We start from the raw sequence: 106,709 nt of genomic DNA, 5'->3' as shown, positions 1-106,709 counted from the left end.
ATGGGCAGCCTAAAACCTTCACAGCTGGCAGGTGTAATCATGCTGGCTGTGCTTGGGGGAAGGGGACATGAAAAATTTTCTCATCAGCACGGGCCTGAGCAGAGAAATTGCTCCTGCTGACAGCCTCCAGTGAAAATCTGGCTTTTTTGTAGTGTTGTACTGTTGCTTAATAAAAGGCACAATGAGTTGCAGTGAATATGTATTTCCTGTGATGCTATTTTGGTGTCAAAATTACTCTATCAGCAGCCTGTTTAAAATGGGGTATGATGGAGCGCTGATCTTATTAGCTAATTGTGCTTGCTAGTCTGTGGCTCTGTATTTCACAACCACATTACAATGGTTGGCTGATGGGCTCTGCAGCCAGGATACTTTTAATTCCCCCTGGATTTCATTATTGTGACTGCAAAGGAAGGAACAGAATAGCAGATGAAGCTGTTGCTGTTTAGGCTTATAATGCTGCCTATGTCTTGTACTGAGCTGTGCCCTTAGGCTGAACGAGTTGGCAGGATTCATCTGGAAGAGTGAAAACAAAGATTTTGTATTTGTCTAGGTTTTGTGATACAAAAAAAATTAACCCTTTGACTCAGGAGTAGCTCCTCTTTCTCCTCCAAAGAGTAGACTCCTTCAGTATGAAGTGCTAATCATCTTTAATAGCTTTCACCTGCACGAGCACATCATAGGCATATCTCGACATATGTGGCATACTCAGTACCCCATGTTTGATGGGTTACTACTATCACACCAAGGTGTTCTGTGTCCTGGCCTGCAGCACTGCATCATTTCTTACCAGACCTTCTTTACGTTTTAAATACCAGAACAAGCAGCAAGGACAGTTTCTCCCCCTTGCAAAAAAGTAAGACACTCATGTATCATGGTCTCTCCAAAAGCTTCTCCTGCTGCAAATGCAATGATGCTCAGATGGCAAGGGCTCATTTGTCTTCATATGACTTTTCAAAACACCCCCATGTAAATGCTTAATTCTAGCCAAAGCAACTTTTTTTTTTTTTTTTAATTTCCAGCAGTTGTAATTGGTAAAGGCAAGCACAAATACCCTGCAAAGAAACACTCCACTGTCCCCCACTCCAGTAAACATGGCACAGATAATGCTCTTGGATCCCCTCTGAGCTTTCCAGAGGCCCACCTCTGAGATCTGGCACTTCATTTACTACTAATTGCTCTTTTCATATTTGCTTTTTCCATTGCCTTTTCTCTACTTATGGCTGTTCTAGCCTCATCCCTCCAGAAAGGTTAGCTGGAAAACATCTGCAGGGGCCACAGTGGGGGTGGGTAGAGCTACAAGGTGCAAATACAAAGCTGCTCCACAGCAGCCTGGACAACAAGTAAGGCTTTGCCATTGCTGGGACTTACCCCAATTGATGTCATGCCTCTGGCTTGGCAGGTCATCAGTTCATTTCCTCCTTCCTCCCACTTCCTTCACCGTGTCATGGCTGCAGCCCTTTTGGAGCCCAACCCCAGCTTGTGGCCATGTATATAAACGTTTAGCTTAATTCAAACAAGAGTTTCCCCTCATGGCTCAAAACCTTAATTGCCTTGTTATGTGCTATTCTTAAAGTAAATTCAGATGGTGATTATGGAAAGGTAGGGGGCCCTGGTGCATGAACACAATGAAGTGAACAGAAATTCAGGCTTGTGTCTAGTTCTCCTACACTCTTCATTCAAGCTTTGATTCCTTATTATTTCTTTAAGAAGCTTAACAGCTTTTCAAGCTGTTCATCTTTTGGGAAATTCAGACCTGCAAGTGCTTATGCTGGCTTTTTTGGGGAGCAAATTACATTTTTATAAAGCTGTCAAGCTTCATCTTCATCATAAACAGCATGAACCTCACATGCTCTTGTGGCAGGCTGGTCTCCTGCTGCGATGAAATACAGACCGTTCTGAGGTTTTCTTGTCCTTGTGTTGTCCCATAATGCACAGATACAACACCACAGCTTTCAAAATCAAGCCATCATGCTCCTTGCCTGGAGCAGTAGGGCTACTGTGCCCATAAGAAGGAAGAACTCTGCAGACCTCCTACCCAACCTTTCAGAACAGGCAGCAAACTCATGCTTTGAAATCCCTTTACTTCATTCAGCAATGTTCAACATTAGGTACTAAAGTTAGGTTTGTTGTTGTTACTAGGGGCAGTGCAATTTTAAGAGATTTGAAAGACACTCAGCACACCTTCCAACAAGTGGATTTTTCTTCTGGCAAAAAGCAGGCACAGTGAAGTATCAAGACCCACTAAAGGACTGGAGGGGATTTTCTAATGGAGGATTAAGTTTTCAGATATTTTAACTATCAGAAAAGCAATGAGTCTGAGCAATGAGTCTGTTCATGTCTGTATCTTTTCCCTTGCATAGGATACAAATTCCACCCAATTAATTGCCTCTTGCAGCTGCAGAGGCATTTTTAGATCCCAGTTTCACACACAGCCTTACCTGTTCCTATTTTATTCATCTGTCCTCCTGCTGTATCTGAGTACTGACTGATCTTTAATGTACTCAGCCTTCATTGCATCCCCATCTTTGAGGAAAGGGAGGCACAGAGACACAAAGTGAGATGTCCCAGGTGACAGAGGAGGTGGTCTTTGGTGGATAAGCAGTGTGTTGGCCACAGGCAGGTGTCCAAATATTTGAGCCAAACCTCTCCTATCTCAGCAAAGATGGGGGGACATGGAGAAGTGGCCAGACCACCATGCCTCAATGCCTAGCAAATACTTTTTGTCCAAGGTTTGTATTCAGGACTTAATATTTAAAACTAGAATACAAGAGCTAACAGAAAAGCAATTATAAACAGAAGACATCACTATTTCTGGGATTGTGGCAGACTTTTTTTTTTCCTAGGGTACAGGGTTCAGGTCTGTAATTTCTTCTTCAGAAGACTCCAGTGTGAAATACCTGCTCACTCATTGATCTCCCACTTGATTACTGTCAGGTGAGGCAGTGAGATACAGAAATTCAATAGCTTCTCTCATAGGCTTTATTTCTAGCTTTGACTGCCCTGGTAAGGGTCTCACAAAATCTGCTCTGGTGTTGGATTTTCTTTCACTTTAGTTTTAGCATATTTAAGGTAAACAAGAATAAGCACTAGATGAAGATAATGGCAGTAGTTGTCAGAAAACCAGCCTTTTTAGGTTTTCTGTGTGTGGGAGTGCAAGCTCCATCCATTTCAGACATTCATAATTTAATAGTAATCAGGAATTCTAAATAATCACTACCTGGGCACTAGCTAATCTTCATTAAACTAACATCTAAATACCAGTGACTAAAACTGGGTCAGTGGCCCAGAGTGGAGGGAAGGAGTGATTCCAGACCCAGCAGCACAGCATCTGAGCTCCCTGCCTTGGAGAATAAGTCCATTTGCTGCACACCAAATGCTGCATACAGAGGGTCACATCCTCTACACATGGCAGGAGAGCTCCTTCAGCAGCCAAGGACATGTGCTGTGTTGCTAGCAAGAAGACTAGTCCTTCATCTCCCGGACAGCAGGGCTTTTCAGGGAGTGGGGATCTGAGAAGGCAGCTGCCTGTGCTGTTTTGCAATTGCCAGTGCCAGGGGCTGAGTCCCAAGGGTAAGTGGTCAGAGATACATGCCCACCACATGAAGAATGTCTTGCCATGTGAACTGCTGTGTAGTTGAAGGAAAAATCCTGCTTCTACAGCTCCAGTCCTCTGTCTCCAGATCCCTGCTAACAGCAGGAGAGCAGGGTTTTCTTCCACAATCCACCACAGTACCCTGAAATTTACCTTGCAAGTCCTATGTCCCATTCTGTTCTCGCTGCATATGCTTCTCTCACTAGCCTTCTGCAGCCCACCTTTATGTGCCTGGTTTTTTTTCTCCTAGACGTCATGAAACTCTTGTTTCAGAGCACTGATCTCTGCAGACAGTGCTTCAATCCCTCACTGCTAAAGAATGTAAATAAAGCTAAAGAGCTCCTGTTCTGCAGCTCTGACATAGGCAAAATACAGTGGAAACCAGACAGGGTTTATACAACCTTTATGTTTCATGCCTCCTGCCCCTAACACCTCTGCTGATGAAGGTTATCTCTTTTTCTCCGTGCAGCTAAACCCATCTAGCCATGCAGCTTCACTGTTAATAAACCGTGAAATAGACACTCTGAGCCAAGGGCACGTACCTTCAGTGGAACTGCAGAACACTGACATGCAGCACAACACTCTGGGTCCACAGCATGGACCCTACCTGTGTGCAGAGGTCCTGCTTGATGGGCTGTCGGGTCCTTTTCCTCCTGATGGACTGATGATGACTGGTGAGCACAACAGCATCAATCTCCATTTCAGAAGCAGCAGGAGTTTCCAGATAAAGTAAACTATCTCAGGCAAATACAGTGCTGAAGTGGTTTGCAGTAAAGAAAAATAGAAGCAGAAGACATGGTTCGGCTTTGCTACTAGTGCATTAGAGTATTAGTGTTAAAAAAAACCTGTCAGCAAGAAGCAGAAATATGCTGTGCTATGGGACAGCGAGGAGAGGGGAAGAAATCTTTGTGACTGTATGTGCCTCTGTTATTGAGTCTACTCATTATCTATCTTTAGACATCCAAGCTGTTAGAACAGCTGTGCAGAGTGGGGATATGTATGGGTCCTTGAGGAACAAGGTAATGGTGCCACAAGAGGTGCTGTACTGGGATATGCAGCTTGCATGGCTCATAATGCATAGCAAGATCTCCTTCAGGCCTCCCTACTGTTCACTGCCCAACAGTGGTCCTGGTAAGGTGAAGCATCTTATGAACCAGCATGCCCCAGATAGCCTTATGAGCCCTGAGAGTCCTGCTTCCTGGGTATAAGCAAGGACTCTTCTGCATGTGTGACCACAACCTCCCCTTTCACAGGGAAGAACTTTCCAACTGCTTCTGTATGTGACAGACTTCAGCACACCCTGTAGCCTATCAGAGAGGCTGAGGAATGTGGTGATGGGTGTAACCATTGGCCTAAAGGGGCAGTTTCCAAGACTCTGGAGGGAAGCTGAGAAGCAGAGATGTGAGAGGATCAATGAGAAGAAAGATAGCAAAAATATCCTGCCTTTCCTCTACCAAACGCCATTAACACGCTCATCTCAGAAAACATTACCATCAGAATGCTTTTCTTGGCACCAGGACAGTATGTCCAGTATAACTACAGCTACTCAGCTAAAGAGCAGGCACAGAACAAAGTAAAACTTCAGCAAAAATTTGACTTGCTTCTCAGGAACATGAGATTGTATTGTATTGAGTAAGAGAGCATGGCTTACACACACCACATGGATGATACAGAAATTTCTTTCTTACTTAAAAGGAAAACTTTATTTTGATACATTAAAAAATCTATACATTTCTTAGACTAAAATACAGTTTTGCATCAGTATCCTGGCACAATGTCAGTTTACACAGAAAATCTAAGATTAGATCAGCACTGTTAATTTCTTTTCTCTTCCTGCATTCACAGCTTGCAGTATAAAATAGTTTAAGTTCTCAAGACAACAATGAACAGTGTCACATTTACTTTTCCCATTCTCAAAGGAGGTGGAATTCCACTGGAAAAAGGAGCACTTGTTAGTTGATCTTGATTCAATGTAAATCACTAAGCCAGTCCAGGGGTTTGATTGCCCTGTTAGAAGTATGAGTAAAGGAGGATGAAAAATTCGTTTCCAGATGAAGCTTTGAGGGACTATGACAATGCAAGTACTGTCAAGCCTTTAAAATCTGTTCAGAAGATTTTCTTTTTTCCTTAGTTTCTGTAATCAGCAACACAATTCATTATATAGAAATAATTATTTTCTACAGGGATAGTATTCCACTTTCATTTTGCTCTGAAGAGCTCCAGAGTAAAATTAAAGTGGGACACGGGAGATGTTGCTGTGAAATGTCTGAATTGGAGTGTGAATTTTCTTAACTACTGTGAAGATCCTGTGGAATATTTTTTATCTGCTCTCCATGGCTCCACCTAACTTCTGGCAGCTTTTCTGTCCTACATTAGAAATAAAACCACCTTTCTGTTTTTTCTTCCCTCAGTCCCCTGGGAGACATTATAAGATTGTTGGTGCTGCTGTTTTTTCAAATGAGAGATACTCTCCTGTTTCAGACTGAGCAGCAGGGAGGGACCCAACTAATACTAACATGGAGGACACATGGTATTTGAGTTAAAAAACATGTTTATAGCAGGAACTCCAGTCAGTGCACAACTTCTGCTGGGTTTCAAAACTAGTCAGTTTCCTAATTTCACCATAGCTTTTTGAAATAAACTGCCCCTAATTCCCACTAACCCAAAGAGGAGAGGTGGTACATTTAAGGAATGGTATCCACCTATGCTGCCAGCATGAAACAGGAATGCTGTTAGGTATCTGCTTAGAAGTCACATACTTAGAGAGGCCATAGCTGTCTTTAACATAACTGAAATTAGGCTAGTTCTGTTAAAGTCAGCTGGTACTTTTACTCTGAATTCTTGGAACTTTGATTCTAAAGGGAGTTTCTGTAGAGAAGTACCAAATGCTTATTACACCAATTCTGGTCATCATATTCAAATATGATGACTTGAACTCAGTAAGACAGGGGAGTAGAATCTGATGGGCATTTGCTGGTTTTCTGCTAGTTTCATTTTAACAGATGTCTTTCCAATGAATGCCAGATAATTTAACCCTCAAATGGGTATTTTCAGATCAATTCATGCTACCAGTTCTCTTTAGAAATATTTTCATAATCCTGGTCTCTGAGGAGCTTTGGCTTGATTGTAGCAGATTGCAAGACTCATCACAGCTCCATCCCAGACCAGAAATTTTGCCTTTTATACATAACCCACATCACAGGAGATGAGTTTCATCTTTTCTCTCATCTCTTTAAATATAAAAGAAAAAAATACCTTGAAAACAGTATTTGCTACAGAACACAAGAAATGCAGATTTACTAGTCTCCATAATCTTGTTACATGGTGGAAATAACAGCAGAGACTAAATAGTTGGAAGAGCATTTGAAAATGAAATATTTAAAGTAAACTTTCATCATCCCAACAAAGAAGCTGAGGGTAAGAAATGCTTCAGATAAGCCTGTTGGGTTTTGTGTTGGGAAACACAAGGGTTGTTTTGTCGTCTTTTTGGTTTTTTCACAAAGAGGAAATAGAATTTCTGTGTTGATAATGTGACACAAGCTGTTCAAGAAACAATGGGCTAGTGATAGTTAGATTTAGTAAATGGTATCTGCACAGGCCAAGCCATGATTTTAAAAACGGGAATGCTGTAAGGTATCTACTTATAAATCTTAAAACTGTTTCTTAAAACGACTGTGCCATATTCAATATAGCATGTAATATGCACTCTGAACTAAATGCTCACTAGATAGTGATGAGTATATGTCTGCTACATGCATTTTATTCTGACTCCATAACATACATTCATAGAATACATCATAACCACTCAAGAGCAAACCACTAAAGTGCATGCCCTGAGGGCACATTAAGTATATTGTTTCCAACACTGGCTGCTCAATTGCCAGAACACTGATACAGAAAGGGCTCATTTTTGCTTTATATCCCCATTATGTGCTGAAAGAGTAAGAGCTAACATCCCCTGCTCCCTCCAGGAAAGGGAGCACTGTGGAGCAGGCTAATTGCCTGCTGCAAAAAAAGCCCTTTCAGAAAAGAAGTAACCACCCTGAGAAGATGCTGTACAGAAATGCAGGGAGCAAGTCTTGGATTAATTACTGGGTAGGTGGGTCTGTGTACTGGGTTAGACTGGATGGTCAGCAACCTGCAAGATGCTGTGTTTTAGATCTGCAACAGTGCTGCTAACACAAAGCTTTACCTGCTACTGAGCAGTGCTTGCACAGGGTCAAGGCCTTCTCTATTTTCCACTCTATGACCCCTGCAGTCATTTGGGGTTAGGCAAAAGGATGAGAGGGCACACAGCCAGGACAGCCGACCTGAACAGACTGAAGAAATATTCCACACCATGTAATGTAACACTCAGCAATCAGACTGGGGTGGGTGTAGTTCACAAGCAGCTGCTGCTTGGAGATTGGCTGGGCATTGATCTGCTGGTAAATGATTGCCTTTGTTTTTGTTTTGTTTTGCTTTTTTTTTCCTTATTTGCTTATAACTGCACTTAGATCAGTATTTTTGTCCTTTCACTGCTCTCTCCCATCCTGAGCAAGCAATAGAGTAGCAGTGTATGTGACAGCCATGGTCAACCCACCACAACATTTAACTGCATTTTCCACTGTTAGGTCTCCCTTACAGAAAACACTTTCCAAATGCAAAAAGTCCTTCATTTACTATGCCAATGTAAGGCCACATTTAGAAGCCCATCCTGGTTCTGGCACTGGGAGCTCATGGAAAGCTGAAGATGCAAATCTAAGCTGGCCATTCTATGTGTTAAGTCTAGCTCTGGAGCAGCAGTGAAACTCTAGAAGTGATTGGCTGCACTTCTAACCACAGTGATGGAGTAATACCAGACAAAAAAAGAAAAAAGTTCTACCTCAGAACTTTAGCTTATCACATACTCTCCCTCTCATTCACTATCTTCCTGAATAACTGCCTCGAGAAGGTAAAAGGGAATGTGGTAAGATCAAGGGACAAAGGGGAGCTGACACTCTGCAACTTGCCACTCTTTTACTCAGAGAGCCATACAGAAATGAGACCCAAAAGAACAGCAATAAAAAACATTCTCTAAGGCCAGAAGAAGCAGTAAAGATGACATGGTACTGTTCAACTTCCAAAGAGAAAAAATAATGTGGGAAAAAAATTAACAATTTAAGGATTGGTATGTTTTTTCTATTTGAAACTTAACTGGTCAGAGGCCATGATGCAGAAGCCAAATGCTGGGAAGCAGTAATCTCAATGATTGTTTCTAAACCCAAATTGTCCAGCCTAAATCCCCAGTCTTTTAGCACTACTCAATTCAATGGACTTTCTGAGGAGATGATTTCTCTGTTTTAGCTGTCTCATCTGCTCCTCCTGTATTTTTATTCTCAGTGCAGCATCACTCTCTACTTAGTCTAGACTGCTTCCCACAAAGCAGACCATACACTGGCTTTAATAACCAACAGTCAAAAGAAGTATTTAATCCCTCACAGCTGGCAGACCCCAGCACCCCTACTGCCAAAATTTATGTATGGTATTTACATGCCAAAATGTCCTCCCACTCCACTATCCCCACTAGGAAAGGAAAGCAGTCTAAATTTGTCCTGAAAAGTTATCTTTTCAGAATTCTGACTTCTGCTTATCTCTGTGCACAAGACAGAGCTGGAAGAGTTTGTTGCAAATGAACTTCAACGGGCATTCAAAAGCTTTAAGGGGCCACTGGAAAGCATGTGTGTGGATGGAATGCCTTTTTGTCAAGACTGAAAAGCTCTGCATGCTGGATACACACTCAAGAATGGTGCACATGTTTTTATTAAGAACTTTGTAATGATATAGGTTTCTCACTTAAACATTACAACTACCCTTAGAAAAGTGTTGCCTGTATCTTTCAAACACCATGTAAATAAACAAATTTATTTTTAAGACAGGATAAACTGCTATAAAAATGGTGCACAGTCAAGTCATACAAAAATACAAAATTTGTTACCAATTGCAGTCCTAGTTGCAATTACAGAGTACAGTTCCCACTCAGAACATCCAGTGAGTGGAGAACACAAACTTGTGGAACCAGTCATGGCAGAATTTTCTTATCAAAATGAGCAGAATACAAGGCTTCTTTGATTAAGCACTTCCAATAACCTCCAAACAAGATTAAAACTAGATTCGCTGGAAGCAACTGGGTACTTGGTAAGTCTTTTAGTCTTGAAAACCAGTTTCTATAATTCATGTAAGCTAGTTTTTACATTTGTGTTGCTAAATCCCTCTGATCTGGTGCTGAGTACCACTGCTGTCTTAGACACTGGTACTGCAGGAGTGTCTCCTCTCCACAAAAGTAAGGCTGCTCCAATGCTTCTTCTGGGCAAGTCTGACCTCTAACTTGCACAGAGAGGCCTCATCTGTGCTCCAGTTTGGATCCCTAGGCTGAAGCTCTAATCCAGTCAGCACTTACACAGATGTGTATGTTGCAATATCCATACTTAGAGAGCCCTCCTGATGCCAGTAGTTACAGATAAGGTTCACTTAAATGAGTAAGTGCTTCCAGGATTGGAGAAGTCTCTTTGCCTCCCCAATAGCTATCCTTTCTGAATGTATCTTTATTTTTGTACCATTCAAATAGTTTGGGTTCTGTGATATGAAAAGTGTAAATTGTTTTAACTGGCTTACAGGGAAAAAAAGGAACAAATTTAAGTTATCAAATGACTTCTGGAAGCAAAAGTGAAACATTTTACTATTGCCAAAAAGATAAGAGCACTAGTTAGCTAAATGACACTAAATCATTATTTAAACCTTCAGCAGCAATTTAGAAGTCTGGTATAGTCTGAAAGGAAGCACAGTTAACTGCTTACTTACTAAACCTTGATTACACAAGTTGTGCATGTCTTTACCTAGACATACCTCTCTACTCCATCATAAAGCTTCTGTAGAAAGGCTCTTACTCTTTCAAAAGATTTTCTGGAATGGAGTGATTGAACCATTGAGGCATCATTATTTGTAGACAGCTTGTATTTAGTGCAATAAGTTTAAAAATTCTGCTCTGAAATATTAATTTTACAATAACAAAAATAGTTTTCTTAAAAAAATGTTAACAAAAGGAATATATAGCATAGACAGATCATAAATTCTTAGCAAATACAGTTATGCATTTACCAATTCACTATGCTGAATAATTGAATATTAGCATTCATATCTGGTGAACTTCCAGACTGAAGAGATATTTATGTATATTATGTATATAATAATAATAAAGCAGCATGTTCTCTTTAATAATTTCAGATAACTATCCTGGGAGCTACACTTCCAAAGGAATGTTTCTCTGCCCTTTCTGGCTTTAGCCACTCACTACAGTATGTACAAATATGGATCAAGCAACAGGCAAGGAATGATCCTTTCTACCTCCCAGAGCTCTCTCATTAGATGAAATGAAGCATACAGTACTTTTTTATGTACAGCAGTACAATTCATTTCTCTTCCCATCCTCAGCATCTTTGTATGTAGTCATGAATTAATCATGAGTATGGCTAAGACCAAGCTTTAACAATCTGTTATTTCACTTGCCTGTATGGAGAATCCATACCCTTCAAAGGAACACTGCTGAAGTGTGAAGGAGGCTACTGAACTCAGGGGGAGGATAGAGGGCAATGGGTATGAGGGGTAAAAGTAGGGTAAGCAGGAAGTTAATTGCATATAAAAATTATCTGTCCCCATTTTGTAGGTTCTGTTTAATAGGAGATGCAAGGGCTCCCACACACCTAAATACCTGAGGAGTTGGTTATTGTGATATCTGATACTGGTAAACAGAACTGTGCCCTGCCAGGGCTGTAAAGTAAAATAGCTGCTTACAAACACATTTCAACTGAACAAATTCTTGCTGAAACAACCTATTGAAAAAATAAATTCGAAATTTTTCTTGATGTAAGGTTTTCTGTACATGTCACTGTCCTGAATTTAATGAAAATTTTAAAGAAATTAAACAAGTAAAACACTCAGCAGATTAGCAGTGTCATGGGAAATCTGTCTCTAAACCCAGTCATGATTTCAGATTATCTTTACAATGATACTTCCTCCAGATTTTAAAATATCAAGCAGATAAGAATCAACATTTCCATGACCACAACAAATAACTTAAGAAATGGAACAATGATAAAGCTGCTTGTAAAAGCCACCCGTATGAAAAGAGTACATGTTTCACAAAAATAATTGTTAAAAAAAGTTTTAAATCCCTGTTCCTTTTCTCTGATTTTGGCTGTTTATTTATATATATATATATATATATGTATGTATGTATATATGTATATATATACTGTTTTGGAATGTCAATGGGTTCCAATATGGCTGGCTAGTTTCAAGATGAACTTGCTCCAGAGGCCTAGAAAACAAAGTCATACAGTACAGTCTTAGACAGATGCCAAAGGACAAGGAGAAATTGAGTCAAAGGGGTCACTGGAAGCCATAAAGAAAAAAGCGTGAAAAGGTGGGGTTTTTTGTTGTGCCCTGATACAAGAACAGAACTTCCTAAAGTGTTTTCTCATCTCTGCTACTAATATCTATTTTAAATACAGCTGCACTTAGGGCATTTCACTTGAAGAAATAATTGTCATATCTAAGAAATATCTGCTTTTCAAGGAAACTGAAGCAAAGCAGTAAAGACTCTGTAAAAAAAGAGAAAAACGCAGTGTTGATCTATTTTTCAGACATGCAATTTTGGGACTATGGGCACTACCGTTACATAGTAGACTTATAATGATCCTATTCTAGCTATAATTGAGGCCCTCTACTTTGGGGAAAGGTCTCAGAAATTTAACTGCTGTGTCCCATTGTGATCAGGAAGCAAGATCCTAGTATTTCATAATCAAATCAACTGGAGCTGAATGCCCAAAAATGGAAAACCACGAGGCCCAAACAGTTCCAAACAAAGACAACCACATGAGCAGCAGAATTGGGAGTAATTCAGCAGGAGACTTCCACTCTGAGCCTCAAGTGCTCAGCATCTCCAAGCCGTCCTAGGAGGACTTTCAGCCAGTACCAGGCTAAGAGTCCATAAAAAATTTCCTCTAAGAATAAAACCACCCTTGGTTTGCAATTCTACAAGGGGTGGGGCTGAATAAAGTTTTTTAACATCCAAGATTCAGGCAGTCAAGTACAAAACTGTAAGTAGCAGTCAGTGTCAGCTCTGACAACAGTGTAAGTGGAAAACCACTTAAGGTAAACCAATTCTTTGAAACAGAGTTTAACATAAAATTTTGAACTGAATTTTTTGTGCATATTACTAGAGAGTTTGCACACCCAATTCTCAATTATTTTCATGGCACATTTGCATTTACAGCAATTAGCTCGCTCTGAAAATCCCAACGTTAGTGTCTGCTTGACCAGCTAGAATTACTCCCAGAAGAAAACAGTAAATGAGCATAGAATTAGTTTTTTATATGTATAAACACAGCAGCATTTAGGCATAAGCAAATCTAGAAACTGGTATGCCATAATGAAATAGCAAAACACGCAAAGCTACACATCTATCCAGTCTATAGCAGGAACCCATTCCAGCTTAGTCAAAAAATGCTCATGCAACATGACTTCACATACATTGCTGGAAAAATAAATTCTTCTGTTAGCATACACTTATTTAGATTCCATTTGGTTAAAAAATGATCCCCATGGTACGGAAATGAATAAGACCCCAAACACTCTGAGAAAGTGATAATGGAAAAATATTTTGTTTCACAAAGTCATAATGTACGATGACAAATCATACCTTGCCCAGCCTGGCTCTCTGTTATACGCCCTCTGTTCTCCACCTTCCAAACTTATCCTCCTATCTGTTATCTGTACCATGTATAGTGTTCTTATTCCAGGCTACTCAGACATGCAATGCCTTCCTAACAGGCACACCATAAGTAAAACAGGCTGCAGAAGCATAAATGATGCATTGTTCACTGTCTGTGCATCTGACAGTGTGAGATGGAAAGAGCACACAAGAGACAAGCAACATAAGTAGTTGGCAATAAAACAAACAACTGGGAGAAATGTCATTTGAGCAGGTTGAAAGGAATCACTGTATCCAATTCCTTGGTACTGTGTAAGATAATTTGGTGAGGGCTTTGAATACCTGGTCTTACTTTGCAACAATTGATGCACGCAGTAAGTGTTCTTCATTTCAGGCTTTTGCAGTGAATATAAGATGAGCAAAAATTGTTCATCTCAGGGCTGAGAAGAGCCCATAGAATCTCAGAACCATCTTATTTTTAGACTGTTCAGCATCTGGGGCTGTCTGCATATACCACATGGCATGCACCAGTAATCCTAATGAAATGACATTGCATTTGTTTCATATGAGACAGTTCCTTTCATCTTACTTTTACAGGAGATGGTCTCAGCTGTGACAAAAACTCTGCCATCCAGGTGATAGGCAAGCTCACAAACAGAAAAAGCAGAACATCTTGAGTGATACAGAGAACAAAAACTTCTCCTGAAGAAGTGCAGTCAGTAAAGACAAAGAGGGAGAAGAAGTAAAAGTGAAACTCTTGGAGGATCGCCACCTCCTCATCTGCACCTACCATTGGTTTTAGCTCTCTGCCCTCAGCTCCACCTCCCCGGCCAGCTTCTTTCATAGATTTCTTACTGTTCTCCACAAACTCCTGAAAAACAGTAATGAAAACACAAGTGCTTTCACAGAGCAGACTCCAAACATTAAATCTCAAGACAGAAACTTCAAGATGTAACTACTCAAAATATCTAGCTAATTTGCATCTCCCACTTCTCTTGCTTAGACTGGACCACAAGGTATCAAAAAAGCCTTCCAAATAACCACAAAGGTCTGCCTCACTTAATTCTGGAAGCCAGACAGATGTCTACCTTGTGTGCTCTTACAACTTCCATATTTACCCTGCAATGCTCTCCTTTATGGGGAAAGAAAGTAAAAGGCTGATTTAAAAAAAAAAAAAAAGTCAAAACCAAACAACAAAAATCCACAACAAATACCCCAAACAAATCAGAATCGCATTTATTCTGTGCCGAACGTTAGAACTACATTAAACAAAGGGAGTTAAAGATAATTACTTGCAAGATTTGGCTGATTTCCCTAACTGTCCTTAATTCAACCTCTTACATTTTTCACAAAATCACAATCTCCTTTTCATGCAGATTAGAAAATGTGCTATAAAATGTTAAGCAATATTTTTCTCTTAAAGGCAAGAATTCTGCAGAACATGTCAGTAAACTTTAGCTGCTGAGGTTTTGTGATATTGACTGTTGACTAAAGAAACCCTTAATGCTTTTACAATCTATCAATGCTTTCTTATGAGAGAACTTGCTGCATTTTACTCTTACTCTGTTAAAAAGCAACTTATCAGCAGCTGATTTATTTATTTATTATATATTCTACATTCCATAGAGGTTTACAAAAAATTTAGCACTAAACTCTTGGCATGATTTTCCCACCAAAAAAAAAAATTGCTAAGAATTCATGAGAATCTTCTTCTAGCCTACACAAGGGTACATTTTACAGAGACATGTTCTACACCTGCCACTTAAAAACACTGACAAGAAATTTCCTATGCAACAAAAAAGTGAGAGGTTTGACAAGCAGATTTTTTTATATCTTGTTTCTAGCTATAGTGAACAGAGAATAACATGGACAAAAATAGACAAAATGAATCGGACTTGCAAAAGGCCTTGACAAAGTAGGCTCCAGGATAGGACATAAAGCCTGGTATTTCTAGGTGTGACAGAGCCAATTCTGGTCGATGCCTATATCAAAACTCCACTGTGATCACTATCTATGCATGGGGCAAAATACTCTGATGTTTTTCCTCTCTCATATCCAAAGACAAGTCCTTCTTGGGAAAGTAAAAAAAACCCCAAGCTTTCTTCCTTTGTTTTGTTTCTTTCTGTTCTGCACTGTGTAATTTACAAGACATGATATCCAAGAGTATGAATCTGTGAGATCACTGCTCATCCAATAGCTAGCAAACAGAAGCCAATACCATGGGAAGGAAGCATCATTACTTACTTGATGCTTATCACATGACACTGTTTCTTGATCAAGCCATGAACAAGATGGCAAGGCAAAAAAATAACCAAAAAAAACCCATACTGAACTCAGCTACTGCATTCATTCCATTGTCAAAATACCTATTTTATGGAACCAGATCCTTACACTTTGAGAGTAAGGGAAAACTTACCATGAGAACTTTATCCATGTAGAATTCTCTGCCAGGGCTCCCATCATTGTATTTTGTATCGATGGCAAAACATAAGAAAAGGACATCAACAACCATTTCATAAATGGAAAGGAAGCAGTGAGCAACCAGGAATGCAAAGAGGCAGACAATGATGAGTGGCAGCACCCAGATGGTGTAATCTCGTTGGTAATTCAGCAACATAATGCCAGCCAAACCTGTGCTGCAGACAATCAGGACCTGAAGAAGAAAATGGTAGACAACTCTAATGGCAGAAGCCTTTTGAAATTTTTTGTTTGGTTTGTTTGTGTTAAGGCAGTATGCTTCTTGGTCTGCCAAGGTTAGAACTAGAGGTAACAGACAGTAGGTAACAAGAGCTTTACCTCCTGGATTCCCCATGTCCCTGAGGATAAAAGACATTTAATTCATTTTTCAGCAGGTTCAAGTCAATTGTTACACATTCTTCATCACAAAGAGTATTTTTCAGAGAAAATTACATTTATATTCTGCTGTCATCATTCTAGTGTTATACAATATTCCTGTAAAAAAGAACTTTGTCCTGTCAATTATATAAATCCCACAATCAAATGCCATGCATCAACTAACATGCAGTTGTTTTTTTTATTTGGGATGGAGGCAGAAGTTAGGTATTAGGAGAATGGTATATTTTTCATTTTGCTAGTGGAAACAATTTCCAAGCTTGTTTAATATCTATTCCTTCTCCATTTAGGAGAAAGCAGATCAGAGTTCACATGAGGCACTTTAGGTAACAGTCTCTACGAATTACACTATGTATGAGCCTGTAACAGACATTCCACTGGGTATCAGTCTGGTTTTGACAAAACCAAAAAGACTACATTGGTGGTGCCAAGTAATTTTTTCAATATTTCTGAGTGTATTATTATGAAAAGCAACTAAACAATAGTTGCCTTTCATAAATAGTTGCAATAATCATAAAATAGGTCAGCTTTTACAAAAGCATCACATTGAACTGCTAGAGGAGATGCTGATAGTGTAGCATTATTTGAGCTGATACTGATTTTTATGTGCACTGTTCATTTGAACATGTCTGTCATCTGAACATTTTTCTAATAATCTGAGATGTCTTTTCAGGAGGTGTTTCCTAACTTTTCAGATTCCCCAGAAAAACTTTGTGATGTAATTTCAGGTTCTCCAAAGCACCTATATCTCCCCTATGCATTTATTTCTTCTCACAGCTTACTCACTTAATTACAGGATACAAGGTCCAGCCTGCTGAACTTCTGATTTAACAGTAGAAGAATGCAATAAAGAATACAGATCAGTCCAACCAGTGTCCAGATAAATAATCTGGTATTAATTGTTTCAGTAAATTATGGCACTTCAAAGGATAGAAATAATTCACTGGATTAAAGTGTATCTCCATTAGCTGAAAATCCAAAAGGCTGACTGATCACAGAAATTATTCTGGTCTTCTAATTCTCAGAGTAGAACTAACTTAGTAGCTTAAACTTGCAGTTCCTCATAGCAGGCTTCTGTACTCTTCCAGTCTGATTTTGTCATAAAAGGTGATCACTAATGTGTCAAATTTTCAACATAAACCTAGAAACTCCATACTACACAGAATTTAAAAGAACAACTTCCTTTCCTTACAATTCTTTGTCTGAATTACAAAATCAAAACCTTAGACTTTTTAATCACTTTTCTCTTGACTCCCTAAAAAATGCAAAACGTGTCATAAACTTCAGCTATTCCTCTCTAGTCACTTCTACTAAATTTAAGTGGATCATCTGTTTATGCTCCCTATAGTGGATGGTCCCTTCCTAACATGATGCAGCTAGATGTGATGAAGTGCACACCCAGAAACAGGACTTTTAAGGTATTCTGAATTAGGGTTCAAGCCATTGCTAAAGAGAGATTGCTCCTACATAGATCTGTAACAGCTGTATGCAGCAGACATACCTTTCCTAGAAACAGCATAAAATCCCCAACTGTGTTTATGGCAGCCACTCGCAAAGCGTTTTCCACTAGGATAACAAAGGCATCCTTTGCTGAGGTGCAGAAATTGGTGCTGTTGATAGCTGTGGCGGTATAAGCATTCTGAGAAAAGGAGATTGAAGATTTATTCATAGAATGATCAGGCATTTCAGATGGAGGGTGGAGAAGGTGAAGGGGAAGATACAGCTTTGAGTAAGACACATTCATCATATGATTTTAATGAACAAAAATTCCCTTGAGAGTTGTTGAATCAAGCAATATGAACCAGCTGACAGAAGATTATATGAGGTAAAGAATTACTATTCTTCTCCTCTCTTGCTCATAATTTATGCATTAACAAGTTTGTTCAAAAAAACTCATTAAATAGAATTTGCAATTCCTCTGCAGGAGGAGGTGAACAGTAGCAGAGCTACAGAAATTAAATAGTTCCAAAAAAACCAATCTGGAAATATAAAAGAATCTGAGTGCCATACAAGTCAACCAAGATAATTTCTAAATACTTAACTAGACTGCATTCAAGGTTAGTGAGGACAGTTTTCAAGGATTACATTCGGGCGTTTAAAATGCTTTCTTACAATTTTATTCTCTACATTTCCATCAGTAAAAAAAAATTAACAACAGTGAAAGAGATATTATGTACAAGATATTTATGTATCTGATAATTATTTATGTGATATTTATGGCCCATAAACCCACTTTTACAATGGGTCTTTTACAAGGACCAGCCAGTGTAATGCACTTTGCAACTCTTTTTGTCCTTTGTAGATGATGATAACAATTTGATGTTTTGTATAGTTTTTACATTGTGAGAATCTTAAATATTACACATAGAAAAGCTTAATTCTCTTTTCATAGCAAAAATATTTTGAAACTCAGATGTAGTTTGACTGAGCAGACCTAAGAGGGAATGCCTCCATTAAACCAGTAAATTGTTATAAAGTTGAGAAACCATGTTCACAAAAATGAATATGGGCTATTTTTTAGTTTTTATTTATATTCCAAAGATGTAATGATTTGCAGTGTAATTTCAGTAATGGAGACAAGACTGAAGTTCTGTCATTCAAGTTCAGTTCCAAAGTACAATACACTATGTGTCAGCATCAGATTGCACTCTGGGAATATATATATATATATATATATATACTAATACTGGCCCTTACATAAAACGTAAATATGGAAAATCTTACCTGATTTAAATATGTCAGGCACTTCTCTAGACACCAAAGGCAGCAAATGCAGGCTTTAAGCATACAGCGAGCACAAGCATTTTCCTAGAAAAGCACAGAATGTGGGAAAACATAGATAAAGAGTTTTTTATGGAAACTAATATTCCCTTGTGCTTCAGTAACTGATATTCAGCCTGCTAACTTAAGCAATCTGTATCAGTCCCATGGTCCTGTAAAGTCTAAATATTCAGAGAACAATAGGATGGCTTGGGTTGGAAGATACTCCCAACACCACAGGCAAGGACACCTTCCACTAGACCAAGTTGCTCAAAACCTCATCCAGCATGACCCAGAACACTTCCAGGGATGGGATATCTACAGCTTCTCTGGGTAACCTGTTCCAGTGCCTCACCATCACCCTCACAGTGAAGAATTTCTTGTTACCCCGATCTATTCCAAAACAAGACTTCCACCCTCCCACACTGACTAAATAAACAGGCAAACATACCAGGCCTTGAGTTTTTATAAGAAAATTGAATCTATTTCTCTTACCTTTCCTTTGAGTTGTGTATGAATATACATAAGAATCATTCGTGGTATTTTCACTAGTGTGATAATGAAAGACCCTTTTGCTACTGTTCCTAGGTGGTAACAAACAAGGCGATTAACAGATGCCAGAATAGGAGTAAATGGCAGATTTCTTTTCTCCCTGTTGAAAAGAGGAAAAAAACCCTAAGTATTTAAGAAGTGCTACAAATTCTCAATAAAATAATGTACAAAAGGAATATATTATGCTTATACTAGCTTTCAGGATATATTGCTCACTCCACCCTGACAATCTGTGTAACTACAAATTTGTCTCTAATGCAGGACGAGGATTAGGAATTGGTATGTCATACTGTTGGAGACTGCAATGTTATCATTTATGGCTTAAGCATTCTTATGAAGGACTTTTGCCTATTATAGCAAAACTTTATAACAAAAGCTGCATGGAAGACCACCACACCCTGAATGAGCCTCCTGACTGAGGCTCTGGACTGCGAGTTGATGGAGATCAGAGAAAGTGACTCAATTCTGGGCTGGAAAAAAATAAAAACACTCACAGGAGGATTAAGCCTCACACCTTTGGGGTGGAGACCACAGCCCCAGGACTATCAGCTGCCAGACCTGCACAGGTCCTCACACTAAAGGGTGGGGGTGGGAAGGACAGGTCTTGGGTGTGTGCTGAAAAAGCCACTGGTAAGAGGCAGTGAATGCCAATACTCTGTAGGGCAGACCTGCCCAGGTGCAGTCACCTCTTCACCTGGGAAAGCCACATCTACAGGACATCCATGTGAATGACAGCAGACAGATTGTCATGGCCCAGCAAGTTATCCCCACAAGGGGCCCCTAGATCTTGCACTGGAGCACAGCACTATGATGTACCAGATCCACAATGTTGCAAGGGACAGTGTCAAACGTGCCCTCAAGGTATTCCTACCTGGCCCAAATATATATGAATCCACTGGATTCTATACTTTCTGGGGTGCGGGGAACCCTTGGAAGGATGGTATGGTTCTACCTAACCCCTGTCCTTCTTCCTGTTCCCCTCCCTGCTCTTTTTCTACATATTCCTTTCTTTTCTCTTTCTTTCCCTTTGCCTCTTTTACTATAAAATAAAATATACAAACTTTTTTTGGTTTTGTTGGCACTAACATCTAACCTCCTTTGGCTTTAATCAAGTTTTGGAGTATATTTTGAACCTTTCTATGATCAATCCATTTTATTCACAAAGACTTAGTTTTCTTTGCTCTTCTGTTTAAATTGAATTGTAACACATAAGAGTAGTGTGGTGATGCATCCCCTTTGTCCCTTCCCATCTTGGGCTGCATTACAATCTCAGAAATGCTTGTTAGACCCCTGTCTTGACAAACAGCACCTGGGCTCAGATCCTCAAAATTATCAGAAACACGTCTGCTCCCAGGAACTTGTCCTGTCTATCAGGCTCCTGTTTTTAAAGGAACAGCCTTGTAAATGTATTTTTTGTGCCCATATATCAACCTAGGTAGAACAACCATTTCTGTTATTGAACTTTCAAAGAAAGTAACAGACCTGAATTGTGGACAGGATGGAAAATTACCATGACTAAAGCCAATTCTCTTGCAACCCTGTAAACTCCTGGACCACAGTGGCCTATGACCAGCACCTCCTTCTGAGTGGGCCTCTCTGAGCCACTGAACACTTAAATTTGTGATACTCAGAGGACCAACATCAAATGTTGCTGACAGAGCCTGGGCTGACAACCCACTTCTCAAGCCTCAACCCTTCACCTTTTGAGAAGATGTAGAGCATCTGACCTGAGCACTTCACTAAACTTGAGAGGAATTTTCACGGGTCTATACCTTGTACCTACACATGTGAATGTGCTACAGCAAATGTACTGTGAATGTTACAGGGATAAGTAAATCAGGTCTAAGTAACTGAGTCACTGCTGTGCTCATAGTAAATTCTATACACTCTTTCACTAAATTCATTAAATTACGCTATTGATTAAGTGATGCTAAGTTTAAGCGCTGTTTAACTCTTTAGGCCTACACTGTTGGTGAAGCCTGGGGCTAAGAGTGGCAAGACAGCCTACTCTTAGCCTTGTGATTTGATGAGAGGGTCTCCCTCATTTCTTTTTATCCTTATGTTTTCTCATCCTTAGCTTTTATTATCCCCAGCTTCCACATAATTTTAGGTTTAGTCTTAGATTAACTGATTTTAGTCCTACTTTTCCTTTTTAAAGTGTGCTTTAATCATCTACTAAGTAGTAGAGTGATTCTTGTCAATGAACTCTGTGACACTTTAACTTCTATATTAACCAGTTTTTGCCAATACCTTGGCCAGTGATTTTTCAAGCAACTGGAAACACTCATTGTTTTCAGGTAGTCTTACTAGCAGTTGGCTGCATTACCACTATTAAGAACTGGCGATTCCCTTAAAGTTGCACCAGATGGTATGCAATTCAAAACCTTCCAAAACAGTAGGAAACTGTGCTAATACTTTTTTAGTAAGGCTACTGATAAACTTGCCTTCTCCTCTCTTGTTCTTTTGGAGATCTTTGAATGGACTTTGGAGTGGATATTACTAATTCATCAGGTAAACTCTTTGCTCAGATTTTTTAAATTTCTGATTTAGCTGTTATATCCTCAAGGTACCAAGGGTTGAGCCTTAAAATAAGTTATTTTATGCACTGTAGTTATAATATTTTTAATTTATCAGATAAATACTCATGTTCACAGTTTCATGCCATTATTCTTTTCTACCAAGAAACTCATTTATACATCTCTCTCAAAGGATAGCACTAATTAAAAATTTAAAGAATGGCTCTTCTTCTTTATTGGAAATAAAAGCATGATAATAAGCATATTAAGAAACATGTGATAACATTCAAAAATAAAGGATCTCCCCAGCTTGGAAGAGATTCACTCAGAGAATTTCAGTCAGAAAAGCAAACAGAAGTAGATTCTTCATTCCACGAAACTAATATCTGCATAATCCTCAGATGTTAATGAGTAAAGTAGGTTTACCCTGTATTTTATTCCAATTAGCTTTTACGGGAAGACAAATTTTACTCCTTGTTAGGCACAATCACATAAATTGCTTGAGTCTCATGCCCAGGCAAACCAAACACTTCCTCATTTTCAGGGCAAAGTCTGTAATGCGAAACACTTTGAGGCCTGTTATTGCCTGAGTTGAAAGGAATCCATCTGGGTAAAGTGAATGAGCAGCGAACACGTATAAAACATTTCTCCATGGACAACCTCATCTCATTTGATTTGGAAAGCTGTTCATGTGCAAAATAATGGGTAAGTGCAAATTAATGCCTTTTCTGTTTTTACAAGTCACATTTCAAATTATGGTTGTACCTTAAAATGCAAAAAGAAGATAACAGAAAGAAATGAGTATTTATTAACTTAAAATAAAATTGCTGTCATGGAATTATAGGGTATGGATGAAATAAAAATTATTCACCCTCAGGCCACAGGAAATACATAAACTTACAGATGAAGCATACACATTGCTAAGCAATCTATTTCAGTGCAGAGTTATTCTCCTTCCTCTGTATTTTCCTCATTCCATACTCAATCTAGTTTAATTATTCACAAGATTACAGCCCTGTAACATCTTGTAATAACCTCATAGATTTATTTGATTGGTATAGTGGAGAACTTAATCATTAATAAAATAACAAAACTTCTGACAGCACAATAAATTGATTCCTTGCTTTTGGTATTATTTTAAAGAGCAGGGCAGAAAAGGAGACAAATGTAGTTCAGGTAACGGCCTCAATGAAAAAGACAAAGCAATTAAACATTTGTGATCCGAATCATGCACTTGAAAAATACCTGCATACATTATTCAAAAAACTGATACACAATTTAGTTCACAAGTACAGCAATAAAATATGGAGCTTTAAAATTTTACATTAATTTCTATATGATCTTGTCATGATCTATATATGAACTATTAATCTAATAAGATCTTAAGGAATCCTGTGAAGGAAAGATTAATGAAGATTAGTGAAGCACTGTAAATAATTTTAAGGGCACTGTTTTGCAATTAAAATAATAATCAATTGCTTTCATTATTTTTAACCTTTGCTATAGATCTTATCAGCATTAATTATTTAGCAAAACAGATGACCTTCCGGACTCATCCTACTTTGTAAATAACCACCCATACCATACCCGTAGAATGTGCACAGGTTACAAGGCAAATAATACTTCAAGTCTTATATGTCAAGAATACCATCTATAAATGGCAAAACAGACTTTACATTATTTAAAAAGGGTCAAGGCAATTTAACTGTTCCCCCGCTTTCCCAATGGACACAAATATTCTCCCCAGAAACCTTGCTGCTCATTATTTCTGCTAAGTCAATGTGTAGGCTACTCATGATAGAGCTTCCTAGGTTAACGTTACCTTGTAAAATAGTATGTTACAACAGCCCCTGCTACTGTCATCTGCTGACAGGCTAGGATAAACTCGCTGATCCAGATGAGTCCCACTACGTGGTACCACCACATGTATTTCAAAGGACCTGCCATCCGAAATTCAACAAATCCTTCTTCATTTGGGACAGGACTACCTAGAAATGAATGAGGGTAAAAAGCAAAATGAGGCTTACATGAACTCATAATGAAGGAAGCATATGGTATTAGCAGCTCATAGCCAGTTACAGCAGAAACCTCTCTAGTTTCTACTCATAGTTTTAAATTTACAATTACCACATTTACAATAAGTATAATGGTATCTGAAAAAAATACACTAAAAAAATTCCACAACTAACCACCATCTCATAGCAAAAATTCACATAGATAAACATAATGGAAGTCTACTTCAGTAATTTCAAATCTGAGTTTGCTGCCTTATCAGTATTTTTCCTACAGTAGGAATCAGTATCAGCTCCTTACATCTAGATGTCAACATTAACAATTACTTTTGTTTTCCCTATGGTAAGCTCTTGTAGCTTTAAAGCTAGTAGCAGACATATGAAGCAGCCTTAGAAATTCTAAATATGTCATTTCATATATTCAAAAATGCATCAACTCTTTGTCTAATATGAATATCAATATAATGTACAGAGACTGACAGCATGTCAGAGCTAAGATAAGCTCTATTTCAATGTGTTAATGCACAGTGAGATGTTTCACCTTATACAACATTTACATGAACAGCTGATGAGATTCAGAAAAACACTGCAAGGAAGTGTGTATAAAGTGCTTACCTTGAAAAGCATTGTTTTGACTTAGCACTGACAGCACCTTACCCACATTCTTAGTTATGTTTTTATACTTACATATAAAATGAATGTTTTCTTGTCAATAGGTTAACTATTGAAATAATTCTGATTTTGGTGAACAAGGATTTGGCCTTATTTGCAGAAACAGTTTGTTTAACTGATAATAGTGATGATACTGAGTATATATAAGCTAAAAAGATAAGATAGTTGTTGCAAAATCAAGGCAGTTTGAAGGGTTCTGTCAGTTAACTTTAATATCAGACTACATTCTCCTACAAACTAAGTGCCTGTGCAGTGGTCTGACTCAGAAAATGAAGCACAGGGCTGAGACTTTCAGTGGTGACCATTTTCTGCACATAGCACAGGATGCAATGAAAACAAAAAATTCCATCAGTAATGAGAACAGGAACATATGAATTCTATTGCCTCCAACGTTTGCTAGAACTCATGATATGAAAAATATTTATCTTGTATTACTCTGAAATAGCCTTGTGACTTGAAACACTGCTACTTTTGGGTCAGTAGCAAACAACATGTTTCAAAATTTTAGGACATTTAATAATGAATGACAGTCTCTGTTGCCTACAATGTACTGCAAATAACAGACTGTTTAAAAAGCATCTGCTGTGGTGGTTTTTTTTGCTGAAGTAACTAAGATTTGGACCTACGGGGTTGATTAATTCTAGAAGCTCTTGTCAGACCCTGAATACAAACAAAGATTTCACCTTCTACATACTGAAGAGCAGGCAGGAATTAGCAGTACATTGGCTGCTCTCAGAATACAATGCACAAGCAGCAGAAAAATATCCCTATTGATTCTGGAATAATACTGGACACTTAAGTTACCAACAATTGAAAACTAAAATCACAATATTTACATTGTGGGAGACAGTATTGTGTGCAATGGCCCTTCTCTTACTGTGTACTCATCTGTGTGAGTACAATACTTGGTGACTCCAAGTTTATGATGTCTTAACTTGTGTGTGAAAAATTAGAGGGAATTATTTGAAAAATTGCTACAGCAGTTTTATTATTAGTGTCTCATGGTTTGCAGCAAGCCAACTTGCATCAAATCAAAAAGCCATCCTAACACACAAAGTACCATGCTGGGAATTAAGACTCAAGTGCACAATAACCTGAAGGCAGTGAAGCAGCAGACAGGAATAGAAGCACAACAAGTGGGCCTTTTTCTTTGAGACTCCCACAGGGTTTTTCGTCAACTCTGCTACAAATCATACAACAATGAAATGAAAATTATTTAAAGTAAGTCACTGCTTACCTGTAGTACCAAGAAAAAGCAGGACAGTGATCCAGTATGTCCAGAAGAGGATAAGCACAAAGAATGTCCAAAATGGCTGGAAGACTAACAGTGGCAGGTGAATGAAGACCTTGCCAGCCACGTGGAACAAGGCAATGGTGAGAGCTACTCTTTTGCGCATAATTAACATGATCAAGAACAAGACAACCTGGAGGGAGAAGTTTCCAAATCACATTTTAGAGTACTGAAACAGAATCAAGATACTCTTTCACACAGTTAGGATATTCAAATACACTAAATTAACACATTATCTATAAAATCACAACATCAAAATGTAAAACCTCTATCAGCTTCTTCTGGTAATAAATTATTTTCCAAATTATACTTTTGGTGAATTCCATTCTCATAAGTACGTATTTGGAATCATCATAGCTTTAAGCTGATGAGACAAGACCAGGTTCTATCCTCAATTATGTTTTACAAAGCACTGCAATCAGCCAGTTTTAACCTTTAATTACCTTTAAGAAAGGTAATTTAAAATATATATCTGACCATGGCGTGGTGGTCTTATAGGATGTATGTATATATGTGTATAATATAGGGAGTAAGAATCTAGGAGAGGGAACAGAGAGGAATTTTGGATTAGGATGTGAAGCAACAAGAACAGAAGAGGAAGTCTACAATTCCTGTGAAGTTAGTCAAACATTGTCAGTTTCCAATAGTAAATTCAGTGACTCTGAAATTAACAGCAAGGCCCAAAGAAGACAAATTGGTCAAAATGGTGTTAGTATTTCAATTCATAATGATTTACAAACAACTTCTTTCAGAAGTAGGCTAAGGACTATTAATACACTGAAATGACTAAGTACCTCTGAACTGAGAAGCTAAGAAATATCTCTTTGGATTGGCAGTCCAGTATCATACCTATTCTTAGAAGTCCCTGTGGATATTTTACAGTAGATGAAAGTAGCTGCAGGCTTAGAAAGTCTCTCCTGACTTAAAATCAGATAACAGAGAACAGCTCCTAGAAAGTCTCCCCTGACTCATAATCAGGTGTTAGAGAACAATTCCTAAAAGTTAAAAAAATAGCACAATGAAAGAAAATCACTTCAACAGAAATTGTGGCAGAAATAAACTGTTCCAAAATGTGTGCAATACAATGCTTTCACCTGGACAAAAAAATAGAGATTAACAGGAAGACAAGAGCAGAAAATAATACCATCATTAGCAAAGCATACCGTGAAGACTGTAGCTGCAATGGCATAGATCAAGAGAGCCTGAAGATTGTCTTTGGCTATTTGGGTCTCAAGAGCACCAGCGGACATTCGTTGTTTAGCATAGAGCCACCACAGGACTCCAGTACCACCTATGTTTTAGTGAGAAAAGAAGAAGGATAAATAAATGAATCCTCTGTGTGATATATACCACCTAGTCCCAGAGAAATAAAACAGTTCTTTCCTTTTAAGTCTAGTCTGGTAGTGAATACTCAAAAGCACTGATGCTCAACCCAACAGAACATTGAGAGGAGGGAGAAGTACCTAGTTCTCCTCTGTTGCCTTCTTCTCAAGTGAATATATTCTTTTCACAGTCTCACCATACTATGACCACTTAAGAGACTTGCAGAACCTTGACTCTGTGTTTTAGGGTAAACTGTATTAAAAAACTACTTCATGGAAAGCCCTAACAGTGAACAGCACAGCTCCCACTACACAGGTAATAAAAGAACAAAAGGAAGAATAAATAGTTCTGTGGTAGGCTGTATGTATGAATGTATAGGTGTGTGCAATAATGCAGGGAGTAAGGATTTAGGAGGGAAAATAAAGACAGACCTTTGGATTAGGATGTGAAATAGCAATAAAGCAAGGAGTCTACTGTTCCTGGGAAGACTACAAACAACAAGCATCAGCCTGATGCTGGAAACAGCACCTTAATGATATGTAGCTAAACATGCCTCACACAATGTCTTGGACACCAGAAAAAACATTAGTAAAAGGCACAGGAGGCAAATACAATGTGAGGTACTATCTTCTCACCCCTATTATGTTAATCTTAGCCTTATGGCTAGAAAAACATTCTCCTATTCTAGCTGCTTTTCCAAGGTAGAACTTTTCTTGAACACAGATCTCCAGCCCCTCAGGGAGATAACCTCTCCTCTCTGGTACATTTCTTTTCTCTTTTAATTGTCCTTCTCTGTTCTGCTGGTATTTCTGAATCAAATGCATAAGCTGAGTAGGGAGGTTGGACCAGATGAGCCTCTGTGGTCCCTCCCAACCTCACTCATTCTGTGATTCTGTGATTGCCATGTTTTTGCTGAACATACTTTGTTCAGGTCTAAAATGAAGAATGCTCTTTTGACACCTCCTAAACAAACAGTCAAGACAGAATAAGCAGTATATGTCATAAAAGATGAGGTCTTATTCAATCCATTATTTTAATGGATGTAACTTTCTAGAACATAGTAACAGATGCCAGTAAGATAAGTTATTCAACTGTTCCACTCAACATGGTTGCTCAGCTTCTAAAGAGAATATAAATGAAAACAAAAATCCATATTTTTCCTTTTCCCTGGTCATAGATTGTGAGGCCATTAATTAGAAAACCAAAGTGATCCTGAAAAAATACAGATGGTCTGCTGATTTTTTCCATCCATTGCAGTCTTGAATTGTGAGAATTAAATCACTAGTGCTTCCTAATGTGATTATTCTATTTTTTTTCTTTCTGTGCAGTCATCTGCCCAGACATTTTGGCTTAGCTACTCAGTAATAAGTGTAGAAAACTTTCGTTTTATGAGTTTAAAAGCTAATGTGACAAAATAAGACTATTTTCACACAAGCTACATAATTTTGGAGGAAACAATCTTTGGTCATTTCCAAGATAGCTTGCCTGGTGGCATTTCACATATGATCTAGGTCATGCAGGTGTTCCTGAGTCATACAGAAATACAATAATTTAATTAGAATTGTTGGAGAAGCACCTTTACTTCCTCTCTTCAAGAACAGGTCTTAAAGAGCTACTCAAAGAACTGAAGGGCTGACGAACATGTCAGGGTTGTAAATATATTCAGCTGCATGAGCAAGAGTTGCCTTTTGATTTCTTCATGCACCAGCTGAGGCATGGGAGTACCACCAGACACACCCAGGCTTAGCTGCCTTGCTGACCTGTTTGGAAGGCAGGTAAAGAAATAGGCAACATTTAGGGTTGTGCTACAAGCGCTGTGAGGAATCTCCTGCACTGTCACCTGTGGGCTCTAGTGAGCTAGGCTGACATGATGACTGATGCCAAGCAGGGTGTGCAAATATCCAAGGAGCAATGTACTCTCTGAGAGAGATCTGCAATTACTAAGGTGGCATTTTGGATGTGCATCTGAAAAGGGACTCAAAAAAAAAAGGCTGAAGGGAAATGCATGATCCAAGTGTGTGAGAACTGTAGCTGGGCTGAGGAAATGGAGCACAAGGATTAGAACTGGGCACTCCAAGTGGGAAACAAACAAGACTTACCAAGCGATCCCAGAATGACAAGAATTGTTAAAATCCAGACAAGTACTCTTGAAATGTACCTTATTATAACCATCAAAATCATGGACAACACTGCAAAAGAAGACAAATAAAATAAGCAGACTAATTACTTCAAGTAGATACAGCCTTCCTAATTTTCCCACTGTACTAAGGGAACTGCCTTCCAACAGAATTTTTACAGACAGGTTTCTTTTCTGAGGCTTACAAACTCACTGAATAGATAGTTAAGAAAATCAGGCACCTCTATAACTTCTGCTTTGATAATGTTGATTAAAACAAAGAGAGCATAAATACATTTACACGATACATCAAACACAAGACATAATGCATGCATACAGACAGAGATGTACTTAGACAATGACCAAACAGATAGCAAGGCATGACAGTACTTTGAGTCTGGTAACATGAGCACATCTCCTGAGGACCAGGGCAGAGTCTGTACTCAAATACACATATCAAACCAGTGCAGTTAATATGATACCTGTGTATTCTGAAATGTCATGCCAGTTACAAGTAAAAAACTATACAGCAGCTAAGGCTAAGTGAGTGGTGTGTACAAGTATTTGTATTTTAACATACACATTTTGTGTTCAGCAGTCACATGCAAGCCACTGGAACCTGGCTTTTTCAACCACAGTCTAACCCACTGTTTTAAAACAAATAATTTCTGTTTAACTATGATATTACAAAAACTATTTTTAAAATTAACTATATGTAAATTCTGTACTAACTTCTGACTCTAACTGAACAGCAGAACTGTGAATCAGCCACTAGCTTTCAGATTTCGAACCGTTTTCTACCATTATTACCAAATACTGAATCTGTCAAGATGTAAAAATAAACAGCTTTCAAGCTACAGTTGAAAAAAATACACAATGGTCTTTTGTGTGTATGTAGAGGGGGTTAATGGTATCTAGCATCCTCCTCTTTTTCTTTCCTTTTCCCTTCCTTCTCCCCTACCCTTTTCTTTAACCACAAAAGGAAACTGAAAACAAAAGATCCCTATATCTGATACAGCTTTGCAGTGTTCCTTTCTAAATAATACACTCTCATATGAATAGCTAATATCATGATACTCCCATTTTAGGATTTCAGATTTTATACTTTGTATGAGTAAAACAGACTCACTAGGAAAGCAATTTATGTCAGTGGGCAACATCCCACCTCAAACAAGATGACTTTGTTAAAGCAGCTCTTCAGTGCAGCACAAAGTGTCACTTGATAGGCTAGAGGCACCTCACAGCTATAGAAAAAATTCAGCACCTCTGTATTGTTGGGAATTTCCAGCTCTTCAGAAAAGGCTGAGATTTTCAAAGACCCGAAGCTTTTAATTTTGAAGGAAGGGGAAGAAGGAGGTAACATACAGTGCAACAAATGGGCACCTGATTTTCTAGTTTTCACTCTTCAAGTTCTCATATCTTTGTGCAAGTATGTTAAATGAAACAAATTAAATGCCCTACATCCAATCAGAGTGCGCTTCTTTACATTTCTCAACCTTTTTTTTTTATTTGGAAAGGGTTTATTTGGACTTGAGTTGGTAGAAGATGACTACTACAAATGGGAAAAGGGAATACTATAAAAAATTAAGAAAAGATGGATGTTCTCTTAACTATATAAAAATTAATGTTGGCTAATTAACAGCCATGCATCCTCTATCTCATAGAAACAAGAGAAACAAAACCAGTATATTACTTATGAATAAGTTACCCAGCTCCCAAATAAAATTTTTAAAAAGCATTCTGAATAATTTTCTAAGGGATTGTTGCTATTATACAGGTTTTTTGCTCATAATGTGGTTAGAGTGTGTTAGCAACCTCCTAATGGAGTACACTAAGAAATAGCTAGTAATGAGAAAAACAATTACCTAGTGATAACAAGCAAAGTCCCATTATAATCTCTTTGCTGGTCATAACTCCACTAATCAGCCTGTGTAAGACACTACTGTCACTGACAAAGGTGATCAGGGCCTCTGCAAACTTGGCATAGCAGGAAATGTTCACAGGAGCACAGCGATGGAAGAATGGAATAGGTGCACTGGTGACACAAGAAAAAAAAATCAGAAAAAAAAATTACTCCTACTTAATATAAATGCCACATCAACACACAAATGAAAGGTGAATAGATGCAATCATTCTACCCTTATAACATCATAACCAGAAACCATGTGTTGAATGCACAAGTGCTGCTGAAATGAGGATGATCATAATGAAAAGTGATGCAGTTCTTACAAACAACCCTATGAGGCTGGAATGTACACTCCAATAGGATATTATTACCCTCCCACCCTTAAATGACAAGGCACAGAAAGTATATGTTCCTATTTCCACTTAAATACCTTTCTTTCAAGTGTCAGGTGTGAACCAGAAGCTGAAACAATGCCTTTCACTCATTTTAAAATGGAATACTGGTCCATATTTGCAGCAAAAGAAATTGCAGAATAACAATACTCTTCTTGAGAGTATATATTTTGCACTAAAGGACATCAGCATTCAAAACTGCTGCCAAGCAAAACGAATGCATTTATTCCTAGTCTTTCCCCATACTAAGCTAGTTCTTGTACTGAATATTACAATCACAGTGTTTATATTCATTAACTTTCTTAGAACTATGCAAAACATGCCAGGATGCCTTTGTTGTTTTGAAGTGTTTTGGAAAGGCCCTCACAAAAAACTATTGAGACTATGCACTAAACTTTGCAGAATGCTATGGAAAACCTGCTATCAAGAGAAAGACACAAAAGAGCAACAACTTTCCTTTAAAAGTGGGTGATTTTGTTTCCTAAATGTCTCCCATTTAGTAGCCATCTGCCATGTTCATAAAGTATGTCAGATTTCAAAGTGGCCTATTACATCATTTGATCAATTCCCAATTACATTTCAAACATGAATTACATGTTCCTTCCTGTAATTGGATCCAATGAAAAAAAAGTCTTTTCTCTTGTTTTACCTGCCCAGTCTTCCTTACTTGAAAAATTTTGGTGGACTATACCAGCAATGAATATAATCTTCTGCAGTTTCCCCATTTCAGCAATGACCTATAAATCAACCATTTTCTCTCCTCAAGAACTACTTTTAAAGACATGTCTTTCTAAAATTCTAGCCACCATTTTAAACACGTAGTGAATAAACCAGCTGCCTTAGGCACATATTTCCCATCCATTGTTTTTCTGGGGAAAAAGGATGACATGCTGAAAACAATTAAAGTGTAACTATTCTGTAAGGAAATTGGGAGAAATTATGATCACCTGCCATTTCTAGGTAATTAATTAGTTAATCCTAGGTTTTTGTTTAAACGCACTGATGATCGCAAATTTTATAGGATTACTGTGTTGAGTAGGTAAACGCATTTGAAGATGCTCATATTGATGGTCTGCGTTTGGGTAGGAATGAACACAGCATTTAAGTACAGCAAAGTAATTATGCATTAGTCACAGTTATTAAAAAACAAACCCATAATGATGTCTGCCCTACTTAAAAGGCAGCCCATGTATCCTCTTAGCTTCTTAAAACATAACCTATTTTGGAATATGGCTGCTTATTATATGGCATATTACTGAAAAAGACTGACATTTGAGAGGTTTATTTAATTGTTAACTGCTACAACTTTTCAGAAAACTTAGAGCACTTGTAAGTTGTTGCTACCAGCAAGAAAGCCCAAATTCTGAGGTGGGAGTAGGCAAAATAATGTTATTCCTGCATCCCAGGACAAAAATATTCGCTTTGAACAGGGAACAAATGGGATTAAAGTATTCTTCCAAAATATATCCCAATGAAAGAAAACATGCTTTTTGCATCAGAGTTTATATTAGTCATCTAATATCTCTTAACCTAAAGCAATTTCACTACCTATTTTAAGTTAACTATTTTCATGTGCAGTAATTAATTGTTAAGTTTGTTTTAATTAATAAAAAAAATAGGTTAGTAGTTCCTACAAGCTTTCTTGAGTAAATGGGACTCCTGAGAATCCACTTTTGAGATCTGCTTCTGCTCCAGTGGTTCTGACTGAGTGTGTAGGTGAGGTAAAGTGTCCCAATAAAAAACACAATAATAGATCTATTCTCTATGACCTGCACTATTTTATATGAACTCTTGATTATATCTTGGTATATTACCTACTGACAGGGAAAAATTTCTAAGAATAGCAACATGATGCTTAATCATAAACAAGAACAAATAAAGTTGAAGCCAGTAGATGATGGTCTCAGCAGCTGTACTTTTAAAGCATCATTCAAATGAAGTTAAGAGATCCATCTGATTACTCAAGTACTAGATTGCAAAGAATTTCTTCCTCTTGCTACTACCCCTGTGTATGTACACGGGTAGTACAGCAACCTGTGTGAGTGACGAGGATTCCAATTGGAATAACACTGCTAGCTGGTCTTTATAACCTCTACAGGGCAGTCCCTTGGCACAGCTTGGCACAGCTGATTTATAGATAAATGCTGCAGGGAACTGGACAGGTTTTCCTCCAGGGCCCTCTAAACATGCTGTCATGTCTACAGAGGCTGATGTAGGCGGGGTGTGGTAGAAATACATACTGCTGACTGCACTGCTAGACTGTGCTACTCTGTCAAAGTTGGACATAATACCTTGAGGATGGATGGTAAGAGTCCATTGACAGCCTCAGCTGAAGGCTGTGAAGAAGCCTGGTCATCAAACAGAAAACATCAAGGGACAATCTTCACACCATATGCTACCTCCATCCCATGGAACTAATGAGGATCAGAGGGTTCATAAGCCTTGACAGATTGCACTGATTTCAGCTGGGGTAGGAAGTGGCTGGTATGGAGCTTGTTTAGGATTTGTGTTGAACACAGGGTTAATAATAGAGAGATGTTTTTGTTATTGCTGAGTAGGGCTTGCACAGAGCCAAGGCCTTTTGTTCTTTTTTACTGACATGCTAGCAAGGACATTTTGAGTGTATGGAAGGCTGGGAGGAAACACAGCCAGGACAGGTGACCCAAACTGACCAAAGTGATATTACAAACATCCAAACATGGCATCATGTGCAGGATATAAACAGGGGCAAAGAAGAGGAAGGAGGGCATGTTTGAAGTGATGGTGTTTGTCTTCCCAAATAACTGTTGCATGTGATGGGGCCCTGCTCTCCTGGAATGGCTGAACACCTGCCTGCCCCTGGGAAGCGATTAATTAATTCCTTGTTTTGCTTTGCTTATGTGTGCAGCTTTCCTTCCCTTATTAAACCATCTTTATATCAACCAACAAGCTTTTTACCTTTTACCCTTCCAGTTCTCTCGCCACTCCTGCTCATGGGGAAACAAGCAATTGGCTGTGGGTGTCTGGGTTGCTGGATGGCATTAAACCATGACACACACCAAATGTGACTGTTAGGTAAGTTCTTCCTGAATGCCTCAGTCTACAAGATGTTGGGTTTTCATTTGGTTGTCTCAACAGGATTACAATTCTCCTTCAAATTACACTTACTCAAATAATTTAACTATAAAAACCTGAAAACCAGTTGTTTACAGATACAATGTTGGCCTTTTTTGCCTTAGGGCATTAAGTTCAGACTTTTCAATCTCAAAAATGCTCAAATGAATCATATATTTTAGTGATACTATATCAAAAAGGGAAAATACTACACCTACACAATAGTTTTTTTAAAATAACATAAGGTCGTTTTTATGAGGAATTTACATAACATCATTAGAGCTCTGATACATTATTCTATCCTTCTGTTTTCTTACTAAGCTGTATTTATTGAGACTGAATGATGTTAGAACACACTATGAGAAGTCAATATAATTCTGGCAAAAATTAGAACTAACAAGTCTTTTTACTATGCAAGCTGGCACTGAAGTTTTCATTTGCTTTTGTATTATGGCAGTAACAGCTGGCTAGCTGGAATATAAATCTATATTGGAAAATTTTTTTAAAAAGCTAATATGCCAGCTCCCACTAATTGTCACTATAATATTTAAAAAAAGGTTCAGTGGAGAGGCTACCACATATACAAGAAAGACTTAAAATCAGAGTTTGTAGAACAAGTTTGTTAGAACAAATATTTACAAAAAACATAACAGAAAACTATGCATAAGAAAAGACTCTGCAGTTATCACTCACTACTGAGTATATTTGAGAAGCTAAATTTTGAGAAAACACAACATGGTCCTTGTTGAGTTAGTGCAACTACTGACAGAAGGCTGTGAACAACACTAACACATCACTTCTTTTCTCAGCAATGCTCATCTCCGCAGGTCCAGGCAGCACAGCTACAAGAGTTCATGAAGCCATGAACTTTCCAATCCTATTTCACAAACAGCAGTCTAATGTAACACTTAAAAAAATAAACCTCAACATGATCTGTTAATAAAATACAGCCCTCTTTTTGGTATTGAACTATCCCTATATTAGTTATTTGCAGACTGAAAGAGTAAAAAATGAAGCAATTTGCATCTATCTGACTGGCTGACATAAGGTATAAGAAGTGAATGCTGCAGAGAACTGTGCATCCCTACATATTTTTTACTCCCAAAGATTAAAAATGTTCCATGATTTTCTCAGATCTGCATTGCTGATAGGCAGCGGGCTATAGATAGGGTGAAAGGCAGTAAAACAGCTGATACTTAGAACAGTGTTTGTCATATGAGACAAGAGAATTTGGAGATAACAATTAAATAATTTCAGTAACACATCACAGATAATTTGGGTTTTTCTTTGACTATTATTTTCACTACCTTTTAAAAACTGAATTTTAGAAATATATACAATAATACACTAAAACACCTATCTGGTAAGAGTGAACATGTGTTGGTATTTTCTAAAGTTCATGATCAAAACAAATCTCTGCTCCCTCCACCCCAAATCAGAAAACTTGATCATATTACCTCTCTGGAACAGGATATTTAGGACATAACTTGGCAGCCCTTGGGTCTGTTGTATATTCTGATGGCTGTAGTTCATAGCTACACAGAGTGGATCCTGTTGAAAAGTAAAAGAAAATATGGTACAGAAAACAAATTTTAAAAACCACTAATATTCTTTGCAAACAGCATTAAAACTGATACAGGTGCTAATTCTGCACCTCCTCATGTCATTACCACAAAGCTTTGCTACAGTTCCTCCTGTATTGTGGTAAATCAAGCCCAACACAGCTGTCAGTAAAATACAATGACGCTCTCCATCTAGCTTTGGGTTTTCCAAAGTCCGAGTATTTAAATGGAGAACACTAACTCACAATGTGGTGCAAAAGAGGACACAAAATACTGTGAAGCCCCCCTCCCCCTACTATTCCACCATGCTTTTCTTGATAATTTTAATGCATGAATATTGCATAACATAACATTTATAATAGAAAGAAAATATTCCTGTGTTTGCAGGGGTTTTTTGTGCATGTGTATTCAAAATACAACTTGTCTATAGATTTCAGGGACAGAAACAAAAATAAACTGAACTGAAAAAGTTGGAAAGTTGGCTGAGAAATAACAGCTCTGCATTACATATCCAAAACTTCTTAAAAGCTGAACTCTCTCCATAAACAAATTGGTATGGCACAGTAAAGATCAAGTTGCCTATAACAAAATTCAAACATAAATTAAGTTTTCCTTTGTACCTGACACTTGCTTAATGGAAGTGCCTTACCTAGGAGAGATTTCTTTCAATTTATCTATAATGAAGACACTGAACATCTGACCCAATGCTTCTAGGAAATCAGAAACTTCCAAATCAGATTGGAGCCCTGGTATATCAGCAATTCAGAGGTAAGGAAGCCTCCAATGATATAAGCTGCCTATCAAAAGATTAATTTCCTTCCAAGCTGCTTTCCTAATAGATTGCTTACTTCCAAGTGCAAGGGCTTTTAATACATAGCTTTTAGTGTCCTTTTCCCCTATGCAATACACTAAGGACTTATCTTAATAAAGACTTATCTGAATCTTAATCATCAATATAAATATTCAATTCCTTCCATTATTAAAGTCTCCTCTTCAGGAATAGTTTGTATAATAGAGTCCTGCAAGCTGGATCTGAATAATACACATACACTATTACCCAAAATACACCAAGAATTTTGACAAACAGCTTTATCTTGGCCTGCATTACACTGAACAAAACTATTATTTGTAGAATTTGTAGAATATTATTTGCAGAAGTTTTATCTATCATTGCTACATTTGTACCTCTATGAAGAGACCTCTTCTATTCCCATACTGAAACAGCAGAGAGCCTATTTAGCAGCTTCAGCTGCTCTCTATCTAAGGCAGTCACTATTTAAGTACCACTTCTACAAAGTAGTTTTTTGGAAGCCAGTCCAAACCACCAAATGCACTATTGAAGAGAGATAGATCTCCTACAAAAAGAAGACAGGAGGTGAAACATCTGAAATGCATTTTCAATTATACTTTCAATATGAATCCTTATGCCTCTGCTTGCTTATGTGGAAAACACGGCATGATATAAACATAAACAGATATCACAAAAAACATTCCTTAGATCTTAGTTGTAAATGAAGTATCTAAAATGCATATAAATCTACAGGTTTTTCTTAAAAACAGAAAGAAAATTTACTTTTATTTTGCTCTGAATATAGGTCAAAAGATAAGTTATAAATGTGGTTGACAGCCAGCTGAGCCAGCTGTGCCCAGGCAGCCAAGAAGGCCGATGGCATCCTGGCCTGTATCAGCCATAGTGTGGCCAGCAGGGCCAGGGCAGTGACTGTCCCCTCTGTACTTGGACCTGGTGAGGGCACCCGTCCTATCCTGTGTCCAGGTCTGGATGCCTCCATGCAAGAAAGACACTGAGGTGCTGGAGTGTGTCCAGAGAAGGGCAATTGAGTAGGTGAAGGGTCTGGAGCACAAGTTCTGTGAGGAGTGACTGAGGAAGCTGGGGGTGTTTAGCCTGGAGAAAAAAGAGGCTCAGGGGTGACCTTGTAACTCTCTACAACTCTCTGAAAGGAGGCTGTAGCCAGGTGGGGATTGGCCTCTTTTCCCAAGTAATAAAACACAGGGCAAGAGGAAATGGCATCAAGTTGTGCCAGGCAAAGTTTAGACTGGGTATTAAGAGTAATTTTTTCACCAAAAGGTTTGTCAAGCATTGGAACAGGCTGCCCAGGGAAGCAGTTGAGCCCCCATCCGTGGAGGTACTTAAAAGATGTGGAGAAATGGAGCTTAGGTAAATAGTTTAGTGGTGGACTTGATGACCTTAGGGGTGTTTTCCAGCCTTATGACTCTCTGGTTATGATTCTAAGGCGAGAATAAAGAGCTCTATAGGAAGAAGAAGGATATGTGTTATGCGGACAAGTGTATATAGACTCATGACACAGTGTTTGGGGCCAGCTTGGCCATTCTGCCAAATGACCAATGTGAACTACAGTTTTAAGTGTCTTATGAAAAGGTCCCCAGATCTAAACAAGCCTTAAGGCACAGGGCTGGTCTGTGGATGCCCATGCTCCCTTTGACTTCTAGCAGTTCAGGCATGAGAGAAAAAGGGCAGGATTTACTATGGGGAGGAAAGGCAACTCTTTGTACAAATGTGCATCTGAAGACCTGTTTGGATCACAAGCGTAAATGAAGCAAAATCAAATGCCAGACACCCTGATGTGCATACAGGTCACAAGCCATTCAAGTAGGACCTGTAGGGTAACCCAATACACTCCTGGCGGTAGAGTAAAACGGAAACACCTTGGTAGGTCTCTCTGGAAGCCAACAGTGTTTTCCCTCCTGCCATGCCTGACAACTCAGGCTGCCACTACCATGTCCTGCCTGGGAACTGCTTTTGGGCTACTCTGGATCTTTTCCCTTTAGATGCCTAACTCACAGCACACTTCTTTAGTCACAGTCAAGCAGAAAAATACTTTCATGTAGCTTGTCAAACAAAAGATCTTAACTACCATGCCTTTAAAGAAACTACCAGTCCCACAGCTGAAATAACGCCCATGAGATTATTTGTCCTTTTGTCCCAAATTATTAGAAACTCTAACTATTCCAGTAAATATTTATTTATTTATACTCTGAAAACCTTCTCTAATACTGTGTAAGAGAGCTTTAGAACTCAAATGTGTGCTTGAATTATGTCACTTTACACTTAAAACTGATTTCTTCACAAAAGAGCCTGTGTGCATCACTGAATAGAAATTTACATTTTCTAGGGTGAGAGAGAAGAATGAACAGCCTTGTCAAACCTTCCACTCTATATTAGTTACTCGGGGTTAGCAGAGACCAACATAGCAAATCTTTTTGTTGCTGTTCAAGTTGGTAAGGCCAGAAAAAGTTGAAGGAAACATTTGCGTCATCTTGCTGAGATAATTAGTTTATCAAAGATACCACTTTCATTCCTAAATTAGTATCATTCAAATATTTCAAAACCAGTATGAGCAGTATACAGAGAACAAACTAAAAGATCACTGATATAATACACCCTTTGCTTCCTACAGCAATACACGTATTTCTTCTGGAGAAACCCTTAGGCAAATGACATCAAACTGTCCTACAAGGATTAGATTTCAGATCCCAACATGTTGTAACATTAAGAAAAATACTTCTAAACTATGCAGAGCATCAGTATTTTGGCTACTGGTGAGCACAGAGTAGTGTGCCCGACCTGTGTGCACATTTTGGCCCCACAATCCTGTTATTTGGTGGTTTCACACACAAAGTGATATCATGGAGACATACAAACATTTCTCTTCCATGGTTTCTTTTCAATGAATAGAATTGCTCCAGCCACTAGAATATACTGGAGCCATAACTGGAGCAAAGTACCTCAAAAGACAAACTTCCAACCTAGCTGTAGAATAAAAACTTCTTTTTGAAGCCTCCTTTCTGTTTTGCTGAGGTTTGGATGAGTAAGGAGCTAAACAGCCATTATCTCTAGCACTCAAAGAAAACAGCTATATTTACCCCAATCTTATATATAAAGATGCTGTAGAAAGCCAGGACTTTTACTTCAAAGATTCTTTCTAAATGGGGAGGCAAATTTTTGAAGGTCTTGTGCGCTCAGAAGACACAGTGCACAGAAGATAGAACTCTCTGCTTTCCACAGCAATACAGTAAACAGGAAGGTCCAAAACAACCAAAGGTGGTTAGGTAAAAAAACTTTTAGAGACCAGAGCTCCAGTACAGCTTTCCTTCCTGCATTTGCTTTGCTGTGAACCAACAAACAAACCCCTGCTAGAGCAGCATTACTATTCAAGAGTTTACAGCTTGAGAAATGGCAAGATTTCTAAGTCATCCAAAAAGAAGAGCAGTCTACAGAGGACACCAATGACATTCATATTCCCTGACTTATAGTAGTGGAAAGCATACAAGGGGTTTTGGATTCCATTCTGGGAGTTCAGCAGTGTCTGCCCATCTATCAACACTTATTAACAGCAACTAAAACAAGGACTTCAATATCTAGAAACATGGACTCATATTCAGAGTCAAGGACTTAAGCAGAAAAATGCAAAACTATGCAGAGACAACAGGGATAGCTTCAGTACCAGGAGCAGCACAGTCACCTTAGGAGTTTAGGAGGATGTTCTTTTAAATTACAAAGAACTCCAAGCAGCTCCACATATCCCTCTCACATACATGTAGCAAAGCACAGTTCGAGAGACTACAAACCACTGTTTTGATAGAGTAATTTATATGAACTTCCATTCTGAGTCTGATATCATGCATGTATTGTGCACTTACATGGCATGACACATGTGACATGTTTAATGATTTCTTTGCCTGTGTCTTTCAACTGGTGATGAGCCCAGAAGGCCCCAGTGCCCAGAGCTGGAGGACCATGGCAGGGAGAATGATAAACTTCCAGTTGACCCCAAATTTGTGTGGGATCTGCTGCTCCAGCTGGATCCTCTATCTGGCTTTATGATGGCATTCATCCAAGAATACTCAAAGAGCTGTTTGATGTCATTGCAAGGCCTCTCTCAATTATTTTTGAACAGTCTTGGATATCTGGGGAGCTCCCAGCTGACTGGAAACTGGCTAAGACTGTCTCAATGTTCAAAAAGGGCAAGAAGGATGACCCTGGAAACTACAGGCCTATCAGTCTCACTTCACTGCCTGGTAAAATGATGGAGAAGATTATTCTGGGAGTTCTGAAAAACACCTGAATGATACCACAACCATTGTCAGAGCCAGCACAGCTTCATGAGAGCAAAGTCCTGCATGTCCAACATGACTGCCTTCTAGCACAGGCTGGTTGATCATGGGAAGCCAGATGATGTGATCTTTATGGATTACAGTGAAGTTTTTGATATTGTCTCTCAGTCTCTCAGAGGACCTTTCTGCAGAAAATGTCCAGCCCACAGCTGGATAAACACATCATGTGGTGGGTGAGCAGCTGGCTCAGGGGTCAGGCACAAAGGGCTGCAGTGACATCAGACTGGTGTGACCTGTCACTGGTGGGGTTCCACAGGGCTCCATGCTTAGGTCTTATCTTCATCTCATCCTCTGCTCTTGAACATCTTAATAAACAACTTGGACACAAGACTTAAAGGCCCAAAGTAAGTTTGCTGGTGATACAAAACTGGGAGGAGACATTGACTCCCTTAAAAGCAGAGGCCTTGTAGAGAGGAGTCAAAAAATGACAGGGCTGGGAAATTACCAACTGTATGAAGTTTAAGAAAGAAAAATACTGGATTCTACACCTAGGAGAGGAAAAACCTGGACGTATGGACAGACTGAGGAATAAGACCCTGGAGAACAGTGCTGCAGACAGGGACCTGGAGGTCACTGTCAAGGGCAGTGAGCAGTGCCCTGGCAGCCAGGAGGGTCAGCTCTGTCCTGGGGTGCATCAGGCTCAGCATCACAGCTGGGCAAGAGAGGGGATTGTCCTGCTCTACTCTGCACTGGGGGCAACCTCATCTTAAAGGCTGGGGGCAGTTTTGGATGCCACAGTATAAAAAAGATACTAAGTACTGGAAGAGTGGCCAAAGGAGGGCAACTGAGATGATGAAGAGACATGAGGAGAAGCTGTGTGAGAAGTGGCTGAGGTCACTTGATTGGTTCAGCCTGGAGGAGACTGAGAGGAGACTTTATCACAGTTTTTAACATCCTTGTGAAGGGAAAAGGAGGAGCAGGGACTGATCTCTTCTCTGCAGTGACCAGTGAAAAGACCTGAGGGAATGGCCTGAAATTGTGTCAGGGGAGGTTTAGGTCAGGTTCACCCAGAGGGTGGATGGGAACTGGAACAGGTTCCCCAGGGAAGTGGTCACAGCACCAGGCTGACAGAGTTCAAGTAGTGTTCAGACAACAATGTCATCTACATAGGCATGATTCTTGGGGTATCCTGTTCAGGGCCAGAAGGTGGACTTCATGGTCCCTTGTGGATCTCCTCAACTCAGCACATTCTATAGTGATTGATAACTGACTTATAAAAAGCCATATGATGAAGCAGAGCTTATAGTTCAAAAACTTAGTATTTTATTTCATTGCCTCCTTTACAAGTAACATCCTATTAGTTCATAAAGTTCTCTGACACAGGAATAAAACTCATAGACACAGAAATGTGCAGAAATGATAGCAGCAATGAGATTGTTAAAATAACAACTCACCTCTGGACTTTCAGCCCAGCTCCACTCTTGAGTTCTGGGTGTTTTATGACTAAGTTCACCAATTAAAACTTAGTTAACATTGTGAATACATGACTCACAGATGACTATGCTTGACCAACCAACCCATACAATAAAGGCTAGAGTATGATATTGATACTGATAGAGGTGCAGTTCAGGAAGGACAAAGCTCCCAGACTCTCACAAGGACAAAATTCTTAACACTTTTCTATATTTGTCACCCCAGAACTTGCCTGAAATCCATATGTCAAACTCTATCAACTCTAAATTGTTAATCTGAAACATACTAACCATTCAAAGCTTCATGCAACGAGACAACTTGGTATGCTACAAATAATTGGATATTATCTTAGCATATTATGGACTAGAAACGCAGCATAGAAAAGTAGCAGCTTAAAATACTGTCTCATGTATATAGCTGCTGCAAATTCCAGAGCCAAAAACCACAGAACTGGTAGGATGCCAAATACTACTTCCACAGAAGGTGGTATTTACTATTCTTTGCTGAGTTCTGTCAGTAAGACAACAATGCTGCACGACCCCAGAAAAAGCATGCTTATGGCAAGTAATTATATAATACTCTCTTCATGGACTCCTGCCAAATGGAAAAGGGTTCAGATCAGCATGAAACAAACCACATCATGTTGACCAGACTCTATTCTTTGACTGCTAGGCCTGACAATAGTAATTTTAGCCAATCTACAACTATAGGAAGTAATTCTACTCAGAACACAAGCACTAAGCACAGAAGTTTACGATTGTATAAATTTCCTATTTACCTATTTTAGAACAAAAATATTCCAAGAGCAGACACGTAATGACTAAGAAAATACAAACTCCACTTCTTAGCCAGAGATTTTAATGGGGTCTAAAGTATCAGATGAAGTGGAAGCACCAGAGGATTGCACAAACATACCTAAACATTGCTGCTATGCCTTTTGCAAATTGAGCAGGAATAGAAATAGAAGACCAATAAGGACAGAACTGAACCCTGACAACTAAATCTGATTTCTGGGCCCTAGCAAAATAATGATGCCTTGAGATAAGTAAAAAGGCAAGGACAGACCACTTTGCAGTCAGGACTCATCAGATTTATATGACAGAACTGTTCTCAGAAAAGAAAAGCTTCATTCTCTCCTACCCACTGCTGCCTTCCAGAAGCACAGTAGGTGTTTTCAAGGAAGAAAAGTAAGGTTTATATGTATCTTTAGCTCTAGTTGTTGCAGAGAGACGTATCACCACTTCTTTAAAACGATGAGCATCAAAGGGCAGGAGAAATTACAGATACTTTTATAAATAAATATGGGACTGAAGTGAAAGTAAGCATTCTCCAATGCCTGCAAGAATATTCCAAGAAAGATCCATCACAAAACCTCATTAGTTAGGTCTTCAAAAGTCTCTAGAATTGAAGACCACAAAGAGAGCTACTGTGATAGATCTTAAAACATGCTGTTACAAATAAGAGCATGGAAAAAAGAAAATCTTGCTTCATAATTCATGTATCTATATATATATGTATTTTGAGTTGTAATTAAATAAGACAATACTCTTCACTTTCTCCTATTCTTAACAGTACAGAGTTGAAAAATATTAATTTACCTATTCCTCCACTCGTATTTCTTCCAGTGCTAAATAAAACCAGCTACTCTGGAATCAAATTAAGAATACATCTAGTCAAGTAGCAGCTGTTTCTCCTAGCATATCTTTAGCTCTGCACAACTTAAAACTTAAAGATACTCTTTAGTGCTAACTAAACACCCAAAGAGAGTTTGTATTTTCTATTCTAAGAGAATTATTCTAAGAGTTCATCTTTTTTTGTTTTTGAAATATCCTCATGGCAATTAACCCTAACTTGTGTGCAAAAAATCTGTCTCTTTGATGCTTAGTGATTTCATTTTGATCTCTAGTTTCACATTACTCAGGTTATGAGATGAAGGAACAATAATTTTTCAACCTTCTCAAAGATATTCCTGCTTTTAATGACTTTACTCTTCCTGATAGTTTTCTCTTCTACAGACAGAGGAAATCACTGGTCCTTTTATAATGATAATCCTTGTTTCCCTTGTCAGTATTTATGTGTGTGTATATACATATATATATATATATATGTACAGTAGGTGAATACATGCTGAGAATATACATATTTATGTTTGTGTACAAATTTAAAAAAAATTATAAAAAATATTAAAAAATTATAAAAAATAAATTATATATAAAACACAGCCTTTATGATGCCAACACAGCAGGAGTTTACAAAAAATGCAGTCCCTCTTCACAATTCGTAAACATTACATTTTCAGACAATGCTGCGCCTCCAACTTAATCCTCTTGTGATCCTCAGTAGTTTCACAATCTTTTCCCAAAGTATCAATAACCACTTTAAATTAAAACACCACTTGCATAACAGTAGGTTCCCACCCCTTCATTCTGGGGACATTCCTTTTGATTTGACATTTTATTCCATGCAATTGATAGCAGCGGGTTTTTCCATATAATTCTGAATTTCAGTGGTACAACAGACATGACCACATTCAGTAGTCACAACAAGATTTATAACCTCATTGTTTCTTCCCCTTTCCAAATGGTTTATTAATGTGATCAATAACACAACACAGCATTATTGGAGGACTCCACATGCTGTCACTTTCTCTTGAGGAAACAATTTAATTCTAACTAGAGGATACATTTGCAGTACAACACAAACCTGATGGACAGTTCAGGTAACAAGACAGAGTACCAGTAGATGACTCTGAATCTCAAAACTGCTCAAAATGTACTTTTACTCTAGTCAGTAAAAAAATTACACTCAAAATTAACATACCCAGGTTTCCAAAGACCTGTGGGTGCAGAATTGCTTTAAGCATGAGGTATCTGTAACTAACACTGTAACTAACATCGTACTTCAGGAAAATTACAAGAAAAGGATTAAGTTTTAAGCAGCATACTCTCACTGAAAACTAAGGCAAGGAGAAAAAGAGCAGACAAAAAATGTCAGAAGCTCACAGTGACCCACGTAACAGCTATTTCTAAACCAAGCGCCAACAGGAACACATGAATATGTCATTATCTTCAAACAAAAGAAAAATCCTTTTTGTTTCGCCTGTGGTTCCTTCTCATAGCTCAGAGATATCACCTGCTCAGATTTAGCAGACTGATTTCCTTTATTGATCTATTTCAGGTCAGTCTCTATAGCAAATTTAATGAAGCATTTCTCTGGCTCTGTGCGGACACAGGCCACTAGCCTGGTCTAGCTACAGAATTCTGACAACAGAAATGCCTGCCACAATGCTGCAAAATAAAAATTTCATTTTAGGTTCTTAAATATGCATTTGTTATTTAAACAACAAATAGGAATTGTAGTTCCCACACTGAGTAGGCACTATAGTTATCACTGAATTAAACACAATGGAAATTATAGCCACTTGTCTAGTGTTTCTCTTTAATAATGACACTTCATTATTCATTTGGCACAGTCATACATTAATTATATCTTCAAGGATATTTCAAAATGCTTTAGCAAGTCCTTGAAAACATCAATGCAGTATTTCATGGACATCAAGTTTTGAAGCATCAATTTGGTTTCTGGGAAAGACAGCTTTCAGTCACACTACTCAAAATACATAATTTTTTAAGGGCAAAAACCAACAAGAACATTGAACCACAAGTACTCTGTGCCTGAGCTGTTCTATTGGGTGAGAAAATCCTGGGGAGAGCAACAGCAGTCAGTTCACAACACATAACATTCTCAGTTGTGTCCAACCGTTAGCTCTACAAAATCAAGTACTAGCATGGCTGTTTGAGAACAGCATTGCAACATTTCTCAGGTAACACTGCATCTTCCTGTGCCACTTTCAGGAGTTGCTCCAGAACACTTCTGTATTTTACAGCTTGCATCTCTGTACAAGTCAAGATCTGAGCGGATAAGTGCCCAGCTTTCTTTTTCCCTTTTTCCTCCTCTTGTAAAAGGTCCCAGCTGGTTCCAGTTTTCTGGGTGTGAATTATTGTGAAGACGTTAAAGGTATGTGCTTTCTTGTGTTCTCAAAATCAGCTTGGCTTTGCAAGGGATGGGCTTCTTCTCTTTCTTGATGGGAAGGTACTGCAAATGCAGGACCTGACTGTGAGAGGCCAAGTGAGGTAGGGGTGGGAGTGAAGTTATTGTCCTGAATGGTGCTGTGTTATTCACAAAAATCAGCTCCTTTTCCCAAATTACAGCAGAAGAACAAGGGCATCATTACTGATTCAGAAAGCTAAAAGGCTGCTTTATCATGAAATGGTCTTCTTGCCTCAAGTAAGCATTTTCCCTGCCCTAAATGCTTATTTATAATCTCACTTGCAGAACTGCACAACAAACGTATGAGCTCTGCCATACGTGTTCTGAATCTTTGGGATTGGTAGTTCTGTCCTTTTGTGTTGAGGCAATCAAGTGCATGCCTCACTTTAGTAAAAATACTATAAATGCTAAGCTAGCTGCAAATTCATATGTGCTATTGATAAAATCACTACCCAATACAAAGATGTTTTAATATGCTTTACTGTTACAGGGCTTACAAGGGTTTTTCAGGGTGAGGAGAGAGGCGAGAATGTTGACTTCATGTTCAGAAGGCTTGATTTATTATTTTATGCTACATACTACATTATTATTATGCTAATAGGAATAGAGAGAAACGTTCTCAGCAACTGGCTAAGCTAAGAATAGAAAAGGAATGAATAATAAAGGTCTGTGTCTCAGCAGAAAGCAAGAACAGCACTGCCGTGAGTGGTCAGCAAATCCAAACATCCACGGGAGACCAATCACAGATCCACCTGTTGCATTCCACAGCAGCAGGTAACCATTGTTTACATTTGTTGCTGAGGCCACAGCTTCTCAGAAAGGGGAAAAATCCTAAAGAAAGGATTTTTATGAAAAGATGTCTGTGACACTTTACATGTTACAGCTCTTCATAAAGATGTTTAGATTAAAAAACACACTTATTTGAACTTACCACACCACTGCTTGGTGGGCAACTGAGGCACAATAGGTGATTTCTTTGGGCTGAGGAAGGGTTCTTAAGCCGTAATTCCTTTATGAATTTCAAGATGCATGGACAAGTAAGGTGATTTCAGGGATGGCATTCGAGCCAGGTGAAAACGGCCAACTCTACAAAAGCACATGCCACAACCTACACAATCTGTCACCAGATAATTGCTGTTTTCAGGATGGAGAAAGGGTTAAAGCTTTCAGAAAGGCTCAACAGAGCAAAATTAAGAGCTGATTGCATTCTTTACCTATACATTTAAAACATTACGAGGCGGTTTGGTTTTTTTTTGGAATGTTAGAAGTTGTGAGCCTGAGAAAATTCAGTATCAATTATCACAAAACCAAACAGATTTGTCCTCCTCCTTCAGAACTTGACAGCGGAACTGTATTTTCTAACTATACATCATCACAAACACAGAAATTGAAATTTAGCTCTTTGCAGTCATGTTCAAGGTCCTCAGATTTCATTATTACTATTACTATTTTTACAGTGGAGTTAATGGTCACTTAAAATGGACTGCCAAACCCAATCCTAGCATTAATTAATTGAAATCCACTATCATAGCTACAAAATAGATCTCAGAAAAATTATTCTGCTTACTGAACATTACAGTTTTGGTATTAATTCACTGTTCTTGCTCTGCTAAAAGGCTGAATCACACTTGAACTTTATTACTATATAAATGCAACTGTTAAAATAATCAACAATTAAGCTGTTCATTTGCTGCAAAACATCATTTTTTGTAATTTCCATAGATTGGTGAAAATTTAAGCAGAAATATAACATGAGCATAGCAATATTTCTCTGAATTGTGCAATTTTAGTCATGCACAGACTTCCTCTATAAAAGGAAAACTCATTTTGGTAAAATACCTGTCTTTGACAAGTCATATATATAATGAAAATCGGGAATTGAACTCATTAGTGATTTTGTTCTGCTCCAGCACCAGTTTTCATACTTTTGACCAAGCTCCTGGAAACTGAAAAAATTGCCTGTCATGTTAATTTTTTTAAAATTATCTTTAGGTTTTAAAATCTAAAGCCCTAAGGAAAATAGAATTAGAACAAAGACTCATGAGGACAAGACGCAGCATATCATGATTTGGGAGGAGTGGTCTTTGTTGCACTTTAAAAGATAGTTATACTGAACATATGTCAGGCACAATTAATAAGAGATTTAACTTATAGAAACCATGTTGGTCATAAAGAAAGACATGTCTGAATTCCATTCCTTCAAGAGGTACTTAAACTCCACCACAAATGACCTTCACTACATACTAACAAAGAACTGGCCTGTATTAGTTAAAAAAAACACAGCATGCTCGGAGAAGGAGTAAAGAATGCAAGTGTAGATATATTACTATTTTCACTTGCAATTGACAACGGTGCACTGATCACAGGAGGAAGCTGTTTGTGCAGCTCTGCAAAAGCTGTGATGCCCTACAGTAGTTCCGGTTCCTGATTCAGCTGTCGGAACCCAGGCCTGCAGGTACAGCGCAGTGGGAGACCAAGGGCACTAAGAGCAGCCCCAGGGCCATTTCAACTCACTCTGCTTTCAAACAAGAGTACTCACATATGTAGGGGGATACAGTATGGGTAAATGAAGATGGTATAGAATGTAATCTTATCTCCTAAAGAGCTGCAGCTGAGCCAATTATTAAGGAATAGAAGCAGGCCTGATTTTAACAGGCCACACCTGTAGCCAATCGGCAGAGTGTTATAAAAGAGTGGATTGGTTGGTTGAGGGGAGCTGCAGTCAGTTGCTGCTGTGAGGGCAAGGAAGAGTCAGTGCCTAGAGGAGATGCCTACAAGAAACACCAAGGAGGTATGAAACTCTAGCAATATGGAACCTTTGCAATGTACTGATAATAGAACTCTTGCAACATAAAGACCACACACATAACCTGTGCTATTACAGAAATAAACATTTCCATTTCTTTTATGAAAAATAATCAGTTCCACTGCTTTGAACTAGGTCATCCAGACTGTCTCATTTTTAGTCAAGTACCTTGCACAGAACCATTACTGCATCATTTTAAAAGATAACTTTAGGACTGATCCCACACACTAGGAAAATGTTCCCACTTGAGTAGCTAAAAACTGCTAAAATTTCCTCAAATTAATTTTATATCTTTATTTTGTATGTCCAAAGGTTGATTATTTCTCATACATTTTATTCCACTGACTGCTAAATGGGAACTGAGCCAGTAATGTCAGTATTACTACAACGGAAAAAAAGTACAGCTCTTAAGGAAGACAAGGTATAGTATTTCCTTTGTTAATGCAATTCGTTTCCTTTATACTTCCTTTTTAAAGAAAAGCATAAGAAAATGAAACAAAAAAAAACCCAAAAAAAGAACAGCACAGTAGCATTGAATAAAAGCAGGAATATTTTCACACACACTGCCATACTCTGTGCCACAAGTGCCATTAAACAGCAGCACAGCTCACACTAACGCCCTGTACATGAGAACATTTAAACAGCACTACTGTTAAGCAGCAATGTCAGAATATTTCCTTAGAAGCTGAAAACATATATAGTCAGACATTGCCTCAAATGTTTGTTACATTTTGCACTCCTATTTTAAAAACAAGCTTTCCAAATTGCCCAAGACACTATCATACTAAAAGATACAGTAATGTTTTAGCTTAATGAAAAGAGCACATTATTTCCATTCATATTTCTTAATACATATTTCATTTTTAGCTCAGCTAACGCATGAGTCTTTTTTCAGATCCTGCAAAACATGAACAAAGACAAACCTATTTTTTTCATACCATTAGTTTCTGCAAACTTCTGTATATCAGCCAGAGTTTTCAATTCTTTCCTTGGGCAAGCTGATACACACAAGGCAATAGACTTAATCTTCTGATGTACTAGATCAATGTTGCATGGATCCAAGAAGAATACATACCTATGGAAGGAAAAAAGATAAATTACTTCTATTTTAATTAACAATTACACTGAACAAAATTTCAAACTATGGGATTCAGTCAAGATTGAGTGATTCAGTCCACCCAGAAATATAGGAAATTTGATATTATTGTAACTGTGTGGATCAAAAGAATTTATGTACTCAACATATGCACAACAAATGTATTGGTATTTATGTACCTCTGGATCACACAAAAAGGATGTTTAACTCCACCTGATTCAAGTCCATTCAAATGGTGCTACTCACAAAAACAGTAGTAGTCCTACCATGCCTCTTCACAGATATGAGTCCAAACATTCATAACCCTTTACTCCAACCTTAAACTTGACTTAGAGAATTCAAAATTTTTTCCAAAAAGACCCAACAAACCAAATAAAGTCACTCTTATTCTGCAAAAAGAAAAGGTCCATGGCTATATTAATGAATACACATAATACCAGTAATTAAGAACAGCTTTTTAGTATAGATTGATTTTTCCATGTCATGACTGAATTAATTACTTTGGTATTTACTTAGAAATAAACTGTCTTCAGATATTTTAAGTAGAATTATCTAACGCTTAAGTGCAGTATTTTAAAGATATTTTACTTGCTAACTTTTCACAATGAATGTAATTTAAAAATCCAATGCATGAAGTACATATTATAGATTCTTAACTAACATCTCCTGGCTATGTATATGCTTTATGACAAACATTAACCCTATAGAATTTCCAGTGATGATATAGTAGAGATGCTTTTCTCTTTGAAAGTTGAACAATTCTTAAATCCCTACAATTCTGGTGATGGACTATGCATTGAAATATTCTCTTCATATTACCTAATATCATATGAAAACACCTGAAATCTGCCACATAAAATGCCATTTCTATTTTTGTAGTCCTCATGATGGGAATTCATTCTGCAGCCAGTAAAAATCCCTTTTGCTCCTAGAAAGCATTTAGGTCCTCCCTGAACACCTTCAGTCTATATGCTAATTGCTGTCTACTGTTCTATTACTCAGTGTCAGTGTACAAGAATGATTACTACGTAGTACAATCTTCCTTAGAAGTCCATCAAAACTCATGTCGTCTAAATCAACTGTAACATAGTAATAGATTACTTGCATTCTTAAAACATGAAAGTAATTTTTTGTTAATATCTTGACAAAAGTCAAGAAGTCTGAGCAACAAGTGTAAAAATGAAAATTCTATCATGCAAACACAGTAAAAGTAACTGCATGCAAGAAATAAGCCACAGTTTTCCCTTAACTTCAAGGAAAATACTCTTGAGTTGATACCAGGACATGAAACAGCTGTTTTAATTGAAGTTCCTCCAGTTGTTATCCCATACAATAAGGGTATTCAGCAGGAGAGTGTCTACTTCTTTGAGGGTATTTGGTCAAAGGAGCTACAAAGCAGAACCTACAGAGTTAAACTTGATTGATATTGCAAGGGAGGCTAGGATGGGAACAAATCTGGTCAGTCTCACTAAGTGGTAAGGACATGTGGATTATGAAAATTTGATGATGATTTGGTGATTTTTCAGATAGTCTTATCTGGCTAAGGACTTTGCCAAATTGAGAAAAGGAAAAGGAGACAATCAGACAGAAAACTTATCCACTTAATGTTAGTAATAACAATAATCAGAAAAAAACCCTGACAATGACAGCAATTGATGGGCTATCAAGAAACTGCAGACAGGGACTTTGCGATTGATAGGGATACAAACTCCTAAGTACAGAATGTAGGAAGGGTCAGTGGGACCCTGCTAGCAGCAAAGGGAACATGCAACAGGACAAGGCAGCAGACACAGGGGTGTAAAAGGGAACAGTTACATGCAAGTTGATGTTGGTCAGTATGTTATCTAACCTCAGCACCTGATCACTGCAGTCTATCTTGCCCTATTACCAAAGCTTTTAACTCTCTCTCTGCATAATTCCAGTCTCTATACAATGTGCATGGATGCTGCAAGTGCTGCAGAGATTAAGCGACAGCTACTGTGGGGACTGACATGGGTGTGAGGGATTTGGTGCCAGCAGCAGGAATCAAACCAGGTGTTTGGGTGCCACAGCAATGTGGTTTTAGCTACCGAAGTGAGTGGGGTCTCGGTGCCAGTCGCAGGGAGGGGTCTTGGCAAGGAGCTGCTGGGGTGAGAACAATGTGTGCCTACAAAAAAAGCAGCTACAGAGGTCACAGACTCAGCATAGGTGGTCACTGCCCTTGTGGTGCTGGCTATTGATGGGGCTGAGCATCTGTACCTTCTCCAGAACGATTTATTCAAATTATAGAAACATAGAAAATCCTGAGTTGGAAGGGACCCTGAAGGATCACTGAGTCTAGCTCCGAGAAGGGAGCTCTAGGTGAGAAGTGCTGGGTGGGCAGAGGGTCTGTGGTGATATTTGGGGGAAACTGTCGGTCTGGGGTGCTTGTGGAATGAGTGCATGAATGTTAGGTACTTAGCACCAAACTGGATCAGCTGCTGAGAAGGGGGAACCCATAACGTGGATAAGGCGCTCTGCTAGTACTTGGAGAATCTGCAATGTATCTGAGCTTGTGAACCTGGGAAGTGCCATGTGGGTGCCTAGTGACCTTCTGCACTAGTGACATTCTGCCACTGTCAGCCTTCCTTCTTTCATCACTAGGAGGAGGAGGGGACATGACAGGCTCTGCTTATGAGCACCACTGTTGAAGGCAGCACCTTGTCACTGCCAGTTTGTGTAACCAGCTATGTCAATGTCCCATATGTTACTTTCCATCCACATCCCTCAGCCTCCGATCTCAGCAGAGACCCTGGGCTCTGGGAGCTGTAGAACTGGACTCCAATTCCTAGACAAGAGGGTCCTCTGAATTTCCCCACGGAAACCAAATCAGGCATGTCACTATTAGCAAGACAGAACTCATCCCACTTCCACCATTATTTCAATTCAAGGGTCAAGCTATCATTTTAATCGCCAGAATATTTTGTAAAATAAATGCTACCATTCTAACTCAAACTTGGAAGTTTAGAAATACAATGCAATTACAGCATCCTATACAGTTTTGACAGAAATGTGGGCACAGCCTTAAACAGCACATGAAATTCAAACACTACATTGTATGGTGCACAGAAAAGAGCCGCACAGAAAACTCCAGGCTATCAAATCTGTGGTCTCGAAAAACACAAGTAAGATAAGTAAGATTAGTTTTGCTTCAGCACAGCTAAAACAAGAACCAAAATTTGAGGAACCAGCATTACAGAAGAAAAGTTAATTTTTTTTTGTTTATAAAGCTTATATGTAGAAGATAAGTGATTTTACTTCAGAAAATGTCATACTGTGAAACCACAGGACAGGTTTTGTTTCCCTCTAGAAGAATGTCATTACATGCTTTGTGCTGCAATTTCAGTTATTTACAATCAGCAATAGACTAGTTTTCTAATAAGGAAATAACACATCAGCAATACAAAGGCAGACGTAAACAAAGTAATCATATTGTTAGAGATGCTTCAATACTGCAATGAAAATAAGTTTGCTATTTGAAAATCAATATAGTAGACTTACAACAAAGGTACATTTATGCATCTTTATGAAGTACCAGCCCTGTAGAGAAGGACTTGGAAGTAGCAGTGCATGAAAAATTGGACATGACCTGGCAATGTACACCTGGAACCCAGAAAGCCAGCTGTATCCAGGGCTTCATAAAAAGAAGCATGACTGGCAAGGCAAGTTTTACTCTGCCCTCAGGGGGGCCCCCAGCTGCACCCAGCTCTGGATTGCCCAGAAGAAAGGACAGGAAAGACATGAACAGTACAGAGGAGACCCATGAAAATGATGAGAGGGCTGGAGCATACGAAGGTGTGCTAAGAGAGTTGGGGCTGTTCATCTGGAAAAAGATATGACTGTGGAGACAACTTTTGGCAGCTTTCCAGTACTTATAGGGGGCTTCTGTAAAAGACAAATTGACTTTTCACACAAGCAAGTAGTGAAAGGACAAGGGGGAGTGGCTTTAAAGTAAAACAAGGTAGAATTAGAATGATAGAATAATTTTTGTTGAAGAAGACCCTTCACATCCTCTACTCTAAACACTAAATGCAGACCAAGTCCACCACTAAATGACGCCCCTAAGCGCTAAATCTACACATCTTCTAAATACCTCAGGAATGGTGACTTAACCATGTACTCGGGCTTGATAACCTTTCTAGCAAAAAAAATTTTTCATAATGTCCAATCTAAACCTCTCCTTGCGCAGTGTGAGACCATTTCCTCTCATCCTGTCACTTGTTACCTAGGGGGGGAGATTGATTCCTCCATCCTTTCAGGTAACTGTAGAGCAACAAGGTGAAACTGAGAGCTAGTAATCTGAGCATTAGTAACATTTAGACAAAGCTAGCGTCTTAAATATTACCTAAAAATTAACAACTAGAGTGTACAGCCTGGAGCATGTTATAGGAGCTGTAATGAACATACTGCAACATGGAATACAGAACCAAGCAAAATCCCCCAGAAAAACAGTGTAAGAGGTTATGAAGATGACTACATGGAAACCACTTAGTAACACAACAGCAAACCAACGAAAAGCAAGACCACTCCAGGCCCTAAGAGCGCTCCTATTAATAATTCCCCAGGTATTTCTTTGTTCGGGCTCTCTTTTTTCAAGGCACATAGACTGAGCTACCAGATATCATAATTGATCTGTGTCATCTAATGGAGATAAGAGTCGAGTGTCAAAAATTTCTCAGCAGTAGGGCATACACAGTTTCAGTCAATCAAATTCTCTGTGTACATGCTGCAAACCATCCTGAAAACCTGCGTTTTCCCATTACCTTGGAGAATTACCTAAAGTTCAGGCATTTCCTGGGATCAAATGCATGTGCTCAGGCAGAATGCCACCCTAGCTATTCTTCATAGCATCATACGCACATCTCCTAGTACTTGAGTAGACAGCACAAACTGAATTCTGTCTAAATAACAACACACTGGTGATCAAAAACCAGACTGAACTAGCATTTCAGAGACTTGCATTTGGCTGCTGTGATTATCATTTATTTGCAAATAAAAGGTCATTTTTTTAACCCTTTATAATGACCAGAACTTGTAAAACAAGGAGCTTACTTGAAGCAAATAGGTTTAATTAGAATTCACTGCCAGTTCTGGAATATTGTCTTATGTCTGACTGTAGAAGACAGACTACTAAAGTGTATTGTGGTTACTTTATAAAAATAAAAGGATGCCTGATCCACTCTTTGTTCACAAGACCAGGCTATAAAATCCTCCTTCCCAATACTTCATCTCACTGGTTTCAGCATATCTGATGTACACAGACCAAATCACATCCCTGTGAGAACTGTGCTCTTTACCCTTACCACCCAGATTTCCATATCCACACAGACCACATCAATTTCATTTCCATGACAGTGCCTATGGGTTGCTGTCATATATAAGGAAGAAAATGTTACTTTTACAGATGATTTAGCTTTTCAGCCCTTGGACTAGGAAATGGAAATGGAATTACCCTGCAAGCAAAATGAAATGAGAGTAAATTCACGTTTCCAGAGCCCCATTTGTGGAGCTTAAAGTCTTTTCTTTCTCTACACAAACTGAAATGTATAGGCAGGAAGAAGAGTTTATTTTTACCGTCTGTCTGCAAAGTGCTCCTATAAAAATAACATTAAATACTCCCATGAACTCCACCTCAGACACTGTAGGAACTCCATCTGCTAGAGACAGATGCAAAGCAGATAGCTTTTCTAATTTGCTTGGCAATTTTTCAGAATAAACCATAAGGTGTGAGAGAAGGAAGGATCACTCACTTATATAAGAACCAATCACTTCCAAAACTGGATACCTTGGACTATACCAGGCACTTCATGTGAACAGTTAAAGAGTAATCTGCCTTAGAGGGTTTTCTCTTAACCAGATAGAGAGCACTATAACTTATATGTGTGTGTCTATTAATTTGTTTAGTTCATGCCTCAAGCCACAACATCCTTGTTAGAAAAGCATAATTCTTTTGAACCTCATTAAGATGTCTTGACAAACAACAGGCTCTGTCAATTAGCTGTGTTTAAAACAGTCTCTCTTTTTATCTTCTGTCTTTTGAGCTTGCATTTACAAGAGGAATTTACTTAGTGGTAGATGTTTCCCCACATGATGGTCTGACCTATGTCACATGTAGAAGACCATCACAATATTAATTATTACATTTCAATAAGGTGTCTGAAATTCTCTACCTTCACATGAACTCAGATACCATTTCCTTCTAAGGGTAAACTTAAAATTATTCTTTTAAATTTGGATTTTTTCTCAGAACACTAGAATCACAATTTTATACTGTATACACATGAGTTTGGAAAAGGCTAAAATGTTTCTGTAAAAAACAGGAAAATTTCGCTGCATAAACTTTAAGTCTTTCAACCTTCTTGAAAGATCAGATTAGAGTAAGAAATTATTTTTCTGACAAAAGATATCAGTAAAAAGTTCCAGACATTTTATTTGTCTCAAATCTTTCTGATAACCACCTATTATCTATCTACATTAAATCTTAAATGAGATACTTAGAAATCTTTAGAATAGTAACTCAAAATAAGATCATCTCAGGAAAGTATGCTTCCCAAATAACTTAGGAAAGTTATCAAAATTCTGTTAGTCTGAAAGTATGTAGTAAAAGGCTATCATATTCAAAAATCAGTAACTTTTTAGCTCCTTGAAGTAACTGGTGATGAAAAAAACACTTTTTTCTTTGTAAGTGAATATCACTGTACTAAGCTAAACAGTTTGCATCCTTAAGTTTCCTAAGCTGTATAGAAGGACTCAGAGCTTATCTAACAACACAGACCTCAACAGACATTCACAGGTATTCAACCTGTCAGTGAAGAATTCTTGCCACTGCTCCAGTACTACTACTGTAGTGTGATGTCTTCCTGGACAACGGATAGGAAGTACCTGAACTCTGAGTATGAGTTTTAACAGGACAGTGCTTAATCAAAGCTGTGCACACCTCTCAAGTTTTGTGCATTTTCTCCACAAGTCACATATATACATTCTGCCTACAGTTCAAATTTTAAAGTCTTATTCTAATGTGCCAGATTATCTCATCTCCCCTTACACGTCATGGCAGAAATCAAGCATACAACATCAAAAGTAAACATTGATATCAAAGCCTGCTCCCAAATCTGAGACTACTTGTCATACTTAAAACCCTAACAAACAAGACTTTTCATCAGCCTAGTACAATATCCTACATGAAATGGATACTGAGAAAAAGTAATTTCTCAATGGCTTAGCTGTGTTAATATTGCATATCTGCCAACATAGTCTAATGTTGCTAGTTGTTAAAAAGATTGCTGTCCTCTAAATGAGAAAAGTGTCAAAGGACAAGTAGAAATGAGTTAACATATCCCTTTTCCCACCTTATTTAAAATCACTTTCAAAGAAAGAAACAATTTTGCATTCTCTAAACCAGGCAAGGCAAAACCTACCACATACTTACTTCTTGTGTGTGAGGTCCAGACCACTGTTGACTATTCCCTCCACCTTGACATTTTTCTGTCCACAAATATTTCCATAACTGTCATATCCTGAAAGCAGTCTTGCAGCTGCTCCTGTAGCTATTGAAAAGCCACAGATAAAACCCTGGAAGAATACAAAAACCCCACAGTTAGCAATACTCTGTTTGAAAGATGGGAAAAGTCAGTTTTATTCATTTATTTCTAAGCAGAGGTTGTCTAAAAATTCTTTCAGACTGGAAAGGGAAAGACAACGACTATCAGAGAGAACTTTTGTGCAATAATAAAACTGAATGCAAGTTAAAAGGGGATTCAGACATCTAATACAGGATATTATACAAGCAGAGTTAAGACTCCTGTATGTTGTTTATTTGAAAGTCATACTGTCAGCAAGGGGCATGAAGCAGAAGGGAGAAGTCAGCAAGTGCACAAGGGCCGGCAGTGAAGAAGAGCTACAAGCAGAAATGGAGTTGTGACAGATTGCTAAGCATCTTGGACAATTCCACACAATACAGATTTTCTTGCTTTCAGATTTTTTTTCTTTCCTTTAAATTAAATACTTTCAAAGATGAGCCAGAATGATGAGGCCTATCTAACACAAGTTTCTTTTAGGAAAATCCTCTTAAAGCAAGTGAGCAGGTCAAGGCCACGATGGTTCCAGACGCTGGTTTTAAATGCAGGAAAGAAACAGATGCAAAGCAAGATGGTTCAGACCACCCAAGTAGTGTGGAAAATATCCTATGTAGGCAAGTCTTGCTGTGAATTTTCAGAGATATTTCACAAGCAAAACCAAGATTAAGGCAATGATTGTGCAAACAAGAGACTAGCCCAAAAGCCTCATTAGCAAACCACTGATAGGCAGAAATGAACCATCAGCTGACTCCACTACCACCAAGGAACTGATTTTATATGTGAGACAGGCTAAGATTTGAGAAGTGGATAAACAGCTGAGATAAGAGCACAGGGCAACAGATGGCAGTGGCAGGATCAGATGTAGTGATGACAACAGGTAATGACGTTGGCATGCAACAGTGAAAATGTGGGTGGTTCACCCTGCAAGTGAAGTCTCCTAGAATGGTAACTATGTGACCCAGTCGGATGATTGCTCTGTATACTACATTACTTAGAAAGGAAAATTTGGGACACTCGTGCACAGAAAACTAATGTATAGTTGGAGGAACAGTTCATGCTCAGTTTCCTGAATAATCAGGGAACATGAACAAAACCAGAAAAAAAAAACCAAATGCAAAAAGAGAGCTACACGTTTCAGGAAGCACTGTGCTTTTTGCAATTTTAAGATATTCACATTACAGTGACAACACAATTGATATGATTTTAAATAATCATTATAATTTTTACATTTGAAGCCCAACCATTGAAAAACACCCTGAGGAAAGTAGAAGAATTTTTTCAGTGGAATTATTCCTAACACCAGAGACCAAGGAAGAGCAGAGAAGAAAGCTGAGAGTACATTAAGTCCCAAACCCCCCTAAGGACACCTGTTTGGAACACAGTAGTACAAGACAGCAATGGATATTCTTTATTTAAGAAGAGTAGCAAACATAGGTCCATGAAACAAAACAAGATGGAAAGAAGTGTACTTCTACATTAATCTTTAAGTTTTGGAGGTTTAGTCTTTTAATAAAAAGTGTAGAGTTTCGTGAGGCTGACTTGAAAAAGTAGATGGCTTCATCACAGAGTACAGAACTGTTAAAACTTTGAAAGAAAGATCTTATCATTGGTTTTTAACAATAGCTGCTTCTACTAAGTATACAATAAAAATAAATAAATTAACAAATAAATAAAATCTCAGCTCACTCTTTGACAGTCAGAATTTCTGTTTCTCACAAAAAAGTTCACTGTGATTCACAGAATTTCTTACCAGACACCTAGCTATCATTTCTGGGACATGCATAAGGAACATGAGTCAAGTGATAATTCATTTTGCTGAAAAATTACTTACCACTGAGACTGCAGTTTCAGGGGAAAAGAAGCTGGAGCAAGAATTGGCACCAACAATAAATTATGGATCCCTACCAATGGCCTTTGATACGTACATACTACCCATTTTTGTTCTACAGTTGATGATTCCCATGCAAACATATCCTGATCTTTGCCAGTGATTCAGTTACTGACAGGTTTTAAAATTCCTTTCTTATGAACACAAACTCTTTAGCTATATAACATTTACAAAATCCTCTGAGTTTTACTCACCATTCCTATGCAGAAGAGGATGAATAAGAGCAGCCATGGTACATCTGTGCAGCTGTGGTCTTCCAAAGGCTTCCACTCTCGCTTGGAACTCTTGTGTGAGAAAAGAGAGACAAAGTTAACAAAATTTCGTCCGCTCATAAAAGAAAAAGGCAGAAAATTATTCTACAGGTAATTTACCTACAATAGGAGCCATCTTTAAATGCCAAGATAGTTGAAGAAGCTTGAAAGAAGAAATTGAAAGACTTGAAGAGTAACGCTCATGTAAGATTCCAAAAGAAGCGCCTCCACAGGAGCTAGATCACCAAATAGTTATTTACCCAGAAAATAGTTAATTTCTCCAGAAATTTACAAATATTTATCCACAAAACAGGTTATTTTCATCTATCTTTTTATTAACAGAAAACAGAAATCAATGGCATGAAATGGAAAATATCTCCTATTGCAGTCTTCCACAGCTACCTTTCAGTAATCTGATTTCCAGCAAGGATTAAACTTTTCAAATACTATTGGCAGGTCGAACAAGAACTATGCATGTAGAAAGGAGGCAATAAATTGCTGTTTAAGGAACAGTTTTCTACCTGCCATAAGGCAGCTGAGCTTAACACTTCAGTGAAGAAATCCTTCACCTGTATTGCTATGGTGCCAGAAAGGAAAGTTGTAAAATTAAAGGTTGGAATAGTCAATATGGAAGTAGTTGTAAGCAATTCAGATAGTTTGCTGCTCATGAGGTAAAAATTCTCAAGTATATATACATTGCTAAGATAATTAAGAGTCTTATAAACAGTCATTTAGGCAAAAAGGTTTCAGGAAAAGAATAAGCACTAGCTGGAATACAAAACTAACCAGCAAATCTTAATTTGTCATAACAAAAATACTGATTATAGCAACTTTTAAAAATACAGAGTTACACAGACAAGCTTTCTCAACAGGCTCCCAAACACTGAATATTCAGATATATTGACTGAGACCCAAGAACTGCAGACACTGTTTTAACCCTTGAGGCAGAAAAGGAGATTGATATGAGACTACATACACAACTGTCCTCTGTAGAGACAGAGCAAAGGGCATTAACTGTTGAAACTATGAATTTACTTTTTTCTCTGAAGACTCTGAAGCCTGGAGGCCTGTGAGCTGACTTCGGAGAATGCAACAGCAATTCCCTGGAGAGATGCACCTTAGGCTCTGGGTACTCTTCACAGCTCAGGGTGAGGAAAGAAGTTTCCCCATGGTGCTCTGCAGCACTATGTTAATTTGTCCCAGTTCTGTCCTCCCCATTGGCCCATTGGCTTTCCCTATCCCTTTCACCCTTTTATGTTTATGTTCTAGCTAGTTCTCCCTTCCCTGACTTCCCTTTGGTTTATGCCTCTGCCTATCCACCCTGGCATTTCCTATTGGTCCCTTCCCTGGTGTACAACTCCTGAGCACTCAGATCCCTGATGCTCTCCTCTGCCCCCTCTTTCCCTGTGTTTATATCCTGGACCCTCCTTTGTTCTGTGTCTTTGGCCCCTGGATGCCTTCAGCATGGCCTGAAATAAAGCACGTTGGAACGCCATGCCTGGACCCTCCCGTGTCCCCACTGTTGAGTTGCTCTGTGTGTGTGTCTGTGTGTCTGTCTGTGCTGGTGCTCCTGTGTCTCCTACCCGCTGTCACAAGACACTCTTGGGGAAGGTTTCATCCACCACCACCAAGGACCGCAACATGGAACAATCTTCGAGATTTTGCCAACAAGGTAGCAAATGTCAGTACTGAAGTAAAACAGAACGGCTGAATGAAATGTCAACAATTTTTACCTCCACTATGTATTTTGCATATTTTTAATTTAAAAAAAGAAAAGCAATAGCATGTAACTTACATGATATTAGCAAGGTGACTTTTTTGCTATTCATGACTTTGCCTTTTTTGAATTCACAAGCACAAAGCACCCTTTTCATATACCACCATTAGAAACCCAAAAACTGGGTAAACAAATTAAATCCTGCATGCATCACACTTCAAAAAAAATGGAGTTTTATAAGTAGTCCAACTTTACATTAGAGAATTCCAAGCTAATTTTGAGATCTTTTATTAAGGAAGTTACACTTACAGATGTGATGAATATAGTTTTACAGATGTGATAAATACTATTTTAATTCGAACTGCAAATTCACTGTTGGTCCTGATCAGTAAAACTTCTTTAGATTTTACTTAATAACAAGACACTAGACATGCTAAAAGGTCACATTGTGCACTCTACAAACCACATTCAGCAAAACTAAATCTTCTTATCCTGGCAGTTCACACTAACTAACACAGTCTTGGAATTTAACATTTACAACAAGACTGTGACATTTATATGTTGCTATAATTAGCATAATCATACTTGCATAAAATATGCAAGGCTTCATGCTTCCTGTTTGTAATTCACTCCATGAACTCTAGATTCTTTAGAAATTTATTTACAAACAGCAGAGGTAAATTTCAGCTACAGCTGCTGTCTTAAGAGCAAATTGCCGTTGGCAAAAAAGGGAGCAGCAAAATGCACTGCAGAGTGTGCTTTGATTGTTTTGTTGGTTTGGGTTTTTTTTATCCTCTCTCTACCATCTGCATACAAAATCTTTTAATAGGATTTTTAAAAGCCTCTAGAATAGCTCTGCAAGGATTTCAGTTGTCTGACTAGTCACAGTTACCCTAAGTAATCCATTTTACTTACTAAGTAGACTGAAATGTATATGTCAAAAAGAAACTTGAAATGTTGTAACATACAACATAGTCAGAAAGTTATACAGATAAATGAATTCTCTGCCTATGGTTCTTACTGTGCTGAAAAAAAACCCAAAAACAACTTAAAGAAAGCATTAACAAAACAAAATTTTAAAAAACCCAAAAAACAAACAAAAAAAATCACCCAAAAAAAGCCTACCAAAAAAAAATTAAAAACCAGAAGATATTCTAAACAAAAAGTATCCCAGGAGGAAACTCAACAGGTACTAGATACTCACTAGCTTAAAATTTAACTACCTAGCCTGGTAACAAGGTATGAAATTTTATATGTTTAAAACAACACCTCTCTTCTGTAGCCTGTGCAATCTTTCTTGTCCTCAAATCTCACTAAAATCCAAGCTAGCGGCCATTATCTGTGTACTGTTTTCCTCCCAGTTGCTTCTTTGTATTCTGGATTCCCAGTGAATCCTGTTCCATAGCTTCATAGTCCTTTATCCTTGTCTTTGATGTTAGTGTCTATGTCTCTCTAGTGACTGCTCCCTGTCTACTCTACACCCTTAGGCATTTACTCAGACTGATTTTCATGCTTTGGCAACATAAATTGTTAATCTATGGTCAATATAAGGTCTAACAAATGTTGTTTATTCTGCAATCTGTAAACTATGCTTTGTATCCATTGTGACTGAAACGCCATAACATTTTAGTAGACATGCTTTGCCTGAAATCCTAAATCAGCACTTATACTCTTAGCTTTTCTTCCATATTAGGAGCCTGCAATAATTGCTTATGCAAGAAAGCTAGAGAAAGAAAAATTGGAAATTCCTTGATTCATTTCAAGTTTTCCCTTAAAACAGAGCTTTCATAATTTACACTATGCTCTCTAAGGATATTCTCGTCATTAACAAAGCATGTAGGGTCACGAAAGCAGAGAATCTGGAGCGCTATCAGTCAGAAGTGGAAGGATGGCAAATCAGTCTTTCTGTCCAACACAAACTTCCAGGCTGGGAACATTTCCTGCTCACAACAGCTTTTCTGAGCTGATTTTATGAATTACTTACTCAAGAACACAAATAATTGTGTTCAGCAGTTTACATCTGTCCATTATGCACAAGACTTAGCAAACTCAAAACCAAATCAAAACCCTCAGGTGCCGCAATCTTACAATTGTGTTTTAGTACTACATACCTTTAAAACTGGATGTCTACAATTCAGACTTCTCTTGCAGAAGAGGAAGTGGGAAGAATGTCAGGACATTAACTACTGTTTTTTTCTAGCTGAATTCAGAGCTACACATTCTCAGGACTAAAAATACTTGCATGCAAATACAAAATTAAAAAGAGGTTATTTTCCAATCACTCCAAAACAAAACCAGAAATCCCTCTTCCAGATTTCTTTCTTGCTGCCACTTACAAAATATACCTTTCCAGCACCAAAGAGTAGGCCTCCTCCACACACCGCAATATACTTCTGTACAGGAATTGCCAGAACCAGCATAGTCAAAACCACTTTCACTGTTAACTGAAATAGCAGTACTGGATGCTGTCATACAAGCACTCATATGCCATAACCAGAGTAAAACCCATATAAGAGCATAAAAAGATGAAAAAACACTGCCTTTTAACAGGAGACTACAGATGCAGGGAGCTACAGAGAATTTATTTTGAACACAACATGTGTCCTGCAATGTAAAATTTGGGAGTGATGAGACGAAAGTGAGAGACCTATTAGGGAACATCTGCAGCACTACATATAGAGATAATCAAGCTGTGGGTAAGTAGCAAAGATGTGAATAAGATAAAGATGGAATCTGCTATCAACTGATGATGCTGCAACATCATGATGGTACAGGAAGCAGAAAGAAAAAGTCTTGTGGTGGTCAGATGACATGTTTCAAGAAGAAGAAAATTCAGGTGCTAGTAAGGGAGGTGGGCTGAATTAAGGACAACCTAGTGAATAACTGGAATGAGTTACAACCACTGGATGAAAAGGAGTTGCAGGTCAGACCCTAGGCTCCACTTTAGCTAGTGAGTGTAAGTTAGCAGCTGGAGAGTATAGGGGTATTCCAACTTGTATATGAACACAAAGGTTGTAAGAATAAAGTCACAACTTCATTTAATAGTTCCACTGATGTTGAGATAATTTGTTACAAAACCCTATCCCAGGAACCATATTAATCTACATCTCCTTTAAATTCTCTGTTGTTTCATCACCTTGATGTAACATCCTGACTCAGAATACATACAACAGTAATTCAATACAGAAGAGTAAATAGACATAACTGCTCCTTGTTTATTTAAATTAGAGTTCAGAAATTGTGTAGCTAACTGTCTTCATAGAAGACAAACAGCCACAGTGTGCAAACAGCATTAATAAATGGCGTTTAGAGGCAGAAAAGGATTCTCATCAAGAGATTCTCAATGGGCACATTTTGTGGAAACTGCCAAAGTCCTGCAACATGCACCTTTTCTAGAAGGCAGACTGGTTCTGATGAGGTACCAGTGATTCAACTGATCATATAATTAGAATTTGGTTTGTTCTGGTAGCATTTTGAGTATAGAATATATACATTTTTACACCTATGATGCAAGTTCAACTCTTCAAAACTGGATGGTCCGTTTGCAATACTGCTGCATACCACCAAATGACATTTAAGGGCATGGCTCCTTGGGAAATGGACAATCCAGATTAAAAAGGTGATGACCAAGAAGTCATCCAGTTCAGAAGCTGTCCTGCAAGCCAGGTTTAACCCTGCACCTTCAAATGCTTTTGAAACATACCCACACAGAAGAAAAAGAGCTCTTGAAACATTTATCAGTGTTTCCTAACAGCCATTTTACATCTTTACAAGCTAAAGAACAGCACTAATCACATGTTGACCTTTACTGTGAAGCATTCCGCCTACAAATAAGATGAGCCATAATTTACTAGTTTACCAAACTGTTTCCAATGCAAGAGGTCTAAGATATATGGCATTTTTCTGTCCAAGACATGGCAGACTTTTCCACACTATGCAACTTTTAAAAGAATTAGCAGCAGCTGCATATTATCCTAATGAAACTTCTTCCACTTCTGAACAGACCTCAATCCTAGAGCGTGAAGAGAAAGAAACCACGAGTCCTGACCCCAAGCACACACTGAAATCCACACAAAGTACACTTCCGAAAAAAATAAAAATTAAACTAGTATAAAACTTTCATGTGGTGAGTCTACTATTTAAGTGTGCAGAACAAAGTCTTGAAGAATGAAGCCTATTTTCAGTTCATGACATTACCAACCATGTTATATTTTTACAGAAAACCCTTAGCTTACTCCATCAGGAAGTCTAAGAACACTTACACAGCTGACTCAGTTAAAATGTCCACCATTCCCTACAGACTTCCTGTAGCTGACCTATAAGGTGTTCAGACAAAGCACTAAACAGCACCTTACAGCACTCTGTCATGAGTTCAGACAATCTCTCAGGTTCACAATAAAACTTGTTTATTGTACAGCATATTATTGGTATATCTCCACTACTACTAGAACAGGAATACACACCAGCAAGTGCAAACTTTTATACTACTAAACTATACCAGGTCCCTGGAAGAATGAACTACATTGTATCAATTAGAGTACCTGCATAAACACACTAAAATAATTATTAGTAGACTTGGCCCGGATCTACCTCTGGGGAAGAGGTCTACCATACCAACCTCAAAGAGCTTGCTAATGGTTGCATTCTCATGGGAGGCAGAATCTTGAGTTGCCAGACACTTCGACAACAGAAGCAATGTCTCCTGCTTAAAGGACAAAAGAGCTTGTCACTGTAACACTACTGCAGCATGTCCCAGTCATCTCTAGAAAGAAGCCAAAACACCCTGGGGTAATTCCAAAAGGGACTCCATAATAGGACATGCAACTCACAGTGAAGTCCAAAGTTCCATTTTGGTGGAATTTTTGCTTCAATCTCACTACAAACTGTTGCAGTGTGTGGTTTTGATTGTAATGCAGCTCGAGCGGTCAGTTTTAGAATCCTTCCTATTTAGTACTGTTATAGCATATTTTATTACGAATGGATTGTTCCTTTTCCCCATGTGTTGTTGGTTTTTAACATAAGGTAAACAAAATTGAGAGCACATAAGGTATCACAGTATTACTAATGGTGTAATATAAGGATGTTTACCCTGAAAACTCATACATAGGGACTTCAATCTTTAGTGTAGCATATGTTGTGTTGTAGATCATCTTCCATTCATCTTTAGTCAATTCATACTAAACATGGCTTCAAAATTCCTTGATTACATACCTCCACCTCAATCAACAACTTAAATATTTATCTTGAAACATAACACAGCTGATTAAACAAAGCTGACATGATCAGCACACCTGCTGCAGTTTTGAAGTTTAGAGATCAGGCCATCTGCAGACAAAAGCCTTGTTTTTAAGCCTCAAAAGTATTTAGCTGTGGTTTCTTCATTATACATTAAGTATACATTTTGAATAAGCAATAAATAAGGATATTTTACAAATATCGCAGTAATATTTTTCAGGGGCTTAAAATATCCATTTCAATGCAGTTTTGGTACTTCCACAGTTCTTAATCATTAATAAAAAAATCAGTCTTGCAAACAAAATCAAACCAGTAACAATAATAAAAACCTAAAGCAACAAAACCAAAACAAACCACAAAACCACCCCAAAAAACCCTACAACCCCACCCTCCCAAAACCAAAAAACCAAAACATTTCTTCACTTCTGAAGACATTTTGCACATACCAAGTTACTGCACTACATTTGAATTTTCTACCTGGTTATCAACCTGTTCCACAGAATTTCAAAATTTTTTACTTCTACAGACTACAAATAGTAAATTACAAAATATTTTCTAACTTATGACTAGTAAAACATGCAATTAAAAACATACTTTACTTTCAAATGTTAGCTTTATCGCAGGACATCGAGATGCATCCAAAAAATCCACCAGGAATCCCAGGGCAGAACTCTCCAGTTACTGGTCTCCCCATGAGATGTGGAGGACATTCCATGAAAAACACTGCCCCTGTTCTTTGCACTGTCTTCATACAAATCACTGCTCATTAGGAGCTCATGGTCTGCATGACACTGCGGTGAGAACTAACAGTGTTGCCACTTACAGGGACATTCATAGCAGTTTTATACACATTCCCTCGAAATGCATCCAAAATATATTCAAATGTATTTGCCAAGTGAAATTCAAAGCTGCTTAAACACAAACTCCTGAATTACAGGTTCAAAATTCTGGCATAACAAGAAAGAAAAACACTCAGGATTACATAATAAGAGGGCAGCGCTTGAGGACACTTAAAGTATATTAGATTAACAGGAACTAATACTAAGAAAGCTCTATCTGATTTATGTAAGAAAAAGTGGGAGGAGAAGGGAAAAGGAAATAATATGTCATGCCCTTAGCTTATTGCATAAGCATACTTCCTTATAACTAGGCAATAATTTCCCAGTTTTCCACTGCAAACTATGGGAAGTCTGACAAAGCATTTGCAGGACAGTTACCATGACCTTGAACAAAGTACTTAAATGGTTTTCCTGTTTTGTTTCTGTAGATCTGCATACAACATTCAGAGGTCTCTTCCTCAGTCAAATAATATATCTGGAGAACAGCAAGAGTGGTTTCAATTTAAAACAAAATCAAACCAAAAAGGCCAGTGATCATTTCTGCTGTAGACAGCTGCTTTAACTACATTAATTAAGAGCAGGCACAATATATATTATCAGATACAAGTCAACATGTTCTGCTAATCATGCTCTCCACCACAGTCTAGCAACACTACTGATAAGAACAGCAGCTGCTAGAAACCAGCATATAAAAATGCAGTATGGCATCAGCTTTCCAATATACCAGCAATCATCTTCTATTCTTATAATGCATTGTATACTGGGTGTTGAAATATTAAAGCAGAGAAAACTAAACTTTTGGATTGTAAAGCTGAACTTCAAAATGAAGTGGATGCTTCTCTCTTCTTAAATATACATACAGATGCTCTTGACATACAATTATACACTTCTATTGCACATTAGAAAATTGCTTACCTAGAAGATTTAAAAGAGCAGAACAAAAAAACCCAAAACAAACAAACAAGAAACCAAAAAACATAGGAAAAAAAAAAGAAGGGACCTAGCAAAAGCAGGCCAATGAATACAATGACATTTATTTACTGCATAAGTCTGGGAAATGTCAAAGTGGTAGAATGATCTAAAAGAACCTTATTAGAACCTTAACCATCAACACAAACTCTTTCTCTAAAAATTATAACCAAGCTCTCAGTACAGTTTCATAAAACAAAGGTAAAAATTAGTAATCAGTTTAGTCAACAGGTAGAAGTTGCCTGACAACACTGCATAACCATTTTTAGAAGATAAGCGTAGAATTTACACAATTTTCTAAAGGCTGCTTCAGAGGGGGAAAGATACAAAATATCAAAGACACAGTTTCTGTTAAACTGGTTTCTAAGTTCTACTTTTCACAGAAGAAATCACAGAGCTAAGTTCATAAGCACAAAAATTCTAGTCAGCCGAAATACGGAAAAGACACGCAGTTACTGCCAAAGCTTGCCTTCAGAGTAAGGACAGTGTGGGGAAGTGACATAGTGGGGGGCATCAGAGAGAATGCAAAATTAACGTCAGGACCAGCATGCCATGGCAGGCTACTCCACCAAACTTACTGAAAAGACCCCAAAAACAATGAGTCAATACAGAATTAAGAGATTAGAGTGATGTCTGGACTTGAGGAACAGAGTACCGAGCCTGCAGAGATGCTGAAAACCTTTGTTGCCCTTCACCCTAAGCAAGAAGACTTCAGCTAAGGCCAAGACCCTGGCTGGAGCACTCAAAAGTTGCGCAAGACGCGGTTATGCCCCCTGCTCTCATAAGGACGGGACCCCCGGCTCTGCCCCTAGTTGGCAAAGCTGCGCATTCCTCCTCCGAGTCACCCTGGGAGAGACAAAGTAAAGGAAACAACAATTGAAGGGTACTCCTCAGTAGGAAAAACTCAATGAATTTTATAGAGTACTCACAAGTATCTATGTAGGTGAAATATTTCTGTGTTAAGATCAAAAGGAATTACTTGCACAGGTTGTGCAGTTGCTTGTGACAGCATTTATTAAAGGACATCTCATGCTTCACAGGAAAGCAACAGAGCTTACAGATGAGAAATAAAGAAGAAATTCCATGAGACGCCTTATCATTAGCATGTTCTTGGATCCTGCTTGTACACTTCATCCCTCTTACCATATCTGCTTACCAGATACTAGAACAGAAGACTCATTTACTGTCAATATATTGAAAGGGAAATCAAGCTTTCTATCTCCTGGAAGAAGTCGTAATTCATTCTGCTTCCCTTCATCAACACAATTATTTGTCTGGTCTTCTTCCATGACAACACCCATGGCCCAGAATGAAACAGGCATGTTTTGATGCCCCTCAAACTCATTTGACTGTGAGAACCTCTGACCACTAAAGATATGTAGCTGATGTACAATTAGTAATCTCTATTGGCCATAATAGTCGAAAGAGGTATTCCATCAGAACTGCTTAATTTTGCAAAAAATTAGGAACTCCAGATTTATTAAATGTTGTTTTGATAGCAAATGCTCAAGGGAAAGTTAAGGGATAATCTGTCTTCATCTCCTCTTATAACAGGAAGTTCTTAGTCTTTCAAAAACCAAGGTCACCACTAAAACCACCAATGTGCTTTGTTTTTCCCAGTCACGCCTCCAGTTTCCAGCAATATTTCAAGCTTCTCTCACACATATAGTAGATAAAGTCACTAACGTAAAAAGCTGTAAGTTTATTTTAAACACACACAGTATTTTCTAATAGTAACACAAATACTAAGACTCCAATAAATTGCCTTGTTTCCTATAACATGTTGCCAAAACAAACACCTTATAACTACTATCAGCTACTACCTCATAGAACAGCAGGAAGGGAGAAGAGATTTTGTCTTACAACTTTTCCATGAGATGGCAGTTTAAGGTCTGTCTCTCCCCACACCTCATTCCCTTTCACCATCTATGAATTTCTGTCCTCTCAGATAAAGAAAGGCAAACTTTACAGAACTGTGCAATAAATTACATAAGTGGAGCAATTTGAGTTATACTGTAAAATAAGTTTTCTTGCTTAAAAAGAAACAAAAAAAACCCCTGTGTGGATTAGTTCAGATTTACAGCACAGCCTAACAGTTGTGGCAACAGAAGAGTGATGAACTCCAACAGTTGCTTCCTTAAAATCCAGTTTTAAAATGGATTGATGCTGTGACATAAAAGAAAATATCATTGCAAAAGGAGAAGAATGAAAAGCCAGGGAAGAGAATACCAGCACTCAACTCCATTTTTCTTCCTCAGTAAAACTAAAGATTTGAAAGAAATGCGATTATTTTAACAACTCAGAACTTCTGCGCTATTTGCTAAAAAGATCCTACATTTAGGCAGAGAAGATAATTTCCAAAACAGCACAAACATACAAAAAAAACCCCCACAAACTCAAACTAGAGTTACCTCCATCAAAAGTTAAGAAGAAACTAAAGCTTTGTTGCACAGCAGATCCATGACAAAAGAGATGCATCCAGACAGAAGCACCCTTCTTGTGAAAACACCCACCTCATGATGGCCATAAAGATATGGCCAAAAGAGGGCTGAAACAACACGAAGGTACTGACAAGTAACAGCAATACCAGACAGGAGACAGAAATCCCACCTCAGTATTCATCCCTTCCTTTACAGGTTTTAATCTTATATAGGATAGTACACTTTGACTAAACAATTCAAAGAAATCTTAGGAAGATCTGTTCATGATAACTGACAACAGGTAAACAAGAGTGCTTTAAGACAACTAAGACGTCGCCAACACTGCACAAGCTTTCCTCTATAAGCTCAAGGTTCAAGATGGTGGTAGTAAAGAGACAGCAAGCTCAAATAAATGACAGCTTAGTGATCCTAAATAAGTACAGGATTGCACAAGCCCCTAAAGAAAAAAAGATGACAACATCCTGGTAACACCAAGGAGAAACAACCGGTAACGCTGAAAAGGAACAAGAAGTAAACAAGAATTCTAGTTGGGAAGATAAAGAAATAGCGGAGATCATAGAAGATGCTACACCAGGGGAAGTGAAAGAACTTTGTGCAACAACGGAATACCAAAGTGAAAATAAGAAAGAAATTGACAAGAAGTACTCCAGTTCTAATTGCCTCAGCAGGCAAAACAGCAGTGGGGCAACAGAAAGATTAGCTCAACTGGAAGAAAGTCTGGTATGGTTGCATCAAGTTTAATTTAACATGACTCAACAGATACAGCTGATAAATTTGGTAAAATAAGAAGAAAAAGTGGAGAAAGGCTGGAGGGATAACCAGAGACAGAAGTAGTGGCAAATAAACAATAATCAGAGAGTAGAAGGCAGTGCTATCCCTGTAGGGATCGCTCACTTAGGAGCTGGATTCAATGATACTTGTGGGTTCCTTCCAACTCAGAAAATTCTGTGGCACTGCAGACATCCAGGGAGAATAAGACATCATGTGCTAGAGGATTACATATGCTATTGAAAGCAACAGAGACCAAGCAGGTTGAGAAAGATGTGGAATCCTTGCACCTTGGGTACAAGAAGCCTGTAGAGATATAAACTGAAGACAATTTCAGCATAATACAGAATCTGGACTGGAATTGATTTAATATGAAGGGGAAAGAGTGTGTGACAACAAACATACATTGCTGTGTTCAGGAATTTGGAAAAGAAGGGAGATAGACTGGAGTGCTGTTATGTTTAAGGATGGAGAATAGCAACTCAGAATAAAATTAGGAAGGGAAGAAGATGGCAGCAGGATGTAAAAACCTGAAATTTGAAATTAAAACAGAAAAACTGAATGAATGGGGCTTTGGGTAGTTAAAAAGGCAGAAAAAGCAGAAAACAAACATGAGACTACATCTCTGTAAGTAGCAATCAATAGTGCTGAATAAAGGTAAACATGTCAATTCTAATTGGTTTTTCTCTGGAAACCTTTAGATTCTGCTGGGGAAGAGGCATAGAAAAAGACCTAAGATAGAGAGCTGGCAAAGCAAAGGAACTGGGAAACATATATAGGGGGGAAAATGGCTAATTGATTATGAAATAAAAGCTATGAATAAAACAACAAAGAAATCTATCCAGTTCAACACTCAGTCACAGGTAAATGAATTATCAGAAATGAGAGGAGAAGGTGGTAGTCTTGAGAAAGGGACTTGGAGATGCAGTAATCAGATAAGATGGTAGGCAGAATCAAAACAGAAGTGATCATTTCTGTCAGAAACAGAAACAGAGATTGGCAGATGAAAATCAAAAAGGCTAGAGTGCTGAAAAATAAACTTAATGAGAAATCTACTTGAAAAACAAAGTCATAAGGAATGAAGGCGTTCATGATAAGAGGAGAGATTATGTCAAAGACCAATATGAAACCACAAAGGGAGAAGCAAAAAGTAGGTGAGGAAATGTGAAGGAATGTCTGATGGAGCACCGCCCAGGAAAAATGTAAGAGGAGGAAATGCAAAGACCATGGTAGATGAGGAGCACAGCTTTTTTTTTCATGATAAAAGGGATGACAGGACAGACATTAGGACCTAATGTAGTGCTGTATGATATACAGCAAGGTTTCTGTAATCCATATACCAGACAAAACTGCTGATAAAATATTCAGCAGCTAGTCTTTAATTTGGATTTCCTGAGGAGACACACCTTTGCTTACAGTTAGGAAATTAAATAAACTGTCATTCTTTATACTTCCCTCATATGTATATGGGGTACAATGCTCAATTGTTGTACTGTATCTTGCCATACATAAGGAAGGCAAATGAAAAGTTTACTCTGAACATCATACAACCTAGCAGCAGAACACAGCAGAAATTTAATTAAAACCTAAAATCAGTCAGCTGAAACCCATAAACACGCTAGATATGCAGACCAATTCACCTCTAACATTACCCACAAATACGGCTGCATTTTCCTTTAAGAAAAGAACGGTGAACTGCAATTCAAATTCATACAGAAGAGCTAGAAAGGGCCTAGAAAACACTCCAAAAAAAGCCACTTGCATAGAAATCACAGAAAATAAGGTTGGAAAAGACTTGAAAACATTACATCAAAACATCAACTTCACTCTCAGTGCTCCAAGTCTGTATCAGCTTTCCTTATGCCACTCCTGACGGATGTTTACCTAACATGCTTTGGTTTTTTTTTAGCAAACCTCAAGCAATACAGACTTCATAATATCCTCTGGCAGTCTACTGCAGTGACTGAACAATTTCAAAATCTGCCCCTAACATTTAGCATATATGTTAGTCTCTTAATTCAAACCATTTGTTCATGCACCATAAGGCTGATTGCCTTCCTCTTTGCAGCATATTTGCTATACAGAAAGGATGTTTCCTATTGCAACTGGACAGCTCTCCGCAGTGTTCTGCATTGGAAGGACAGAGCTCTTATATAAAAATAAAAGTATGCCTGAACGGATAAGCTACAAAAACTCATCTCTGTGATGAGTCATCTGGGACAGCAGAAACGGACTTTCTCACATAAGCAGTCTGCTGGAAGCACGATTCAGCCACTGCAAGTGATACAGCCAAAGGAAACTAACATTTACAAGCGAGCAAAGCACAGCCAAGGCATCAGTCGTGATCGTTTGTACTACAGCCTTCAGAAAAGAGCCACGCAAAAAAACAGCATAGCTTTGGCTGTGTTGTTCAAAGGCAAAGTTAAAATGGGAAGCAGAGCCGCAAACTGGAGCATTGGGTGGAGCTCCCGATTGTGCCTTGCCTGGCAGCACCACTCTGGGGGGAAAAAAGGAGTCAGTACGGGCAAAACAGAGAGAAGGGGGAGGGGGAAGAAAGAAAAACCGACCTCGGAAACAAGAGATGTGCACGGGACCAATCAAACACAAGGAAATGGATGTAGGGAGGCACCTGAAGCCTTGGCCATAGAGTGAGGAAGGAGGCTGGGATTAGGACTGCCTCCCTTTCCACAGGCAGTGGACTTGAGGGCTGCCCTGGGCCTGATGACTTTTCTCCCACGGAATAGCTTCTCTCTGTGGGGTGAGGTAGTACGGACCTCAAAGAACATGCTGCAGGGAAGGGCAGGGCATGCAGGGCTATCTAGGGAGAGGTACTGAGGTCGGGGGGAGCTGGGGTGGGGATCACAGCAAAGTGGTGCAAGGCACTACAAGGATGGCAGGTGAGAACTGGGAGGTCTGCAGCTGCAGCCATGGCAGGGAAGTGGAGCAGGGAATGCCACAGATTGCCAGGCCAAAGAAAGGCTGGGGAAGAAGGGGCAAGGTGAAAATTACCCACAGGAGAAGGAGCACACAGAACAGTACGCAGAGGATGGAAGTGCGTAGCATGGTAAGGAGCAAGGCTATGGTGGGGGGTGAACAGCCATGAGCGGGAAAAGCACAGCTACAGAGGGAGCAAAAAGGTGAACAGTTCATGTGCATCAAGGCTTTGGGCGAGTGGATGTATGGGGGAGGTACCCAGCCACGAAACAGCAAGGCTACGAGAGGCGAAAGCAAGGTGGTCGCAGTCACGGGAGGGCAGAGCTGTTGGTGGAGGAGCGTGAAGTGGGGAGGGAAAGCAATGGGTTCCCAGCCACGACAGTGTGGTTACAGACTGGGACGCAGGAGAGTGCGCAGCCACGGGAGAACGGCGCTACAGGTGTAGCGAGGGGGATGCACTGCCACAGGAAAGCGGGGCTCTGTGGTGGGAGGCAGCTAAGGGGTGCTTGGCATGAGGCAAGCGGGGCTGAGAGGGGCACAAGGGGATGCACGGCCGCCAGAGAGCGCGGCTGCGGAGGGGACAAGCGGCTGCGCAGCCACAGGACAGCGACGTGGGCAGACCCGGAGCCAGGAGGAGGCACAGCCGCGGGGCGGGCAGCGCGGCCAGGGGCAGGTGTGCCAGGGTCCCGCAGCGGAGGGCGGTGGGGTCGGAGAAGGGAGGGGGACACGGGCCACTCACCTGCGCGGCAGAGCTGCAGCAGCCCATGGCGTCCGCTGGTCTCTGCCCCGTGGGTGCCTGCTAGGCATCCACTCTCCGCGACTCCCCCGCCCCGGGCAGCGGCGCGGCGCGGCGCGGGGGGGACGGAGGGCGGCACGGAGGAAGCGGCGGGGACCGCGGGGCCCGGTCAGACGAGCGCGGCTACACCACAAACGCCGCCGCGGCGCCCCCTCATCCTCCTCCCCCCAGCAGACGCGCGGGGAAGGCGGGGCCTGATGGGGGCGGGGTCTAATGGGGACGGGGCCAGAGCACTGCGGCGCGGGGGGTCCCTGCCCGGCCGGCGGCCCCGCCCCCGCCCCGCCGCCGCTTCCGGTGTGGTGATGGCGGCGCGGTGCCGCTGCTGGGGAGCGGGCCGAGCTCAGGGCTCCTCTGTCGCTCACCGCGCGCCGCGGTGGGGACAGCTGCGTGTGGAAACCAAGCTCTGATCAGTGGGGCTGCCCAAGACTCTGAGAGCCCGCCCGCTGAGAGGAAAAAAAGACCTGATCGTATGGGCTGGTAGTACATACGCATTTGCAGGCAAGAATCTGTGGTAGAATTAAGCACCATTTCTGCACTTCTTTTAACGCCTCGAAGGATAGTGATTCTCCAGTGCCCTTCTCTGGACACATTCCAGCACCTCAGTGTCAGTGTCCTAGTGTCCTGCAGGGCCTGGAGCTGGACACAGAACGTGAGGTGTAGCCTCACCAGTGCCAAGTACGAGGATCCTGCTGGCCACACCATTGCTGATACAGGCCAGGATGCCATTGGCCTTCACGTCCACCTGGGTATGCTGCTGTATCATGTTCAGGCCCTGTTCATGTTCAACATTTCTTGGCCCTCTTCCACCATGCAGCTTTCAGCCACTTTTACCCCAGCCAGTGGCACTTCCTGGGATTATTGTAATCCAAGGGCAGGACCTGGCACTTTGTCGAAGCTCTTACCATTGGCCTTGGACCACCAATCCAGCATGTCCAGATCCTTCTGCAGAACCAGCCTACCCTCAGCGTGTCAGTATTCCCACACAGTTTGGTATCATCTGCAGAGTGACTAAAGGGGCACTTGATCCCCTCGCCCATGTATATTGATATATAATATATTACATAGGCCCCAGTACTAAGCCCAGGGAGGCCAGTGACCTGCTGCCAACTGAATGTGGCATCATTCACCACCACTCTTTGGGCTCAGCCTTCCAGACAATTTTTTATCCAGCAAACAACACACACATCCAAGCCATGAGCAGCCGGGTTCCCTAGGAGAATACTATGGGAGAGAGAGTCAAAGGCTTTGCTCTGGTCCAGATAGACAACACCCACAGCCTTTCCCTTGTGCACTAAGGAGATCACTTTGTCAATGAAGAAGGAGATCATATTGATCAATGAGGATCTGACTTTCCTAACCCCGTGCTGGCTGGGCCTGATTGTCCTGCACATTCTGTGATCAAGAATGTCCAGAACTCATGGTCTGTTCCACAATCTTCCTGGGCACTGAGGTCATGCTGACATGACCTGTAGTTTCCCAGATCCTCCATCCTGTCCTTGTAGTTGAGTGTCACATTGGCTAACCTCAGTCCCTTTTAAGGTATGTTTACTGGTCCAGCAGTTGTGTTTGAGCACAACCTAAACATAGGAAGCAATACTCTGCATAAAGTTTGGGGTTTTTTGCTGAATTCTCAGTAGCAGAATTATCTACTATTCTATCAATATAGTAGAATATCCATGATTAGAAATAGTGTTGCAATGACTTAAATATAAAATGATCCTTTTACAGGCAGAATGAGGCAAAAGAGACCTTGTGACTAGAAAAGGAGTTTTGTTAGGCTTCCAAGAAAACTGAGAAACTGACATGTGGGTGAGTTTTGAATCACACTGGGGTTTTTTTAGCTCTTGTCAGTTTAATGGCAAGTAGAATCATGGAATCATTTTCGTTGGAAAAGACCTCTAAGATCATTGAGTCCAACCACAACCTGGCACTGCCAAGTCCACTGCTAAACCGTGTCCCTTAATGCCACATCTTCATATCCTTTAAATACCTCCAAGGTTGGTGACTCATCAGTAACATCACAATTTTCTGATTTTGTAGTATCTGGTTAAAATAGTGTCTTACCTTTTTGCATGTATATTGCTATTATTTTCATTGTTCCACCTCATTCTATCCAGATATTTATCCAGTGTTCAAAGATGTGGCTATGAAAGAAATGTTTTGCAGGAACACTCTCTAGCAGGAATGATTATTTTGTGACTGACACAGTAATTGATAACAAAAATTTGTAGCCAATTCTTGTGTAATTTTGGAGCCATCAGAATCTCTGTTCCTCCATTTTGATTTTTATAAAATTGACTTTTGTCTCAGTGTTTCTCTTTTCTGTTTGTTTGGGTGTCAGAAGAATTATGTCTATGCCGTAGATGTTATTTAGTCAGTCTCTTAAACAGGCGAAATTAATTTTTTTTAAATAGTCTACTCATTTAGGACGTTTGCTTCAATAGTTTCATTTAGGACCTCAAAACATTGTCATAGAAATTAAATTCTGCCTCCTACTTTTTTGCATGCAGACTAAATATATTCAGCATGATTATCAGAAGAGAGTGATGCATTAAAAACACATGACATTAAAAATGTCTGCCCCCCAAATTTGTGGACTCTTAAAACCCTATATTCTAGCCAATAATGAAGAGCTTTGTGCAGCTGCAGAGAGGCAATAATAACTTAATAGTGATTAAAAAATTAAAAAAATGCGTTGACAAGGGGAGCCTTTATGAAAAAGCTTGTAAACATACCAGCTGTAGCGTAGGTAACTGGGATTTAGTGCAGATATATGACAACTGTAGAAATTATTTGAACAGATATGAGTGTTAGAAATAATCTCAGAATCTCTGCCTCTGGACTAAAGAGATTAATTATGTTTTTGGTAGGGATGCAGTAATAGCAGCAGCAATAGTTGCCTGACTATCACTAGTTTTACTGTACTTTGTCTGGTCAGTCACACAAAGGAGAGGAAAAGTTAAAAGATTCTGGTTTATTCATAATTATATGAGCTTTTATATTTATTTGGATTAGCATTTCATGAAGGAACTGAACTGAGGCTTGCTGAATCTTAGTTCAGTAATACAAAAGTTGAACTTCAAGCATATGTCTAAGTGCATTTTTTTAATTGGGCTTTTTGGATACCTTACTGAATCTGAATGTAATAGGCTCTAAGGCATGGTTACGTCACAAGCTGCTAAAGAGCAAATCTGACTGCCCCAATTTACTGTTAATAGGAATCTACCTGTTTTTCCGTAACAGATTTGAGTCCACCCTTCTGCTCTCGCCAAGAGCTTTACCTGTATTTTCATTTCATTGCTAGACTCAAAATGATAGGTAAGAGTTTTTTAAGCACCATCTAATATTGAGAGAGACAATGACAGAAAGAAGGCCCTAGAATGACAGAAATGCCATTAGTACTTGAGAAAATTGTAGGTTATGTCCCAACTGCTTCTATTCTGAGAAGGAAGCATTAATTATATGGTAATATTTACCTTTTCATTTCTCAGCAGGTGCAGAATCTTGACCTTACTTAGCCATATTTAAAAATCTAAGGATTTTACAAAGTACAATATATATCTTTTGTTCCATATTTATTAGAGAAATACCTTTAAAATTGTATTAGATAAAATTCTATCCACATTGATATGTTTTCAAGTGTGAATTTTGAGAAGGAATTTTTGAACAGGCTCAGTTCTCAAAATACTCAATCAAGATGTAGGCAAAACTTGGCCTTGCCATTAATGAAATAGGGAGCAATGCATTGTGCAGACTAAAATCTGAATATTGCACCAGCAATGTGTTGTTGCAGTCTGTGTGTTTGCATCGTTCTTCTAATTGGCAAACTGTACTTATTATCATTCTGCTGACTTCTTCCACCTACCAATAAACCTGCATCTGTATGTGCTTGGCAACCACTATGAATTTTTAATAATCCCATCCAGTGTGCTTAGCCTCCCTATTCCTGAGGTTGTTTTTATTTACTTTTGGCCTTTTTGGTTGTTTTGGTTTTATGGTCTTTAAAATGTATTTAAATACAGAACCACATGTATTCTCTCCATAATATGCCCAGTGAATGGGCTTAGCTGTCATACACGTGTGTCGATGCAGGATTAGGGGAGATTCTGCTGATTCCAGCAGAATACTAATGGAAGCACATCATGAGAAGGAATTGCAACAAACACATGGCAAGTAGGCTGTCAGCCTGTCTATGAGCAGGGGATAAAGCCCACTGACTTATTCAGACCCCTGTGGTCCTACATGTCTCAGAACTCATGTGAAACTGATCATCTTTCTGAAAAGTTAAACCATGCCATTGCACATTTTTAAGTGCTGTGGAGCTACAGCATTGAGGCTTCTGTCAAATCACACAGGACACCAGTAACAAAACAGAGAACTGGAGCTGTATGTTATAAACTCCAGCTTCTATACTGAAAATCCTGTCAGTTGTGAATTTTTGTCAGTCAAAATAAAAACATTCAAGGCATTCTTCTTTGAATTAGAATAGTTGGTTTCTTGCAGTCTTTGTGATTACTGACTAAGAAAAGATGAACAATGCTCAGTAAGACTAAGTTCTTACCAGTTAAGGCTAAGATTTTCTTCTTGCTGCATGTCTGACCACAGAAGAAGAGGTCAATTCAGTAAACTCTCTGAAAAAAATCAGAAAACCGATTGTGATTCTACTTTTTACTGGAGCCCTATAAATGAGTCATATCAGGACTGTTTCAATTTAAAACTAGAGACTCCAAGGAGAGAGAAAGAGCATAGGGCTTTTTGAACAAATCAGGAAGGTGAAATTTTCTTTCTCCACTCCTGAAACAAAATTTTGGTCCATTATACTCTTAGAGATGTAACTTTCTGGTGAGAGGATAGAGGTGTATAGTGGAGATCCTGTCCTTAGGAGGCTATCAAAAATACTCAGGACTCATTAGAAGATTATAATTATTGTGTGTTAGGAAAATGATTTTTTAAACATTTAGTTTAAGTCCTGCTTTGTATCTGTGGTAGTACATTCATGCTGTAATGAAAGTAAAATGGATATTCTTTTTATATTAGAGCATGGAGGTTTTGCCCTATTTAATACCTGTTGGACTTCATTCTGATGTCAGATCACCTGTGCATGAAGAACAGTGTGAACAATCCATTTCATGCAAGCAAGACACCTGTCACACATTTACATTGTTATCAGCCTGAGCCAGAATCGTTCTAGCAATTTGCAGCTAAAATGTTCCATATCCAGTATCCAAGTCTCCAAAATATCCAAAAATCCGAATCCAAAAATTCTCAAAAAATGTTCTTTAAAATACCTGTGATGGTGCTGTTGTGTGTGTGTGGAGTGTGTGGATCACGTGTGCAATGATGGCATGATAGCAATCAAAATTGTAGAATTTATTTCAACCTATTGATAGAGTTTTGTGTTACCCAAGAGAGACATACAAAGCCAAGTACAATCCTTCCTGTAGAGACTACCATCATAATACATGATAAGCTATTACAATCTCCTGTCATTTCACTCCAGAAGAGTTATGGCTCCCATAGTGAGGATGTAAGACTACAGATGGAGGACTGCCTGCAACAAATCTCTTACAAGGCTTCTGCTGTAAATATCTTGGAGAAGAGTCAATGCCTAGAAAAAACTATGCTAAAGGGACTTGCCATTTGTTTTCTTAGGCAAGATGGGAAGAGGCGCTACAGAAAGAGGTACTGTTCCATTCTACACTCTTTACTGTTGTGCTAGGAATCACTCATCAAGGAAGGTTCAGCTGTTTCTGTGAGCAAGAGAAGAAAGGAGACATGGGTATATTCAAAGTGTAATACTTTGGCTGTCTGCATAGTATTTTATATGAGGTGGAGTAGAAATCCCTCTCCAGAGGCTGAATTTTTTATCTTAGTTATAGTAATTTCCAGGCTAATGATTGCTAGATTGGCACAGGTCTGGACTATTGGTTGTGCTGAATATTTGCAGTAGGCTCAGAAGTTGCATTCAGCTCGGGTGCAGACTGAAGACCAAGGAGTGCTTTACTGTAGACACAAACACTCATTCATATACTCAGTGTAGGTAAGTAGACACTGATAGAGCTCAAAATACTGTTGTATGTCCTGTGTGTGAATTCTTGAAAGTAGTCTTTTGAGACTTTCAGGCTCAGTTAAACCAGAAAGGTGGATAGAGATATGGGACTGTCAAGGGACTGCATAATTCAGCTCCATACTGCAGCTTACAGTATATATACAGCCAATACAGCTGGCAGTGATAGCTAACAAAAGAAGATAATGAGGCCTTCCTGTTGAATTTCACTGGATTTGTTTTCTTCTGAGGTGGCTTGTAAAGGTCCCAGCCTCAATGCTTGGTTGTTCTTCAGTCACTCATATTTACCTTTAAAATTAGAGTAATAAAAATTTGAAAAGCAGTTTCTTTTAATACAATGGCCCCACCACTTCAGTTACAAAAAGAAGTAAGCATATGTATATAAACAAGAATAGAGATTTGAAATTGACAATCTTAGTTTGCATGTTTCCTCCCTATATAGACATGCTTATCTTTAACTTCGTAACAAGTACTTTGCTTAGTGAAAGCCTGTAAGTGATGAAAAGAATGTTTGGAAAATGGTATTATGTTAATTTTTCTGGCTTACAGAAAATATGGGGACTTTCAGAAGTTCTACATATTCATCAGGTCCTGTTAATATTGAGTTTCTTCTGGAAAAAAAAAAAAGTGCATTTTTTTGTTTGAGAAAATAACTGCAGGTGATAGAGCTTATGTGACCTTGTGGGCCTAGTTGGAGGGTTTCCATCCTTGTAGGTGCTGGAGACCAGTATGGTACTGTGAATGATGTACTTTCTCCAGTGAATAAAGGTTCCATCTGCTGAGCGGTATCAGCTGTCAGGCTGCCCATGTCCTTTGAGCCAGGCATGCATTAGTTGATGCAGTCTCATACCACTAGCTCTGGGGTCCAAGGCCACAAAAAAATTGGATGGGAGAAAAAATCCTTCCCCATCTGCAATAACCACTGTTTGTATAAACACCAAAGAAAGAACATTGGCTGACAATATTCTTGAGAAGAGCAAGTTCTGATAACTTTGAGCATTTTTTCTGGTCAGCACTTTATCTTTGATTAGCAGGTCTTTGATTATCTAGAGGTTATAGCTCACCTGGAGAGGTACAGTTGCTTCTGATTGTTCATTCAAACTCAGAAAGTATTTTATAGGAACACAATCAGCCAATGTTATTTTTACGTTTATTTAGTTTCATTTTGGCTATATCTCTTTTCTTTGACAAAATATCCCTCTAAATACTGTAATAAGTTGTTTTGTAATGTGTAGGATTTGTCTGCAGGAATTCTATTTCCCTGCCTTTCCCAAAAATATTTATTCAACAGTATTCCAGAATGTTCTTGTTGCTCTTTACTTCTATGTGACACGATTCTAACTCCAGTCTCTTGTCACCTGCACCTGTTTTTCCTGTTATTAATGCTTTTGTTGACAGTGTAAGTTCCTGAGTGGGACAATACTTCCAAAATAAAAGCAGCAACAGTCTGCTTGTAGGTATTAGTCTGACAAGCCAAACATGTTGTTGTTTCACTTGAAGATATATCACTCTTGAGCAGGTGACGCTGAGAAATAGCTCTTTTGCTGTGGCTTCTTCTCAGTCGTGGCAGACAAGCACAAGTGTTTAACTTCTGCTGCGGGACTAATGAGCATGTGATTAATGACACAGAACTGAGACATTGCGTGAAGGGACACAGGCAACAGGCTCAGGAGGTGGAGGAATGTGGAAAGGGTGCTAATAACTGACTGAAAAGGATTTTGTTATTTTTCCTGTCACTGTCCCTATTATCTCACTGACCAGGTTCCAGAAACCTGACCAAGTCAGCTAGCTGGGCATAGACCACAGAATCCCTGACAGATCCTGGGTACAAAAGAACAGTTTCATCAATTTTCATGGCACTGGAAAAATTGTGGTGCAGGATGCAGTGTCTGGTATCAACACTTTTGTAGCTATTTCTGGTAGGAGGGATTGCGGAAGAGAGAGAAGCGTATCACTTTGAAATTCAGAAGATTTCATGAGACAGTTTTCAAGCTGAAAGAAAAAATTTAAATGTGGAAAACTGTTTTTTGGCAGTGCTGTGGGAACACTGTACATTTTAGAGTCCAGCCAAGTCTGTTGACATGGGTGCTTGCAATAGCTCATTACCAGAAACCCTCTTATTTTAGAGGTAGATGGGGAAACCTCTCCCTTCTTGAGTCAGATCCTTGGTAGGTAGGGTCCAGCACACATCCACATTCTGGAAGTTTAGTTGTGTGAGTTAAGTTTAGCTGTCTGAGCACAAGGTCAGCTACTTCCCTAGTAAGCACTGTTGTAGGGAAGGCCAGAGGTGAGGGCCCCTGCCCCTTGTCTCCCTTGGGAGATGCTCTGTCCAACCTGATCACTGTTTCTGTCCTTGATCCTCACTAAGACTTGCTTTTCTGCATCTCAGCTCCTTGTTGGTGAAGTCTCACTCACAGGAGCCATAATAAGGCTACAAGCCCATCTCCCTTACTGCTTCCTAATGTGCTGTGCGTTTGAGATGGCTGGAGGGTATGGCCAGTCTGTGCTTGCAAAACAGAAACATTGTTTCCTTCAGCAAATGAAGGAAACAGTGAAAGGCAGAAAGATTTATGAGTATATAGAGAAAACACAGGTTCTCAGAAAATTTACAATAGAAATTGTACTTTGCTTAACAAAACCTCAACAGTAATAAACAGTGCCATGCCATAAAGACAGATTTCAGTAGCTGTTTGTTCTGCAGTAGGAAAAGAATATATTTCATATTTTTTCTTCTAATAAGATAAACCCCCATGCTTTTTTTAGTTAATCATTTAATTACTGAGATAATGCAAATTCTGTTGGAAGTAGTGCACAGCTGTTCACTTGCTTTTCAAATTAATGCCTCACTCTTGGAACAGTTAGTTCTGCTTGGACTAATGACCAAGGACAGACTCTGGTATAGATCAGATATTGTCCTTCAGATATCAAAATTAATTTTAGACAGATTTAGGGAAAGATTTCTGCATTGCTAAAAAGTTTCAGTTTCAAATAGCTTGCATTTTTCAGTGAGGAACTGCGTAGTCCAAATATTTCTTGAAACAACAAGAGAACTTAACTGCAGTAAAAGTGATGGTAAACTAATAGCTTCAGGTAGGATTGAGAGACCTGTCTTTTTTTCAGGGGTTATCCCATCACATTTACCAAACAACTCAACTTCAGAGACTTTCCTGAAATAAATGTCTTCCTACTGTATAGTTTTATTTCATCAGAGACAATTCCACAGCAGTTTGCTTTCATCAGAGACAATTCCACAAAATCTCCAAAGGACATATTCTGCTGCTTAGAAGTGGTGGCAGGGTACAGGGAAGAGGGGCATTATTCCACCTCTCTAATGAGTGTATCTACCTTTATCAGGGGGGTAGGCTAACTTATGAAAGAATTAGGAGAGCTGACTGCATTTCATCCTTCTTTAGAGCAAGTCTTCTGTGGTACTGGATTTTCCTGTGAAATTTCTTGGAGAAATAGATAATCTCCATCTCAGCTAGTGAGCTTGCAGAAGGAGCCATGCTTTGTTTATAGTGCAGATCCATTCTGTTGTGAGGAGGGTTTGATCTATAAGTCATCATGGAAGTCATTAAGCAAGTTGCAAACAGTGTGTAACACATCAGTAAAGATGAGGCAGATGACCTACTCTCACTGTAAGTAGAGAAGATACTGGCTTCTGCTGTTTTTGTGTTTTCCTTTCTTTTATCTCACCAAATATCTCTTGCAGCGTTTATTCCTCCCTGTCAGTTTCTAGATGGGCAAGGATATCAATCATTAGCACTATTTCATTAGGATTATGGTTGTTTTTTATTGTTACCATGTCTGTATCTGTCTGTTCTAGTGCGCCTCCTCTGGAGTAGAAAAGTTGTACCCAGTCCTGAGTTGTGGCCTAGTGACTCAGACCATTTGAGGGACAACAAATGTTTTAACTGTGGTACTGATGTGTTAAACCATCAAATTGTTAAGTTAATTGTCTGTGTCAGGGACAAAGGGTTTTCAAGCCATTAGAACAAGGAGGATGAAGATGGCAAGCCTGGATTCTGGTGCAGTCTGTCCTTGCTAAGATTTTAATGATTAATTGCAGACTGTATTACTTAGTAACGTATCTTTTAAAGCAGTGTAGATTTTTCTTGTTTGTTAGTTCAACTGTGGTTTTCTATGCACTTGCCACCCCCTTTACAAAAGCTTGAAGAGCAATTTCACTGTAGGTAAGCACCAAGAAATGTGGTAGCTAACACTGTTGCAGGAATTTATACCTATGTAGCTTAGGAATGCTTCCAGGGCAGATATGTAGAAGCTAATATTTTAACCCATATGATTTTGCTCTGAAATCTCATTTCTAAACGCCACACAATTTGCTGTTTGCCTTTGTAACAGCAGGCAGCCTTTACCCTAAATGCTTTGTCTCTTCCTAGAACCTGTGCACAAGACACAGGACAGTGAAAATAAGGTGAGAAGATTTTGGATAGAGACATGTACATACATTTTCCCTGGATGATGATTTTCACTCATTCAGATGATGTCCTTTTTGTGTATGGCTCAGTTCAGAGCCATCTGACATTTTAGGAAATTGCAAAATCTCATTAAATCACTATGTGGCTTACACACTTTAAAGATGGAGAGTGCTGATTATTCTCCAGCGAGCCAAAGGACTGTGAAAGAACATCAGTGTCTGCTGCCTTTCCATCTTCCCATACCATGTTTCTGTGCAACCAATAGCTAAATATGCTCATTGAGCTCTCTGAAGATGAAATCCAGAGGCAGCAGCAGATCCAGCGTGATGAATGAACTGGGCTTGTCCATACTGGCTTGGTCATCCTTCTCACGCACTGCTGCACTATCCTCTTTTATGCTCTGAGCATGCAGACAGAGTGCCTGCGTGAACGACGAGTGCCAGTGGATTTAAGGCAGTGCCCACCGACCAGCAGCTGTGTGAGCCAGGCCTTTCTCAGCCTGTTCGTAAACTGCAGGTTTCATCGTCAGTAGGTGGCAGAATTTGCGTTGTCAAACCATGCGGGTTTGTTGTTTTCCGGTTTAGTTGGGGTTTTTTGGTTTTGTTTTTTTGGGGTTTTTTTTAATGCTTGCAAACTTTTTAAGCTTTGTTCCTGTAAATCAGTATCTAAGTCCTGACAGAGGGAGCTGTGTGAAAGAACAAGTGGGACACCCTGTCAGGGATATGATGCCCTGCAGCTGGTGGATCACTTGCACTTACGCTGGATTCAAGACATGAGCAAATTTAACACATTCTCCTGTTAATGCAATCTTTCAGGGCTTTGATTTGCCAGTCTCAAAGAAGGTTCAAGCGTGATTCCAGGGGGGTTTTGTATTTGCTGGGTAATATTTACTCTTTTTAGAGGAATCTGCCTCTGAGACATGCCATTTAGGGGTTTTGGTTAACGTTAGTGAAATCAAAGCTCAGACTACATCACAAGGGATCATATTTTTTGAGCTAAGCCAAAACATTTGGAAAATTCAGGTTTGGTGAACTTTTAAAACTGTGACCTCTTTCTGTCAATGTGCTTTAGGTTGGTTTGAATCTTTAGGTTACAAAGAGAGAGAATATTTGAATAATGTTTCTTATTCCAAGCACTCTTCTGATAAATTAAGATTGTCCAGGGAATATGTTAACAAGACTGTGATTTTAGGGAGAAAATTTAAACTTCAAAAAACTGCAAAATTTGAAGCAGCTCCAGATCAAATCGGTTTCTACTCTGATAAATTAATGTTCAAGTTGCTGTATCTTCTGTGCTTGATCATAGCACGGGTTGGTCAGAAGAAGGAGCAATTGGTGAGAACAAGATCTCTGGAATAAGACTGCTGTTTCTTGTCTTGGTAGATCTGGAAATACTGAAATGTCTGAAGGACAGGGTAAATAACTTCTTTGTGCTTTCGTGCGGCATAGAGAGAAACACACTCCTGCCACTTTCTTTAATCCTGTAATTGGCATATTTTGTTGTCCTACATACTTTGGAGACAGAGTCTTGCATAATTCTCCAATCAGAATGAAACAGGAAGGAGCATGATTCACCCATTCACTGAAGTTTCTGCTTGTCCACAAGGAAGTGTAACATTCCAATACATGGATCTATATAGTATTCCAGTATATGGATCTATGAAGGAATGTCTGTTTCCCCTTTGCAATTTTTTTTCCAAATATGCCGACATCACATTAGTAGCAGCATTTGAGCTTGATGGTATAAAATCCCTTTTCAAGTGTTCACAAAGGTGAGTGAGATTTTAAGACTTTGAAACAAATTCTTTGGATTCTGGAAGGGAAATCAACTGCAACAAAAAGTTACAGTATTACCTAGCACCATTTTTAATTTTTATTACACAGTCTTCATAATTTTCTGCTCCATGTTCCCAGATCTCAGTGTCTTCAGACTTGACACTTGATTCTAACTCGGTGTCTTGAGCACACAGAAAATAATTCTGCATGCACAACTCAATGCTCTTAATCTTCATCAGCTGTATTCCCCCTGGCTAAGAATATTGAAGGGCCCAAAGGAAAATGATTGGCTGTAGTGATTCAAGTGATTTTGTATTTGCTTCCTGCTTCCTTTGGGTCTTTGTATTCAAATGTATTGTTACCATTCTTTTCTGAGTTTTTCTAATTTGTCATAGCAAGAAGAAAGGGCACTTCTTGTATGTGAAAGTATATTACTGAATATTTAATGCCTTCATTGCTGCAGTCTTTAATAGTAAGTTCACTTGTTCTTGGGAGAGTGCTCATTGAGTCACTTTCAATAATTTAACAGCAGTTATGGCTAACCTGGGAGGTCCCAAGGTGACTGGAGGCTACCCAGTGTCATGCTTATCTACAAGAAGGGCAGGAAGGACTATCCAGGGAACTTCTGGCTTGTAAACCTGACCTCAGTGCCAGGGATGACTATTGAGCAGTGACAGCACTCATCTAAAGGTGGCAATCAACTTCTGTGCCATCATGTGACATGTACAGAACAAGCAGGTGATGAGGCCCAGCCAGCAGAGGTTTAAGAAAGTCAGGTCCTGCTTGACCCACCTGATCATCTTCTGCAACATGGTGACTGATTTTGTGGAGAAGGGAGTGTGGATGTTTTTTACTTGGTGTTAGCAAAGCCTTTGACACTGTCTGAATTCTCCTGGAGAAGCTGTCTGCTCATGGCTTGGACAGGTGCACTGTTTTCTGGCCTGGATGGTGGTGAATGGAAGTAAATCCAGTTGGGAGCCAGTCACAAGTGACAAGGAATATGATGAGAGGAGATCACATCAAGTTGCATCAGGGAATGTTTAGATCTGGTATTAGGAAAATTTTGTTCACAGAAATTGTTGTGAAACATTTGAACAGACTGCCCAGGAAGTAGTAGTGTCTTCATCCCTGGAGATATTAAAAAATACATTTCAAATCTATTTGAGGGGGAGGGGAGGGGAGGGGAGGGGAGGGGAGGGGAGGGGAGGGGAGGGGAGGGGAGGGGAGGGGAGGGGAGAAGGAAGTGGCGGAAGGAAGGAAATGGCGGAAGGAAGTGGCGGAAGGAAGTGGCGGAAGGGAGGGAGGGAGGGAGGGAGGGAGTCATACTGTGATTGTTCCTGACATTAGGAATCAGGAACACCATCTTCCTCTACATCTGAAATGGGGGAAAGGTTTATTTTAAGCTGTGACATATATGGAAGCTGCTGGAGAGAATTTGACTGAAATACTGGAGGAGGTCAGTTGTTCAGTTTCTGCCGGCTAGGGGAATAAGTGGGTTTTATAAACATTGTTGCTTAATATGAGAAAATACTTAGAGTCTCATTTCAGTATTCAAAATTTATGATTTTTTTTCTCATTAAGATGGAAAGGTACCTTACAGCATTGTGATCAATGTATATGCACAGGTTGTAAAAATATTATTTACTCTCATTTGGAATTTGCAGTAGCATGGCCGTCTTGCCATTTTGTATATTCAAAGACCTGATTTGCCTCACGACTGCAGTAACAATGCATCTAATTTAGTATAAAAGAGTTAGCTCACAGCCCTGGGACTTTGATTTTTTTCACTGTTTAGCCTTAGAAGTCAGACCTGTTCTGTGTTTGAAGAAGACAGCAGCTATTTCTTTATGCATACAAAATTCTGCTCTGAAATAGACAGAAAGTATTTTTAGTATTCAGCATTTGGATGTCAGCAGAAATGTTGCTAACTGCTTTATTAAAAATAGCTTTCATGGCAAAGTTTTAATGTCCCAATATTATGTCTGTTCTTGAAGAACAGGAGGTTTTTCAGCTTAGAATAGAGTGATACACAACTTTGATTGGTGGGTTTCGAAGACCATGTTTCAGAACTTTTGATGACTTCTCAGAGGTGGTTGTTGTCAAAAATCACTGCCCACAACTTTTGGGGTTTTTTGCTCTCCACAAGTTGTGATTTTATCTTTACTTTCAGTAAGCAATTAAATAACTATAGGAGAAGGTCTTCCCACTATACATTGCTGCTGACCTGTCTTAGTAGAATAACTCAGACCTTGATGGATGGAAGGCTGTGATTTAGCAAAACACTTTACACAGGTAGTTAATTTTAGCCATGTGCTTGAATGCATGGCTAAATGATGATAAACCTCAAGCACATGTGAAATGTTAACTCTCTGCTTGGTACACTGTAAACCTGGTGTTTCAAGGAACAGCCAAAAGGCCTGAGGTCTCTCTTCAGGCTTCTGAGCCCAGTGGTTGTTTTTTGGAACATCCTACCAAATAGATAATCTCAGAATACATAAGTAGTGTTGATGTCTTTTGGGACTTTTTGAATATCAATGAAAAAGATGACTCAAGCCTGTCTTCTCTGAGGAGGGAATTTGTCTTTGAGAATTCCCTACTGCAGTACCACAGAACTCTTTGTCAGAACTGCTGCTTCCTGCTAGTTGCCATTATTTTATCTGAAAATAATGACAGGACTTGCAGAGCAGTTTGGTACATGTGGTTTTACTGCTCTGCAAATATTCAGTAGCAATGCATATTGGTGTAGCTCTCAGACATGGGACTGATGGCTCTGTCTTCTGTCCAGTCAGCAAAATGGCATTGCCTTCCCTTTCTTTCCTGTGTTTTGCAATGCTTTTGCAAGTCAGCACATAGAAAGCCTTTGCATGTGTTAGGTGAGCAATGCTTGATGGGCCAGCTTGCATGAGGTTCGTAATGAAGAGAATCTTCTCCTGTCCAAGCACTCTTCTTATCTGCAGTGGTGGCATTGCTGAGCTACAGGACAAAGCATGTAAACTTCTTTGCACAGAGTGCTAAAGAAAGGAGACATGCATGCAAGGCATTACAACAGGAGAAAGCAGCACTCCATACCACTGTATGAATACACTAAAGTGTGCAAGTGGTTCAAGAAGTGGGTGTTTTAAACCCATGACAGATCTGCCCTTTTCCAAAGATGGATCACAGCATTTCTGTCCTCCCTGCCCTATTCTGTAAGAGCAGAAGAAGGGACATATTTGGTCAGACCCTAGGTTTAGGTTTTCAACATAAGCAAAAACACAGTGTTTAGGGAGAAGTTTAGAAACAGACAAGGATATAATAGCATCTCTAAATACTCCCCAGATTCTAGTATGAGAACTTGATGTGGCCATTGGGATTTTTCTTCTACAGATCTCTAACCATTCTGTGTTTTCTCCATGGCCTAAGTTATTTCTGTTGCTAGACAGAGTCAGCTTGCCATTTTTGTTTCATCCTCCCAGAGAGGAGAAAAAGATGAAATTATGACTATCAGATAGTCGTAGGAAAGACAGGAGACTACTGCTCTTGGGACTGAACACACACACACACACACACACACACACACACACACACACACACACACATTCCTTCAAACTGATATGTGGTCCCTGTAGGTGCTGAGAAAGGACTTTCTGGAGCAAATACCTTTGTTTTGAAAGTAGAAGTACTGACCCCAATTGGAGAAAAATAAAACACCTAAAAAGTTAAAACTACAAGGCAGACAAGTAGAACCAACATTTTTAAAGTGTCATAATATTTTAAGCAAATTAATTTTTCAGTATTTGAAATTGGAAATACTGAGTATTTGTGAAGGCTTCCCATTATATGATAAATGATGTAAAAGAAGTTTCTTTGAATATAATAGAGAAAGAGTAACCTCTTTGCTTTGAAACTTGCAACCCATTTCCTTTTGTAAGCTCTCTCTTTCTATCTCAAAGCATAATTTGGTGTGGAAGTTGTTTCATTTGAAAGCAAATGTTTACACATTCAAAAAGCCTGAATAATGTTCAGGCAAGAAGAGCTGGTGAAATGTAAAAGAAAGGTCATATTTCAAAGGCAAATCAATCTTTCAAGGATAAGTTTGCTAAATTCTTCCATTTATACACACATACTCTTAAATTATTTTATCATAACAGATGAGATCCTACCCATAAAAATTGGCTAAATTATTGCCAACAGACAACAGAGTGATAAAGAAATACATTCTTAATTCACAACAAACTCTCCTTGGTTTTGCTTTTGAACTGGGGAAATAAGCTATCTCCACTGATGTCAGGACATACTTGTGTAGAGAACTTGCAGATATTTTTAGACCAAATTCTACTGTTTCACAATACTTGTAATATTTACCTGTTCCAAAAATGGTCAGAGGTATTGAGGACAGACTGAAAAAGGGGAAGCCCAAGATACCTTGACTTTTTGTTATTTCCTTCTGCAGGAGATGCTGTGAGTGGAGTGCTCCTCTCAGAGTGTCACAGCTTCTATGCAGAGTAGAAATGTCCACTTGTGGTGTTCCTGTTAGACTATGGCCACAGGTCACTGAGGTCACTGAGACAGAGGCTTGGGGGAATTCCTCTCCCGCCTCTTTTTACTTGTCCACCAATAGTGCAGGCCTTTCCTGGTGTATTCAGCTGATAGAGCTCCTATGCCAGAGAGCACTTGGTGATAGCTCCCAGCTCTGAAGTAGTGTTGGAAGGATTCCAAAAGAGGGAAAGGATTCCTCATCTTCTTGATTAAATACTGGCTGCAAACTGTAGAGTCTTGCAGCTTCTCAGAGGCCTACCTACAACCTGTCAGCATGTGATAGGTCTTTCTCATCACTAAGGAATTTATCCAGCACAACACTGCATTTAGTTTCTTATTTGGGGGATTTGTTTTGTGGATCAGAATGCAGGGATCATTTGCATAGAATGATACAACTGAAATTTCCTAAGATGACCCAATTGTAATAAATTCAGTTGTGCTTTCTCTCAGTTTATTAGATGCAGTTATTTCTGGCAAGCTGTGTCAGAGATTATATCATCACTGGAAGCTGAGGACTGGGTATATGATTCTTCTTTCAGCCAACATTCTGGCTTTTCATGTACTGCTGTTCAGATTGAAGATGATCTGTTACCAGATTTTTTATCTCCCAATAAATCTGATTCTAACCACAAACAATCCACAAAGAAGACAATACCGCAGAGTGGCTGTGAAGAAGACTGGGACTTGAGAAATGTTTTTTTCTCTCTTCATTATTTATTCCTCCATTTTGACTGTTAACTCTACATCAAAGAAAATGCTTTTACATAATGCTTGGCACTGAAGGTGTCAGACAAGGTCTCCAGAGGCAGTTATAGCAGTAAGATATATATGTCAGTGGTTCTGACATTGAGATTTTTTTTGCATACATGAATCTCTTGTCTCCACTGATTAAAGCTGAGAGCTAAGATTAAACTCTTTAGGTCAAGTTTGACTTTGTTGTTATTACACTAATTTCAAAGAGTCATCAATCAGTTTGACTCATTCAAAAGGTGACTGTGTAGAGTTAGGAAAGATTTTAGCATTTAACTGTTTTCCTTCCAATTACATGTGTGTTATTTCAGTTAATGGTAAATGTTTTCTCTTTCTCTAAGCAATCTTCATTGAGAGCTTTGCTCAATATTTTTGATGTTTGATTCAAATGTTTTGATGTTTGATTTGTTTGATTTGCTCAAAATGTTTGATTCGAATGGAGAAGCACTGGTTTTGGCATTGTTATTAATGTTAACATTGCTGTTATTATCATCATCATCATTGTAATCAAATAGTCCAGCTTTTTTTCCTCTGTTTTCACAGCTACATGTGTCCAAACTCATCTCTACAGTGTGGACAAAGACCTTAACAGCTCTCCTACCTGTTACTGAAATACTGCTTGCATAATATTCACCTAAAATTAAATCTGTGTCAGTCCAGAAAGGTTTGCTCAGTACCAAACAATGTCTTTAGCTGGATAAATGCATTTCAAATCAAGGGCTTCTTTAACAGTGGCTTGATAAACTGTTTTCATTGTTCTCTGATAAACAAAGAAGCTAACAAAATACTGAGGAGAAACCATTTCACAATAGGCAAGTGAAAGCTCCATAGAGTGAGAACAAAATGGCAATGTCATGATAGCAATGTCTGCTGATTTTCATGATAGCTATTCTGTGACTAACTCTGTAATTTCTTGGAAGACAGTATTTTTAGAGCTAGTCCATCATAGCTAGCTGTCAGCATATAATAGCAATGTAAAATGATCTATTACCCACAACAGTGAAACTGATGAAGATTTAGTGAGATTATTGTTTACATTGAATGCCTTTTTCTTTGACAGACTGCTTTGCAGGCTCTGGATGAGCAAGATCCCAAAAGTGTCAACAGTGCTTTTATTTGTGTAACCATGAGGAAGAATGAAGCAGAATGTTGGGTGCCAGATGACAGTGCCACTCAGGACCTTAACAGACCAGTACATGAGCTGCAACCTTGCTGGCAGGCCTTTGTAATCTCAATAGCACAAGTCACCACTCTTTCTGCTTGGAAGCAGCAGGAAACTTCAAATAATATCAAAGCTGTAGGGATCCAGTGCCAAGCATCATATTTACTTTCCCCTAGAATGAGTTCATTCATCAGTGCTATGAAAATAATGGTAAACTCAATCTAACTATGCTGTAGATGCCCAAGTCAAAGGTCTTGATGAAGACGAGAATGCAACAAAGACCTGAATGTGACAGCCTACTTTTAACTTTATTGTCTCTGGGTGTTTTGGCTTATTGTTCTCTTCCCTTGTTCACTTTGCTGTCATTTAGACAAAGACTGAACATTCACTTAATAGTAAGTGAAGCATGTCCTGTTCACTCCACAGTTTCAAAAACAATGAGAGAGGAAGGCCAGTAAAGCATTCATAGCCTTGGACTGGAAAATCTGACATGAAATTGGCAGTGGAGAGCTGAAGAAGGAAATGAGCAGGAGAATATATAGAGAAGGAGCTGCACTGCAAAAGAAGAGCTGTGAACTATTTACAGAGAGGTAAAAGAGACATTTTCCTTGTCTTGGGATTGCAGTATAAAACTAAAGTCAGGCTTGCTTTTGGGTGTATAATTCTGGCTTTTCATCTGCAACGAGGAGGTAGCGAATTAATTGCTTATGCCCCTTATTATACTTAAGTCAAGGGATGGAATATGGGGAACAAGCTAGGTTTGACTGGCTAATCACAGATGTACACAGTAGAGAAAAAATGAATTGCTTCAGAGCTCTTGATCAGCTTTGTAAATTCAGACAGCAGGAAGAGAAGAACCACAAAAAGAAAAGTGATTTTTCTTTGGGTCATGACTGACTGTTTTACTCTTCTTCTTCTTTACTCTTCATAAATCTCTTCATAGATTAATGTTGCATAAAATAGCTGAAGATCTGTGTTCTGCCCAGTGCCTTCCTGAAAGTGGAGAAACCAGAGTAAGTTTTAGATTAGATAATGGGTATCTAGAATGCAGCTACTAGTGCCTTAGTAGTTTAGAGTGGATTAGAGCATCCATCTAGGCATTTCATTTTTAAAATCATCCACCTCCAGTTGCTTTCCCAAAGTGACATATGCTTGTCTGACCAATTACTTGATGGAGATAGTTACTGGCTGAATGATACAAGAGGACATGTTCATCCCTGGGATGGCTGTGTCCGTGTTTCTGTTTTCCATCTATTCGTATTTGTTTCTACCTGTTTCTACTACAGTCTTTGAAAGTACCAAGTATGTCATTATGAATTCAGTATGAATATCCATGAATAAAATAATGGATATAGAAAAGGATATTAAAAACGTTAAACCTGAAAAAGAATGAATATAATTTTAACTTATGATGCCCAAACATACATTTTCATGTAATAGCACTACACTTTAACCTCTTCAAGAACCTGAAAATAACAATTACACATTAATTTATGCCCAGTCCTAGCTGTAGACATAAAACTCTGCTTCATAACTACCTCTGATGAACACTTGCAAGCTTCTGCCAGTGGCAATTTTGTCCACCTGCCCGCTGAGTCAACATGCTCCTGCAGGAAATAGCTTCTCTTTTGCAGTATTTTTTAGGTGGGATTCATAGCTGAATTGTTGGCTGCTCTGAATCCCACTTAGGGTAGCAGTATTTGGGGAAAAAAGGTTTGGCTTTCTAGCTATAGACTGGAAAGCAGGCAAAGCAGAAGGTCATTCTCAGAAGGTTCCTATGCAAATTAACTAGGCAATGTATTTTTTAGTGAGGGTTGCCAGTTTATTATGCAAAAATGTGTCTGCCACTGAATGCCTTACAGTTTGTCCAGTATTTTTTGCCAATCCCAGTCACAGCAGTGTGAGTGCTGACCTGAATTTTGCATCCTCCCTCCCAGGTTCATGTCTGTGGGTTTCTGCCAAGCTGACTTGTCAGTCAAATCAGTCAAATGTTAGTTTGTGCATGATATGTATTAGTGTTTTTCTTTTTTCCTGCCTTATTAGAAATGAATGGGAACTTTTCTTCCTATTCAAAGCCTTGGAATTTCATTAAAGATTCAGCTGCAGCAAATAATGCAGTACATTAAGAACTCTGAAATTGTGGAAGAATTAGCCTTTGAGAAATACAGAGTAGAAATTAACTCTATGTTCAGGACTAGAGTACCCAATTAAGAGAGTAAGATCGTAACAGATGGAACAGCTGTCGTCTCTTGCTATAGCAAACATACAGGTTAGTCTAGCAGAGAATGAGCAGTGGGAACTGTCTCTTCTTTGAAGAATAGAAAGGCATTGGGTCATTACATCTCACTGCTTTTGTTTAGGTCATTAGTCTGAGATAGAACAAGTCAAGTTTAGTCTCAAGTTGGAGATTCAGTTGACAGTCTCGTCTCATTCTTCTCTTTTTCTCATAGGACCATAATATTTCCTAATAGTACCATGTTAAGGGTCTCTACTCATTTCCCAAAGTCAAAACAATTTATGTTAACTCAACATGACAGCAAAGGAAAATCTTTTCAGACCATATTTGTAAAACAAAGCATCCTAGACCTACTTTCAATTTTATTTTTAAGAAAGAGCAATTCCTGATTATAGGAATTCTCCATAAAATAAATTCTTAGACTACAGTGAAGAATGCCATTGAAAGCCAGCAGTTTATCTGTTTGGGTATTTCTTATACTGGACAAAATTTACCTGACAAGATTCATGTGTGTAATGCTGGCTGGTTCAGTATGACATCATAGTTCTAGAAGTTCTTGCCTTAAAGAAGCAGTTAAAGGCCCAAAGCAAAGATCAAAGCAGCTGAAGATCTCATTTACTCTTCTCCGTGTTCTCAACATACTGTTACAATTACAATTTCACTAGATCAGAGAATTTCACAGAAGAGTGTTTTGTACTTCATCTATGAACAGAAAACAACTATATAGTGTTACTTGAGAGTTGGGTTATAATTCACAGGTATGATTTTTCTTTTCTTCTCATTGTGCTGGTGCTGATTCCTTTCCTAGCCATTCTCCTGTTTATCTGGATCCTGACCTTGATTATGTGGGGCAAATCTAGTCAAGCTCCATGGCAAAAGAGTAAGCAGTTTTGGGCATCAGTAGCACTGGTTTTTGATTTATAATTTTGATTTTGCTGTCTTTGCCTGTTTTACATTCCACTCATTTTTTTCATGGAGGAATAAAGCAACATTGGTAAGGATGGCATGTGTGATAAGTCTAGAATGTCTCTGATAATATGAAGATCAAACCCCTCATTTTATTTTGACCTGAAGCCAGGGAAAAGAGCAAAGCCCTGAGTTGCTCTGTTCTTAGCCATCTGTGTTGCATGAACAGACAGTCTGTTGTGTATAAAACCAGCTGTGACTGTTTTAAGGGGCATCTGTTCTGTACTGAGGCATAACAGTTGATGATATTTAGACTTGGCAGTCAGGGTGCCAGGTCAGTCTAGCTCAGTCTAGGTCTGACAGCATGGGTGTGGCTTCTTGCTAATCATCATCCTTTGAGTAAGGAAACAAGAAAACCTGTATAGCTTTCTGAAACAAGAAAAACTGTCAGCCTTTCAAAAGGGAAGAGCATCTCATAGGAGCACCCCACTATAGTTAGGAAGAAGAGGGATTCAGTTAGTTTAGTATCAGCTTCATTGTGTGATTGTCAAATCATTTGTTTCTGGATATTTGATAGATAAACTGAGCTCAGTTTTAGGCCACTGCTTCACTGGAAGAGGCAAACTGCATGGTGCCTGTATAATACAGGCCTAGAAGGAAGATGGTGAATGGTGAATTAGTCAAAGTGCTTCCTTATGCAGTCTGCCTTAGACTTCCTCAAGATGAGTCATCTGCTCTTTCAAGTCTGCTGGACTTTCAGAGATTTAGCTGCACGGGATGCAGCATTGGTGGAACGAGGCCGCTATCAGTTTGTGAATGTGACCAACAGTTTCATAATCTGCTACTGTAACTGCAATGTACTAAATATCTACTTTTGTCTTTTAGACCACTTTCTTTGTGGCTTTTTTTAAAATTTGTTTTTAAAGGACTCTATTACTAGCAGCTACTGTTGGTGAAAATTTATTGAGTGGTTTAGTTGCTTCTGAATGAAAGGCAGCTGCTAAAATATGTAAATAGCTGCTGGTTAATGAAGTGATGGCTTCTCCAGGAGATTAAATGAGGAATTTCCTCTCTCTCTCAGCAGTTTGTACTACATAGCCAGTGTCCACATTACATGACTGTTTAAGTCTCACGTGCTTACTCAATAAGGGTAGCTGAGTAGTATCTTAGGTTTTTTACACAGCTGGCCTCAGTAGAACTACTAATCTGGTAACTCAAGAGTCCCAGTCTTGTTTGGTTTCATTTCCATTGTGTAGATATGTCTTCTGCATGCCAACACAGCAGAGCATAGGAAGAACCATAAACTCATTCTCTAGCATATCCCAGGTCTCTTGTTTCTCCTTAATGTTTTCAGAAAAGAAAGGCCTCACTGGGAATTGAGGTGAAGCTACTTTCTCTCTGTGCTTGCAGCTTTGGATATCTAACCCCAACCTGATTCTTCATTGTAACAAAAAACAGAAACTACTTGAGATGAGCCATGACACAAAACAGTATTACTGGCTATTCCAAATTATTCACAGTGTTTGTAATACAGTAATTCCTGCAGATCTTTATAAGTGTTCTGTTCTGTTTGGCATTGTAGAAACTAGTAATAAAAACTGATTGCCATCACAAAGATCCTGCAATGGACAGGCAAGAATTGGTATTTGCCATTACAATGTCATAGACAGATTTGGTGATTTCCCATAAAAACAGAGGAAACTAATGTAAAAGTTTGGGACTGAAACCTTTAAGTATGTGGGAACACCCAAATCCTTGTCAGACACTGAATACCAAAGAGCATTGCTCCCATTCTCTGAGGCTCAGCTTGTGATACACAGGGACTGCAATAAGTAAAACAGCTGAGGTAGTGTTCATCTCTATTGATCCTGTGCTGTGTGCTGATGTGATTGTGGGGCTCTTGGATGTGTAGACATTAAAATTCATCACATCCAGAAAACAGAAAAGTAAAGTGAAAAAATGAGGTTGAAAAAAATGAGGTTGCTTGATTTGTATGTGTATTCATTACAGTCCCCTTAGAAAAAGATATTGCAAGATAAGTTGGAAATATGTAGGTCATTTGAAATGGGTTCTTCCCTAGTATGGGGAAGGTTGTTGACTTTTATTCCTGCAGTAAGGAGATAGGGCAAAGACTGACAGAGTGGGAGTAGAAGTGACAGGTGATGAAAGAGAAAGAGAATGAAAGTGACTATAGTAACAAACCCTTTGAATTATCAACAGATGAGAAAACCTTGAACTAATTCAAGGCTAAAATATGTGAGGATGTTTGTGTATGATAAGGCAAAAGCTATAACACTATGCAATTAAAGCTGAACATTAGTTCTGTAGCCTGTACTGTCCATTTGTTTTGGAAAGCAGGATGCACACAAGGTATCCCAGGTCAAGCCTGCTGCTTAAGCAGTTTGTCTTCTGTGATACTGCAAGCTTAATCTATGACAAAATGAACTCACTTCTTTTCATGGGTCCACAATACTGACAATACTTCTAAGAGAACTAGGCCCAAATCTGCCATTGGATACCAAAAGCTAACAAGTATTAATACTAGCTAAAAAATGAACCAGAAAGAATCAGAGTATCATGATTTCCTACACCTATCTTAACAACATATGTTCAACCTAACCAGATATAATAAAACCATTCATCATTTACTAAATCAGACTTACAATCAGACAGTCAAAACCCAAGAACTGAGTATGTTTCTAATTTGCATTTCCTAGCACTGTGCCATTTCAGCTTTCAGCCGACTAGTAGCAGCTCTAGCAGCAGGACTGTGCTGCATCCTGGTTCCTTCCAAGTATATTAGCTCTCTGAAGGCCTGGCTCACTAGTCCTTCTGCTTGTACCTTGTATTATCCTTCACACCTGGGTGAACAGGGCATAAAAGGCTTCCATTCCAGTTTGAGAGCATATCAAACCTACTTGTCATTTCTTTATGCATTTGAGAATTGCTAGCAAAAGTAGAAGGCAAAGCAGAATAAAAATTTCTTAGCAGAACTTTTTGTGGCAATTTTGTTTCAATTCAACAAACCCAGAAGCATTTAACCAGTGCTACTGGGAGAAAGACATGAAATGTTTGGGGGGTTAGGTGGTGGAAGAGCCTTTCATTTAATTTTATGACTTACAGAGGATGGAAACAAAGGAAAACTGTGAGGAATTGCCATCTAAGCAGCCAAAGATCAGGTTAGGAGATCTAAATCCTTACAGAACCAAATCTGGCAAGGGATGTCAGAAGGCTGGAAGAAAATATTCTATAGGTATGTTGGTGATAAAAGGAAAACTATGAAAAATGTGGGCCTTCTCTGGAAAGAGACAAGAGACCTGGGATGTGGAAAAGGCTGAAATATTCAACAACTTTTTTTGCCTTGGTCTTCACTGGCAAGTGCTCCAGCCAGACCACCCAAGTCATGGAAGGCAAAGGTAGGGACTGTAAGAATGAAGAACCACCTGCTGTAGGAAAAAAGTCAGGTTTGAGACCATGTCAGGAAGGGTGCATCAGTCCAGGGAACCTGATGAGTTGCAGCTATGAGTACTAAGAGACTGGGAGGATGAAGATCTCACTTGAGAAGTTGTGACAGCCTAGTGAAGGTTCCACTGACTGGAAAAGGAGAAACATTACTCCCATTTTTAAAAAGGGGGAAAAGGGGAGCTACAGGGACCACCCAGGGAACTACAGGGTCAGTCTCACCTCTGTGCCTTGCAAGATTATGGAGCAGATTCTGCAAGAAACTATACCGAGGCACATGGAAAACAGAACTGATTTGTGACAACCAGCTTGGCTTCACTAAGGGCAAATTGTGCCTGACAAATTTGGTGGCCTTCTATGATGGCATTACAGAGGTGGTAGATGGCTGACATTATTCTACTTGAAACTGTGCTAAGTATTTGACACAGTCCTACACAACACCCCTACTCTTTAAACTGAAGAGATGCAGATTTGACAGATGGACCACTCAATGGATAAGGAATTGGCTAAATAGTCACACCCAAAAATCTGTGGTCAGCAGTCAATAAGCCAATGGAGACCAGTGATTAGTGGTATCCCTTAGGAGTCCATATTGGGGCTGATACTCTAGAATATCTTTGTTGCTGACATGGACAGTGGGATTGAGGGCACCCTCACCAAGTTCACTAGTGCCAGCAGGCTGTGTAGGGCAGTCAAGCTGAAAGGAAGGGATGACTTCCTGAGGGACCTGGACAGTCTTGAGAGATGGGCCTGTTTAAACCTCATGAAGTTCAACAAGGCCAAGTGCAAGGTCCTGCGCCTGGGTCAGGGTAATCCCAAACCCCAATACAGATTGGCAGAGATTGAGAGCAGCCCTGGAGAGAAGGACTTATGAATATTGTAGAAGAAGGTCAACATGAGCTGGCAACGGTGCTGCATCTAGAGCGGCATGGCCAAAAGATTAAGGAAGTGATTCTCTTCTTGTACTCTGCTTGACTACTGCATCCAGCTCTACAGCATGACAGCCAACAGCATGATAGAGGAGGCCACTAAGATGGTTAGAGGGCTGAAGTACCTCTCCTATGAAGGCAGGCTGAGGGAGTTTGGGCTGTTTAGCCTGGAGAAGACTCCAGGGAGACTTTAGAGCAGCCTTTCATACTTAAATTGGTCTACATGACAGCTGGAGAGGCACATTTTACAAGGCCATGTTATGATAAGATAAGGAGGAATAGATTTAAACTGCAAGATGTACGTTTGAATTGGATATGAGGAAGTAATCCCCTACTGTGAAGGTGGTGAAGCACTGGAACAGGTGCCCAGAGAAGCTGTGGATGCCTCATCCCTGGAAGTGTTCAGAGCCAGGTTGGATGGGGCACAGAGCAACCTGGTCTAATGGAAGGTGTCCCCATGGCAGGGGGGTTAGAAGTGGGTGATTTGTAAGGTCCCTTTCAATGCAAACCATTTTGTGAGTCTATGGTTCTATGACTCTAAATACTGTTTGATGTGTTATGCCATGCCATGCTGCAACATGTAATGCCAGACAACAGAGATAAAACAGATCACTTGAAACTAGTCAGATACATGTAACTCTAGAAGGGGTTTTTAAAAAAAAAAAAAAAGAAAATAACTTATACTTTTGCTATTTGGGAAGAAAAAAGTTCTAAAAATCAGAAGTTGCCATACATGGCACAGCATTTCTGCATTTTGAGTGCTTTTAATGGTGTAGAGTCTTGTGTGCTGAGATTTAGGCTTAGCATATCCCAAATGCTACTAGATCAGTGCCAGAAAAAAAGCCCAAAACATTTTGACTTCTGTGTGGTATGATTCTTTCCCCTCCTCTGGGGAGATACCAGTTTTGGTATTTTCTCTCCTCTCCCTGATCTTACATAGATCAGAGATCTGGACTGGGTCATAGTTGAGGAAAAAAGGTATGAAAATCACATATACATACGCATATTTCAAGAGATCATGAACACATGTTATATTATCAACATGTAAAATACACTCCAGTTTATCTTTCTTCATTTTGTAAATTATCTCAGGTTTCCAGAGAGCATAAATCTTGATTTAGGCGATCTAAGCCATAGTCATCTTTGCATGTAAAGCAGAAGAAATCTAATAGCAAATCAAATCTAAATAACTATACAAAGATAGCACCTTGTGGCTAAGTATTAATAGTTTTGCCAGTACTCCTTGCTCTGTAAGACATGGGGTTGGTCTTACAGTGCAAATGGAGTGGTAAAGCTAGAAGTTTTCTGAGAACTCTTAGTTACTACTGCTACTAGTGGTTGTCCTAGCAGCATAGGGGGCATATGTGGGTCCCAGTACCACTGTGGTTAGATTCATGCAAAGAGAGGACAAAGTGATCTTTACTGCGGTAAGACCTTTCTGAGTGTCTGTCAAAACTGAAATTACTGTCCCTTTTATAGAAACTTGCACCAGTCCTTTGTAGTTATTGTTGCCATACAGATTTACAGCTGTTGAAGATTTTCCTCCTGTATTTGTAGATACGGCAAGATGTCGTAAACTCCAAAACTGGCTGAAGACAGTCTGTTCTTTTGCTAAGTTGCAGCTCCTCTCTTTGCAGCTCCAGCGGTTATCTGGAAGCTTGCTGGGCATCTCCTTTGCTGGAAGCTGCAGCTTGCCGATGTGCTCATGGTCTTCACACACAATAAGACAGAAAAAGCAGAAATGTTTAAATTTTTCCTCTTGTCACCCTGCAGGTAAATCAGCATTGTACTAGTACAGATTTATGGCTGTTGCTCTGTGGGTTGTTGCTGTGGTCTCAGTCAAGAGGCATGTCTTGGTTATTCAAAATTAAAATTGGGTGTCTGAAGGTGTGCTGCTTGAGCCTGGGACATGTAGTTCTGAGACTCTTGAAAAGACATTTCACACTGGAATACTTGGATACTCTTAAAAGGTCAAGTCATCCATACATGACAACAAGTACTGAAATGATACCACTCTTCTCCCAATGATATTGGCATGTTTCAGGTCCGGTGCAATTGTACTTGTGGTCTGAACTTTAGATTGCCTTCAAGCTCAGATTTAGCGGATGTTCACTCAACTAAGTCCTTAACTTGACTCCCAGCAGCTGCCTAGCTCTTCTGCAGGCTTTGCTTGATGGTACTTGGCATTAACTCTGCCCACGTCCCTCTTTCCCTCACCCCTTGGCAGGTCTTGTTTGAAACTTGCTGCTGTGATTTGTAGCCAAGCAAAGAAAGTCTTCCATGCACTACTCCACCTCCCAGCTCTTCAGTGAGCTCTCTTGTGTTCATCTAGAGCCAAGGTGTATAAGGGGGTGTCTAATGAGCTCTGCTCAAGAGCCCAACACACAAAGTTGTATGACAACAGTTAGGTGTGGAAGATACACACAGTTCATATGGCTCAGAGAGAGAGGGAAATCTGTAGAGTAATGCCAAAGAGATTATTTGAAATGCTGACAACCTTTTTTTCTTGGTTCTGTTCTGAAACAAACCATCCTTTCTGGCTGGAGGAAGAATACCAGCTCTGAGTTAGGCCTGGGAGCTTTTTAGCTTTTGCTTAATTGTGCAGGAAAGTACAAAAGCAGATTGTGGCTCTGGGTCATAGGTACTACAAGTTTTCTTAATGCTCCTAAAACTCTGTCAAAAAGTATTTTTAAAATGCCACAAGTCTTGAATTAACAACCATTCAGAAAGTGCCTCCGTGCAGAAAGTTTTAAATATGTTTTCATCTACTTTCAGAGAAAGTGTTTTTTGCAGATATCAAATCTGCATGTAATTACATAAGTAAGTAGACTATTATGCTGGAGGATCATGTGCTTTTTAAAAAATTGTTCTAGTTTATCAAGTTATTTAACAAAAACACTTTAGAAAGAGAGATTACTGATGCCAGAAATGATGGCCAAATGGGAAGAGAACTGTACTGGGTAAGTCTGCAAGCTCCATTCACATAATTGCTTCATAGGCAGTAGGGTGAGTGATCCCTGAAGCAGATTAGATGGGGTACAGCTTGCATATAGACAGAACCAGTGAAGAGAAATAAAGTAGGATTTAGTAAAGAAAAAATGGGACAGCTCTATTTTACTCCACCAATAACATCCGAAGCTATAAATTCTTTGCTTCTTTGGATACCTCATGCTAGGGAAACAAGATGGAAAAACTTGAATTGTAGGTAAGTCTTGATAAAAAAATCTGGCATCAGGAGGAGCAAAATAAGCATCTTTTGTGACCTGAAACACTGGGTTTTTTTCAGATAATAAATTGTGTGGAAGCCTTGCTAGACCTGAAAGTTGGTCAAGGGCACAATAATCTCACAGGCCAAATGCAGAGCAGAGGAAAAGAGGTATGTCAAGGTTGCCTGGATGCAGTTTTTAGTTATCAGGCCCACATAGCTACATCTGCAGGAACAAAGTTCCTTTTGTGTAGATGCTTCTTTGCCTATCAGACCCCTTCATGGTGGAATTCAGAGGTGTGCTAAATCTATACAAGCCTTAGTACTTGTAAGTCAGAGTTCATGTAGATAGAAGGCTGAACTGTGTTATTCTGTGTTCCCTCCTATACCTGTAAACTGCTTCTGCCTGACCTGAATCTTCAAAGTAGACTCTGTTAAATCTGTGAAAATTCCTGCATCAGGGGTGGGGTGGGGTAGGGAGAAGTGGAGAAAACAGGTCTAATAGTTTTCCCCTTTGTTGGTGGTAAGGGACATTTCTTTTTCTTATTGTGTTTAAGCATGTGTTTATGCTTTCATAAAAGTAACCATTTCCTACAATTTAGATTTCTATTTGCCACATAATAGCAAGAGGATTAAAAAAAGAAAGGTTAAAATGGTGTCATGGAGTCTTCTATATCTCTCCTGGCCAATTCCTCTTTTTAATGGTCAGCAGTGAAAATGTGTGTGGTGGTCCACTCACAGAAGAATTAACAGGAGCTTAGCCTCCTACTTTGGAGCCTAACTTCAGCTGGTTATAGTTTTTAATTTGAAATATGTGCAAGTCCGTGCTGGTTTGTTGAAGTATGTTAAGAGAGAGATCTTGTTAAGCCCTTGTTGTCATAACTGCTTCATAAGTGTTTACGAGCACTAAAAATGTGGGGGTTTTCTGTTCCTTTATA

The 106,709-nt window shown here is 39.1% G+C and overlaps 1 protein-coding gene across 2 annotated transcripts; it reads right to left on the bottom strand.

Moving 5' to 3' along the window:
* Positions 1 to 9,355: 9,355 nt before the first annotated feature.
* On the bottom strand, positions 9,356 to 76,376 carry SLC44A1 (solute carrier family 44 member 1). 2 transcript variants are annotated; one of them, XM_058043395.1, is made up of 16 exons: positions 76,266 to 76,376; positions 60,567 to 60,656; positions 58,337 to 58,479; positions 50,732 to 50,868; positions 36,266 to 36,359; positions 31,283 to 31,452; positions 29,401 to 29,490; positions 27,142 to 27,269; positions 25,925 to 26,111; positions 23,826 to 23,991; positions 19,431 to 19,587; positions 18,900 to 18,983; positions 17,677 to 17,814; positions 15,739 to 15,975; positions 14,113 to 14,193; positions 9,356 to 11,927 (listed from the first exon to the last, which is right to left on the bottom strand). In XM_058043395.1, exons 1-16 carry the CDS (start codon positions 76,290 to 76,292, stop codon positions 11,904 to 11,906), a joined length of 1,953 nt encoding a protein of 650 aa, XP_057899378.1. In that variant the 5' UTR covers positions 76,293 to 76,376; the 3' UTR covers positions 9,356 to 11,903. The 2 variants fall into 2 exon arrangements, with proteins under 2 accessions (XP_057899378.1, XP_057899377.1); XM_058043394.1 differs by having other exon boundaries at positions 9,356 to 14,193.
* Positions 76,377 to 106,709: the final 30,333 nt, after the last annotated feature.

The sequence above is a fragment of the Melospiza georgiana genome, chromosome Z, assembly GCF_028018845.1.
Source record: "Melospiza georgiana isolate bMelGeo1 chromosome Z, bMelGeo1.pri, whole genome shotgun sequence".
Classification (NCBI taxonomy): Eukaryota; Metazoa; Chordata; class Aves; order Passeriformes; family Passerellidae; genus Melospiza; species Melospiza georgiana.
This window is presented reverse-complemented; position numbering and strand designations above follow the sequence as displayed.

What these genes read in the sequence shown, in the direction of transcription:
- SLC44A1 (XM_058043394.1), bottom strand. Translation starts at nt 76,292, where the DNA reads ATGGGCTGCTGCAGCTCTGCCGCGCAG. An exon ending in ACTTTGCTTGTTATCACTAG is followed by an intron (nt 29,491 to 31,282) that starts GTAATTGTTTTT and finishes CTTCTTTTGCAG; the next exon opens with TGTTGTCCATGATTTTGATG. An exon ending in TGTCATTCTGGGATCGCTTG is followed by an intron (nt 27,270 to 29,400) that starts GTAAGTCTTGTT and finishes ACTAAAACATAG; the next exon opens with GTGGTACTGGAGTCCTGTGG.